Source organism: Pseudonaja textilis, chromosome 6 (genome assembly GCF_049901715.1).
Source record: "Pseudonaja textilis isolate UNSWEBS1 chromosome 6, rPseTex1.2, whole genome shotgun sequence".
NCBI lineage: Eukaryota > Metazoa > Chordata > Lepidosauria > Squamata > Elapidae > Pseudonaja > Pseudonaja textilis.
In genome coordinates, this window is record NC_141995.1 from 48,984,637 (window position 1) to 49,128,402 (window position 143,766).

The 143,766-nt window shown below is 43.0% G+C and overlaps 4 protein-coding genes across 35 annotated transcripts in view; 1 reads left to right on the plus strand and 3 right to left on the minus strand.

Moving 5' to 3' along the window:
- The first annotated feature begins 1,159 nt into the window (after positions 1-1,159).
- On the plus strand, positions 1,160-97,458 carry RBM47 (RNA binding motif protein 47). Of its 30 annotated transcripts, none has more exons than XR_015744185.1 (6): positions 4,451-4,606; positions 72,172-73,339; positions 78,981-79,051; positions 91,700-91,906; positions 96,023-96,225; positions 97,069-97,458. XR_015744185.1 is itself a non-coding variant. In XM_087936791.1 (6 exons), exons 3-6 carry the CDS (start codon positions 72,202-72,204, stop codon positions 97,315-97,317), a joined length of 1,797 nt encoding a protein of 598 aa, XP_087792917.1. In that variant the 5' UTR covers positions 4,460-4,606; positions 8,068-8,120; positions 72,172-72,201; the 3' UTR covers positions 97,318-97,458. The 30 variants fall into 30 exon arrangements, 24 of the variants coding, with proteins under 24 accessions (XP_026555602.1, XP_087792912.1, XP_026555597.1 ...); XR_015744189.1 differs by having other exon boundaries at positions 91,703-91,906; XM_087936791.1 differs by lacking the exon at positions 78,981-79,051 and adding an exon at positions 8,068-8,120 and having other exon boundaries at positions 4,460-4,606.
- A 19,618-nt stretch (positions 97,459-117,076) lies between these two features.
- CHRNA9 (cholinergic receptor nicotinic alpha 9 subunit) lies at positions 117,077-125,486 on the minus strand. Of its 2 annotated transcripts, none has more exons than XM_026699820.2 (5): positions 125,364-125,486; positions 123,400-123,545; positions 122,160-122,314; positions 118,966-119,498; positions 117,077-118,022 (listed from the first exon to the last, which is right to left on the minus strand). In XM_026699820.2, the coding sequence occupies exons 1-5, from the start codon at positions 125,416-125,418 to the stop codon at positions 117,463-117,465; spliced, it is 1,449 nt and encodes a 482-aa protein (XP_026555605.2). In that variant the 5' UTR covers positions 125,419-125,486; the 3' UTR covers positions 117,077-117,462. The 2 variants fall into 2 exon arrangements, with proteins under 2 accessions (XP_026555605.2, XP_087792687.1); XM_087936561.1 differs by lacking the exon at positions 117,077-118,022 and adding an exon at positions 118,430-118,531.
- Positions 125,487-129,178: 3,692 nt separating this feature from the next.
- On the minus strand, positions 129,179-131,269 carry LOC113435666 (uncharacterized). Its single transcript, XM_026699631.2, has one exon. It carries the CDS (start codon positions 130,943-130,945, stop codon positions 130,154-130,156), a length of 792 nt encoding a protein of 263 aa, XP_026555416.1. The 5' UTR covers positions 130,946-131,269; the 3' UTR covers positions 129,179-130,153.
- Positions 131,270-143,199: 11,930 nt separating this feature from the next.
- RHOH (ras homolog family member H) overlaps positions 143,200-143,766 on the minus strand; it is a 3,519-nt gene continuing 2,952 nt past the window's right edge. The window contains exons 2-3 of one of the 2 annotated variants that reach the window (XM_087936562.1): positions 143,700-143,766; positions 143,200-143,523 (exon numbers count right to left, since the gene is read on the minus strand). The exon at positions 143,700-143,766 is cut by the window's right edge and continues 608 nt beyond it. In XM_087936562.1, the coding sequence (XP_087792688.1) occupies positions 143,302-143,523; positions 143,700-143,766 (289 nt within the window). In that variant the 3' untranslated portion in view covers positions 143,200-143,301. The other variant, XM_087936563.1, reaches the window with a different exon arrangement.

Sequence of the window (143,766 nt, forward strand, 5' to 3'; positions counted from 1 at the left end):
TTCTTTTATTGGCCAAGTGTGATTGGACACTTAAGGAATTTCTCTTGGTGCAGATGCTCTCGGTGTACATAAAAGAAAAGATACATTCATCAAGCGTCAAGAATCATAAGGTACAACACTTAATAATAGTCATAGTATCTATATATAAAAGCAAAGTACCACTCACACATCATCACAAAATCTCCAGAACTGTAAAGCCTACAAAGTTGAAATTTGGCATGTATGTTCTTCTTGGCTTCCAGGTGCTCACTAAGAAAGAGTTTTTCAAAATGACCACCAGAGCATTTAGTATTTCCTATATTATTATTATTAACACGCTCTGATGCTAAGAAGTTCTACCTGAAAAGAAATCTCTTCCAAATCCAAAACACAAGCAGAGGAGAGGCGTTTCAGTTTTAGTTTCACAGCACCAAGCAGCTTTAGTACAGAACAATTGAGCTAAGCCACGCCCAGGCTACTTGCTGTCTCCTTCTTGCTCACACAGCAAATACTGCTTCAGTTTCCAAACAGCCCTCAACTCTCTCACACACTGATAGGACGCTAGCCAGATAAATACCAATGGATGCTGGTAAGCAGAGGCAGAATTTTCCCTCCTTATTTTCCTCCCCCAAAACTAAGCCCAATCACATAGTTTCATAGAGAAGCATGAGTATCGAGCTAGTATTTCATATTTTTGTGGTTGAGATCAGGTTGTCCTACAAACTACGAGAGAGAGAGAGAGAGAGAGAGAGAGTAGGAAACATGAACTGTAAGCTTTTCTGCACATCCTATTTTATGAACTTTCCAAATTTGAAAAGCAAAATTAATTGATCAGGTAGAGTCCATCAGTCAAAAGAAACATTGGGGTTAAAAATATGGATACATTATCACTCTATTCATCCACAAAGCTTGGAGTGCTCTTTACAAAATGCCAGATGCAATTGAAGCAAATCATTTAAATTTTGGTAAATCAAGCCAGCCATTCAAACACACACACACACACACACAAAACTGTCACATTTTTCCCCATTGCATAACAACACAAGCAGGACTCGCAACTTTCAAAACCAAAAACGAGAAAAATAAAAATAAATAAAAAAAAAACATTGGAAGCTGGAGGCTTCCTCTTTAAAGGTCTGTGGTATGTTTGAGTCACAAGGGCTGAAAAGCTTGGGTTGATCACATTAGTCTCAAAACAGGGGCTGGGTAGGTAACGCAGAATGGCTAAACTGAATGCAAGAGTTTTTCAGCTTGTTTTGGGTAGGGACTCTGCGTGGCGATGAGGTAGATTGAAAATAGCTTCTTCTTTTCTTTTCTTTTCTTTTCTTTTCTTCAATTTTATTTTATTTTTTTCAATTTTGCTTCCTTTTATTTTTGGTTCCAACCCCACCCCACCACCCCACCAAAGAAACCAGAAGTATGCCTGTGGGATGTGGAAAAAGGCTTTTTGTAAAACGATCATAGAAAGAAGTGAGGAATCAACTTTTCAGTCCAGACTGCACCTATTTTTCCTCCCAATCTGGAAGCCGTGCTACGATCTAGGTGAGTTCTTTTAGCCATCATTTCTCTTGGTGTTGTTTACAATGGTAGAAGTTGGAGATTGCCTGCTCCCTCTACCAAATGTAGGCTTGTGACTGGCTCATGAGTACTATTGGATTACCACTCGGTTGTTAATAAGTTTGGGATTGATTGCAGAGTTTTTTTGTTTTGTCTTTTTTAAAGATGGATTGCTTTGCAAAATTTAAACATGCACAAGGCTTTGGAAAGGAATTCAGAGAACTATAATCTGTTTGAAATTTGAATTCGTCGCTCTTGGGAAGAAGACGAGATTGTGTGTGGTTGAGTTGTCCAATTTTTTCCCCCCTCCACCGGTTCAGCTGTATTGTTTCTAACTTTTATCTTGAAAACTGCAGGCAGCCTTGATATCCCCCAGTTCTCCTTCTAGGGAACCTCCTTAAAAATAACTGTAGAAAGGTAGCTAAATGAGAGGCAAGGTCAGCCGCTTTCAGAATGTGTCTCTTTAATGCTGAATTTTATTGAAATTGCCCTACCCAGTCTGCCCTGAGTGCCCCATTTTGCATTGTTTTGGAATTAATTTCATTAAAAAAAAAAAAAAAATTCTGAGCATGCCCTGCCTGAAAACCTGCCAACGGAGAGTCATAAAGGCCAGAACAGCTAGTCTTCGACTTACAAAACAGTTCGTTTAGGGACCATTCGAAGCAGCGATGGGTGTTCAGCCGGTTCGGACCAGTTCTGGAGAACCAGTAGCGGAAATTTTGAGTACTTTGAAGAACCGGCAAATCCCTGCCTCTGACTGGCCCCGCCAACTCCATCTCTTCTCTGCCTCCGATTGAGTCCCAGCTGATTGACTGAGTCTCCTTTGGTTGCCCTGCACAGGAGAACAGAGCTGGAAAGCAGGTTAGTGGGGTGGGGAAGGAAGGGGGATTCTGCAGTATCCTTCCCCTGCCACGCCCACCATGCCATGCCCACCAAGCCATGCCACGCCCACAGAAGCAGCAGTAAAAAAAATTGAATCCCACCACTGCTTTGAAGGTACAACAGCACCAGAAAAAAAGTGACGTATGACCGTTTTCCACACTTACGACCAGGGCTGAGCTGCTGGGGGTTTACAGGGTTTCAGGAGAGCCCCTAAGCTAAGATTCTGTACAGTTTGGAGAACCCACCAAATCCCACTCCTGGCTGGCTCCGCCCACCCCACCCTGTCCCTCCCAGGAGTCCCCAGGATGCAGGTAAGTGCAGGATGTGCATGGCGGCTCAAGGAGGGTGAAAACGGGCCTCTTGGAAGTTCGGGACGGCCGGAAATAGGCCTGTTTCCAGCTTCCAGAGAGCTGTTTTCGCCCTCCCGGAGACTCGACAAAAGCCTCCGGAGTCCAGGGAGGGCAAAAACACCCCGCCCCCATGGTGCAGGAGGCTGAGTAGGCCACGCCCACCATGGCCACACCCGCCCAGCAACCAGGCAGAGAAGTCTTTGCTACCATTTTGGAAGCCCACCCCTGCTTACAATCGTGGCCACTGGCTGATATTGTGGTCGCGAAGTTAAGGATTAGCTGTCTTGGGGATTCATTTCATTCCTGAACCTTGAGTGCGCCCTGCCCCGGAAACCTGTCAAAGGAGAATCATAAATGCAAATAAGAGCCCTTTGCAGAGTAGAAATTAACACTTTGCACATGATGGATTTTTATGGCTAAGGGCAAATGTGGTAGAGAACTAGCCGAGATCAAGAATTAAGCTGGCGGCTGTTGATTTGTTGTGATCTTCTTGACAACAAAACGACAGCCCGGCTTATATTCCAAGACTTTTCAGAATTAAGCTAATCGTGGATTGTAATGAGAACAATCCACCCGTGCTGCTTTCCGCAGGGGTGGGAGCTTCATCCCTGGAGACTTTCCAGAAAAGACTGGACTGCCCTCGAGCAGAAATGGTGTAAGGCAGGGAAGGCGAACCTTTTTGTTATGGTGTGCCGAAAGTGCGTGCGTGCGCCAGCACCCACAATGCAGTGTGCTCCGCCCCCCGCGCATGCACACGCAACCCCTCCCCCCACGATCCCTTCACCTGCACTGTGCATGCATGCACCTCCCAGCTGATTTTCAGCCCATTTCAGGTCTTTTTCGGCCTCCCAGAGGCTCGAGGGAAGCCTCTGCAGCCTTTGGAGGCTAAAAAATGGGTCCGTTTTTTGGCCTCCAAAGGCTGCAGAGGCTTCCCTCGAGCCTCTGGGAGGGCGAAAAAGGCCTCCAATGGGCCTCAAACCAGCTGGGAGGCGCACGCATGCGCAGTGCAGGTAACTTTGGCTGGGGCTCGTGTGCCCGCACAAATGGCTCTGCGTGCCACCTGCAGCACGTGTACCATAGGTTTGTCACCACCAGTGTAGGGTCTCCTGCTTTGGGTGGGTGGGTGGGGGTTGGACTAGATGACCTGCAAGGTCCCTTCCGACTCCGTTATTTCGGTCCCACCCTTGGCTTTCTACAGTTTTTTATCTTCCTGCCCTGAAGCACCGAAGCAGATAAAAGTCAGCAAAGCAGTGGATTTTGGAACAAACAAATAACAAAATAAAAAGTCAGACCCAAATGGATATGAAATGGTGTAGGGTCTTCTGCTTGGGAGGGGTTGGACTAGATGACCTACAAGGTCCCTTCCAACTCTGTTAATCTAATCTATAAAGTGATATGTTGGTCTGGACAGGAGAGAATGAGAGGTGTGGAGCGGTGAGGCAGTTTCAGGGGGGTGGGAAGGGGGTTTCTAAAGTTTCTCCTCCTCTCTTCTCCAACTTCGTTTTTTTCTCCCCCTGCAGGAGAAAAAGGGGCCAAGGTGAGCGACCTTGCCGGGAGAACAAAAGGCTCCCGAGGGAGGGGAGGGGAAAGGGGGGTGGGTGGGAGGTTGAAATTTCAGCAGCTCAGATTTATGGGAGGGCCGTTGTGTGAAGTCAGTGCAAAAAATCTGGTTAGGTGAGTTTGAGAGCCCGGGAGTCAAACCTGGCTGGAGAAAGAGGGAGGAAGAGGAGGAGGAGGAAGAGAAGCGGTCCTTGCCCCCACCTCTGCCACCTTTTCTCCCTTTAGAGACCTCCTGCAAGCCGGCAGCGTTGCCTGTCGCTGTCCCGCTTTAAGCCCGGGTAAGAATTTTCTTTTTGGGCGGAGGGGGGACGGACGATGTAGGTCTCGGATCTTGGAAAAGGGAGAGTTGGGGTCCGGGCTGGCTCGCGCGTAATTGCGCTTTCTCCACTGCGCGGAAACTCCCAGGTGAGGTTGCCCTCGAGTGGCGCTGTGCGGAGGTGGCTCAGGGATCTTAACCCTTTCCCCTGGGCGTCCCTTTTCGGGGGGGTGTAGTGGGGGGCGGTGTCTTACCTTTGCTGCCTTCCTTCATTCCTGATTTCAAGACACCGCGGAGCAAGGTAAAACTTTTTGGAAAGTTGCGCTCTACGGAGTTTCTCCATCATCCAGGTCGGGGTGGTCGTTCCCAAAGTGCTTTCTTCTCTCTCTTCTCCCTCTTTCTCCTCTTCTTCCTCTTCTTCTTCTTCCCTTCTTCCTCTTCTTCTTCCCTTTCCTCTTCCTCTCCCCCTCCTCCTTCAGTCTAGGTTTGGCTTTTTGCCTATCCTATGGGATAGGCAAATCTGGATGTTTGATGGTGTTACAGATATTATTATTTTTATTCATTAAACATGAAATTCAGTCAATTCAACATTTAAAAATGTATCACAAATATCATTGACTGGCACTGATGGTTGATACGGGTTTTGCTGCTGGCATCCTAGGTATCAACCAAGATTATTATTGGTTAATCTTTAGTGAGATTCACAGCCTTTGGGTTTGCTCAAGTCCTAACCAAGGACCTAGGAACTGTTCAGGTAGGAACAGTTAGTGCCAAAGGATTTAAGATGTTCCAAGCAGGGTGTTTTTTAGTAGAATCAGGGTATTCAAGTCTGATAAATTCAGAATTTCCAAATAGCGAAGTAGCCCTTTAGGTTATTGCTCCAAGGGCTCCAATTACAATGGGGATCACACACAATTTCATTTTCCAAAGTCGCTCAACTTCAATATTTGTAAGTCCCGATACTTTGTGATTTTTTTTCTTGCTGTGCGTCTTCAATTCATGCATCACCAGGTATTGCAATGTCAGTGAACCAACCCTTTTTCTTCTCAACTATTGTTCTGTCAGGTGTGTTGTGGGCCAAGTGCCTGTTAGTCTGAATTCTGAAGTCCCACAAGATGATATTATTATTATTATTATTATTATTATTATTATTATTATTATTATTATTATTATTATTGATTTAATCTTCAATTCAATTCACAGTCTGGGACTATTATTGACCAGGGGACTTATTTTTCCTGCCAAACAGGAACAGAGAGTTAGTTGTTCCATCTTCTATATTTATTTATTTATTCCTCTGGAATGTGATTTGAATAGCTGTCCCCTTTTAAAGCAAAAAGAGAGAAAATTCATCTTTGGTTTCCCTATAAGATTCTTTGGGCAAGTTTGGATTGATTGGTTTATTTTTAGCAGGAAGCTTTCACCGGTTGATTTGTGCAGAGACCGTTTTTGAACCTGAAAGTGATTTGGGTTAGTCGCAACTTTGTATAAAATTGCTATTGCTATACTCCTAGGAGGAGGCAGTCTGATGCTTAATTATTTGGACAGGTTGCGAGTAGAAATGTGACTTCGTGCTCCTTTCCACTGGGATCCATCTTTCTCTTCTTGGCTAAACAATTTGCTTCTGTAATTTTCCACTTTAAAATGAAAATATTAATCCGAGAAGCTGAACAGAATTCTAAGAATTAATCCTCTCCCTTGGCTTATTGAGGGCATCCAGCTGATCTTAACTCTGAAAAGTTTTGAGCTTTGACGTTTCTTTCTGCAGTTTGCACCTGTGTCTTTCAAAACCAAGTGAGCATGTATGTTTGTTAGGAGGAGCCAAAAACATTGTCCTTCTCTTGCAAGGAAGATTTAACTTAATTTCTTTCCAGGGTAGTGTTCCTTAGCTCCGTGTTACCGGCTGCAGGTGTGTGTGTGTGAGAGAGAGAGAGATCACAAAGTTGTGTGTTCGTTTGGACATGAGCCGAAGTCTGGGGAAATCAACACAATGGATGCTTTGAAGGAGGAAATTAGAATAAGAGAAGAAATTGTCTGTTGGTTTTTTTTTTTTTTGTTTTTTTTTGTGGACTACGAGAGAGACAAAAACGTGTATTGGTTATAAGCCTAACACAAAAAAGGAAAAGTTCTGTTTTGTTTCCCTTCTGCACAAAGTACTGTGAGAAAAGTCTGTTTCTTTAAAGCTAATTAGCTTTAGACCATTTGAATATGTTTCTAATTTTATGGAAATCTCTTTAAACTCATGCTTCCTAACTTTAAGAGGGCACTGATTTTGTACCTGTCAACTAAGCAGAAATGGTTTCCTGAGTGGGGAAAAAATTAAAAAATGAAGCCAGGTGGTTGGATGGCGCTGTCCAAACTGCCTTACACAGGAGTAAATGCTGAAATTCAATCCTGGGGCAATGCTGATAGACACAGTTGGCAATTTCCCAAGTTGTAGCACTATATATATATATATATACAGGGTAATCCTTTTTGCATTTTGCACAGTCAGTAAATGAATTGGCATAAGTCGAGCACCAGCTGTACTTCTGACGTGGTTCTGGCTACACCTAGCCCTTGCCAAGGGGGGGCATTGGTCAAGACCTGATTAATATCTTTGCATAGATGGAATTTAAACAATGTTGGTGAGGCAATTCAACCCCGTTTGAATTGCAAAGGCAACAGACAAGCTTACAGAGTATACAGAAGTGGAAGGGACCGCGTAAGTCATCTAGTCCAACCCCCTGCCCAAGCAGGAGACCCCACACCATCTCTGACAGACAGTCTCTTCTGGAAATCTTCCAGGGATGAAGCTCCCACAACTTCCGAAGGCAACTTCTGTTCCATGCATTGATGGTTCTCACTGTCAGAAAGTTTCTTCTTATTTCCAGGTTGAATCTCTCCTTGATCAGTTTCCATCCATTGTTCCTTGTCTGGCCTTTGAGTGCTTTGGAAAATAGCTTGACACACACACACACACCCTCCTCTTTCTGGCAGCCCCTCAAATATTGGAAGACTGTTATCCTGCCTCCCCTGGTCCTTCTTTTCATAGGAAATACTAATGCTCCGATGGTCATTTTTAAAAATCTTTTCTTAGTGAGCACCTAGAAGCCAAGAGGAACATATGTACCAAATTTTAAGTTTGTGGACTTTACAGTTCTGGAGATTTTGTGATGATGCGTGAGGGGTATTTTGCTTTTATACAGATAGATTCTTATTCTTATAGTTCGGATCCCTAAGATCCTTGGTTCTTTGCAAATTTCTAAAATGAAATGCACAAGCCAAGCAAATAGTTGACAAGCAGCTTATCAGAATTCTTCTCATTCCCTCCACCCCCCCAGGATGGAATGGATGAACTATTAACCAGGGTTCCTAAATTATCCCAAGGTAAACTCGCCCCTGCTGTTCTCCTAATCCAGACATATGGATAGAGGAGATCACATTCTCTGCTGTTTTGCTTTTTTTAAGGCGGATCTTTATCTTTCACCCTTGTTTATGCAGGTAACATGTAAGAATTGGAACTGCATTGCTGGAGGCCGAAGACATTTTCCCAGGTTGGCCTAATCTGAGCTCACATCAGATGAGAACTATCTTGAATCTGTTCTTTTCCAGTTTTGCAAACTGCCTAGATCTTATTAATAGCATACTAAAGGTGACTTAAGAAAACCAGTTTGCTGTAAGAGGGAGGGAACTCAGTTCAGAAACAGGGAGGCTGAAAGTTTTACTTCTGCCTTAGGCACCCAGCCAGCTGGGTGACTTTGGGCCAGTCACTTTCTTTCAGCCCTAGGAAAGAGACAATGGCAAACCTTTTCTGAAAAACCTTGGCCAAGGGATTTGCGTGAGCTTTTTTCAAGAACTGAACACAATTGATAGGGGAAAGTGATTTAAGTTGTCAAACAGACCCCCTAGTTCTATATTGTACAGCTCCACCTCCTCCTCCTCTCGATTCTAGCACTGATGATGTTCCCTAGTTGGGTAATGGAAGTGTTATTAATTTTACAACTGCGGTGACTCACTTAACAAATGGAGCAGGAAAAGTCGTACAATGGGGCAAAACTCACTTAACAAATTTCTCACTTAGCAATATTTATATTATTGTTATTTATATATAGCGGTTTTCAAGATGGCTGCGCACATGGATGCTGCGGCTGGCCACTCAGTGTATGGTGTGTATGATTCTGTGTATGTTTTGGATCCTTTCCTTGATTAACTCCTGTGGGGCAAGGAGCATCTATAGTTGGCAAACCTTGTTACAAATTGGACTGAAATGTGAAAAGGTTATTATGGATGATTTTATACATTCTCATAATATACCGATAATTCTCAGTTATACCTGACCTGGGGTGCACACATTGCAGCCCTGGTCAAAAGGGCCCAGAAGAGATTATACTACCTGAGACTTCTCAGAAAACAACAACTGAATGAAAAATTGCTGGTGACCTTCTACCGCTACACCATAGGGAGCATTTTAACATACTACACCTCTGTATGGTTTTCCAATTGCATAGTGGAAGATAGGACAGCACTCCAGAGGGCGAACGTCATTGCCCAGAGGATCATGGGTTGCCCTCTCCCCTCTTTGGAAGAGCTTCATAGCTCCTGCTGCCTCAAGAAAGTTCAAAACATCCTTAAGGATCCATCTCATTGCCTTCTCTCAACAGTGGAAACAACATCAAATTCCATCAGAAGAAATGATTATTGAAAAGATCTCAAAATGTGCAGAAATGGATAAATTGACTTTGGCGCTAAAAAACAAAGACACTTCACTATACTACGATAGCTGGAATTGTTGGTATAATTGGATTGATCAAAGATAAATTATATATCATAAGGCATGAAGGAAAAGTATCAACCTATAATAACAAGGTAGCGATATAAGTTAAAAACAGGTGTGGTTATATGACACAAGTTAAGGTTATGAAAATGAAAGAAGATCTTGCAAACTGTTAAAATAAGAATACTTTTTACTTTGTAACCTCTTTCTTTCTTTTTTTCTTTCTTCCCCCTTTCTTTTTCTTTCTTTTCTCAAAATTCTTTCCCTCTCTTTCTCTCCTCTCTTCTTTCTTCTTTTTCTTTTGCTTATTTGTGTATGTATTGTGATTGGTTTTAATTGTAAAAATTAATAAACTATAAAAAAAGGATCCATCTCATCCTGGGCACCCCTTTTCTTGAACTATTACCATCTGGCAGATGGTACAGAATAATAAAAATAAGGACAACTAGGCTGTAAAACAGCTTTTATCCCAGGGTGGTAGCTCTTTTGAATTCTGCTGCATAGTGCAGTATAGGTGCAGTGTTGAGGGTTTTCGGTACAATGTGTGGAGGGTGAAGGATGTGTGTTTGTGTTTATTTTCATTGTCATGGTCATGATGTGCACTGAAGATGGTGTTTGATTTCATTTTATGAGGTGCAATAACAATAAAGTAAACTAATAATAACTAATGATATTTTGGGCTCCATTGCGATTGTAAGTTGAAGATTATCTGTATATCCACACCAGACCCCTCTTTGGAACTGAAAGGACCCTAACAATCTTGTTCATTTTTAAAATTATATATTTAAATATTTGTACCTGGTCCCCAAAATGATGCTGACTTTGGCTTAGTCAGATAGACCAATCTGACCAGCAGGGTTAACAAACCTTCTTGGGGTGTCTCTATAATAAACTGAAATCTAATTATCTGGTCCTAAGAAGACATTGCTTTCTAGAATTGTAAGGAGTCCAGAATTTGTCTGTCCTTTGATTTCTAGCCCCTGCAGAAATATTTTTTTGACTGATGGAGCAATTAATTCCAGAAAGGCTATTTGGAAATGCAACAATTTCTCAACTTCCCTCTGATAGTTAAGGTTAATCAATGCACTGTTTTAAAAATACAGAAGTTGTACTGTATATACCATTCGTACATAGGATTTCCTGCCTTCAAAAAGCTTAGCTGGTTTAAAATGAGTTTCATTCTTGGAGCTTTTGCAGATCCCAAACAATTTCTCCTAACTGGCTCTTACTATGTTAAGTTGGTGTTTCTCAAACTTAGCAACTTTAAAACCCGTGTGGACTTAAAACTCCCAGAATTCTGGGATGCTGGCTGGGGGAATTTTGGGAGTTGAAGTCCACAGGCCTTAAAGTTGCCAATTTTGACAAGCACGACACTGATTTAATATAAAACCTTTGATCTTTGCACTTGCTTGCAGAGCTACGATTCTAGGCAATCTATATATTCAAAACTGTAAAAGAAGAAAATAGGTTTTTTTTTTAATTGACTGTATTGTTTAATTGACTGTATAAATGGCTGGTAAGCACAGATTGTGGAATTAGCACACTGGGGAAGAAACTATAAGCATGGTTTGCAATTCCCAATGGCTGTGTTTACACATCACATCAAGGTCAAAACCAAACAGATGTGACAAGTGAGAGATGGATACAATTCAGGAAGTCTAGCTTGATTTGACATGGTGGCTCAGGGGCTAAGAGGCTGAGTTTGTCAATCAGAAAGGTCGGCAGTTCGGTGGTTTGAATCCCTAGCGCCGTGTCACGGAATGAGCTCCCATTCCTTGTCCCAGCTTCTGCCAACTTAGCAGTTCGAAAACATGTAAAAATGCAAGTAGAAAAATAGGGTAGGATACTTGGGTAGGAAGGGAACAGCGTTCCGTGCGCCTTTGGTGATTAGTCATGCCAGCCACATGACCACGGAGACATCTTTGGACAGCGCTGGCTCTTCGGCTTTGTAACAGAGATGAGCACCGCCCCTGAGAACCGGAAATGATTAGCATGTATGTGCAAGGGGAACCTTTAGCTTCAGCTTGATTTAGCTGATGACTTTGCAATGAGACTCCCCAGTAAAAACCAATTTTAAGATTGCAGCCATGAATAATAAGAAGAGGGGATTAAGAACTGAATTCAGAATAAATTGGGGAAATTTGGAAGAAAATAAATCAGCCTGGCTGAGAGGCCCCCCAAAATTCCACAGAACTGAAGTTGTTTTTAATTAACAATATAAAAGTACCATTGATTAACAAGATGATTAACCTCATGAAAAAGGCATGACAGTTGTGGCTTTTTCTTGGTCATTGTTGCTGGTTGGCATTTTGCAACCTCCAAATTTTTTTGCTTGCTTCATTCGTATTGTGACTTGGGATTTTGAGCACACACACACACAAAAAGCTTCATCATCCAATTGCATCTTGCAATTTGTTGTTATTTATCTTAGAATTGAACCTTAAATTCTAAGATAAGCTTAAATTCTAAGAAGCAAAATGATGGCAAACTTTTAACGGCTTTCCTGTTATGTAAACAAACAAAATCACAAAAGATGTTGGCATCTTAAAATGGATAACAAGGAAGTGTGGTTCCCTGGCACAGATAACTAGTGGAGTATTTTTTTTTTTTTTTTGTACAACAACACACAATTCCAGACTTCATTAAACCGGTAAGTCAAGCAGGGCTCTTTAAAATGGAGCCTGGTGTATGAATTGGATTCTGTGGTGTTTTTTTTAACAGATTAACAGATATTTTTTTAACAGATTAACAGATAATCAGAGTTGGAAGGGACCTTTAGGTCATCTAGTCCAACCCCTCCACCCACGCAGGAGACCCTACACCATTTCTGACAAATGGCAGTCCAATCTCTTCTTGAAAGTCTCAAGTGATGACGCTCGCACAACTTCCGAGTGAAACTTCTGTTCCATTGGTTGATGGTTTTCACTGTCAGAAAGTTTCTCCTTATTTCCAGACTGAATCACTCCTTGATCCATTTCCATCCATTATTCCTTGTCTTCAGGAGCTTTAGAATATAGCTTGACCCCCTCCTCCTCTCTGGGGTAGCCCTCGAATATTGGAGGGCTGTTCTCCTGTCTCCCCTGGTCCTTCTCTTCACTAGACTAGCCAGGCGCAGTTCCTGCAACCGTTCATTGCATGTTTCAGCCTCCAGTCCCCTAATCATCTTGGTTGCTCTTCTCTGCACTCTTTCTAGAGTCTCGACATCTTTTTTTATAGTACGGCGACCAAAACTGGATGCAGTACTCTAGGTGTGGTTCTACTAGGCTTTATAGAGTGGTATGAGTACCTCACTTGTTCTCGATTGTATCCCTCTGTTTAGGATTGCATTAGGTTTTTTTTTGGCTGTTGCTGGCTCCTATTTAGCTGATTGTCCACTAAGACTTCAAGTTCCCTTTTAATTTGTCTTTAAAAAAAATAATTGAAAACAAAAGTCCTGGCAAATGTGAACTTCCTTAATCTTACTCAGCCTCTGTTCTTTTCCAGGGTACACACAGTGGTGGGATTCAGCCAGTTTGCACCAATTTGGGAGAACCGGTTGCTAACTTTCTGAGAAGTTCAGTGAATTGATTGCTGGATGAAATCATTAGGGCAGAGAACTGGTTGTTAAATTATTTGAATCCCACCACTGGGTACATGCTGTATTTGGTCAATGTTGTGTCAACTCACAAAACATTCCTATGCCTGTTTTAGTAGTTGCCATTAAAATGGTGGGGGGGAGAAAATCTGGAAGAGCAGTGCCGCTGCTTGGAAGCGAAAGTACATTCCAACTCTTTATCTTTAAAAGATTGCAACGAAAATACCAGGGCTTTTGCTCACAAATATATTTAGTTGGAGAATGTGATTGATGACACCCAGCCTGTGAATGTGCTCAAGTGGAGAGTCTGGTTTATGAGACACCCAGGGAGGAGAGGGGAAACAGGGTCCTAGGTGACTGTAAATTATGTATGCCAGAGTTGGCTTCATACAGGGCAGTGCCAGTATGTCACCTTTAATAAATCCTCTGAAGTTTTTTTAAGTTTGGCTTGAAAAATCATGATTTAATTAAGGCGATTTCTGGAATCCTGACACGTGGTGTTGTTTTCATGTCTCCAAAAGCTTCTCGGCCTTCTCTTGAGGCGACAACTCTTGAGTTGGGTGGATTGCAGAAAAGCAAAGTGGAGTTCAACTTTAGGAGTAAATAGTCAGGAGGCCACCAGGAAGTTCTAGATCTGTAGGCTGGATCTGAAAGTTCAGTGTCATCCTAAGAGAGGCGGTTGAGCAACTATGCTGGTACTGAGCCATGAAAGTGTCGCCAGGAATTCAGGTTGATATGAAAGAGTTTCACTTCTGCCCTAGCATAGCCTTAGGATCTCTTGGTGGTCTCCCATCCAATTTAAAACAAAAAACAAAATTATTTGCTTTGCTTTTCTGCTGCCATTGTTGGGATTGTGTACATCCTAAGTATGGGTCAAATGTATTGCTAAATTGTGGATGAAAACTCCATCTTGGTTTGAATGAGTGTTTGGTTATAGACACATTGTTGTTGTTGTTAGTTGTGAAGTTGTGTCTGACCCATTGCAACCCCATGGACAACGTTCCTCCAGGCCTTCCTATCCTCCGCCATCTTCTGGAGTCCATTTAAGCTCACGCTGACTGCTTCAGGCACCTCAGTCTCTGCCGTCCCCTTCTTCTTTTGCCCTCCATCGTTCCCAGAATTCGACTCTTCTCCAGGGAGTCCTTCCTTCCTTCTCATGAGGTGGCCAAAGTCTTTGAGTTTCATCTTCAGGATCTGGCCTTCTCAAGAGCAGTCAGGGTTGATCTCCTCTAGGACTGACTGGTTGGATGGCCCTGCAGTCCAAGGGACTCGCAGGAATCTTCTTCAGCCCCAGAGTTCAAAGGCCTCCATTCTTTGGCGCTCAGCCTTCCTTATGGTCTAACTTTCCCAGCCATACATTGCAACTGGGGAAACCATAGCCTTGACTGTACTCACTTTTGTTGGCAGGAGGAGTTCTCTGCTTTTGAGTAGGCTGTCTAGATTTGCCATAGCTTTCCTCCCCAGGAGCAAGCATCCTTTGATTTCTTGGCTGCAGTCCCCATCTGCGGTGATCTTGGAGCTCAGGAAAATAAAATCTGTCACTCCCTCCATTTCTTCCCCATCTGTTTGCTGGGAATTGAGAGGGCCAGAGGCCATGATTTTAGTTTTCTTTTTTTTTCTTTTTTTAAATAATATTTTTATTGTTTTCTATTAATACGAACAATAATTACATTTTCGACAGTGTTTACATCGAAATACGTTATCTCATATTTCTATCAACTATTCTTACATATCTCCAATTATTATTATTATATATTATTATATATATATATATATATATATATATATATATATATATATATATTTGTTTTCTGAGGTTCTGTGGGTATTTGTATGTGGATCTTTGGTTGAACAACCAAAGATCATCGGTGATTATTATATACATATCTCTCATCAATAATTGTTAATACTTAACTTTATTCTACATATCTACATGTCTATGTATCACTATCTTGAATATTCTCCTATTTGATCATTCTGTTTCAATTTTTATCTCTATTTTGTAACCATTCGTACCATCTATGCCACACTGAGTAGTAATCGGATTCCTCTTTTTCCTTCATTTTAAGTGTGAGCATATCCATTTCTGCACGATCTGCAATTTTTTTGTAAAATTAATTCTTCTGTTGCGACTTTGGACTCTTTCCACATTTGCGCGTAAGCTATTGTGGCCACTGTAAGTATATGCAACATTATATATTGATCTTAGTTTTCTTAATGTTGAGTTTCAAGCCAACTTTTGTACTCTTCTCCTTCACCTGCATCAAGAGGCTCTTCAGTAAATAAGATAAGAATGGTAGATAAGGTGAGCATGAATTTGATTTAGGTCTGTAAAAAAGGATGTAACCTGGGACTAAGCCACTTTCCAAAAAGAAATTGTTTTGTGTTTTGGTTAGTTATGTTTGATTGAGAATTAATAAAACTTTGGAGGGAGAAACAATGAGAAATTTGGAAAAGATATGTACAAAGGATAATTTGGAATTATGTTGTATAAAAGAATGTCTTATTTGTTTTGTCAAAATCTACAAGTAGCCTTCAGAAAGGAGGTTTTGTGTTTCTATGTCTTATGTTTTGTTGGTCTCTTAAAAATTTTTTTGTGTGTTTATGCTTGATTGAGTTAATAAAACCTTGGAGGAATGTTAGAAGAGGATAATTGAGAATAAAAGATAGAAGAGAATAAAACAAGTCAGGGGAAAATATAAGCATAATGAATAAAAACATATAAAATAGATAAATATAGAAAAGAAATATAATTGAAGAAAAGTAAAGGGAGAAATAATGAGAAATTTGAAAGGATATGTATGTGTTTATAAGGAAATGTATCAAGTATAAAATAATGTTTATTTTCCCTGTTAAAATTTACAAATAACTTTCAGAAAAGAGGTTTTATGTTCTTATGTTTAATGTTTTGTTTGTCTTTAAAATCTAATAAAATTTGTTTTTTTTAAAAAAGAAGCTCTTCAGTTCCTCTTCACTTTCTGCCGTTAGAGTGGTATCCTCTGCATATCTGAGGTTGTTGATATTTCTCCTGGCAATCTTAATTCCAACTTGTGATTCATCTAGCTCCATCTTTTTAATGATGTGCTCTGCATATAAGGCAAGGCAACAGTATACAGCCTTGTCAAACTCCTTTGTTGTCTAAAACAAACCTGGGTGGCAGGTGATTTGATGCAATTTGGACTTGAGAGTCTACACTAAACGTTTCACGATTTGTTTCAGCCCATCTTTTGTGTATTGCTGGATTTTCCTCTATGCAAACCGTTGATCCATGAATCTTTCATTGGATGTAAAAAATGTAATCATTGCACTGCCAGTATGGAATCTGGTTAAATATTACCAGGATATAAGATTATGTCCTTTGTCCTTACATAATCGTGGTTTCTGCTGGGAATGGAGATGTATTTGCTGAGTAAACAGTACACAGAATAATTTAAAGCAGTGCTTTTCACCTTTAGCCAAGGTTAAAAGCTGGGGACTTCAATTCCCAGAATGCTAAAAGTATAGATGGCTGGGGAATTCTGGGAATTGAAATCTTTAAGTTGCCGTGGTTGAGGGACATTGGTACCATGCGCATAGAGTATGCATTTATTTATTCATTGTTTATGCCGACCCTCTCCCTTACACGATGACTCTGGGCAGTTATGAATCAATGCTATTTATTTCTTCAAAAAATGGTTGTTGTCATTCATGCAGAAAATAAATCCCAAAGCATTTTACAGCAGACACCCCAGTCCTATGCACATTTCTGAATGAAACTTGAATGGTAGAACGTTCTTTAAAAAGCAAGCATGGGGCGCGTTTCACAGCTGAGGGGAAAATAACCCCAAATGGCTTATTTCTTTTTTGTAATGCTGAAGTTTCTCACCATCTTTTGTGTTTCAGACTTTGGCAAAAGCAAATTCTCCGTGATTTCTTTTGTTACTCTCTTTGAGTAATTTTGTGCCTACAAGGAAAAAGGGGAGGAGGAGAGGGGGTGGAGGGGAGAGAGAGAGAGAGAGAAGAAAGAAAGAAAAAGAGAAAGAAGAAAGAAAGAAAGAAAGAAAGAAAGAAAGAAAGAAAGAAAGAAAGAAAGAAAGAAAGAAAGAAAGAAAGGGAGGGAGGGAGGAAAGAAAGAAGAAATAAGGAAGGAAGGAAGGAAGGAAGGAAGGAAGGAAGGAAGGAAGGAAGGAAGGAAGAAAGAAAGAAAGAAAGAAAGGAAAGGAAGGAAAGAAAGAAAGGGAGGGAGGAAAGAAAGAAGAAAAGGAAGGAGGGAAGGAAGGAAGGAGAAAGAAAGAAAGGAAAGGAAGGAAAGAAAGAAAGAAAGGGAGGAAAGAAAGAAGAAAAGGAAGGAGGGAAGGAGGGAAGGAAGGAAGGAGAAAGAAAGAAAGGAAAGGAAGGAAAGAAAGAAAGAAATAAGGAAGGAAGGAAGGAAGGAAAGAGAAAGAAAGGAAAGAGAAAGAAAGAAAGAAAGAAAGAAAGAAAGAAAGAAAGAAAGAAAGAAAGAAAGAAAGAAAGAAAGAAAGAAAGAGAAAATCTCCTTCTACACTTGTGGGTTTTTTTTTTCATTTTATGAATTACATCTACTTCGAACTAAGAGTCTCCTGCAGCAATCAAATGACTCTTTGTCCATTCCGAGCTGAAGGAGTTAAATAAAAAATTATTCTAATCTCTTTATCCTTGTCACACAGCTCTGTTATGCTGTAATACACCCAAGAATTTCTGAAGGCAAACACAAGGACAGGGAAATGCTTTCTCCTGGGTTTAAAAGGTGAAGAAATTTTTCACACACACACACACACACACACACACACACACACACACACACAGGCTTGTGCTAAAATATGGGGGCTATCTTGTTGTGTTTAAGCAGAAAAGGATGTTAGGTTATTGGAAACAGTGATTTGCCTATATGGAAACCAAAGCTTGACTTGATTTTCTTGTTGGAAACCAAAGTTTGCCATATAGGCAAACCTGCGTATACCTGTTTTGCATAAGGTCAAGAAGCCCACCTGCAAACAATATCCGGGTTTCTGAAGATTAAAAATGTGAGGTGCTCCTTTAAGAGAACTAGAACAGTTTCAAGGCTAGTAATCCTGAAAGAGAAAAGAACTTGTAGAAATAAATTAAATTTGTTCTTGTGCTGGTAACGAATGGATGGTGCTTGGGGACAATTCTTATGCCAGGTGTGTGCATAGCCAAAGTGACACATTGTGCAGAAATAATGCTCAAATGTAATATTTGCTGGACAGATTAAAAAGGCCATTTTTCTGGGCAACGTAATAGTAGTTGCAGGCACTGTGTAAAGAGAAAAAATGTAGATTATAACCCCAAAGGATATCGGTAGTCCTCATTTAGTGACTGCAACAGGTTCCCATGAAATGAACTTTCTGACTCCATTACTGTAAAGGACACAAATTGCTACCTCTGTTTCTGTTAAGTTATCTTATATAGTGTCCTGTGTTTAACCTGTTTTTCCCCCTGTTATTACTTAAATAAACTACAGTATCTCTTCCCTCCACATCCTAGCAGGTCCCCACAGAATGATAACTGGGAGTAACAAGCTCTGTGACCTTATTTAGTTGATTATAACCCTTCCTTTGACTGGCAGTGTCTGCCTGAAACTGACCAGACCTTAATCTGGTTTCATACCAAAGGCTTCTATTGTCCTAAATGGGGCTCCTTGGTCCTAAAGTTATTTTTTTTATATCATCTTCCTAATTGGGAAGAGCTAGTATCTGAGACAATTGAACGAAGATTATTTCATACATCGATGTGAGTACCTTAAAGGCCTTACAGGTAGTCCTTGACTTATGACCACAAAGGGGGCCCAACATTTCAGTCACTAAGCAAGATGTTTGTTGAGTGAATTTTGCTCCATTTTACAATCTTCCTTGCCACCGTTAAGTGAATCACCACCTAAATTAGTTTTTTAAAAAGGTTGCTATGTGAATCTGGTTTTCCCATTGAATTTGCTTGTCAGAAAAGACAATCCCCAGGACATTACAATGATCATAAGTGTGAGACAGTTCCCAAGGGTTCGAATGTTGATGGTCATAAGTGTGAAAAATGGTCATAATTCACTTTTTTCAGTACTTTTGTAATTTTAAAAGGTCACTAAATGAACTGTTATAGGACTCATATCTATCTATATCTATATCTATATATCTATATCTATATCTATATCCATATCCATATCTATATCTATTTATTTATTTTTTATTTTATTATTTTATTTATTTATTTGATTTGTCAATTGTTTACAAGATAATAAGTATAAGTGTATACATAGTTTTGAATACATGAAATGGGTACATATAAGTTTCACAGATTTTCACGAGTACAGGTATGCAGGTCTTGGCGTGTTCGGGTCTTTTCCCGTGTAAGATCTTACACGGGAAAAGACCCGAACACGCCAAGACCTGCATATATATCTCTATCTCTATCTCTATCTCTATCTCTATCTCTATCTCTATCTCTATCTCTATCTCTATCTCTATCTCTATCTCTATCTATCTATCTATCTATCTATCTATCTATTTTGCCTATCTATTTTGCCAGATTCCATACTGACAGTGTGATAATTATTATAATATACAGTACATATACATATACATATACATATACATATACATATACATATACATATACATATACATATACATATACATGGTATTCAGCATGTATGTATGTATGTATGTATGTGTTTTCTTAAGTTTTCGCAGGTACTTACATGTATGGTATTCAGCTTTGTTTGGGTATTTTCCCACGTCATTGTAGTTGTGCTTTTAAAGTTGGTATTCATCTGGCTAGCACCCTGTCAGTATGCGAGACAGTTGAGGGCTGTTTGGAAACTGAAACCATATTTGCTGTGTGAGCAAGAAGGAGACAGCAAGGAGCCTTAGCTCAACTGTTCTGTGCTAAAGCTGCTTGGTGCTAAGAAACTGAAACTGAAACTAAAACCGAAACTGCTCTCCTTAACAACAGTTCGCAAATTTCTTGCCTAGCAACATTAATTTGAGGCTCAACTGCAGTCGTAAGTCGAGGACTCCCTGTATACAAGCCAGTTCTATGTAAACAGAGAGCAAACCCTACTCCCTTCTTGCACTGATGATGTTACCTAGTTGGGTCGTGAAACATCTGCAAGAAAACCACCCAGCTCAGAGAGCACCAAGGACCCCACAGACTTTCTCCTTTCTCTCTGCAAACCACACTCCCTTCTAGTACTGATGATGTTACCTAGTTGGGTCGTGAAACATCTGTGAGAAAACCACCCAGCTCGGAGAGCACCAAGGACTCCATAGTCCTTCTCCTTCTCTCTGCAAACCACACGCCCTTCTCGTACTGATGATGTTACCTAGCTGGGTCATGAAACGTCTGCAAGAAAACCACCCAGCTCAGAGAGCACCAAGGATCCCCCTCAGACCTCAATTTGTGTGCTTTAAACTTCTGCACACATACACAGAGTCCTCTCCCCTATTTTGCATACATACGTACACAAAAGCCCATTGCCCATAGGTAAAATACGCAATGGACACCCCAGTTCCCCCTTTCCTCATAATATTCACTTTAGAGCTACTGTTTTAGTTACTTGGAGTCCTGGATCTTTCAGGGCATAGTAAGCGTGCATTGCAACATTCCTCTTCAGCTCTTCCTTGTTCGCTCTTAAGCTCGAAATATTTTACAGATCCATTTGATTTCAAAAGACGCTTGTGGGTTGCTGTTGTAAAACTGGAGATTTTTTTTTCAAGCAGTTATTCAGAGCATGGGTGGGGACAGGGCTAACCGAGAGAAGGAAGTGTCTCTAGATGCAATACAGAACTCTTAAATTCTGGCTCTGAATTGCCATATGGTTCCATTTCAGTTCGGGGGTTTATTTATTTTTATTTAGCTATTTAGAAAATGACTTGTTTGAGGTGTTGTTTTTTTTAAATGGTCGCTTGCCACTTGCAACGTTCCGGTGTCCAAGAAACCGAACCGGCTGTGTTCCTGAAGTGGGTAAGATAAGACAAGAAAAATCAACCTTTTGTAAGGTTGTGACCTGCTGTGGAACACCGTAGACTTTTGAACTGTAATTCTTGAATGCAGGGGTTTGCGGTGCGTGACAGGGGTGAGGCTGCTACCGGTTCACACCAGTTCAGGCGAACCGGGTGTTAATCTGACATCTGGTTTGCCGAACTGGTAGTTGCAATGACTGGCTGGCCCCACCCACTCCACCCCTCCTCTCCTGTGGAGGAGTCTCCACACAGCCTGTTTTGGATCCCAAGTAAGTCCACAGAGGATGATAGGGCCTCCTGGAGGCTCTGGAAGGCCAGAAACGAGAAAAAGCTCCGGAGCCTAGAAGGCTCTCGCCTGCCATGGTGCAGGAGGCTGACTAGTCAGAGGTCGCCAACCTTTCAGACCTCAGGGACCACCAAACTCATAATTTTAAATCCCGTGGATCACTAATATGAATTTTGACTGACAGTGGCTTGCTGACGTTGGTGGGGAAGTCGTTCCCCTATTCCAGAGCTGCGGGAGTCACAGGACTGGTCATCCCAGAGCAGCTGCTCTTCCACCCGGGTGCACCGACCTGCCATGGACCAGAGGAGCTGCTCCAGGATGACTAAAGGGCCAGTCCTGTAACTTCTGCAGCTCTGGAATAGGGGAACGACTTTCCCACCAACATCAGCAAGCCACTCCGGGGTGGATTTCCCTCCCTTGCCATTGGTCTTACCTTCCAGTTCTGGCTCGCCTGGCTCTACTCAAGGTAAGGTTTGCGCTCGGCCAAAGGGTGGGGGCCAGTGGGTGGGCGGGCCATGTGGGCGGTTCAGCCTTGTGTTCCCGTGTAGCCTGGATTAATTGCTTTGGGGGGACATTTCTCTGCAGACCACCAAAATTTTCTCGTGGACCATCAGTGGTCTGTGGCCCATGGGTTGACGACCACTGGACTAGGGACATACCCACCATGGCCATGCCCACCCAGCAACTGGGCAGAGAACTGGTTGCTAAATTTTTTGAGGCCCACCCCTCAATTTTACATGGAGAGCACACTTTTTACCAGCAACACCTCTGTTAAGTTTGGGAAAAGAGAGGCTGAACCAGAGCATGAGTGCAACAATACTTTATTATAACAATAAAGGGCTGACCGTGCTTGCCACGCCTGGAACTGGCTCGCAGCGATCAGCAACAGGTTGGACCCCGCAGCCTGCTTTTATAGCTGGCTGCTGGGGAGAACCAACCAATGGGTGAAGGGGAGAACGCCCCCGCAAAGTGAATGGACCTGAGTGAGAACTCCTAGAGTCCTCAGGACATAACACCCCTTCCCCCCAGATGCGAACACGCATAGTCTTTGAGGTAGGCAGGAGGTTTATGTTGGCGCCCGGAATGGCGCAGCTCTGGAACATTGACTGTCCGTTCAGAGTCTGTCTGGGAAGGCAGAGCCGGGTAAGTGTCACCAACGTGCCCCTCGGTTCGGGCAGGCCCGGGACTCGTAGGGTTGGTCACTGGGGACGTGCTCCCGTAGACTGGATCGGGCTGGTCCACCGTCTGGGCGCCGCTGTCCGTGTTCGGGCTATCTGGAATGACTGTTGGTGTGCACTGGTCGCCGGGAAGGATGTGGATGTGGGGTTGATGCTGAGACCTCCCGTCGCTTTGTGATTCTGGGCCCCTGCTAGTGTGGGTGCTGAGGCGCCTACGCAGCTGGTCCAGGTGCCTTCTCCAGACCCGGCCGTCCTCCAGTCTGACCCGATACGACCTTGGTCCGGTGATGGCCACGATCTCGCACGGTATCCACAGGGGGTCTCCCGCGAAGTTCCTCGCGAATACTGGCTCCTGTAAGATAAAATGTCTAACCCCCGATGTGGAAGCGAGGGGAGAGTCAGGGCAGTATTGTGGGTGAAGTCTGTCCAATACAGTCCTCAGACGCCTGCCCATCAGGAGCTCAGCTGGGGACTTGTTGGTGACTGAACATGGCGTTGAATGCTGGCTCATCAGGAAACGCGAGAGTTTGTGGTGCCAGTCATCCTTGTTGAACCTAGCCAGGGCTTCTTTAGTGGTCCTGACGGCCCTTTCAGCCAATCCGTTACTGGCAGGATGAAATGGGGCTGTGAAAATGTGGCGGATACCCAGGTTGGCAGCGAAACGGCTGAACTCGGTTGATGCGAACTGTGGGCCATTGTCGGAGACAATGGAGTCGGGTAGCCCGTGTGTAACAAACAGGCGTGTTAATACGTTGGTGATTGCTTGTGTGGTGGTCGTGGATAGCTGTGCAACGTCAATCCATTTAGAATAGGCGTCCACGACCACTAGGAACATCTTCCCATGCAAAGGGCCGGCCAGGTCGATGTGAATTCTGGACCACGGAGCGCTGGCGCTCTCCCATTTAGTAGGGGTGGCAATAGGAGGAGCAGGACGGGATTCCTGGCAAATGTTGCAGGAACTTACCCATCTGACAACGTCCTCGCCGAGGCCTGGCCACCATACGTAGCTGCGTGCTAATGCCTTCATTCTCACGATGCCAGGGTGTCCCTCGTGCAACGCCTCCAGGACTCGGGTGCGCAGTAAGGTCGGGATGACCACTCGAGTGCCCCACAGTAGACAGCCCTGCAAACTGGACAATTCCTGCATGCGGGTCTTGAAAGGTGAGAATTTGTTTTCAACATTGCCACCTGGCCACCCCCTCCTCACCCAGTCGAGCACCTGGGTGAGCGTTTTGTCTGCCTTGGTTTTAGCAGCAATGTCAAGGGCAGTGATGGGGAGGTCTAATTGGGTTACCTCGAAAATAGCGTGGACCGGAGCAGGGTCTTCAGCCGGAGCCGGCAAGGGACAGCGGCTGAGAACATCAGCGTGGGACAATGTTTTACCTGGCTGGTGTATGAGTCTGTAGGAGTAGGCTGCTAGGAAGAGGGTCCATCTCGTCATCCTAGGAGAAAGGACTTGAGGGGTCTGTTTGTCCCCAGCTAGTAGACCCAGGAGGGGCTTGTGGTCTGTGACCAGCTCGAAAAAATGGCCAAAGAGAAATTCGTGAAATTTTTTCACTGCTGCAACAGCCGCTAGAGCTTCCTTATCAATCTGGCTGTAATTGCGCTCTGTTGCAGAGAGCGTCCTGGAGAAAAAGGCAATGGGAGCCTCGGTGCCATTGGGAAGCCTGTGGCTTAATACTGCCCCAATTCCAAAAGGGGATGCGTCTGCTGCCAGCACTAAAGGAAGGTTGGGGTCGAATTGAATAAGTACCGCCTCTGACGTGAGTAGTGATTTCACGGCGTGAAAAGCATGGTCTTCTTTGTGCCCCCAGTGCCAAGGTGACTTTTTATCCAGTAACCTGTGTAGGGGTTCAGCTACTGATGCTTTATGGGGCAAGAAAGACGCGTAAAAGTTCAATAGCCCCAAGAAGGCCTGTAGTTCAGTTTTGGAGGTTGGAGTGGGTGCCTCGTGAATTGCCTTAACCTTGGACTCCAGGGGGTGAATGCCTGAGGCATCAATTTTATAACCCAGAAAGTCCACCTGTCTAGTGGCAATGGCGCATTTTTCTTTTTTTCAATTTGAGGCCAAGCTGTCTGAACCTCTCTAACACTGCTCGAACTCTCTGGAAGAGTTGGGGTCTGTCCCTGGCCGAGACTAAGATGTCGTCGAAGTAGGGTACTACACCAGGAGGCCCTGTAAAATCCGCTCCATGAGGGATTGAAAGATACCTGGGGCAACACTTACGCCAAATTGGAGACGCTTGCATCGGAAAGCACCCCTGTGAGTGACAATGGTCTGGAGTTCCGCTGTTTGGTTGTCAACAGGGAACTGTTGATACGCTTGAGACATGTCCAATTTGGCAAAAATGCTGCCAGGTTCAAAAGTGTGTAATAAATGCTGAATGACGGGCACTGGGTAAGCGCTAACTTGTAGAAACTTATTGATTGTGGTCTTGTAGTCCGAGCAAATTCTCAGGCTACCGTCTTTTTTGAGGGGTGTGACAATGGGCGTCTCCCATTTGGCGAAATCTGTTGGCTCAATGACCCCTTGTTTTAATAGTTTATCCAATTCAGCATCTAGTTTTGGCCGAATAGCGAATGGGACCCTACGCGGTTTTAGCCTGATTGGGACTGCCTGGGGGTCGACTGAGAACAATATTGGGGTACCGTTATAACACCCCAGCTCATCGCTGAATACATCTGAGTAATCAGCGAATAAGGAGTCAGTGTCTGAGGTTGAGACAGCATGGACTCCTGTTAGCCCTAGGCCGAGATGGGGAAACCAATCGAGCCCCAATAAGGTAGGGAGATTGTCGTTAACTACCACTAGAGGTAGGTGACCTTTAAAAGCTCTAAAATTGACAAGGAACTTGCCTCTGCCGATTACAGGAATGGTCTTCCCCTGGTAGTCCTTCAGGCTAAATTGGCACTTCTGGAGCCGGCTAGTGGACAGGCTGGGCTGGAGCCTCTTGAGGGTGTTCCACGAGATAATTGAGAGCGCTGACCCTGTGTCAACCTCCATGTGGCACGGTTTACCTTCTAAGGAAACGGAGAGAGAGATTTTACTGACAGTGTGGCAAGTGTGCTTGGCACGGTGGTGCGTGCGACAGTTCAATACTTGCCTCTGCGGCCCCGAGTGTGAGACGGGGGGGTGCCTTTGTGTTGAGCTTTGAGGGGCTTGGCAGACTCTCGCGATGTGCCCCCTTTTATGGCAGTTATTGCAGGTGGCTCCTTTAAACTTGCAGGTGGCCCTCAGATGAGATCCACCACAGGCTAGGCACAGGGTGATGTGCTTGGGTGGACCGATGTTTTCTTGTTTGGCTCCTACCTGCGGCCGTCTGTCGTTGGAGAGGCGGTGGATGTCGTTTTCATCACTCAGGGATTCCTCTGCTACCACCTCCTCGGAGTGGACTGGAATTGATGTCAGCTTGGCAGTCGGGCCATGGATTTCGGTGGCTGAGTGCGCTGCCAGTTCTGCTGCTAAGGCCTCCTCGACTGCTTGTGCGAGATTGAGGTCTTTTTCGCGAGGAGGCGCCTTTGAAGGTGTAGGTCCTTGACCCCGCAGACTAGTTGATCGAGGAGCATGTCCTCCAGGTAGGTTCCAAACCCACAATGCAATGCTGCTGTTCTGAGGGCGACCATGTACTGATTAATGGTTTCCTTCTCCGCTTGCTTCCTCATACGGAAGGTGAATCTCCTGGCAATCTGTGAGGGCCTGGGAGAATAGTGGTTAGTGAGGATTTCAAGTAGCTCTGACCAAGGAACGTTTTTCAACTCACGTGGAGCCACGAGGGCTGTGGCAGTATCGAAGACGATGGCTCCACAGTAGATCAGGAAATACGATTTTTTCCGATGCTCTCCAGCATCAGCCAGCCCAATTGCATCGATATAATGGGTAAAACGGTTCTTGTATGATTCCAACTTCTCCTCATCCGGTTTGAACGCTGGGAAGACTGGATTGGAATTCATGGTGCTGGGGCCGGTAGAACAACCTGTGGACAAAATCTCTCTGGGGCAGCAGAAAAATGTTCTAGTGCCTGTGGCAGGCAAGTGATTTCAGCTCTGGAGAGGCTTTTCGCAATCCTCTCTTTCTCTCTGGGTTAGCCACGTTTGGCCGTCAGCCGTTGGCGGCGTTTGAATTCGCGCCTGTGTGGGCGTCAGTGACTTGACTACAGCTCTGTGCTGTGCCTTTTAGGTTTGAAATTCAAATGACAGCCGTTTGAATTTCGCGCCTAAACAATGAGCGGCCGCGGCTCGCAGCGCTTCACTTTCCCTGTAGCTGGGCTAACAAGCGGCTACAGACGCTTCTAACTTTCGATCTGACCGCTCTCTCTGGCTGCGGATCAGTGTTCGCTTCTATTGCTTGCTGGCCGCTTTCTCCGTCAGCGGACCAGCGTTTGCTCTTTTTGTTTGCTCTTTTTGCTTGCTGACCGCTCTCTCTGGCTGCGGATCAGCGTTGCTCTTATCGCCGGCCGATCGCTCTCTCTGGCTGCGGATCGGCGGCTAGTGACTCAGCGGTTGCATGGTGCTTCTGGTAGCCATCCCACCTTCGTCGCCAGTGTTAAGTTTGGGAAAAGAGAGGCTGAACCAGAGCATGAGTGCAACAATACTTTATTATAACAATAAAGGGCTGACCGTGCTTGCCACGCCTGGAACTGGCTCGCAGCGATCAGCAACAGGTTGGACCCCACAGCCTGCTTTTATAGCTGGCTGCTGGGGAGAACCAACCAATGGGTGAAGGGGAGAACGCCCCCGCAAAGTGAATGGACCTGAGTGAGAACTCCTAGAGTCCTCAGGACATAACAACCTCCCTTAGTTCAATTCCAAGCTTGAGGTGTGCAGGGAAATCTTGTAGCGTTCTGAAGTTCTTGAGATGATGAACGCTACAAATTAACATTGTCAACAGCATATAAAGATTTTCACTATATAATGTATTATAGATTGCATTTAGCGCCAGCAAGATTGGCAAAAATGTACCCAAATACAAAATCAGAGTGCTGGAAATGCAAACGGAAATAGGGAACTTTTTTTTTTCCATATCTGGTGGCAATGCCCCCAAACCCAGAAAATATTGGATAAAAGTACCAAGATGGCTGCAGGAGATAATGGAACATGAAATAGAATTTAAACCTGAACTATTTCTACAGGGGATAATTAAAGGGAAATGTAGCAAACAAATCCAATACATTCATATTGCACATAATAACAGCAGCGAGGATAGTTTTTGCGCAGGTTGGAAACTAGAAAATACACACCGTCCGAAGAGGTATTAATACAAAAAATATTAGAATGTGCCGAGATGGACAAATTTACAATAGAACTAAAAGGCAAGGAGGATTCAGAATACTACACGGTTTGGGATAGATGGTATAAGGAGAGAGAACATAGGAGTAAGGATTAATGTATAGAAATAAATGTAAATATATGTAATATTGGTGACACAATACTGTTAACAATGTAAATAGAGAAGTGTAATTTTGAGAAAGAAAGAAAGAAAGAAAGAAAGAAAGAAAGAAAGAAAGAAAGAAAGAAAGAAAGAAAGAAAGAAAGAAAGAAAGAAAGAAAGCTGGTCTATCATCTTCTTAGGCTGACTCGGCAAATCCCAAGAATTTAGCTGTGTAGAACGTCTTGGTTGACATATAACCTGGTTGAAATGGCTGAAATGAAAGAGAAGCACTTTGATTCAAAAGGAAACTCAGGCCTGTGCTTATCATTTCCACATCTCTTTAAAAGAGGGGAAAGAAGAAAAAAAAACCCTTCTCTTAGAATTGATGACTAAGAATTCTCCATTGTCTCAGGCAATTATTTTGAGCAATGAGGAAATAGAGGAGGATTTGGCTTCTTCTTTTTCTTTCATTCTCTTTTATTTTATTTTTTATTTTTTGGTCTTGAGGCCTTTTTTATTCTCTGTAAAACAACCTCAAGGCAGATCTGGCCTGCTCTTGTTATAGGGAGGTGGGATGGAAAAAACTGGATTTTTTTTTTCCCTCTGAGCAAAACCAGAGTCAGGGAGTCCTAGCAAAAGACTTTTCGGAAGCAGAATGACCTTCTCACCTCCAGCTCTAGCTAATGTACGAATGATTGACGTCTATGGGAAGGTAATTCTGGGGCGAACCAGCATGGGAAGTTGGTTTTAGGCATCCAGTGCAGTGCCCTTCGGACAGGTTGGATGACATCTTCCATCCTCTCCAGGTCGCTTTTCTAGACAAGGCCAAGTTGAAGGAGCCTGCTAGAAAAACTGAGAGAGTGTGGGGAAATGTGGATTCTGCAAATACTCTGCAGGCTCTTGGCCAGAAGTCCTCTTGAAGGCTCTTGTGTAGCTGTTTGAGGACTTTCTGGGTCCACAAATCCAGAAGACACAGTCCTGGTGGGTGGGTGGGTCTTTGATGCATGGACGTGCATGTTGAGATGACCCAGGCTTGAAATTTTGGACCTGGACAACCTAGAATTACGCCGCCCACAGTCTGACCTACGCTTAGTACACAAAATTGTCTGCTACAACATCCTACCTGTCAACGACTACTTCAGCTTCAACCGCAGTAACAAACACAGGCAAACAATAGATACAAACTCAAGGTAAACCGCCCCAAACTTGATCGCAGAAAACACGACTTGAGCAACAGAGTGGTCAATGCCTGGAACTCACTCCGTGACTCTGTTGTCACATCCTCAAAACCCCCAAACTTTAACCTTAAACTGTCTACCGTGGCCCTCATCCCATTCCTCATTTTACGACCGCAATGGTGCCCAAAATTTCTGTCACCGAGCGGGATAGTTGTAATGTAAAATGGTCATTAAGTATATTGTAAGTCTATCTGTAATTTATAGAGATTTTTTGGTTGAAGTTAAATCTTGTCTCTTTAGGTATTAATGTTATGTTAGGCTGTTTCCAAGGCTTGGCATCTTACCTCCCTGAGAGGTAGAATTCATTCATATTTTGGAGAGGTTGTAAAAATTCCTCAAAGCATTGGTAACGAGGACCTGATCATGTATCTGGTTTTGATACGCTCCGCTAATATTGTCGGCTTAATTATTTATTTTATTTATTCATATCCTGCCTTTATTAGTTTAGTTTAGCTTACTTTATTGTCATTTCACATTGTACAATGAAATTAAATACCATCTTCAGTGTACTATACAGTAGAATTCAACAGAGTTACTGCCCTGGAAGCTGTTTTTCAGCCTATTTGTTCTTGTTTTTATATCCTGTACCGGCTGCCAGATGGTAATAGTTCAAAAAAGAAAAGAGGGTGTCCAGGTTGAGATGGATCTTTGAGAATGTTTTGAACTTTCTTAAGGCAGCAGGAGCTATGAAGCTCTTCCAAAGAGGGGAGAGGGCAGCCAATGATCCTCTGGGCAATGATATTAACCCTCTGGAGTGCTTTCCTGTCTGCCCCGGTGCAATCGGCAAACCAGACGCAGGTGCAGTAAGTTAAGATACTCTCTGTGGTGCAGCGGTAGAAGGTTACCAGCAGTTTTTCATTCAGTTGTTGATTCCTGAAAAGTCTCAAGTAGTATATAATCTCTGCTGGGCCCTTTTGACCAGGGCTGCAATGTGAGCACCCCAGGTCAGATCGTCTTTTAGGGTAACACCCAAAAACTTAAAACTGGCCACTTGCTCCACTCAGTCCCCATTGATAAGCAAGGGCCGGATGTCTGATCTGTTCCTTCTATAAGCTCCTTGGTCTTATTGGTGTTGAGGACCAAGTAATTGTCTCCACACCATGAAAGCAACCATTGGTCCACCTCATCTCAGTAGACAGATTCGTCCCCCCCGCCCCGGAGATGAGTCCCACCACTGTTGTATCATCTGCAAATTTAGCAATAGTATTACTAGCGTGAGTGGGAATGCAGTCATGCACATAAAGAGTGTAGAGTAAGGGACTCAACACGCAACCTTGTGGTGTACCAGTGTAAAAAATAAGGGCTGAAGAGGTATGATTATCTATTCTGACCCTCTGTGAGCGGCCAGACAGGAAATCCATAATCCAAAGGCAGATTGAATAAGAAAGACCAAGGTCCAGAAGTTTAGATACTCGTCTACGTGGAAAAATTGTGTTATTATTTTTCGGAGTGGTATGGTGGCCTAGAGGTGGAGCTCTCACCTCACAATCAGGAGGCTGTGAGTTCGATCCTAGGTAGAGACAGATATTTCTCTCTCAGGGCACAATGAGAATATATCGGCTGAACAAAACTCCGCATTGGCAACAGGAAAGGCATCCAGCCAGTAAATGCTCTGCTAGCTCCATTCAGTTGCTCAAACTCCACCCCACAAGGGATTATGGGGTCGTTAAAAGAGGATGATGATATCCCACCTTTATTATTTTTATAAACAACTTAAGGTGGCAAATATATCAAATATTATTTTCTCCTCCTGTTTCTGCATCAGAACGTCCCTGTGAGGTGGGTTGGGCTGAGAGACATGGTCTGGCTCAAAGTTACCCAGCTGGCCTTCATGCCTAAGGCAGGACTAGAACTCGCAGTCGCTTGGCCACTGGCCCAAAATCAGCCAGTTAAGGCGGAACCAGAATTCACTGTCTTCTGACAATTGGTTCAAGAGTCACCCAACTGGTTTTCATGCCTCAAAGGGGGTCCAGGTAAGATTTTCTGGTAGACTCCCATACAAATATTGATCAGGTCTGAGCCTACCCTACGTGCTGCCTAGGTCCAGATGACGTTCCCACAGATGCTGCCAGGCGATGAGATAAATCGTTTAAATGTGATTACAAAGCTGTTACGATTTAACTTTTTTTTTTCACTTAAACTTTTGCTCAAGAAATAGATTGTTTAACTTGGCACATTGAAGTCTTCATAGGAGTTTTTAATTGAGTGGCTTAATTTATTTCCAGGAAAAGAGGGGGTGGGGGTGGAGAGACACCTTTGCTAGGTGTTACTGAAATTAAAAAGTAGCAACTCTGTTTCTAGTTATAATTAGTTTCCTTAAATCAGAATAAAGAAGTGTGTGTGTTTAGATATAGAGATAGATAGATAGATAGATAGATAGATAGATAGATAGATAGAGAGAGACAGACAGAGAAACAGAGACAGAGAGACAGACAGACAGACAGACAGACAGAAAGAAAGACAGAAATGTAAAAAGAAACAAGGAACATTCTTTCACATGTGGTGGTCCTGCACTGAAGCCCAAAGATACTGGCATAGAATAAAAAAATGGTTAGGGGAAATAACGGCGGAGCAAATTGAATTAAAACCAGAATTCTTCCTATTGGGGATATTTAATAGATAAATTTCTAAAAATGTCAAATATATAATACTGCATATTCTCACTGCAGCCAGAATAACCTTTGCACAGTGTTGGAAACAAGCAGATATTCCAACAGAGGAAATGGTTATTCAGAAGATAACAGCCTGTGCAGAGATGGACAAGTTAACCTTAGCACTTAAGGAAAAAGAAACATCAGAATATTATAGAAGCTGGGAATGCTGGTATGACTGGATAGAACAAAAATAGAAAATATATTAGTAAATAACGTAAAATGTAAATCATAATTATATATTCGCAATAAGATGTATTTGTAAATATATCACCAATATTGATAACAAACAAGGAACCATAGACTGTTGATAGTAGAATTGTTAGTTTTCAATCATTTTCTTTTTTCCTATTTTTCTTCTTCTGTGTGTTGTGTATGTGTTTGTTTGATATTTTAGTTTTATAATCAATAAAGTTTGTTTTTTTAAAAAAATTAAAAAAAGAAAGATAGAAAAATAGACAGACAGATAGATAGAAAGATAGATACACATACACATACACAGGTATAGATAGATAGATGGATTGATAGACACAGATACAGATAGATAGATACACATAGATAGATAGATGATAGATAGATAGATAGATAGATAGATAGATAGATAGATAGATAGATAGATAGATAATAGACAGACAGCTAGAAATATAGACAGATACACATACACGTACAAAGATACAGATAGATAGATGATAAATGATAGATGATAGATATACAGATACACAGATAGAGATAGATAGATACAGAGAGAGGGGGAGAGAGAGAGAGAGGGAGAGAGATTTGTAAATATAGAAGTATAGAATCTTATTTGAAACTCCTAAGCCTGGTGAACCTACAAAATGAAACCAAAAATAAAATAAAATAATGGCAGGTCAGCTATCTTAAAATATTCATTTTAAAACCAAAAGAAAAACCTGTTGGACCTCCAGATTCCCCACGAGATTCCATCTCGTCCTACACCAAAGATGGTCAGGTCCCAAGCTGCTGAACTGGAACTGAAAGCAATAAAGGGGAACCCAGACTTCCCTGATCAGAGAGCCGATATTTTGTTTTTAGAGTCAAGGGGACGGGCCATTTGGAGATGCTTTGCCGAGTCTCTTTCTGCCTCTGTCTTCAGTGCTTGGCTGTGAGGGCCCCGTCCAAGGCCTTTGATGTGTTGGGCGTCTTCTCAGGAACGGGAGCAACCCATAATGTTCATGAATTTTGCTTGGCGTGGGGTTAATTCAGATGTTTTAGGTAAGGAAGATTTTGTTGTTGTTCTTTCTTCAGAAGTTTTGTTGTAGGAGATGGATTCTGGTTTTGGCAGCTGAGGAATTCTGGAGGCCTCCTATTAGGACATCATTCACAGTTTATCTATCTATTTATCTATCATCCATATCTACCTACCTATCATCTATCTCTCTATCTATCTATATCATATCTATCATCCATCTATCTATCTATCATCCATGTCTATCTATCTATCATCCGTCTATCTATCGTCCATCTATCTTTCATCCCTATCTAATCATCCCTATCATCCATATCTATCATCCACATCTGTCTATCTATCTAGTTATCAATTATCTATTTTTCTATCTATATTTCTATCATCATTCATATATGTGTGTTTGTGCGCACACACACATACACATGTATATGTGCTTGTGTGCGTCTGCCTGCCTGCCTGCCTATCATCCATATATTTACCTGTCATCTATATCTATCTTGCTGTCTGTCTGTATCTGTCAATCTATCTATCTGTCATATCATACCATATCATGTCCTATCATCTATCATCTATCGATCACTTTTTATCTATCTTTCTATCATCTAGCTATCTGTCTGTCTACCTACCATCTATCTCTCACCTTTGTTATTTTTGCAAATAACTCAAGGTGGCAAACATATCCAACATCCTTTCCTCCTTCCATTTTCCCCACAACAACTCCATGAGGTGGGTTGGGCTCAGAGAGAGGGATTAAGCCAAAATCACCCAACTGCCTTTTCATGCCTAACACGGGACTAGAACTCACTATCTTCTCGTGATTGACCCAAAGTCACCCAACCGGCTTTCATGGCTAACGCAGGACTAGAACTCATGACCTCCTGCTTTCGATCCCCGGACTTTAACCACCAGGCCCAATTGTCTTTCTTTGTTCTTTGGCAGCCTAGAGAAAAAAAAGCCACAGGCTTACCTTGGTTCAAATTACGCCAGCAAAATATTAATTATTCTGCTCAGTAAACAACTTCCTTCTCCATTTCCACTAGCCTCAAACGAACAATTATCTCGAATTATTATTGCTTTGCAGGGCACAATGTTTGGGAGGTTGTAAATCTATGAAACGTCCGGTGTGTGTCATTTTCTGCTCCAGTGACTTAAGAATACCTAATTAACTGGGATAATTCCACACATCCTCCTATTTGTTGTGATATATCCGAGAAGAAGATGATGAAGTTTAATTCTTAGCAGTCAGGTTGTCCCCTGTTTTTTTTTCTGGATTTATCCCATGGAAATGAACAGAAGCTCTTAATTCTCAAGAAAAATAAAACACGTTTATTTTTTGTATAAATATTTCACTTCTAAACTGAGATTGTTGATTGGGGTAGGAGCAACCTGGCTTTTTAAATAAGCCCATTTGCTCCAATGTCTGTTTTTTCCCCTCACCTTTCCCCAAATACCTACCTGGGTCGACTTACGGGTAGTCCTCAACTTACGATGGTTCATTTAGTGACTGTTCAAAGTTACAATGGCATCGGGGAAAAAGCGACTTATGACCATTTTTCACACTGATGAGACCATCCCCGTGGTCTGTACATTTATCTTTGGGTGTTTGACAATGGTGGCAAGAAAAGTGTGAAAATGGGGCAAAACTCCCTTAACCAAGTTCTCACTTAGCAACCTAAATTGTGGTTGTAAGTTGTTGGGTTTTTTTTATAAGTTTTTATATATATTTTTAACTTGAACGTATCCTCTTCCATTAATCAGTGTGTCATCTGGGTGCAAATGTTTGTTTGTTTATTTATTTATTTATTTATTTATTTATATTTTTGTCAAATGCTTACAATGTAATAGAAATAAGAGTAAACCTGAGTTTAAATACAAGAAATAGGAACTAATAATTGGGGATAATAGGACAGGGGCAGTAGGCACAATTGTGCACTTCTGCATGCCCCCTTACAGATCTCTTAGGAATGGGGTGAGGTCAACAGAGGTTAGTTTGAGGGTAAAAGAGTGGGGGTTTGAGCAGGTGACAACAGAATCAGGTAGTGTGTTCCAAGCGTTGACCATTCTGTTGCTGAAGTCGTACTTCCTGCAATCAAGTCTGGAGTGGTTTATATTAAGTTTATATCTGTTGTGCGATCTTGTGTTGTTGTGGTTAAAGCTGAAATATTCATTAACTGGTATGTTAATGAATGTCTCTGTATATATTACAATCCAAATTTACAATATTCATTACACTGATAATCATTCTCTAATCTTACAATATTAATAATCAATTAAAACTATTCATTTCTTCCTCTTAATATATCTTCTAATGAAAATATTGTCAGCACTCCAGAAAACCTCCATTCCAACAAATAACGCCGAGACAGGCATCTTCTCAAAAGTTCTTTTTTTATTGGATAGTAAATTGGCACAACTGGGGAATCCCGAATCTGAAAGTTCCAGGCTTCCTTGCAATAAGTGAGAAGTACAAATCCATCCCCTGCACCCATCATTGCATCACACGCCCCAATCCCCATCCGTCCCAAGTTAAGACTTCCTCTCACTTATGCACAAACTAACATGACCTTGAATTAGAAAAAGAATGTTATTAAGCCTAGCTACATACACTCCAAGCAATTCCTCCCTCCCATTTTCCCAGGCTCAAAATGCAGCAACATGGGAGCATTTGGTCTCAGTATGGCTTCCAAAGCTGACAGGCATCCCCCCTTGAAAAAAAATCATGTCCCAAAAAATACAATAAACAAAACACAACAAGGGGTTAACGCATTGCCCCCTTGACAAATATTATATTAGCCATGATAATCTTAACAATTATATATAGCAATTATATGGTTTACATCTCTGTCTTAACATATCTTCTTTATTTCACTCATCTCTATTTATTTCTCACTTCTGTTTTTATTCTCCAACCCTCCATGAAATAACTCCCATGTCACATAAGATTCAGTTGGTTCTTTCTCCTTTATAGCAAGCATTAATCTGTTACATTTCTGCACATTCTAATATTTTCCTCATCCCATTTCCACCTGTAGGAATCTTATCACTTTTCCAATTTTGTGCAAATACAATTCTAGCTGCAGTTAATACAGGTATAATTAAATATGCATTTCCTTTACTGTAGGTTTCAGGCAAGTTGTGGTTGTAAATTGAGGACCCACCTGTCTTACTATTAGAGCAAGTCACAGCGTGGTTACATTGCTTTCCAAAATACAACAGAAATGTTTGGCAAAGTTTGAACTTTCCAGAAAGTGGGGGTTGTCTGCTTTTCTCCACCGGCCTCAATCATTTAAAATATTTTACTTGCTCTTAGTATGACCCTACGTGGCATGATGGTGCAACACTAAAGCACCGGTAGAAACAGGTTTGGTGGCTTCTGGAGAGAGAGAGAGAGAGGTTATGAAACAGCTTTTCTGCAATTCCTGAGTTTCAGGGTATATAATTTTTCTACCTGCCCCTGGAGATGAAAATTCAGGCTCGATCAACAGAGCTCTTGAATGTCTAAATTAAAAACAGATCTTTCTTCTTCTGCAAGAGGTTGTGCAAACAATAGTTGCTTGAAGATCAAGTACAATTAACTAATGGAACCTTTGCCAATCTGGGTTCTCCAGATGTTTTGAGGGACAAATTCCCAGAAATTTGTCCGGCGTGGCCAAACCCTATATAGAATTAAAACCACAATGTCAACAGAGTGGAGGGCAAAAACAAAAAACAAAACCCACTTTTAGCGACCAAAGAAACTCAATGTTGGAGATGTTTTTCTGCTCGGGATTTTGGCTGACCCAAGTGGATCTGAGACCGGTCACTAAACATGGCATCTCTGGGGTTAAAATCAGGGAAGCCTCTATTATCTTTAGAAACAATCAGTAATAAAAGTAACAGCATGAAACAGAAGATGAAAGTGAGCTGGAGAACTCTGGGGTTTGACCAGCTTCAGCGGGGGTTAAAACCAACGGTGGTGGCCTCAGGGTAAAGGCAGAAAGTCCAAGAGATGGAGTTGACCTGACTTGACCTTAGCAGTATTTGCAGAGTTGTCAGTCGTGTTATTAGTTGAGGAACCATGTAATAGCAAGCAAAGATCTTCCTATCCAGAGGTCCTCACCAATTGAAGAATTGCAGTTGAAGGACCACTGCTATGAAGTCTACCTAGACTTCAAGGTGCAGAGGACCTCGCCAAGAGTTTGAAGAGATCCCATTGAAAGACCACTGTTATAAAGATTAGACTAGGAAGTGCAGAGGTCCTCACCATGGTTTGAAGAGATGCTGTTGAAGGACCACTGCTATGAAGTTGGACATAACTATTTTGGGGGACAGATCACTCTTTTCATATGGGGTCCGGAATTCCTGTCAGTGTGACTTTCTTTAGCATTTTTGTCAGTGATCAAAGAATAACGTGAGGTGTGAATTTTATCTTGCTATTTCACTGACCCATCTTTCTTACCTTCTCTTTAAGAACATATGAAATATTTGGGGCTAAATATTTCTTTTTTTAAAAGCTTGGCAATTTCATATGATTTGTCCAGACAAATCGTAGAAATACAGGAAGATTATTTTATTTATTAATCGAATTTATATGGATTCCTTTTTTTTTTTACAACAAGCGACTCTAGGCAGCATACCGGTCAATAGAACAATAACGATAAAATAACAATGACTTAAAACCATTATACATAATTATTTTTAAAGGACATTAAAAACTCTAAAGGCAGAACTAAGCAAGAAAAGAAAAGAACAGAGGGTTATTCATCATAACAGAACCACCTCGCTATATACTTATTAAATTTATAAAGCCACCCATCTCAGGGAAAATGGCTCTGGGAAGTGTAAAATGATACCATAAAACAATAAATATTAATTGTTACCTAAATAGGTTGCCTCTTATCAGGAATTTGAGGGTGTGGAGCAATATGTTCCTTCTGCAGTGTTTGCCAGTTTTATCAAGAAAGTCCAAGGACTGAATTTGGCACCTTCTGTCGATCAAGAAAATGTTATTTATTACCAATTAGGGTTCCATCGCTTCATTGCTCTCTGAACTTGGTAGTTTACATGCAGACGTTTCATTACCAAACTAGGTAACATCATCAATGTTAGAGGGGAGAAGGGTTGGCTCTCTATTGATATACCAGTGGCTTGCCCTATCAGTGTTTGGTGAGAATGGTGGTTAGGCTGTTGTTTACTTTTTAGGTTGTTTATCTGAATTGGTAGTTCCTTGACTGGGGAGTTGTTAACTTCGTGGTTGTTGGTTTGGTGTTCACCTCAATCTCTGCTTACCTGGTGGTTGATTGCTGATCAGGAGATATTGTGGTCTTCTGGCTTTTTGATTGGCTTATCAAGGAACCACCAAGAACACTCCGACTACACTGATAGGGCAAGTCACTAGTATATCAACAAAGAGCCAACCCTTTCCCCCTCTAACACTGAAGATGTTACCTAGTTTGGTAATGAAACATCTTTATGAAAACCACCAAGTTCAGAGAGCATCAAGGACCCCATGATCCTTTCCTCCTCCTCTTCCTCCTCCTCCTCCTCCTCCTCCCTCCCACAAACCCCACTCCCTTGTAGCACTGATGATATTGCCTAGTTGGGTAATGAAATGTCTGCAAGAAAACAACCAAGCTCAGAGAGCACCAAGGACCCCACAAGTCCTCCTCCTCCCTACAAACCACATCGGGTTTGTACTGTGGATTCCACAGTAATAATCTTTCTTCTCCTCCTCTTTCCCTTTCCTTCTCCTCTCTACAAACTCTATTCCCTCTATTCCCTTGTAGCACTGATGATGTTACCTAGCTGGGTCATGAAACGTCTTCAAGAAAACCCCCAAGTTAGCAAGCATCAGGGACCCCATAGTCGTCGTCCTCCTCCTCCTCCTCTTCCTCCTCCTCTCTGCAAACACCCCTCCCTTCTAGTACTGATGATGTTACCTAGTTGGGTCATGAAACATCTGCAAGGAAACCGCCAAGCTCAGAGAGCACCAAGGACTCCACAGTCCTCCTCCTCCCAAACCCCACTCCCTTGTAGTACTGATGATGTTGCCTAGTTGGGTAATGAAACATCTGAAAGAAAACAACCAAACTCAGCCACACTAAGGACCCCACAATATATCACTCGGCTCCTGGAATGAATGAATGAATGAATGAATGAATGAATGAATGAATGAATGAATCCATCAACAAAACAATTCTCATTTGGGTTGATCTTAAACCAGATTAGGACCGGGTTGGGACTGAATAGGGGACTAGCAGAAGCATCCAAAAGGTTTCTTTCCCTGGATTGAGAAATAAAAATAAAACTATCCCAGAAGAAGGCGCAACCATCACTTGGATGATGTTGCAAAGAATACCACGTGGACATCTTCACATGGTCGCTGGGGAGTCAGGTTCAGCTGGAAATAATCTCTACCATTTGAATGCCTTAGGATAGTTCACCCATTGAGTGATGTGGCTTTTCTAGAATATTTCTGGATTCTCTTCTGCTGTAAAAAAACCCGAATCTCCTTTGCACAGGAATATGTTCACTTTGCTGTAGGAGATGTCGGGGTGCAAACCAGGTTGCCCAAATTAGCCAAAGGAACACAGGTAGTCCTTGACTTATAGCAATTTGTTTAATGGTCATACAAGGGCACCGAAAAAAGTGACTTGTGACCATTTTTCACACTTACGACTAGGGGTGGACTTCAAATAACTTAACCGGTTCCCTGCCCGGTTGCTGGGTGGGCGTGGCCACACTGGGCATGGCCTAGTCAGCCTCCTGCACCACTCTGGGAGTGAAAACGGGCCACGGGGGGACATTTTCACCTTCCTTGCACTCTGGAATCTTTCTTCGAGCCTCCGGAAGGCCGTTTTCGCCCGTTTCTGGACTTCCACTTCCAGAAACTTTCAGAACTTCCAGGAGGCCTGTTTTTTTTGCCCTCTCCGAGCCTCCTCATGGGCCCTGCACTTACCTGCGATCCAAAAGGGGCCACGTGGGGACTCCTGGGAAGGGTGGGGTGGGGTGGGCAGGGCCAACCAGGGGTGGGATTTGCTGGTTTGCCGAACTGGAGATAAAATTAACAACCGGTTCGCTCGAACCGGTACGACCCAGTTGCAGTCCACCCCCTGCTTTCAACCGTTGTAGCATCTCCTTGATCAAGCGATCAAAATTCAGACGCTTGGCAACTGACTCATATTTGTGACAATTGTGGAGTCATGCAATCCCCTGTTGCGACAAGCAAAGTCCCATTGGGAAGCCAGATTCACTGAACCACAGGGGCAAAGAAAGGTCGTAAAAAGGAGAAAAATTCCCTGAACCGACGTCTCACTTAGCAACAGAAATGTTGGACTCAGGGTTGGTCAGTACATCGAGAATGCAGAATTACCCTGGGCTGAAAGTTTTCTCTGCAGAAAACTTTCAAGCAAAATTCCGCCTTTGGTTGGTATTTTTCAAAATGATTTTTTTTTAAAAATAAATGCAAATATTCCTTCAGAATTTGCATGGTTGCTGGTGCTGTTAGGACAGCCCCTGGGAGAGGACCGTTTGCAAGGACGGGAGGCGTGCGTGCTTAGATTTCCTGCCTTCCTCTTCATGTCCCTTCCCAGTTCTCATTTCTGTCTCTCTTTTCTCCCTCCCCTCCTGTAGTAGCACCAATATCTTGCTTGTAATATCCTGCTTCTGGAGTTTTTAACCTCCTCCCGGTTGCAACCTCTACTAGATCCCTCCGCCACCCAGTTCCTGCTCACAAGGAAGTGTTTGTGGATATGCAAAAATTTCCCGCTGCAGGGACATGTACACCCGTGAGCTTAGAGATTATCTTTTCACTGATGTCACCAGTACAATCAGTAGCAGGGAAGGGCCACTGTGCACTCCCCAACATACACACTCCTGGCTTGCAATGTCCTTTTTAAAAAAAAAAAAAAAACAGTTCCTGGTTTAAGGAGGCCTTGTTAGTTTCAAGTTCCTTAATGCTCCTTTCCTTTCTTCTCATTTCTAAATTAATCTGGGGGTTTTAAGCTGGCCTACTATGGCCTTTTGGGCACCTGCTAGCCCATAGGTTGCTGGATAAGTCAAACGGCAATTGCTCTGCTCACAGCTCTCATCCCTGTAGCAACCTTAGGGGATAGCAGGTGCCATATCTTGTTTCTTTCTACCCCTATCCTTGCTAAAAAGCCTAATGCAGTTCTAGGTTGTTTCATGATCATGTGAAGTGATTGTACCGCTTTATGCTGTACTGGTTAGGCCAGACTTGGAGCACTGCATCAAATTCTAGTTGCCATGAGGGCAATAGCAATAGCACTTAGACTTATATACCGCTTTGTACTGCTTTCCAGCTCTTTCTAAGCAGTTTACAGAGTCAGCCTCTTGCTCCCAACAATCTGGGTCCTCGGAAAGACGGAAGGCTGAGTCAACCTTGAGTCGGTGAGGATCGAACTGTTGGCAGTCAGCAGAATTAGCTTGCAATATTGCATTCTAGCCACTGCGCCACCACGGCTCACATAGCAATAGCATTCGCACTTAGACTTATATACCACTTCATAATCTTTACCCCCCATTCTAAGCGGTTTGCAGAGTCAGCCTCTTGCCCCCAACAATCTGGGCCTCGTTTGACCGATCTCAGAAGGACGGAAGGCTGAGTCAACCTTGAGTCGGCGAGGATCGAACTGTCGAACTGCCAGCAGCTGGCAGAAGTAGCCTGCAGTACTGCATTCACCGAGCCATCATGACACAGTGATGCAAAAAATAAAAATGTGGGGAACCCTGGAAAGGATGCAGAGGAGAGCAATGAAGATGATCAGGGGACTGGAGGATAAACCATGCATTGAACAGTTGCAGGAAATGGGCATATCTAGTCCAACGGAGAGAAGGACTACGGGTGACATGATAGCAGTCTTCCAGGACTTCAGGAGGGTTTGTGGACTGCGTCAAGGAGGACGTCTAAAACTCAACTCTTCAGTGGGTCAGAGGACTCTCCACCCTTGGCCTTCTTAATAATTACCTTTTGGCTATTTGTGTCTCTGTGATAATAGCTTTGGAATGCAGGGGGAGTCTTGTTTTGCTTGGGAATAGTTTTGTCGCTTAAATATGGCAACAATCTCACAAGGGAGGGAAGGAGCCTTGGAGAGCGTGAAGGAAGCTGGGCAGATGCTTGGAGTAAGCTCAAACCACATCCCCATCTTTGTGCATCAGACTACAACTTCCATCAGCTCCGGCAGTTATCCGTTGTGGCTCCCAGGAGGAGACTTAGAGGATGTCATCGTCTAAGTTGAGATGAACTGTAGATTAGCTAGAGTTTGTGAATTTCAACCGATATAGGCACAGGTTAACAGAGTTGGAAGGGACCTTGTAGCTCATCTAGTCTAACCCACCACCCAAGCAGACCCTACACCATTTTTGACAGATGGCAGCCCAGCCTCATCTTGAAAGCTTCTATGGATGAAGCTCGCAGAAGGCAACTTCCATTCGGTTGATTATTCTCACTGTCAGAAAGTTTCTCCTTATTTCCAGGTTGAATCTCTCCTTGTTCAGTTTCCATCCATTATTCCTTGTCTGGCCTTCGGGTGCCTCGGAAAATAGCTTGAACCCCGCTCCTCTTTTCTGTGGCAGCCCCTCAAATATTGGAAAGCTGCTATCCTGTCTCCCTTGGTCCTTCTCTTCACTAGACTAGCCAGGCCCAGTTCCTGCAACCCTTCTTCATAAGTTTTAGTCTCCAGTCCCTTCATCATCCTGGTTGCTCTTCTTTGCACTCTTCCTAGAGTCTCAACATCTTTTTTACAGTGTGGTGACCAAAACTGAATGCTGTACTCTAGATGTGGTCTTACTAAGGCTTTATAGAGTGGTGTTAGTACCTCCTTTGATCTTGATTGCATTCCTCTGTTAATGCAATTTAGGATTGCACTGGCTTTTTGGGCTTCCGCCATGTACTACTGGTTCATATTTAATAAAACGGCAATGGACGTGGCTGACAGATGAGAATTAGCTTGGTCTTCTTCATCTTTTTGATAAATTGTATTTCTGGATGCTTAATGTTAGTTAAGTTATAATATAATGCATCTGGGTATGTTCTTCTCCCCTTCTCTTGTTCCTCCCATACGTCTATTTCCCACTTCTGATTTCTCAGCTTTTGACTTGAGCTAGGATTATAGATATTTCTACTAAAGGATGCTTGCTCCTGGGGAGGAAAGCTATGGCAAATCTAGACAGCCTACTCAAAAGCAGAGAGGTCCTCCTGCCAACAAAAGTGAGTATAGTCAAGGCTATGGTTTTCCCAGTTGCAATGTATGGCTGGGAAAGTTGGACCATAAGGAAGGCTGAGCGCCAAAGAATGGAGGTTCTTTGAACTCATGTGCTAGAAGAGGAGACTCCTGCGAGTCCCTTGGACTGCAAGGCCATCCAACCGGTCAGTCCTAGAGGAGATCAACCCTGGCTGCTCTTTAGAAGGCCAGATCCTGAAGATGAAGCTCAAAGACTTTGGCCACCTCATGAGAAGGAAGGAAGGACTCCCTGGAGAAGAGCCGAATGCTGGGAAGAGGAAGAAGAAGGGGACGGCAGAGAAGGAGGAGGCTGGATGGAGTCACCGAAGCAGTCAGCGTGAGCTTAAATGGACTCCAGAAGATGGTAGAGGACTTGAAGGCCTGGAGGAACGTTGTCCATGGGGTTGCGATGGGCCGGACACAGCTTCACAACTAACAATAACAACTTTATCCATTGATGATGTTGGGATGTCTCCCTATGTGGAATGTAACCACTTCTGGATTTTGAAGGGGGGTCCCTTGTCAACTGAAACAAGGTCCAACTTGGTTAGAAAGACCTTCTCCCATAATCTGGTACCTTCCTGGTGGATTGGGCTGCCAATCTTAAAAGTCCTGGCTGGGGATTATGGGGGTTAAAACCCGACACCTTTGGCAGAGATCAGTATGGGGAAGGTTGATCTCTGGCCTGCCACGAGGACTTTGTCATTTCAGATCCTCACCGGTGTGGCGAGTTTCTGTTCTCTTTTGTGTAATTTTTAACCAGAATGGAATGCAGAAAGGCTGGTTCGAAGGTGGTAGAGTTTTAACTTGGGGTAGATGTGGAAAACTGGCAGTGAAGGAAGACAGACTGCCTTACGGGAAAACGTGTGTGTGTGTGTGTGTGTGTTTGTGTGTATGTGTGTACGTGTGTGTGCTCACACACACTTGGGAATTGTGTGTATCTTGTCAGTGAAAGTTTCGTGTTCCTGTTCCCATTCACCCTTTTTTTCCCCTCCAGCCTTCCAGCTTTCAGATTGTTTATTATAAATGGCTCCTGTTTTTTTTCTTCTTTTTTTAAATAACACTGATAAACTTTTCTAGATGTTTCGGACTGGCTGTAGATTTATTAGGAAACCTGCTTGTGCCCCGTTCTTTATTCATGGGGGTTTTCCCCCCTCCCCAGTCCAACATGCCTTGACTTCACAACCCATTTAACGACGAGAGAGAAGCGATCCCACTTGGTGTGCCCAAGAATTAGGTGGGAATCATTCTTGGCCATCCGTTTCCTACCTCCCCTCTTTACGGTTGCCTCGCCCTGCAGCCTTCGACTCAAAAGCCCTTGCTCTGTTTGGGTTACCTGCCCGCAAGGTTGCACTGCTTTTGTTGCCTTAGATCCTGTGTGCTCCTGTGTTTGCATGAAGGGTGGGACGAGAGGCTGGCGAGAGTCTTGTAAAAACATTTACAAAAGCCAGCCAGCCATAGATTTGAAGGGCATTCCACTGCCAAGCTGGCTGGGGGGAGGAGAAAGAGGCGAACATTACGTGAGCAGACGAAGGACAGCTACTTGGCAGGTACGCTGGTGATATTTTATTTTTTCTCCCCTTCTTTTTGAGATTCAGGGTCGGAGGGGTGTCGCTGGCCCGGCGGGGCTTGGGAATGAAAGCAATGCCCACCTCCCTTTCTGACAGATTTAGAGAAATCCACTGAGGGCGGACAGTTGTGATTTGTGATTTTTTGAAATAATATATCAATATATGTACCTTTTTTTTTTTTTTTAAAGGTAGCCAAAAGTTTAGGACTTGCAAAGGTGCGGGGTTTTGTAGCCCAAATGAAGTTTACAGCCGATTTCGAGTACCGGGGTTCTGCTAAATAATCTGGGGGTGCAAGTAGAAGGGTTCAAATCAGCAATTCCTGGGAACGTTTTAACGGAGTGGGGGGGTGGATTTCATCGAATCGAACCTCCGAACGATAGTAAGAAAACTTTGTCTTTCCTCCTTAGAGGGTTGAAGGAGGATGTTTTGCTCGTAATTGGAGACTGCATCGCATGCAGTAAGATATAGATTAGGTGAGATCCTATCACAGCCATTACACCTGACAAAGGCAGAAATCTGATGTGTAACTTGCCCACGCTGGTTCTGCTGCTGGTTTGTATTGCTGTTCTGCAAATGCACTAGTACTAATCAAGTTATTAGAGTTAATCAGGAGTTATTTTTCTATTCATGATTTTTCTTGTGGTTCTCTCTCTCTCTCTCTCTCCTCTCCTCCCTCTCTCCCTCCCTCCCGCCCTCCCTTTCTTTCTGGTACTGTAAATTATCATAACGCTTTGGGCAAAAGTTCAGAATTTCTATTGCCTGGGAAAAGAACCCGCAATTGTTTCATAACCACAATTGATATATTGAATATCACGCTGTTCTTTCTTTCTTTCTTTCTTTCTTTCTTTCTTTCTTTCTTTCTTTCTTTCTTTCTTTCTTTCTTTCTTTCTTTCTTCCTTCCTTCCTTCCTTCCTTCCTTCCTTCCTTCCTTCCTTCCTTCCTTCCTTCCTTCCTCTCTTTTTCTTTTCTTTTTTGCTATTTCAAATGGTCAGGTTCTTTAGAACTGGCAGCACCCAGACTGAAATAATACAAGTTTTTTTTTTTTTAAAAAAAAGATGTTACTCTTCAAGAATAGGATTGGCGTGTTTGAAGTGCCCTTTTAAGCAAACAAGGATCCAAAAATGGAAGCTTCACGTTGAAATCTTCAATTTCGACATGTCTATTTCCACCAGCTCCATTCCTGCCTGCTTTCCGAATTTCAGCAGGAAAGAAGGAGAGGAGCGTGCGAAAGGGTCATAGTTAATAACATTTTGACAAACCTTTCTTGGAAATGCATAACTGAAAACCACAATTATATGGTTTTTAAAAACTGGTAATCAGAAGAATTAAAGTGGGTTTAGGAGAGAAATCGCACAATGGAGTGTTAGTAGTGTTTTAAAAGGTAAAGTTTTGTTTGAGTTGACTTGACGAATGTGGATAAGTCTGTGCCGCTTGCTAGGCATCAAAATGGAAATTATTTAATGTTGCCTTTTCCTTTCCTCACAACCCCTGTCTCCCATCCAAGTACTAACCAAGTCTGACTCTGCTTAGCTTTTTGAAGTTCAGCCACAACTATCTATGTTCTATGTGAACCCACCCAGTAGTAAATAGGATTGTATCTAGCACAACGTATTTCCCAGTAAAGTGTTTAAGGTTGCAAACTTAAGTTTGTTATATTGTGTTACTTCTTTGGAAGGACGGGCTTGTTTTTTTTTTTTTTCTAGCCGAGTTTGTGGGCTTATGAGAGTTTGTTTTCTAACCTTTTTGAGTTTGTTGATTTGCTTGATCGGTCTGCTGAAAATTTCTTACGTTTCCTTCTAAAGATCAGCCTTCCTTGGCCCGAAAACTGGGTCGTTGTTTTGTTTTTTAAATCCCGTTATTACCATGGAAATGTAAAATAAAAATCCTACTTTTAGTTAGGACTTTGCAATTAAGGCAGCCCTCCGTAGAGTCCAATTTCTCGTTAAAATGCTGAAGGAGAATTTGGGTGCCTTTCGTTAACATTTTCCCTTCGACCTTGAAGGTCATTGAATGCTTTGAGACCGACAAAAAAACACATATTGAGTTTCTTCATTAGAGAGGCAGAATAAAATACCACTAGTCCTCTACTTACGATGGTTTGTTTAGTGAAGGTTCAAAGGTTAGAACTTATGACCATTTTTAACACTTACAACTGTTGTAACAACACCAGGGGGATTCGGACACTTGACAACAAATTCACGTTTATGACAGTTGCGGTGTCCCCTAGATCATAGAATAACAAGAGTTGGAAGGGACCTTGGAGGTCATCTAGTCCAACCCCCTGTTCAAGCAGGAGAGTCTATTCCAAATATTAGCCTCTACCTAGGATCGAACTCACAACCCTCCTGATTGTGAGGTGAGAGCTCTACTCTACCTCTAGGCAACCAGAGCCCTGGGTTCACGTCATCCCCTTTTGCAAGTCAAGGGTTCACTTAACAACCAACTTAACAACTGCAGCGATTCCCTTAACAACGGTGGCAAGAAAAGTCATAAAATGAGACAGAGTTCGCTTCAATGCCTCGCTTAGCAACAGAAATGTTGGGCTCGTCAGATGTGGCTCCATTCAAAATCCAAGAAAGAAAAACGTAGGCTCCATTTAAAATAGAGAAAAGGACTTTTACTGAATACACTCCCCGACAGTTCAAATTGGACACCCGATCTGAGGTGTGGATAATGTCATGTGGGTACATCTTCAGGTGGCATTTCACACACCTGGTATGCTAAGATGGTCAACTTTGGCCAAGGAAGGATAAGTGGCTGCATTTGCCCAGTAAGCAGGAAATCATCCCAACTTTTACAATTCACACAACTTCAACCTCCAGCACCCTTCCCCCCCCACCCCCCACGAAACCCAATTATTCCTCCCCCTCCCCATTTCTCTGGCATCTGGAAAGAGTCCAGTGGAAGAAGAAATCTTGGAGGCTGACAGGACTCGACTATGGTCGTAAGTCGAAAACGAACGTTCTGTTTTAGAGTTCAGATTTCTGCTCGTTAGCAAAACCGATGCACTTTCCTTTTCCATCTTAAGAGCTTTCTTTCTTTTTTTATGAAGGTGCTGGAATTTTAGTAGCTCCAAATCAGGTGTGCTTGACATGATCAAATGTCAAGATTAAAACAAAAAATGAAGGGAAAAGAAGAAGCTTAGCCATTTTGTTTTATTCTTTTACAGTGTTTAAACCAGTAATTGAAAAAATGGCGGAGCTCTCTATAGTAATTGGAGAACAGTTAAGCTCTGATTGCATTGTAACATAATCTTCGATTACGTTAGTCTTATTTTTAGAAAGATATCTTTGATATTAGCGTAACTCTTATCCTGCAGGAAGTTGTCCCATGACTAGTTGGCCATGGCAAGTTGGCTGTGAAAAGTTGGCTCTAGCAAGTTGGCCGTGACAAGTGGGCCATGATGAATTGGCCATGACAAGTTGGCCTTGGTGAGTTGATCATGATGGCCATGATATGTTGGCCTTGGTGAGTTGACCACGATGTGTTGGCCATGATAAGTTGGTCATGGTGAGTTGACCACGATGAGTTGGCCATGATAAGTTGGTCATGGTGAGTTGACCACGATGAATTGGCTAATGGAATAGGAAAATGGAGGATGTCCACAAGTGAAGGGAGAAATCTTGGCCCCTGTTCTGATGTTATGAGTGAAATGATGGTTACCCCATGCTGTTTGTCTAGGGCAGCCTTGTTTACTGATCAGTTACACCTGTGCAGGTATGCTAAAAACCTCCTGAAGCAACGTTTATTTGTAGAGAGCAACTGAAGTGAGGGTGTGATTGTTGTTGATTTTGTAGTGGAAACCAGCTTCCTTTGAGTGATTTAATGTATAAGTATGTTCACAAGCATGACAACGCTCACCCATGTGTTGGCTTACTCCTTCTAAGAGGAAGCTCTGGGTTTCCTCAATGGTACGACGTGTATTCCTAGGTCAAAGGAGGTGCTGTAAGAAAACGGTGGTGGAAAGCTTGAAGGTTGAAAAACTTGATGAGCACTTCAATTCTTGTCATCAAGACCTGAAGCTTAACTCCACTTAAGGCAACAACAGTCTGGAGTCACCTAATTACTCAATTAAATGAGGGTGTCATCCACCTATCTCCCCTGTTTATTTAAAGCCAGTGTGAACAATGGAGAACTACACTATCCCCCGCCCTGCCCCCGTGGCTGAAGACCATATTGATATACGACTGCAGTTGTTAAGCTGTTAACAGAAATTTCTGTTGCTAAGTGAACCATTTATTAAGTGAGGTTTGCCCCACTTTTCTTGCCACTGTTGTTAACTGAGTTGTTAAGTTGTTAAGGTCATAGCACGATTGTCTCCCTAGGCTCAAGGTTGACTCATCAGCTTTTCATCCTTCGAGGTCGGTAAAATGAGGACCCAGATTGTTGGGGGCGGGGCGGGGGGGGCAAGATGCAGCCTCTGTGAAGTTGGGGATACTGAAACTTTTTCAGAAGAAATTGGACAATTTGTCTAAAACGGGGTTTCCTGCCCTAGCAGGGAGTTAACAGAAAACAGGTAATCAGAGTCAGAAGGGACCTTGCAGGTCATCTAGTCCTACCCCCTGCCCAAGCAGGAGACCTTACCCCATTTCTGACAGATGGGAGTCCAATCTCTTCTTGAAAGTCTCAAGTGATGAAGCTCCCAGGACTTCCAAGGGCAACTTCTGTTCCATTGGTTGATTGTTCTCACTGTCAGAAAGTTTCTCCTTCTTTCCAGGTTAAATCTCTCCTTGTCCAGTTTCCATCCTTTATTCCTTGTCTGGCCTTCAGGTGCTTTAGAAAACAGCTTGAGCCCTTCCTCCCTGTGGCAGCCCCTCAAATATTGGAAGGCTGCTATCATGTCTCCCCTGGTCCTTCTCTTCACTAGACTAGCCAGGCCCAGTTCCTGTAACCATTCATTGTACGTTTTAGTCTCCAATCCCCTAATCTTCCTGGTTGCTCTTCTCTGTACTTTTTCTAGAGTCTCAACTTCTTTTTTATAGTGTGGTGACCAAAACTGGATGCAGGACTCTAGGTGTGGCCTTACTAAGGCTTTACAGAGTGGTATTAGTGCCTCCCTTGATCTTGATTGTATCCCTCTGTTGATGCAACTTAGGATTGCATTAGCTTTTTTGGCTGCTGCTGCACACGGCTGGCTCCTATTTATCTGGTTGTCCTCTAAGACTCCAAGATCCCTCTCATAGTTCCTGCTATTGAGCCTGGTTTCACCCAGTCTGTATGTGTACTTTTGATTTTTCTTGCCTAAGTGTAGGACTTTGTTTTTATCTACATTGATTTTCATTTTGTTAAATAGGACCCAGTGTTCTAGTCTGTTGGTCTTGTAGACTAGAAGAACTCCAAGTTTCCTTCCAACTTGGATATTCTGTTATTCAGATTCTGGTAGGCCAGTGGAGAAGAATGTGTGAACAGCAGTAAGGGCAAAGAGCATGAGAAATAATCACACACACACACACACACACACACACACACACACACACACACACGTATTGTTTGAACAAGCTGTAAAATATACCGACGTGCAATGAAGAAGAAACATAGTAGAGGAAAGTAGTAGTAGAGGAAAAAGAAGAACTTCTGTATGTAAAAGGACCTCACCAATACTACATTTTCTATCTCTTGTACAGAGAAGAGTGTTCCCTAACAAAAATAGGAGTAGCTGGCCTCTTATCACTTCCTTGTAAGTCATTCTTTACAGGAATAGTTTGGAGAAGTGAAAGGCGGCATTATTATGTTTCGTAAGTTATGAACCCTGTGCAGTTTAGAGCAATAGAAATTTTATGATTAACTGAAGACACCTTGAGTGGCTGGAGAATTCTGGGAGTGATTTAGGGGCAGGGTTGAATTATTGACATTGGACAATGTCTCCATTGGACATTGGGAGATAAATATTAGAGATAAATATTGGTTCAAGATCTGAGCACAGTACATACAACTTAGCAACAAAACCAGAAGTTGGAGGCAAGGATCTTGCCCAAACCCAGAACATTAATGTAAAGTACCATCAGATATCAAGTTCCAATCTACCCTGTTTCCCTGAAAATATGACCTACCCTGAAAGTAAGTCCTAGCTTGATTTTTACATGCATGCCCAATATAAGCCCTACTCCCCAAATAAGCCCTACTCCCAAAATAAGCCCTAAGATCCCACCCGCTCCAGAGTGGATGGGTAAAAATTAAAGTAGGGTGGGGAATGGGGGATGGGTGGAGCTGCCCTACTACTTACCTTTGGACAGGTGTAGCCAGGCCTCGCACACTCTGATACCTGTCTTGCCGGCCCAGTTCTTCTGCAGCCACCAAGTCTTTCCTGAAGGCCTCTGTAGCTGATAACAAACCTCAGGATCGATCCAGAGCTCTCTTATTGACTACAGAGGCCTTCAGGAAAGCCTTGCTGGCCACAGAAGAAGAAGTTCCTGAAGGCCTCTGACAGCAAAATGGATGCTGGGAGCGACACACGCAAGCGAGGTTATCAGTGGATGGCATCCCCCTCAAATAAGTCCTGGTTCCGTTTTTGGTGGCAAAATAATATAAGACAGGGTCTTATTTTCGGGGAACCACGGTAGTCTTGGGTGTTATATCCTCTGCTGCATTATTACCACTGCCAAGCAACAAAACCAATCAGGTTAATTTTCTTCCATTGAGTCCCAACCCATAATGTCCATAAGAGAGAATATTTTGTGGCCCTTACTTAGGTCGGTGACCCAATTAAGGTCAGACACTCTTCCCAATTTGGTAATTGTAGAATCAATGGGGTGAATCGCTTGGTAAATCGCTGGCACTGCGGGGTGACTTCACGGCCTTGAAGCTGATACTTTGAGTGGTCAGTCAGCGGTGTCTTGGCCCAGCTTTCAAAAGCAGCAATGCACCGTCTTGTTCGGCTCAAGTTATATTCAGATTGGCCCTGTGTGAGAATAAATCCAAGTAGCAAAAAAGGGTTGAGGCAGCCATGCCATGCCAAGTCATTCTTATTCTATTCCATTCTATGCCATGCCATTCTCTATTCTATTCTACGCTATGCCATGCCATGCCAATCTCTATTCTATTCTACGCTATGCCATGCCATGCCATTCTTATTCTATTCTATGCCATGCCATGCCATGCCATGCCATGCCATGCCAAGCCATTCTTATTCTATTCTATTCTATTCCTTATTCCCTTATTGTATTCTATGCTATGCTATGCCATTCTTATTCTATTGTATGCCATGCCAAGCCATTCTTATTCTATTCTATTCTATTCTATTCTATTCTATTCTATTCTATTCTATTCTATTCTATTCTATTCTATTCCTTATTCCCTTATTGTATTCTATGCTATGCTATGCCATTCTTATTCTATTGTATGCCATGCCAAGCCATTCTTATTCTATTCTATTCTATTCTATCCTATCCTATCCTATTCTATTCTGTTCTATGCCATGCCATTCTCTATTCTATGCTATGCCATGCAAATATCTATTCTATGCTGTGCCGTGCCATGCCATGCCAAGCCATTCTTATTCTATTCTATGCCATGCCATGCCAAGCCATTCCTATTCTATACCATGCCATGCAAATCTCTATTCTATGCTATGCCATGCCATGCCATTCTTATTCTATTCTATGCCATGCCATCCTGTTCTCTATTCTATGCTATGCTATGCCATGCCATGCCAAGCCATTCTCTATTTTATACTATGCCATGCCATGCCATGCCATTCTCTATTCTATGCTATCCTATGCTATGCCATGCCCTGCCAAGCCCTGCCAAGCCATTCTTATTCCATTCTATTCTGTTCTGTTCTGTTCTATTCTATTCTAAGCTCCATTCCATTTGCACCCTAGTTATGCAGAAGAAAAAAGGGAGGTGTTTTAGAGAAAAATTAGAGATGGCCTTTGACTTTTAGTGTTGTCATTGCCTTTGTTCCCTTTTGGATATAATTTTTCAGCTGTAACATAGAGGGTGGCCATGAGAAATGCCATTTTGGATAATGGTGGTTTTTAGCTAAGAGGCCATTTTGGCATTGAAACGGTGCATGCCGTAGGATGAGTTAGGATTAAGTACATGAAAAATGCCAAACCATTCTCTATTCTATGCCATGCCATGCCATGTCAAGCCATTCTTATTCTATTCCATTCTATGCTATGCCATGCCAAGCCACTTTATGAAATTGAAGAAAGAAATTGGAAGTCCTTTTTTTCTGACTAACAAATGTTGTGGAAAGGCATCTGGTGAAGGACTCCACATACAAGTACAAATCCTCAACACACGGCTAATTTTTTTAGTGACTGTTCAAAGTTACAACAGGCTCTGAAAAAGGGACTTATCCTAGATTCAAAGCTGTGGCGTCTGTCACCAAATCCAGTCACATCATGGCCACATTTTGGGCGCTCAGCATTGATGTTTGTTTGCAGCATCCTTCTGTCCTGGCAACATTTTATAGAGGCACAATTGAGAATGTTTTAACAAACTGCATCCCTGTTTGGTTTGGTGGCTACAGCATCTCGGATAGAAAGTCCATACAGAGAGTGGTGACAACAGTGGAGAAGATGATAGGATGATCGCTTCCGGTGATTGAGGATACTGCTTATAAGCACTATGTGCTATGAGCTCAAAGCATTGTTAGAGACCACACCCACCCACTTTACTGTCTTTTCCTGTTGCTCCCCTCTGGGAGGAGATCCCGAAGTATATCTAGCAGGACTACCAGATTCTGTAACAGCTTTGCAGCAGGGGTGGGCTGCTGCCGGTTCGGACTGGTTCTACAGAACCGGTACGAAGGATGATCATCTGGCCCCACCCACCCACCCCTGTCCTATCCTGTTTTACATTTCCTTCTTTTGCAGCTCAGCTGATTCACGCGGCAAAGTGGATTACTGTGGCTCAGCTGTTCTGCTTACCGGGGAAGGCTAGAAGGTGAGCTGTAATGGATGTTTATTGAATGCTGCGCACGCCAAGTGTGCGCTCACAGAACTGGTTGTTAAACTGGTTTCAGCTCCGGCCCTGTGGTTGAAAAGTCCCACTTCAGATTAGAAACCATCCTTGTTCTCAAAGTCTGTACAGCTTCTCAATCCTCCAGGTCATGATTGTCTCAAAGGTGTTTTTGTTTTCAGGAGGCCACTGGACTTTCTTGTTTTTTCCTTTGAAGGTGTTTCCCTTCTCATTCCAAGGAGCTTCTTCAGCTCTGACAGGATGGTGGGGAATGGAAGGATTTATATTCCTTGCAGACAGCTGGTCATTTGCTTCAAAGAAAAAAATAACCCAGAAAGTCCACTTGCCTCCAAGTGGCCTCGACGACGCTCTAAAACAAAGCTGGCTGAGGAATTCTGGGAGTTAAAGTCCACAAGTCTTAAAGTTGCCAAGGTTGGACACCCCTGCTCTAAAAGGATGCAAATGACCAGCTGTCTGCAAGGAATATAAATCCTTCCATTCCCCACCATCCGGTCAGAGCTGAAGAAACTTCTTGGAATGCAAAGCATCTTCAAAAGAAAAAACAAGAAAGTCCAGTTGCCTCCAAGTGGCCTCAACAACCCTCTAAAAGGATGCAAATAACTAGCTAACCCTAACCCCCTTGGAATGCTGTGGGAGTAGGAATGGATTTCCAGAGGGGGGAAAAATTGCAGACTACAGGAACCAGGAGCCCCACTCAGGTGACCCTGAGGACACAGACAAACCTCCAAGTGCCCTCAACGACTTGCTAAAAGGATGCAAATGACCAGCTGTCTGCAAGGAGGAACATAAATCCTTCCGTTCCCCACCATCCGGTCAGAGCTGAAGAAGCTTCTTGGAGGAGAAGAGAAACGTCTTCAAAAGAAAAAACAAGAAAGTCCAGTTGCCTCCTGAAAAAAACAAAAAAAAAGGCACCTTTGGGACATCCTTGTTCTTAGTGGCTGCCTACAAAATGCAAGTGGGAAGCTGTGCCTAAATTGGATTTTTTCTCCCCACCTGCCCTTTGAACTCCAGTGAGCCCTCAACAACCTCAAACTTGTTTTGAAGGTGACAAGCTTCACTGTTTTTGGAGGGGAGAGTTCAGAGCGAGTCAGGTGTTCATATCCAGGGGTTGTTTTATTTCAAATTGGTTGCTCTCTTGACTGACTGGCTAATGATTGTCGAAGAAGTGAATGATCAACCTTACAGAGAAGTTACTGCTTATCCAATTTAGGCCTCTGCTAGCGACTCTTTTCAAGGATTTGAATCTCAAACCATTGGGGACTATGACAGAATAACAGAGTTGGAAGGGACCTTGGAGGTCTTCTAGTCCAACCCCTTGCTCAAGCAGAAGACCCTACACCATTCCTGATAAATGGCTAGTTGCCTAACATCGTCCTTGCTAGAAGGGAGTGAGGTTTGGGCTCTACCATTGATGATTTTCACCTAGTTTGTTAAGGCAGTGTCCGCAAGAAAACCACCAAGCTCAGAGAGCACCAAGGGCCCCATAGTCTTCCTCCTCCTCCACAAATCTTATTTCCTTCTTGCACTGATGGTGTTACCTAGTTGGATCATGAAATGTCTGTAAGAAAATCACCAAGCTCTCAGAACACCAAAGACTCCAGTCTTCAAACAACCAAGCTCAGCTCCTTCCTCCTCCTCCTCCTCTTCCTCTTCCTCATCTTCTGCTCTTTCCCCTTCTTCTTCTTTCTCTCCTCCTCCTCCTCCTTCCTCCTCTTTTTTAAAACAGTTTATTTATATATTTTCTGTGACATACATGTGCTTTTGGGATAGCGTATAGCAGTGGTCCCCAACCTTTTTTGTGCCATGGCCCGGTACCGGCATCACAAAATGATCCGCGGACTGGTACTGGCATCAGTGCGCATGACCAAGGCAAGGCAAGGCAAGCCAAGCGACTGGCCAGCCGGCTGTCTCCCGCTTCTCCCTGCCACCGTCAACTCCTCCTTTGTACCTTTGTCGATGGGCTTCGCTTTGGGACGGCTTCGGGACGGTCGCTCGGCTCGCCTTGCCTTGGATGCTGAAAGAATCCTCGCACCTTAGTTTCGTTTGAAGCCCCCCCCCCTTCGATGAAACTAAGGCGCGAGGATTCCTTCAGGACCCAAACGCCGCTTTCCAACCAGAAAAGCTCACCCGGAAGCACTTTCTCATCAAACAAGATGGCGGCGCCCAGCAAACCGGCGGCCCGGTAGGAAATGTTCCACAGACCAGTACCGGTCTGCGGCCCGGTGGTTGGGGACCCCTGGCGTATAGTCTGGGTTAATTTGCTTACATAATAGTATATAATATAATAATATCTTAAACATAAGACATACATAATAGTATTTTTCCAATTTCTAATTTCTACTTCCATTGATAGAATAAGTCCTATGTTTGAAAATATTCTGTATCTTCTTTATCTTTTATCTTTAGCGTCAACCTATCCGTGCCTGCACAATCTAGGCAATTTTTAAAATTAATCTTCTTCTATGACTGGTTTCCAGTGTTGTTGCATATCAAACTCTCGCTGCCATCAAGACCTGTAATATTAAATATATATACCCTTTATCGTATTTTTCTGGTACTATGCTTAACAGAAATATTTCTGGCTTATAGTATACGTGGTGCTTTAACATTTTTTCTAACCTTGTATGTTCAAGACCGAGCTACAAATATTCTTTCCTATGGAGACCTCTGGCCAAATTTTATTCATTTTCTTGCTCAGGCCCCATTCCCCGTTTTATACTGTAAGATGTTGTTTGATCAAGGATGCTTGGAAGCTTGGAAACTGTGCGCACTTTTGGGGATTGACAATGTGGATGATCATAATTGAGCCAAAGAATAATGGAAGATGGGCTGGGCACATTTCACTTGGTATAATCAAAGGTTAAGGTTCCCCTCACATATCCATGCTAGTCATTTCCGGCTGTAGGGGGTGGTGTTCATCTCTCAAAGTTGAAGAGCCAGCGCTGTCCGAAGACATCTCCGTGGTCATATGGCCGGCATGACTAAATGCCGATAAGGCGCATAGAACACTGTTACCTTCCCACCCAAGTGGTCCCTCTTTTTCTACTGGCATTTTTTACATGCTTTCAAACCGCTAGGTTGGCAGAAGCTGGGACAAGGAACGGGAGCTCACTCCGTTACGTGGCGCTAGGGATTCAAACCACCGAACTGCCGACCTTTCTGATCGACAAGCTCGGCATCTGAGCCACTGAGCCACCGCATCCCCTTGGTACAATACGGAAGGCCAAAAATGGGAATACGAAAGAGAAATAGGAAATCTATCAAAGCTTGGAGCCTGGATATCAATCAATCAGAATAGAACTGGAAGGGACCTTGGAGGTCACCTAGTCCAACCCGATGCAATTTCAAACATACCATATGCTTGTGGAATGAGGTCCTTTACTTTCTGGCTGCATTCAACCTGAATTTCTTCACATCCCATAAGTGCATATTTGCAAATACAACATTACTTTTTTGTTGTTAGGTTAGTCGTGTTGAGTTGGCAGGTCTCCCAGACAAAAAGGGTGTGTGTGTGTAAGATTAGCCTTGGTTTGTTTGTGGATGACTATTTGTAAACTGTACAGGTGATGTGGAGGACTCTTTCAGATAATGTTTAGCCTGCAAAGAACTTCCATCCATTGACACACTGGAATATTGAAGTTTTAGTCTCCATTTGACTCAACATTCGACTTCCTAAGATGTCTGCTTTTATTCCTTCTTGCTCTATAAACATCAGAACGAGAAGCAATGGATGGAAACTTCTCAAGGACAGAGCCAACCTAGAACTGAGGAGATATTTCCTGACAGAGCAATGAATTCCATCAACGGTTTGACCGCTGGTATCTAAGACTCTCCGTTTAAACATTTTCCTCGCTTGGGAAGTTGTTGAGAGTCAAAACTGGATGGATTAAAGTACTTTATAAACAGAACTAACTCGATACCTGTGCTTCGCTATGGAACTATGATATGATCAGACTTAGTTTTGGGGGAGGAAAATAAGGGTGGGGAATTGTGCCTCTGCCTACCAGCATCCATCAGTATTCATCTGGCTAACATCCTGTCAGTGTGTGAGAGAGTTGAGGGCTGTATGGAAACTGAAACAATATTTGCTGTGTGAGCATGAAGGAGACAGCAGGGAGCCTGGGCGTGGCTTAGCTCAGCTGTTCTGTACTAAAGCTGCTCGGTGCTGTGAAACTAAAATTGAAACTCCTCTGCTTGTGTTTTGCACTTGGAACAGATTTCTTTTCAGCTGGGGAGTGGGAGTGGGAGTAGAACTTATTAGCATCAGAGCATGTTAATAATAATAATAATATAGGAAATACTAATCCTCTGATAGTCATTTTGAAAAGTCCTTTCTTAGTGAGCCCCTAGAAGCCAAGAGGAGCATACGTGCCAAATTTCAAGTTTGTAGGCTTTATGCTTCTGGAGATTTTGTGATGAGGCGTGAGTGGCATTTCGCTTTTATAGAGAGAGAAACAAGTTCAAAGGGACCTTTGAGGTCTTCTAGTCCAACTCTCTCAAGCAGGAAACTCTATACTCAGGGGTGGGATTCAAAATTTTTAACAACCGGTTCTGTAGGCATGGCTTAGGTGGTAGGCGTGGCTTGGTGGTCATGTGACTGGGTGGACATGGCTGGGTGTGGCCAACTCAATATCACTCACATCGAGGCACGCATCTCCTTGCCTGGCCTCTCATGACTGTGGGGATGCTACAACAGTCGTAAGTGTGAAAAATGGTCATAAGTCACTTTTTTGAGTGCCATTGTAACTTTGAATGGTCATTCCACACAAGCAAAGTACCAGCAAAGGAGGGAAAATAAACTCCAGAGAAGTTCCAGAGACAGGAAGTCTAGTCCTGCCAAGAATGTAATAAGGGTTAGCGGAGAGGCAGTTTCTGTAAGCAACTCCAGAATGTTTCCTTCCTGCCTTCCTGAGAGGATTAGGCCAGTAATTTCTTCTAACAACTGATTCTCCGAACTGCTTAGAATGTTAACAACCGGTTCTAGCAAATAGGTGTGAACTGGTAGAATCCCACCCTTGTCTATACTGTTCCAGACAAATGGCTGTCCAATCTCTTCTTAAAAGCCTCCAGTGATGGAACACCTACAACTTTTGGAGGCAAGTTGTCCCACTGATTAATTCTTCTTACTCTCAGGAAATTTCTCCCTAGAGGACTATAAGAATTCTCTAGTGAACATAGCAAAATATCCGTACTATAATCTATTAAGAGCGTCTTACCTAAACGCCATCACAATTTGAACAATCACACTGTCAATAACAACCTTTTATGTTGGGCATAGGGAAAGAACAAGACTCTGGCCCCAAAAAACACACCCCTGTGAAACAATTTTGTGAAGTTGGCTGACCCAGGAATTGTGCTGACCGCAACTGTTTTGAACCATGTTTCAAATCAGCTTTCTAAAGAATGAGTGATTGTGGTGAAACAAAGGCCAAAACTTCTTCCTGGCTAATTTTAAAATGGGAGGCCAAACGGCCACGCTACTGGGTTAGCCGTTTAAACCTTGTGTGTAGGAGGAGGAGGAGGAGGAGGAGAACGCAACTTTTGATAATTTCAGGACCGGCCTTTCCTCTACTCCCCCCTCCTCAGTTTCTTTCCACTTGCTGGCTCGAGTGTTTTTAGCTTGCTGAACTGACAGGTTTTAACACTGGTTAGTTAAAACGGAGTTTAATTGTGGTGTTTACTTGACGGAAACATTCTGCAGGCTGAGAAATTGCATATCACACAGGAACAACAAAAAAACCACCCTTGCTCTTTACTAAAATAGCAATACAAGCAGTCCTCGGCTTACCACGGTTCAGTTAGTGATGGTTCAAGGTGACAACGGCACTGAAAAAAGGGAATTATGACTGCTTTCCACACTTATGACCAGGGGTGAGATTCCAAAATCCCAACAATCGATTCTCTGCCCGGTTGCTGAGTAGGTGTGGCCATGGTGGGCGTGGCCTACTGGAACTTCCGGGGGGGGCGGTTTTTCACCTTTCCCAGAGTCTGGAGGCTTTCCTCAGGCCTCTGGGAGGGCGAAAGTGGCCTCCTCCTGGCTCCAGAGGCCCTCTAAAAGCTGGAAACCGGCCCGTATCCAGACTTTTGGAACTTTCAGGAGGCCGTTTTTCATCATTCCCAGAATCCGGAGGCTTCCCTCAGCCCTCCGGGAGGGCGAAAATGGCCTCCTCCTGGCTCCAGAGGCCCTCCAAAAGCTGGAAACCGGCCCGTATCCAGACTTTTGGAACTTTCAGGAGGCCATTTTTCATCTTTCCCAGAGACCAGAGGCTTCCCTCAGGCCTCTGGGAGGGTGAAAACAGCCTCCCCTGGGTTCTGGAGGCCCTTCAGAAGCCGGAAACATGCCCATTTCGGGACTTTTGGAACTTCCGGTTTGGCCATTTTTTGTTTTTCCCAGAGTGTGGAGGCTTCCCTCAGGACTCTGGGAGGGTGAAAATGCCCTCCCCTGGTTCTGGAGGCCCTCCGGAAGCTGGAAACAGGCCCCTTCCTGGACTTTCAGAACTTCTGGGAGGCCGTATTTCACCCTCCGAGAGCCTCCATGCAGATTCTGCACTTACTTGTATCCAAAATGGGCTGCATGGAGTCTCTTGGAAGGTAAGGGGTGGGCGGGCCAGGCAGTCAGTTCAACTACTGGTTTGGTGACCCAGATGTAAATTTAACATTCGGTTCACTCAAACCGGCTGAATCCCACCCCTGCTTATGACCGTTGCAGCAATGCCCATGGTTGCATGATCAAAATTCAGACACCTGGCAACCAATTCCTATTTATGATGGTTGCAGTATCCCCGGGGGTCACCTGGAGTCAGACAGGTTCACTTAACAACCAGGTTACTAACTTATCAACTGCAGGGATTCACTTAACGACTGTGCCAAGAACGGTTGTCAAATGGGACCCAAAAAAAAGCCACTTTACAAATATCTCGCTTAACAACAGAAATTTGGGGCTTGGTTGTGGTCATAAGTCAAGGACTTTCTCTCCATGAGGTATTCCTTGATTGCTGATGTTGTAAAAGAAGAACCATCACAATCCAGGATAAGTGGCAAAAAAAAAATTATTATTTTTTTTAAATCAAAAATTTAGCAGTGCCTTTTTCAATGACCTCACAGGTTGTCCTCAGCTTATGACCACAGTTCAACCCCAAATTCCTGTTGCTAACCAAGATGGTTGTTAAGTGAAGTTTACCCCATTGTACAACCTTTCTTGCCACCGACGTTAAGTGACTCACCGCAGTTGTTGAGTTAGTGACCCAGTTGTTAAGTAAATCACAAGATCACGTGACCCCCATCGTAAATGTGAGTCAGTTGCCAAGCGTCCGGATTCCAATCACATCATCCTGGGGAGGCTGCAATGGTCATCAGTGTGAAAAAATGGTCATAAGTCGCTTTTTTTCCCAATGCTGGTGTAACTTCAAAAGGTCACTAAACAAAACTGAGTGATTCAAACACTCTCTGTACTTTATTAAAAGTTTCTGATGAAGTGGATTGCAATTCCTGGGAACGGATGGTGGCTTGTCACAAAAATCTGTTGGTAGTGCTACATTCCTTCTGTTTCTTGCTGAGAGAAGCCGCTACTCCTGGGTTACTCCACCCACGGAGCATTGTAACCCTATGAAGTCTGGCTTGGTTTTTAGTTCCTGTTTTCTTTTCCCTTGGGATGAAATTCTGCTGGTCGAGCAGAACGATCTTGGCCAGCGCCCTAAAGTTGGCATAACAAATGATTTTTTTCTCCCAAACAAATCCCCCTGCCAAGCAAAATTCTCTCCTCCTCCTCCTCATCTTATCTGCTTTGAGTTTGCACAGCCGTTGCGCGAGAAAGCGTTGTTTGTATATGATTCACCCTTCTTCTTCTATTTTTTGTTTCCTTTTTTTCCTTTCCCCTTCCCCCTTTTACCAAATTGGATTTATCTTTTCTAATTCCTGGGTTGGGGAGAGGGCGGGGGGAGAGAAACATCAGAGCCCGCCTCTGGCCTTTTTAAACTTTAAGACATCGGCTGTTATAAAAACGGATTTATTACGGATGGATTTGCCAATTTACTTTTGCAAAGTGCTGCGATAAACTTTCTCGGAGGAGGTGGATGGGTGGGTGAGTAAGTGGGTTGAAGTTCCACCTCCTTTTTTGCACACCCTTAGCAATCTCCTGCCGTGGGATTTAAATCACCAAAGCTCATTGACCAATAAAGCGATATGCCTCCCTGTATAATAACGTTGCCCAGACCTTGTGACTAGAGGGTAGGTTGGAAAGGTTATTCTGGCAAAGGTAGAAGTAGAACTAACCTGTTGCAAGAACTGGCCAGGTGAGTGGAAAATTTCTTTGCAACGTAAGTGCCTGCTTCATATTACGTGAAAGCACTCAGGTTAAATGCATGGGTGCACCTTCTTCTTCCGGTCTGTTAAAATATGTTCCTCTTTGGGATTAGGGAGAAAGAGAGAAAAAGAAGAATTTGAGGATAGGGTGAAGGGGGAGGAATTACAAGCAGCTTTCAAAAATGCAATGGGAATGACATTTTTTCTTCCCCTCCGCAGACTTGACTTAAAGTCAAGTTGCCAATTCTTTGAAATCAGTGAGCAAAAATGGGACCAATTCGCCTTTTGTCGTTCTCTTTTATAGGGGAACTCTGTTCATCTTATGGAATGGTTTCTGTTTGTTTTTTTCAGGCCCATCTGATGGAGTTGGTCCTTTTTTGTGTAATTATATTTTTATTTTTGTAATAATTTTTTTATATACTTTTGTAATAATTATTTTATTTGTATATTTTTAAAATGTGGTTCCAGGTTTTTACACTTCGATACAAACATGACCTTAGTATACATTTATCTTTCACACTCAGTTCTATGTCATATCAGTACTTCTATTTTCCAATAAATTTTCTCCATTATTCTTATTTTAGTTACACTTATTGAATCCATTTTCAATTTATATCTTAAGTCAATGCCTTTTTCTTTAAATGTTCTCATATCTTATTCTATAGTGTAACCTTTTTCTTATTTTTTTTTAATTCTAGATACATTATTCCTTTATAGTTTAATCTGTCACATTTGCAATTTTTTCATATACTTTTATTTCATTGTTCAAGAGTTGGTCCTGAGGATTTTGAAACAAGAAAAGCATGATTACGTTTGGGCTTTTCGGGATGGATGGAGGAGAGTGGTTGGGTTGGTTAAAAAAATAAGATTGTGGGATTTTTCTTGCTGCACTGACTTGGTGCGCTGTGTGTTACTTTTAAAGGAACTTTCAAAGTTGCAAAAGGCACTTTCATAGTTGCAAATATATGTGTGTGTGTGTATGTGTGTGTGTATGTATGTATGTATATATATATGTGTGTGTATGTATATGTATATGTATATTTTTGTAGATTTTCATGCGTACAGGTATGTAGGTCTAGGTGTGTTCGGGTCTTTTCCCATGTAAGATTAAGACTATCTTGGCGACGTTTCAGCGAGGTCCCACTCACTATCTTCAGGCTGGTGCTTTCAGTTTCATGCCAGTGCAAGCAGATGTATATATCTATATCTATAAATTTTGAGTCGCTCTGGTGTTGATTTATTTAGGACCCACAGTTGGTTCAATTATTTTTTGTAAAGGTTTCGTTTTTAAAAACCTTCCGTATAGGAATAGAAAACAAAGCCCAGCAAAATTTTCAGTTCTTGCTGTGGGTGTATTATGGATTGTGGTTGCAAGTAAGGGAGCCCTTAGACTCCAAGCAGGAGGAGTTTCGGCTTGTTGTTTGAAATAGTCTTTGTACTGTTTCATATTTTAATAGATCATGACAGTTTTCAGAAAGATGATATGAAAAGTTGTGCTTTGAGTTCTACCGGCAAGGGAAAAAAGGGAACACAGGTTTCGGAAATAGTTTGACGTTTCATTAATACGCATGCTGTCCTTTTGAACAGGTTAACAACAGGTAGGCTACGATCTGCCTGGATATTTTCAGGAATGTTACCTTGCACTACAAAAACATTGATTTTTTTTCCCCCAGGGACTTAGATCTACCAGATCTATGCTTGATTTCATTGGTCGGGTCCAATCAAAGAGCAGATTTCAAAGTTGGCATTTCACTTCTCTCCATTCAGCAAATGGATGAAGCCTTAACTTTCTTTTTTTTAACGTCGTTTCCTTTTCACCCAAACCCAACTTTAAAATTAGAGGTGATTTATCTTATCTGTCAAACCTCATTAAATATATGTATATTCTTGAAAGGATCTTGTTCCTGGTTAAAAATTTTACCATATTTGAGGAAGGGAGGGAGAGAGAGAGAGAGAAAGGGGGAGAGAAGGAGAGGGAAGAAGAGAGGGAGGAAGAGAGGGGGAGGGGAGGGAGTAAGTGAGAGAGAGAGAGAGACAGAGGAGAGGAAGAGGGAGAGAGAGGGGAAAGGAGAGAGAGGGAAGAGAGACAGGGAGAGAGGGAGAAGGAGGTAGAGGGAGAGAGGGAGTGAGAGAGAGACAGAGGAGAATAAGAGGGAGAGAGGGAGAAGGAGGGGGAGAAAGGGAGAGGGGGGGAGAGAGAGGAAGAGGGAGAGAGGGAGTGAGAGAGAGAGAGACAGGAGAGGAAGAGGGAGAGAGGGAGGGGGAGAGGGGGAAAAGAGGGAGTGAGGGCGAAGGAGAGAGGGAGAGAGAGACAGGAGAGGAAGAGGGAGAGAGGGAGGGGGGAAGGAGAGGGGGAAGAGAGACAGGAAGAGAGGGATAAGGAGGGAGAGAGAGGGGGGAGAGAGGGGAAGGAAAAGAGGGGGGCAGAGAGGGAGCAAAGGAAAGGGACAGAGGAGACGAAGAGGGAGAGAGGGAGAGGGGGGAAAGAGAGGGAGCGAGGAGAGGGAGAGAGTGGGACAGAGGAGAGGAAGAGGGAGAGAGGGAAGGAGAGTGGGGAGCGAGAGAGATCCCAACACCTGACCAAAACTGAGCCCAAAAGTTCTGCTGCTAAGAGACACAGTTAAATGAATTTTGAATCCCTGCAGGTGTTCAATTGGGAACACGGTTGTTAAGTGAATCAGGCTTCCCCATTGACCTTGCCTGTCAGAAGGTCGCAAAAGGGGATCACTTGACCTCCTGGGATACTGGAACGTTCCTAAATAGGAACCAGAGGCCCAGCATCCAAAATTTCGATCGTGTGACCACGGAGATGCTTTGATGATCCTAAGTTTGAAAAAAAAAACGGTCCTAAGTCCCCCTTTTTCCCCCCAGTGTCATGACGTTGAACAGCCTCGGGGTGCTGTTGTTCTCCCTGTTGTTCATCTCAGGGGAAACTAATTTCCTGGGATGCTCGATTTCCCTCAGCGCCGCTAACACTTATTTTGCCATTTCAGCCAGAGGGTTCAAAGGTTTGTACACTCTTCGCCCTGCCAGAGATCAGGGAACTGGATGGCCACACTGCTCTTCCGCTCGGGTTTTGGCGAGGTGGGGTACAATTTTCACACGGCCGTAACTGTGGCGTTTGACTCCCGTCGTCCATCTATTTCCCCTCCCCCCACCCCTGCTACGCTGAGGCGATCTCAGGCACTTTGGAATTAATAAGTCAACGACACTTGACTTTCAACAGTGGTGGGATTTAATTTTTTTTTTAACTAACGGTTCTGTGGGCGTGGCTTGGTGGGCATGGCAGGGGAAGGATACTGCAAAATCCTCATTCCCTCCCCACCCCACTAACCTGCTTTCCAGCTCCGTTCTCCTGTGGAGGGCAACCAAAGAAGACCCAGCCGATCAGCTGGGACTCAATGGGTGGCAGAGAAGAGATGAGTTGGCAGGGCCAGTCAGAGGTGGGATATGCCGGTTCTCCGAACTACTCAAAATTTCTGCTACCGGTTCTCCAGAATTGGTCAGAACCGGCTGAATAACACCTCTGCCCCCACTTCTAGCACTGGTGATGCTACAGGCATGGCTTGGTGGGCATGGCAAGGGAAGGATACTGCAAAATCTCCATTCCCTCTCCACCCCACTAACCTGCTTTCCAGCTCTGTCCTCCTGTGCAGGGCAACCAAAGAAGACTCAGCCAATCAGCAGGGACTCGGGAGGCAGAGAATAGAAGGGGGCGAGGCCAGTCAGAGGTGGGATTTGCCGGTTCTCCAAACTGTTCAAAATTTCTGCTACCGGTTCTTTAGAACCGGTCCAAACCGGCTGAATACCACCTCTGATTTTCAAGCACATGGGGAATAAGAACCCGTGTGTGTGTGTGTGTGTGTGTGTGTGTGAGTGAGTGTAAGATGGGAGTGACTACATGCCCGTGAGCATGCAAGGCCGAGAGAAGGAAGTGGAACATAGGAAAATGCTGACATTTTAGGCCTTGCTGTTTTTCCTTTGCAGAAAAGCCTGTTTCTTTATCCGTGAGAAGTACTGATCGAGTTTCTATGGAGCTTCTCGGTCACCCAGCTCATGACTGTCCCAAAGGTGCTTTTGGCAAGAGACAAGTGGACCTTCTGGTTTATCTTTGAAGACCTTTCGCTTCTCATCCAAGAAGCTTCTTCAGCTCTGTGGAGTATAGCTAAATGTCTATGGAGCTTCTCAGTCATCCAGGCTGTCCCAAGTTGCTTTCTCAAAAGGCAACTGGACTTCCTTGCTATTCTTTGAAGGCTTCTCACCCAAGAAGCTTCTTCAGCTCTGTAGCAGTGGTGATATTCTACCGGTTCGGCCCAATTCTACCTAGCTGGTAGTAGTGGAGACCGAACCAGTTCTCTCCAACACTCGGCTGCTGGGCCCACCCACCCACCCGGGCTCACATACTGACCTTTATGTCCTTCTTTTGAAGCGCAGCTGCTTTGCGCGGCCCAGCACATTGCTGCGCGGCAGCCGCTGAAGCGACGGGAAGAGTGCAGGATTGCGGGAGGCAAGTCAGAAAGCCTCTGTGGCTGCACAAAGTGCACGTTTGGTGTGCGCGTGCAAAGTGCACCCACCAAGCCACATCCACCGAACCAGTGGTAAAAAAATTTGAAATGCGCCACTGCTGTGTAGCATGTACAGTAGCTAAATGTCTGTGGAGATTCTCGGTCATCCAGGTCATCGTTGTCCCAACGGTGCTTTTTTTTTTCAGGAGGCAAGTGGACTTTCTGTTTTTTCCTTGAAGATATTTCACTTCTGAAAAGCTGGAGAAGCTTCGTGGGTGAGAAGCGAAACGTCTTCAGGGAAAAACCAGAAACTCCAGTCGCCTCTTGAAAAATAAAAACACCTTTTCAGGAGTTCCAGTTTGGCTGTTTTTATTTATTTTTATTTATTTATTTTGTCAATTGCTTACAAGATAATAGGTATAAGTAAAAACATAGTTATGAATACATGGATACATATAAGAAAAATAAAAAATAAAAGAAACAATAGGATAGGGACGGTATGCACGTTGGTGCGCTTATGCACGCCCCCCTATAGACCTCTTAGGAAAGGGGTGAGATCAATAGTAGACAGTCTAAAGTTGAAGTTTTGGGGGTTTGGGGAAGAAACCACAGAGTCAGGTAGAGTATTCCAGACATTGACCACTCTGTTGCTGAAGTCGTATTTCCTTCAATCAAGTTTGGGGCAATTAACCTTGAGTTTGTATCTATTGTTTGCTCTTGTGTTGTTATGGTTGAAGCTGAAGTATTCATTGACAGGTAGGACATTGCAATATATGATTTTATATACTATACTTAGATCGGACCGAAGGCAGCATAGTTCTAGGTTTTCTAGGTCTAGAATTTCGAGTCTGGTGGCATAAGGTATTCTGCAATGGGTAGAGGAGTGGAGAACTCTTCTTGTGAAATATTTCTGGACTTTCTCAACTGAATTAATAATTTTGACCTTCCCCAAAGTCTGGAGGCTTCCCTTGGGCCTCTGGGAGGGCAAAAATGGCCTTCCCTGGGCTCCGAAAGCCAGAAACAGGCCCATTTTGGGACTTCCAGAACTTCTAGGTTCAGCCCATTTTTCACCCTCCCAGAGCCTCCATGCAGACCCTATACTTACCGGCATCCAAAATGGGCCACATGGAGACTCCTAAAAGAGGCAGGCAGGGCCAGCCAGTTGGTTCAACTACCGGTTCGCCGGACCGGATGTAAATTTAACATCCGGTTCACCTGAATTGGCTGAATCCCACCCCTGTTGCAGTTGATTCATTAGTAACCCGGTTGTTAAGTTGGAACTAGTTTTCCCTGTTGACTTTGCTTGTCAGAAGGAGATCATGTGACCCCTGGGATGTTGCAACTGTCATAAGTTTGAGGCAGTTGCCAACCATCTGAATTTTGATCACATAATCATGGGGATGCTGCAAAGGTTGTCACTGTGAAAAACGGTCATAAGTCAGTGCCGCTGGTGAGGATAATATGAGGCTCCAGCCAAGAACAGGGAATTGAGTGAGATGATGTTTGGTCCCGTTTTATGACTTTTGTCGCCACATCCATTAAACGAATCACTGCAGTTTGTATATTAGTCACCCGGTCGTTAAGTGAATCTGGCTTCTCCGTTGATTTTGCTCATCGGAAGGTGACAGAAAGGTGATTGCAGCATGACTCCAGGATGCTGGGACTGTCGTAAATGTAAATCGGTTGTCAAAGCATCCAAACGGAAATCACGTGGCCAAGGGGAACACTGCAATGGTCATAAGGGTGAAAAATTGTCACCAGTCACTTTTGTAACTTCAGAAACGGTCACTAAATGAACTGTTGTATGTCGGGGACCACCTATACAGGTTTCACTAAAGCTGAAATCCTAACCCTGTGATTATTTTTTTGTCTTCAGGGTTGGAAAACGTAGTGAAATCAGTTGCACAGATCCCAATTTAGGTCTTACATTTGGAATAAATAGGCAAAGATCGGTTAATCAAGGCATTTCACTACATGTATTGTATCTTTAAGGAGGCCTGTTACTTGTAACTCTTACACTGACTGGCAGTTAAAGTCAGGAGGCCTCTTGGTATCACATTTTGGGATTAGCAAATGCTATTATAATTCATAAGCTTCTGAGAATGGCCATTGACTGCATCTGATGCATAGAATGGAGAAACTGACATAAAATTGTGGGGTCCTTGGTGCTCTCTGAGCTGGGTGGTTTTCTTGCAGACGTTTCATGACCCAGCTAGGTAACATCCTCAGTACTAAAGGGAGTGTGGTTTGCAGAGAGAATAAAGACTATGGGGTGCTTGGTGCTCTCTGAACTGGGTGATTTTCTTGCCGATGTTTCATGACCCAGCTAGGAAACATCCTCAGTGCTAGAAGAGAGTGGGATTTGGAGGGAGGAGGAAGAGGAAGAAGACGATGACTGTGGGATCCTTAGTGCTTTCTGAACTTGGTTGTTTTCTTGCAGACATTTCATGACTTAATCAGGGAACATCATCAGTGCTAGAAGGAAGTGGTATTTGGAGGGAGGAGAAGAAGGGGGAAGGAGAGGAGAGGGGAGGAGGAGGAGGACTAGGAATATCTGTTTCCATCAAGGGTGGGCTCCTGCCGGTTCGGACTGGTTCTAGCAAACCAGTAGTTCCGACAATCATTTGGCCCTACCTCCCCATCCTATCCTGTCCTATATTTCCATGTTTTTCCAGCTCACCTGATTCATGTGGCGCAGTTGTTTGCTGTGCCTCAGCTGCTTTACTCACCGGCGGTGCTCTAGAACAGGGGTCCCCAACAACCGGGCCGTGGACCGGGACCGGTCCGTGGAACATTTCCTACCAGGCCGCCGGTTTGCTGGGTGCCGCCATCTTGTTTGACAAGAAAGTGCTTCCGGGTGAGCTTTTCCAGTTGGAAAGCGGCGTTTGGATCCTGAAGGAATCCTCGCGCCTTAGTTTCATCGAAGGGGGGGCGCTTCGAATGAAACTAAGGCGCGAGGATTCTTTCAGCACCCAAGGCAAGGCGAGCCGAGTGACCGTCCTGAAGCCGTCCCGAAGCGAAGCCCATCAACAAAGGTACAAAGGAGGAGTTGAAGGTGGCGGGGAGAAGCGGGAGACGGCTGGCTGGCCGGTTGCTCGGCTCACCTTGCCTTGTCATGCATGCTGATGCCAGTACCGCGCCGCGGATCATTTTGTGATGCCGGTACCGGGCCGTGGCACAAAAAAGGTTGGGGCCACTGCTCTAGAAGGTAAGCTTTAGAGGCTAAAATTGGTGGGTTTCAAATGCTGTGCGCACCCACAGAACCGGTTGTTAAACCGGTTCCATCCCATCCCTGCCTTTCCTCCTTCCAAGTGGGTAAAATGAGGACCCGGATGGTTGGGAGCAAGAGGCAGACTCTGTAAAAAAAAACCTCTTAGAGGGGGATGTAAAGCATTCTAAAGCGGTATATAAGTCTAAGTGCTATTGCTATCCTGAAGTAAACTTGCATAGCAGACTGTAGTACAGGAGTCTCCATCCCCCTCCCCACAGTCCGTGCACCAGCACTGGGCCGTGGCATGCTGCACAAAAAAGCAAAGCCCCATCCATGGGATGCAGGCAGCACACGAAACCACACCTTCTCCACTCTGCAGAAAAACCTCTCTCCACGGAACTGGTCCATGGTGCCCCAAAGCTTGAGGGCCACTGCTCTAGAACTTTTTGTGGCCATGGACCATGGCCACGGACCCCCAAGACTCAAGATTTAAATCATAACATTTCTTCAAGCCTTCGCGGAACCCCTGTGATAACATCGTGCCCCCGCCAAGAACTACAGATGGAGGACCACTGTTTTAGGATATCTTCTATTTTCCCCGTTTTGCAAAATTGTCTCAGAAGTTTGGGCTGGTTGTGGCGGCACCCACACTCCAGGTGGAAAAAATATCTGAGCTCATCATAGCTGAATATTTTGTCTGCCGCTTTCTGTTATTTGTGTTAAAAGATCTAATGCAAGGGTCTTCAAACTTGGCAAGTTTAAGACTCGTGGACTTCAGCTCCCAGAATTCCTGAGCTAACATGATTGGAGGAGGAATTCTGGGAGTTGAAGTCCATAAGTCTTAAAGCTGTCGAGTTTGAAGACCCCTGACCTAATGCTACTGTTCTACATTGTGGTTTGCTCTTATAGCAGAACAACCTGCTCCCTCAGCAACTGTTGTTTTCTATCCCAGTTATATTTTGACAGAGTAGAAACCTGCCAATCCTTGTAGTCTTGGCTGTCGTACTGGGTTTCCAAGAATTGGACAAAAGCATGGTTGAATTTTTTTAAAGTCAAAGTGGATTTTCGAATTTGCAAAATTATGTTACTAGCTGGATACCATGCTTTCGACAAAACTTTGTGATCAGGCTACGCAGAAGAAATTCAGTTCACAATCCATTGGCTCAGTGGTGGTCGGTGATTGAAACTCATAAGGGAATATTGCTCCCGCTGCCTTGAGTTTGGAAGCAGTTCCATAGGTGGAACGCATAAGACATTTTGGTGAGGTACAGATGTTTAGTACTATAAGGAGTCCCAGGTCGCTCCTGAGTGAGGGCATGGAACGTCTGACAGTTTGAACTGAGGTAACGGAATGTGAGGCAACTGGCAGTTGGAACTGAGTTCTTTTCAGGTGGGGAGGGGGGAGTAGAATTCCTTAGCATCAGAGCGTGTTAATTGTTGTATTAAGAAATGCTAATGCTCTGATGGTCATTTTGAAAAATCCTTTCTTAGCGAGCACCTAGAACCCAAGAGAAACATATGTGCCAAATTTCAAATTTGTAGGCTTTAAGGTTCTGAAGATTTAATGATGAGTGAGTGGTACTTGGCTTTTATATATATAGAGAGAGATTAAAATCAAATTCTTGAATGACTTGCTTCCAGAAATTGTGAGTGCTTCAATGCTGGAAGTTTTTAAGAAATGATCAGACAACAATTTTATCTGAAATGGTATAATTTCCCGCCTGAGCAGGGGGCTGGACTAGAAGACGTCCAAGGTTCTTTCTAACTCTGTTATTCTGTTAAATTTGCCCAGAGAATGTTATTTCAGAAGGTATTTCTATAGATAAATTCACCCATGGTGTGCTTAACAGGATTGACATATATTCAAACCGATTGTGGCTGTTCGACTGCTTTATCACAATATGGCTTTAGCGCGTTGCTAGTCGAAACATTATTTCTTGTTTAACATTGTTGGATTTTTCCAGGAATCGCAGACTGGATTGTCCAAAAAGTTCCAAATAGGAATGTGCAGTTCTGTCCAGGGGGACGGTTAGAGACAGTTCAAGGTCTAATTCCAAAGAACATTTAAGAGACTTACAAATGAAGAGTCTGAAGGGAGAAACCAAACTGATTTTCAGGATCCAATCTGGGTCAGTCACCAGGACCAGAGGTTCCGTCTTCTGAGCTTTTGGACTCATGTTGGAGCCCATCTTCAGGGAATTCCTCTCTAGCAGAGTGTGTGTCTTGGGCTATTCGATGGTACTGTGTTTTCCCGAAAATAAGACCCTGTCTTATAATTTTTTGCCACCAAAAAAGGCACCGGGTCTTATTTTCAGGGGACATCATCCACTGACTAACCTCATTTGCCCGTGTCACCCCCAGCCTCCTTTTTGCTGTCAGAGGCCTTCAAGAACTTCTTCTTCTGTGGCTGGCAAGGCTTTTCTGAAGGCCTCTGCAGCCCACCACTGAATTGGGGGCTCAATTGTGGTAATAAGTTGACCACTACCTGTATAGGAATCTTAAATTTGTTGCAGGTCAGTAATCATGAGGTGAGTCAGTGGATGGCATCCCCCAAATATAAGACCTATCGGTTCCTTAGTGGCATCTGATTGATGGCATTCCTTCTCTTTTCTTTCTTCAGGTATCTCCAGACTTTGATGATTAGGCCATAATGACAGCTGAAGATTCTACTGCAAGGATGAATAATGATTCCTCCAGCATGCAAACCAATAAAATCCCCGAAGGGCTCTCGGGCGCGCCAAACGAGGCCGCACTACTGCAGTTATTAGACCGCACTGGCTACACCATGATTCAGGAGAACGGGCAACGAAAGTATGGAGGTCCACCTCCTGGCTGGGAAGGCTTACACCCTCCTCGGGGCTGCGAGGTCTTTGTGGGCAAAATTCCTCGGGATGTCTATGAGGACGAGCTGGTCCCCGTGTTTGAGACCGCAGGACGGATCTATGAAATGCGGCTGATGATGGATTTTGATGGTAAGAACCGTGGCTATGCCTTTGTGATGTATACACAGAAATATGAAGCCAAGCGTGCAGTCAAAGAACTCAACAACTACGAGATCCGTCCAGGAAGACTGTTAGGAGTATGTTGCAGCGTGGACAATTGCCGGCTCTTCATCGGTGGGATCCCCAAGACAAAGAAGCGAGAGGAGATTTTGGAAGAGATCTCCAAGGTGACGGAAGGGGTGCTGGACGTCATCGTCTACGCCAGCGCGGCCGATAAGATGAAGAACCGCGGCTTTGCTTTTGTGGAGTATGAAAGCCACCGAGCGGCTGCCATGGCAAGAAGGAAGCTCATGCCTGGCCGAATCCAGCTGTGGGGGCACCAGATCGCCGTTGATTGGGCCGAGCCAGAGATCGACGTGGACGAAGATGTCATGGAGACGGTGAAAATCTTGTATGTGAGGAATTTGATGATTGAGACCACGGAGGAGACCATTAAGAAGGTCTTTGGCCAGTTTAATCCCGGCAGCATAGAACGGGTGAAGAAAATCCGAGATTACGCTTTCGTGCATTTTACCAGCCGGGAGGATGCGGTTCACGCCATGAATAACCTCAACGGCACCGAACTGGAAGGATCATGTCTGGAGGTCACGTTGGCCAAGCCAGTAGATAAAGAGCAATATACCAGATACCAAAAAGCTGCCAAAGGAGGAGCAGGAGCAGGAGCAACCGCAGCCGAAGTGACTCAACAACCTAACTATGTTTACTCTTGCGACCCGTACACTCTCGCCTATTACGGGTATCCGTACAATGGCCTGATTGGTCCAAATCGAGAGTACTTTGTGAAAGGTGAGTATATAAATTTTGGCACAGTTCAGGAGGGATTAGAGTTATCTTGTCGGAGGGGGTGTCGAAAGCTGAATAGAGTTGGGACTTTGAATAGGAAAGCTTGAATGGAAAGTTGAGGGGGGACTTTCTGGGGGGAAAATGGCATCCTACTCTAATTAGAATAGAATAGAACACGAGCTGGAAGGGGCCTTTGGAGGTCTTGTAGTCTAGCCCTCTGCTCAAGCAGGATACCCTATACCAGTGGTGGCTAACCTTTTTGGGTTCCTGTACCAAAAATTGTGCGCGCATGCCAGTACCCAGAAGGCAGTGCATGCTCAATTCCCCCGCCCCCTTACCTGCACTGCGCCTCCCAGCTGATTTTCAGCTGATTTGAAGTCTTTTTCGGCCTCCCAGGCTTGAGGAAAGCCTCTGCAGCCTGAAAAATAGGCCCGTTTCATCACTTCCGGTATTTCCAGAAATACAGGAAGTGATGAAACCGGCCTATTTTCCAGGCTGCAGAGGCTTTCCTCAAGCCTGGGAGGCCAAAAAAGGCCTCAAACCAGCCGAAAATCAGCTGGAAGGCGCACGCATGTGCAGTGAGGTAAGTTTGCCTGCAGCTCACGTGCAGGCACAAATGGCTCTACGTGTCACGTGTGGCATGCGTGCTATAGGTTCACCATAGTGGTGGGTTTCAAATTATTTTACTACTGGTTCTGTGGGCGTGGCTTGGTGGGCGTGGCAGGGGAAGGATACTGTAAAATCTCCAGACAGCGGTGGGATTTGCCGGTTCTCCGAGCTACTCAAAATTTCCGCTACCGGTTCTCCAGAACTGGTCAGAACCTGCTGAATACCCACCTCTGGTTCCACTGGTTAACTGTCCTCACTGTTAGAAAGTTTCTCCTTCATTCCAGGTTGTTTCTCTCCTTGATGAGTTTCCATCCATTGTTTCTTGTCCTGCCCTGTACAGACAAATTGTACGGACTAATTGTATATTAATTGTACACATAATTGTATCGACCCTAATCGTATAGAGATCCTAATTGTATAGATTCTTATTGTATAGAGATCCTAATGGTATAGGGTCTGCTGCTTGAGCACGGGGTTAGACTAGAAGACCTCGGTGGCCCCTTCCAGCTCTATTCTGATTGATATTGATTCGTACCCCTCTCTGTAGCCAAGGAACATACTTATTTGGAAGTGTCCATGAAGTCATCAAGCCTGGAGCTTGGCTAGAGGACATTTTTTGTCTTTTAGTCTGGCTGGGTGACAGCATCTTGCCAGGTTTCAGGATTAGCCCTTGGATGGGAGACCACAAGGAGATCCCAAGGCTATAAGCTAGACTGGGAGAAAAGAACCTGGAGGGATGGGTTATTAAAACACTCCTGTACTATTGCCAGGAAAATCCTGCGAATGTGTTCATGAAGCCACTGAGAGCTGAGGGGATTATTTTTATTGTATTTATTTTATGACCGAGGCCCGTGTTTCTTAAGTGGCTTCCCTCATTTTAATGCTTTCCAGATGTGTTGGGCATACAGTCCCTAGAATTCTTAAACCTCGCGGCCAAGAGTTTTGTCTCAGATCGGGGAAGGTTGATCTTTGACCTTGTTTAAGTTGTGTACAACATTTTTTTAAAAAGAAAAAAGAAATGGAAATGCTTTGTACTAAAATATTTCAACGTCTCAGCTCCAGCATAGTTCAGTTCTGACAGAAAAGCAAACACACAACATGAATGGCGGGTGGGGGGGAGAGGTTTTAATTGTCATCACCTCACATACTGAATTTGGAATTATAGACTTTCAACCATTCATTTCCTGACCGTTGGAGTTACAACCACACTGAAAAAAATTGACTTTTTCCTATGTTTCTGTTCTGACCCAAACCCTTTTCCAATAAAACAAACATGAACCAAAGAGAACAGAAACCTTTTAATGATTCTTACAAATCCCCGGTTAAAAGGCTGCTGCAAATTAATTAACTTTGATAAGCACAAGCCTCGCCAAAACTGTGCGAGGCTGCCAAGAATAAGATTACCTAGAGATATTTCACAACACAAGAGTCTTCAAAAACCAACTTAAGGTACTGCAATGTCCACGAGGCTCGAGTTTCAGAACGTCTTTGCTTCCTGCAAAGAACGTCCGATTCACAGCTGGCTTTTATCTTGCAGCCTTACTCCCGAGTCGCCCATGCTGCTGCAGCTGCTCTTTCCTCTGAGCAATCCTGCATGCACGCGCACTTGGCACAGGCTCCTCAGGAACCTCCTTATTGCTGCTGCCAGCCCCCACAATCTCTGAAGGCAGCAGTCCACTCCCTAATGGTCTTGGACCCACATCTGAGACCTCGCTCTCCTCAGCCGCCCACACCTGCTGCTGGCTAACGACAACACTTTCACATTTACGACCATTGCCCCATCCCTCTGGTCATGTCCGAATTCACAGATGCTTGGCCACTGATTTGTATTTATGTCGGTGGCGATGTACATACCATGTGATTCACTTTTGCAACTTTCTGACCAGCAAATCCACGGGGGAAAGCAGGTTTACTTAACAACCGTATGACCAATTTAACAACTACAGTGATTCGCTTAACAAACATGTCAAGAAAGGTCGTAAAATGAAGCAAAACTCACTCCACAATTGTCCTGTTTAGCAGCAGAGATTTGGGGCTTCATTGTAGTCGTAAGTTGAGGATTACCTGTATATTTTGATGGAGTTAAATGCTACATCACGGTAAGAAAGTTCTTTCTGGTTCTTGAAAGATTCCAGAGGTGATCCAGAGGCAGTCTTTGCATCAGATAAAAATAAATAAATTCAGGGATGGAAGGAATTTTCAAAAGTCTATTCACAGGCCCTTAGGAGCAAGAAAACTAGCATGGCTGCCCGGGGAATTCTGGGAAGTGGAAATCCACTGGTCTTAAAGTGGCCAAGGTTGGACATCCCGATGTACAGTATGGGGAACCTTGACTTATGACCACAATTGAGCCCAAAATTTCTGTTGCTAAGCGAGAAAGTGTTAAGTCTCTTGCCACAGATGGACACAGGCCCCTCCAGCAGTTGAATCAGAGGAGGAAAAGGAGGTGTGGGAGTCAGGTTCAGACTTAGGACAACCTGAGAGCTCTGAGGAGGAAGAGGGAATGGAGCTGACAGAGAGAGAGAGACAGAGGCGGAGCCTGAGCTGTCTGTCAGCCCTCAGGTGGAGAGTCAACAGCTGCCAGGTCTGGAGGTGGCGGAAGAGGAAGAGGAGGAACAGTTAGGTCCAGTGCCTGACACACGGATGCACAGAAGGCAGAGGAGAGGAGAGCAATGGAAATCTATGGGCCGGTCCTTGGGACGGAAGAGCTGCTGCTGCTAGCAAAGCCTCACCCTAGCTCTGGGGATAAAAGGCAGGGGGCGGAGATGAATAGATGTGGCAGAAGGTCGCAAAAGGGGATCACATGACCCTGGGACACTGCGGCCGTCGTAACTGTGAGTCAGTTGTCAAGCATCTGAATTTTGATCATGTGACCCTGGGGAAATGCTGCAACAGTTGTAAGTGTAAAAAAGGGTCATAAGTCACTTCTTTCGGGGGCCATTGGAACTTGGCACAGGCACTTAAGTGAACTGGTGTAAGTCAAGGACTACCTGTATTGCTGAAAAGCAAATGGGAACTCTTTCTGGATTTCTATTTTCCAGAAGTAGGCTTATATTTAATTCTACTATCTCTTAATGAAGTCCATTTTATAAGAGGTGACAATTTTGTTATCTCAAAAGATAGGAAAACATTTAACCAGTTGCCAGAATAGAATAGAATAGAATAGAATAGAATAGAATAGAATAGAATAGATTAGATTAGATTAGATTAGAATAGAACAGAACAGAACAGAACAGGAATAGAATAGAATATCAGAATATAGAATAGAATAAGAATAGAGTAGAATAAGAATAGAATAGAATATCAGAATATAGAATAGAATAGAATATCGGAATATATAATAGAATAATATCAGAATAAAGAATAGAATAGGATAGGATAGGATAGAATTAGGATAGGATAGGATAGGATAGGATAGGATAGGATAGAATTAGGATAGGTAGGATAGGATAGGGTAGGATAGGATAGGATAGGATAGGATAGGATAATAGAGTTGGAAGGGTACTTGGAGGTCTTCTAGTCCAACCCCCTGAAAAACAATCCGAATATCTTTAAGAAAAAAGGAGGAAATAATGACTAAGTGAAATGCAGCAGCGGAATATTAGAAATAACTCAGCTTAAATTTTAAAGAACAAATTTTACCTCAGCTGCAGTACGTTGATCATACTGTATTATTTAGTCTTTCCATTTCTTGATTAAAAAGTCAGTTCAGTGGCCATCAAGCAACCTTTGATATCTGCTCCAGGAAAATTAACAAATCTCTTTTTTTTTTCTTTTCCCTTTTTTGTGCAAACAATATCCAAAGTTCATAAACAGATTGACAATTTGAGGTCAATGATTTAACCACACATGAATATCTTTATGTCCCAACTGCCCTAGGACATGTCTCTTCCATTTGCTTTCATTCTATTGTACTTGAGCTGATATTTAAAAGTGCCATCAAGAAAAGCGGAGGAATACAAAAGGAACAATAAAGAAATAGAGATTTTAAACTTTGTACAAAATTGAAGAAGAAGAATTTGCAAGTCGCCTTTGAAATCACATATACAAATAGATGGATGATAGATAGATGATATATGACTTTGAAGAATTAAGATCCCACCCACTCCAGATTGGACGGGTAAAAATTAAGCTAGGTTGGGAATGGCGGTGGGTGGAGCTGCCCTACGACATGCGCAAGTGAGGTTAGTCCATGGATGACATCCGCCCCCAAAATAAGACCTGGTGCCTTTGTTGGTAGCAAAAAAATATATAAGACAGGGCCTTATTTTGGGGAAAACACGGTAGCATAGTTTCAAAGCAATTATGAAAAGAAGGTGAAAAACTCAACAGTTTGTCCAAATTTTTTTAAAAATAAATCAAAATTCAGAAAAATCTATCGAGGCTTATTTATAAATTATCATTCAAGTATGATTCATAAATTGAACGATGAAATGTTTGCAGAGCTTAAACAGACTCACTGATATGTAACCCTGGCAAGATAATTAATGGAATTTATCGCAAACATTACGCCCGGTAATGTTACAAGCGGTACAAGGTACTTTTGCATTGGAATATCTGTTTTTCAGAATAGATCATTCATGTTAAAATTGCTGGAAAGGATCAGGATGGGCCAGTTTTTTTCCCTCCCAAGTCTTGACAATATCATATAATGACTTATATTCAACATCAACCTTTCTTTCCTGCCAGCTTTTTCTGCTAAGTCTGATTAAGCTATAAAAGTATGTGGAGTATTATGGTAACAGCTGTCGGGATACTTATTTTTCCTACAAGAAATTACAAACAATAGGGTACTTATTTGAAAATTTTGGAGCCAATTTCTGACATTTTAAGGAGAAATTTTCAAAAGATTTTCTTCTTATTTTATTTTAAAAACAAATAAAAATCTTGCACCCTTTAAGAATGATCATCTCTCCGAGGATCAATTTTTGGGGAACATTAAGCCTGCATAAAAAAAACTGTATTGAAGCAAGGGGCTATAAATATGGACCCCCATATTTTAGTACACTATTCATAATTTAATAATCTCTTATAGACTGGACTTCTGTTTGTACCCACCCAAAGATAATTATGCGCGCCTTCAAGAGATCTGCTCATTCAGTAGAGGTAACCCAGCCATATCGTGATATGATCCAATCTGTAATCCGAGTTAAACTGACTTTATACCATAGTTCGGAGATTTGATACAGCTGGCCTACCTCAATCTTTGTGTGTTGCAAAATCCTAAATGAAATCGTCATTCTTCTATTTGACCAAATGAGTAGGTTATATGTGTCTTGCCCATTGATTGAATGTCTTATTGGAATCTTTTGAAAGAGAAAGTGGCTAAAATAGAACGATATTCATATTCCCCCTAATCAGAACAAGCTCAACCTTTTTCACCATGAGATATCTACCAGTGATATTTTTGCAAATCTGGTGAAATAAATACACTTCCGTAAATTCACAGGCGTTTCATCCGTTTGAACAGGGAGATTTGATCCTGTTAAAACTGCTTTTTCTCTTCCAATGAATTCCATGCAATCGTGTGTGCTTCTTAAATCATATTCAACTATTAGCTGGATGTTAAGAATAATGAGACAGTAGGGCATGACCAAATCATATGTCTTAGTGGTCCTTCAAATTTTACTGCATCTGCAGCATACAAAAGGTAGATGACCAACTTTTTAAAAAGATTGTGGTAAATTTCTTTTACGTTCCTGTGTTTGTCTTCTGGGGTGAAATATGATAAATGAGGCAGAGGGATTAATTAACATGTCTTATCTTTTGAGCTCAAATGTAAGTTTCCAGCATTTGGGATCATATCAGATTAAAATCTATTATCTGGAGTCGATCACAAGAGTGGTGTGGTGGCTAGAGGTGAAGCTCTCACCTCACAGTCAGGAGGCTGTGAGTCCAATCCTAGATAGAGGCAGGTATTTCTCACTCTGGGAACACTGAGAATATATCTGCCAAACAAAACTCCACATTAGCAATGGGAAGGGCATCCAGCCAGTAAACACTCTGCTAGCTCCATTCAGTTTCCCAGACTCCACCCTGCAAGAGATTATGGGGGTCATTAAAAGAGGATGATCAGGAATCAGGGGTGGGATTCTACCGGTTCAGACCGGTTCTATAGAACCGGTTGCTTTGATTCTGCGCAGTTTGGAGAACCGGCAAAACATGCCCCTGGCTGGCCCCGCCCAGTCAGTCCTTATCGTGCCTGTTCAACGTCACGTACAGGCTCGACATTGCCGACTGCGTTCTCCCTCACCCAGTCACTCCTTCAAGTATTTCTTTTTTCCCCCCTCCTGACGATCAGCTATTCCGATGGTCAGCTGTGCTGGGATCCCCCTTGTTGTCTTACTGCTTCGCCCAGGAGGCTTCCCTTCCCTGAGGCCCAGGAGGCAAAAAGGGGTGCAAAGAGTGGGGAAGCTGTGCCCCCCCTTCCATTTTTTGCTTTCCTGGGCTCCAGGGAAGCTTCCTGGGAGAAAAAATGCCCACCAGGAGGCTTCCCTGAGGCCCAAAAGGCCCCAAAATGGAGTGGGGGGGTTCGCGCCCCACCCAGGCTCCATTTTTGACTCCCTGGGCCCCAGGGAAGACTTCTGGGAGGAAAACCGCCCCCCCGGGAGGCTTCCCTGAAGCCCAGGAAGCCCCAAAATGGGGAGGTGCTGCAAAAAAGGAGGCCACACCCACCCAGTCACATGGCCATGCCCACCTGGCCACGCCCACTGAACTGGTTGTTAAAAAATTGGAATCCCACCCCTGTCTGGAATCGACAGCAAAATCCGGAGACTGCAGAAATGAACTTACATGCGCTAAGAATCCTTGTTTTGAACGTTCCTTCTACGGATGGGCCTCAACTTAGCGGATTTGCTTAGCGGACGTTCAAAGTGATAACGGCACCAAAGTACCCCCCATGGTCATGTGATCAAAATTCAGATGCTTGGCCACTGACTTGTATTTATGGCAGTTGCAGTGTCCTGGGGGTCTTGTGATGCCCTTTTGCAACCTTCCAATAAGCAAAAGAACCTGAGGAAGCCAGATTCACTCTACAACTCGGCTACTAACTTAACAACTGCAGGGATTCTCTTAACGATGTGGCAAGAAAGGTCATAAAATGGGGGCAAAGCTCACTTAACAGCTGTCTCGGTTAACAATGGAAATTTGGGGCTGAACTGTGGACGTAAATCGAGGATTAGCCATATTTTATTCTCTGACAATGATATGCATTTTGCTAATATTTTACGTAAGCAGTACGTGTTTTTATTTTTTCCTCTTGTGACTTCAATAAAAATCGCTCAGCCATTCCGGTTGATGTGTTTGAACAGTACAATGTCTACTTCGAAGGTTGGAGGAGTTGAGATATTATGATGATGATTTTTTAAAGCTACACCAGGTTTATTCAGCTGGGCCCAGAAATGAATATCTTCCCTTGGTTTCCGTGGGAGAATATGAGCTCATTGATCATGCTCGCTCTCCGTTCTTAATTATTTCATACAAATAGGCTAGATCAGAGGTAGCTAACCTCTTTCGGCTCCAATAATTGCATGCGTTCTCCCTTGTGCGTCCAGAAGGCAATGGTTGCTGGCCCCCTCGCATGCCCTCTTTGCGCATGCACATCTTTGCGCATGCATGTGCAATTCCACCCCTCATGCGTCACACATCTGTGCATGCATGTGCAATTTGCCCCTCTCACGCACGGATCTGTGCATGTGCACACATCTCCAGTGCACCCTCCCTCCACCCCCCTGCGCATGCACACCAGGTACCTGAAAATCAGCTGTCAGGCGGTGGCACACGCTTGGGCAGTTTGACTCTTCCGGGTGACCTCTCACCTGCCGGGGGAAATGGCTCTACGTGCCACTTCCTGCATGTATGGCATAGCTTCACCGGCACAGGTCTAGATAAAAGAAGTGGATTTACCTTGCATTTCCTTCTTGCAAGTTTTTAGATGACACGACATGCTTTTGTCAGTGGTGGGATTCAAAAAAATTTTTACTACTGGTTCTGTGGCGTAGCTGGGTCGGCGTGGCAGGGGAAGTTTATTGCAAAATCCCCATTCCCTCCCCACCCCACTAACCTGCTTTCCAGCTCCGTTCTCCTGTGCAGGGCAACCAAAGAAGACCCAGCCGTTCAGCTGGGACTCAATGGGAGGCAAAGAATAGATGGGTTTGGCGGGGCCAGTCAGAGGTGAGATTTGCCGCTTCTCCAAACGACTCCAAATTTCCGCTACTGGTTCTCCAGAACTGGTCAGAACCTGCTGAATCCCACCTCTGGTTTTGGTTTTGTTGTGTTACTGTTTTTACTGTAGCAAACTAACAGAGGTAGCTTTGTGTAGGTGGTCGCCTCAGAAGAGATGACAACGCTCTTAGAAATTTTGAACATAAACAGATTTCATAAATGAAATGTTTTGTGTGTAATCAAATAAGTGCCTCTCGTAATATTACCCTGATGGGTTGAAATAGGGCAGGGCCTTGTTTAGTGTTTTACTGTTATTATGGTAACAGGGGATTCAAGATGCAAATTGTCAAGATCCAATGTGGGATTTGGTACGAGTTGTCAGGCAGAACTGGTGGGGTTGGATGGACGCCTTACAGAAGAAAGGACAGGCATGCATTGTTCAAAAAAAAGAAGAAAACCCATCATTTCGTTAATCAGCTCAAAAATACTTGATTCAGTTAGAAGAGTCCATTCTGGGGAGAAGCAGCTTTGAACTGAATTCCTGGGGTGTTCTCTATTAATTAGGGGGACCTACAGGAAGAAGAAAAGGGTAGTCCAATAAGAGTGATTTTTACCTCCATCCATCCATCCAACCAACCATCCATGATGCTATTCCTTTTCATTATTAGAAGCATAGGGAAAGAGTAACTGAGATGGATCCATAAATGCTCTTTCATCCCAGCTTGGCCAATCATTTCTTATAGTGCTATTTATAAAGATAAGGAAAGATTAGATTATCCAATTAGGTAACTTCATCAGTTCTAGGGAGGGTTTGCTCTCCATTGATGGACAGTACCAGAAACTGTGAGCATCCTAGACCCGTGATGGCGAACCTATGGCACGCATGCCACAGGTGGCACGCAGAGCCATTTGTGTGGGCACACAAGCCCCAGCCAAACTTACCTGCACTGTGCATGCGTGCACCTTCCAACTGATTTTTGGAAGTGCTGAAACGGGCCCTTTTTTCAGCCTCCCAAGGCTGCAGAGGCTTTTTTCGAGCCTCCGGGAGGGCGAAAACGGCCTCCCCCGGGCCCCAGAAGCCCTCCGGAGGCTGAAAACAGGCACTGGCAGTATTTCCAGAGAGCCCGTTTTACGACCTCCCGAGGCTTCAGAGGCTTCCCTCGAGCCGCCGGGAGGGCAAAAATGGCCTCAAACGGGCCAAAAATCTATCTGGGAGGCGCACGCATGTGCAGTGCAGGTAAGAGGGCAGGGCAGGGGTGTTGCGTGTTCATGCACAGGGGTGCATTGCATTGTGGGTGCAGGCACCACAACAAAAAGCTTCGCCATCACTCTAGACCAATCTAAATGCCCTCCCCCCCCACAAAAAAAATGCTAGGAAATTCCTGAAAGCTTGGCATTCCAACAAATCAGTCGTCAATAGACAGCTAGAGATAACCCACACCATCCAAAAGAGACAAAAAACAAGTTAAGAAGGAAACAAAAAGAGCAGAATACACCTGCTCCAATAAGCAACACGCAGATAAGCAGGGTTTAATACCAGACAAACAATCCAGCAAGAAAGTAATGCCCTAATCAAGGAGAAAACCAATATTAGCACAGCAAACTACTGTAGATAAAGAGGGAGCAAATCCCACACTCACTAGCACTGGTGGTGTTACCTAGCTGGGTAACGAAACATCTGCAAGCAAACAAGCACACTCGAGAGCACCAAGAACTCCACTGTTTAAACAAGCGAACAAACAGATTAACAGAGTTGGAAGGGATCTTGTAGGTCATCTAGTCCAACCCCATCCAGTTCAACCCTAAACTTGATCTAAGATTGGTTGGGGATTCCTGTACGACCCATGCAGTCTGAATCTGGGCTCTTCCATTGCCAGGGCGAAGTTGTGTCATTATTGTGGCGTGGTGGCCACAAATTAAGCAATGCAAAAGAAGTGACACTGTGTCACTTGTGGCATGATACCATCCGACAGGCTAGTGTGTCATTTTGGAATTGTAAGAGGAACAGGCAAAACTTGAAAAGTTACATTTGTGTTTTGCGTTGGCAGAGTGAGAAGGCAGGCAAAAGAGGACTCATACGATGGTGTAGGCTTTTAACAGGGATGAGGTCGAAGTTGTTTGGATTTTTAATTTTTGAAGAATGCAGGGGAAGTCTGTGATTGCAACACAGCTGCCCAGGAATGCAGATCTATCTCTATCTCTATCTCTATCTAACTATATATATCTCTATCTCTATCTAACTATATCTATATCTATTTATCTCTATATCTATCACTATAATTTATATATGTTTTCTTAAGTTTCTGCGGGTATTTATATGTATGGTATTCAGTTTTGTTCAGGTATTTTCCCACGTCAATATGTGTGTGTGTGTGTGTGTGTGTGTGTGTGTGTGTGTGTGTGTAGGTCTAGGTCTGCTTGCACTGGCACGAAATCGAAAACACCACAACCGAAAGCACGAAACTGAGGATGGTGAGTGGGACCTCGCCGAAACATCATCAAGATACTCTTAATCTTACATGGGAAAAGACCCAAACACACCTAGACCTACATACCTGCACCCATGAGAATCTATGAAAATGTATGTATGTATGTATGTATGTATGTATGTATGGTATTCAGCTTTGTTCGGGTATTTTCCCATATCATTATAGTTGTGCTTTTAAAGTTGTAGAATGTTTCGGCAGAATCTCATCTGCCATCATCAGGCTTCTGTATTGTGTTCATCTGTGAGTCAGACTTTCACAGCCATTTCAGTTTTAAATTTGGGGCTAGCCTATGCTGTGCCAGAATGGTTTTTTCTTCATCTTGATTGGTTGGGAGTCTTGTTCTGTGTTTATTGGTCTTGGAGTTTGCTGTGTTCTGCTTGATTGGTGTTTCTAATATCTTGTCTGTTTTGTGGCTTTTTTTGTCTTGATTGGCTGGCAACATTGTGTTCCTGTATTGGAGGCTTTTAGTGCAGTTTGGCTCCGAGTAAATGGATGGCTATCATTTATTAGGAAGCTAGGTTTCATCTGGGTGCCTGGTTAGGGTGTGTTTGAGCTGGAGGCATCAGGGAAGATCTGTTTGTGCCCAAGTGTTTGCCTGGCTTGTGGTGTGTAGATTTTTTTGTTTGTGAGTGCAGGCTTCCAAATAATTGACAGTCTGGTGGAATCATCTCTTCTATTCATGCTTCCAGGACTTTTTTCAATCTCTATGGCTTCTCTCATAATTCTGTGGCTGGGGTTTTCTATAGTGGCTAGGGTTTTGGTGCCATTGAAGTTGATGCTATGACCTGTGGCTTTCATGTGTTGGACTAGTGAGGAAGTGTGTTCCAGCTTTTTAATGCATTTTTGTGTTCATCCAGGCGGGTACTTATTCTTCTATTGGTCTGTCCAATGTATGTGGCAGGGCATGATGCACAGGAGACAGCTCTTCCATAGGTCTGTTCATCTTTATGGAAGAGCTGTTCTGCCCTACAAAAGAGGTACTACAGACAAAATCAGCAAGCTACTACACAGGCATCACATCAAGACTGCCTTCAAAACAGACAGAAAAATAGCAGCCATCCTAAGAAACCCCAAAGATAAAATTGACCTGGAAAGCCAAGGCATATGTGAAGTCCCCTGTGCATCAAACCCCAGCCACAGAATTATGAGAGAAGCCATAGAGATTGAAAAAAGACCTGAAAGCATGAATAGAATAAATGATTCCAGATGCCCTAAGCTTTATGGTCTCCCCAAGATACACAAAGAAGGAACCCCACTTAGACCAATAGTCAGCTCCATAGTCTCACCTCTACAAAACCTAGCCAAATTTCTCGCCAAACAACTACAGTCCTATGCAGAATCCATCAACTCGCATGTAAGAAACTCATTCCAGTTCATCAAGATCATAAAGAAACAAAACTTACAACCCAGTGACCTACTAGTGAGCTTCAATGTCATATCCCTCTTCACCCAAGTGCCAATAAAAGAAGCCTTGACAGCCACCCAAAACAAATACAACCCCCCCAAGCACATCCTAGATCTGACCAACCACTGCCTATCCAATACATACTTTACCTACAATGGACAAAAATACAAACAAATAGAAGGAGCACCCATGGGATCACCCCTCTCACATGTCATCACAAACCTCTACATGGAACACTTTGAAACACAAGCTCTAGAAAAATATGATCACAAACCCAAACTCTGGCTCAGATACGTAGATGACACCTTCGTAATCTGGCCACACGGGAAAGAAAAACTGAACAACTTCCTCACACACCTCAACAGCCTACACCCCAAAATACTATTCACCATGGAAACAGAAGCTAACAATCAACTTCCCTTCCTAGATGTCTTAGTATACAAAAAAATCCAATAGCTCCCTAGGACACACCATCTACCAGAAGAAAACACATACAAACCGCTATCTATACGCACTCTCACACCATCACCCAGCACAGATCAATTCCGTAGCCGAGACACTCATCTCCAGAACAAAATGCTTAGCCGACGAACAACACCTAAAAACCGAACTACACACTCTCACTAACGTACTAACAGCCAATGGATTCCAAAGAAAGAAGATTACCCACCTAATCCAAAAAGAAACCCCAACCAAAATCCAAGACAGAGGACAAGAGAACGCCAAAGCCCTCCCCCCATATATAAAAGGCACTACAGACAAAATCAGCAAGATCCTCCCAAAACACAACATTAAGACAGCATTCTGCACAAACAGAAAAATATCCACCATCCTAAGAAACCCTAAAGACAAAATCGAGTTAGAAAACCGAGGAGTATATTAAATCCCTTGCACAGCCTGTCCCACCACATACATCGGACAAGCCAACAGAAGAATAAGTGCATGCATTGAAGAACACAAGAACTCAATCAAAAAAGAAGAACCAACCTCTTCCCTGGTCCAACACCTCAAAGCCACAGGACATGAGATTGACTTTAAAAATACCAGAACTATCGCCAAAACCAAACACTTCAACAACAGAATAATCAGAGAAGCCATAGAGATAGAAAAACGCCCACACAGCATGAATAAACGAGATGATACCTCCCGCCTACCAGCCATTTGGAAACCCGCCCTCATTAACAAATGAGTACATAACATGAAAAATGACACCAGACCCACACCCACGAGGGCCACACAAGATGCTATCACCACACTTCCACGTAGAAAGCAGACTCACACCCACACAGAAGATGAGACATGACCACGGACCAGAAGCCGTACCGCAGCTGCATCACTACCCGCTTCAAACCCCTCCGACCTATACATGAAGCGAATGGACGCCCACCATGAAGATGTGGCACGACCACGAATGCGAAGCCAAACAACAGGATCACAGCTCACCAGCTCAAATCCCCCAGCAACTAAGAATAACCTGAGCACAACCAAGCCCCCCACCTGAACAGAACAGCCAATCAGAACACAGCCAACCCCCCTACCAAGCAGAACACAGCCAAACCCCCTACCAATGAGAACACACCCCCACCCAATCAGAAAACAGCCAAGCCCCCACCGAATCAAGTCACATCCCCGCTAGCAGCTAAAAGGAAGAAGCAGCTGCAAGCTCACATTACTCCAAGAAGCACAAAGCCGAAGACACAAGCCTGAAGATGATGAATGAGACTTCATCGAAACATCGCCTAGATATATATATATACACACACACACACATACATACATACACACACACACATCTATCTAGTCTATCTATCTAATCTATCTATCTATATATCTACATGTAACTATCTATATCTATATCTAACCATATCTATATCTATCTATCTATCTCTTTTATCTATCTATCTCTTTTATCTATATATCTATCTATATCTATATATCTATCGATATTGATATCTCTATCTCTGGTTCTTCCTTGTTGCATGGCACTTTGGGTAAATGTGCATTTAGGAAAACACAAGATGACATTTAGAGAAAACGGAAGAAAAAGAAAGAAGAAGGGAAGGAAGGAGAAAAGAAAGCAGGCTGCTACCAATCTCCTGCCTGCAAATGTTTTTCCCTTTCCTGAGGTCAGAAATGGCATTGGGGGGGGGGAGGGGGCAGGAAGACAAAACAGGTTGTACACCTTTTTGATTGCAGCTGTTGCTAGGTGAGGACACACAAGCTGGACTTGCTGTCTCGTAGCAATAAAACTAGCTGAGCTGAGAAATGACGTACAAAATAGGATGTGAGTCCCAAATCCCTTTCAGGACTATGGGTGAAAAAGTTTGACGGCAACGGAGCAGAGATTCCCCTATTCCCTCACCTTTTATTCATAATATTAAGACGCACTCGTAATTTTGTTCAGGTTTTCTCTTGCTGAAAAGAGGGGGGAACACCTTAATTTTTGATTTATGAGTTTGAGAATCGGGAAGAGTAGAAAGTATAAAGGCAGCTAAGGTACAACATGTAAGAGAGAATAACATATAAATGTGACAATTCTAAACAAGATTGGAAATCATTTCTTTATATCTTTTTGTTTGTTTGTTTCTTTTTCTTCTTGGTCTCTCCCCCCCCCCCAATTATTTTCTGTTTGCTGATCCTTGTTTTTCACTCTGCTTTCAGTTTTCCTTCCACCTGAATTGTTCTTGCCCTGCAAAACACTAGTAAAAATTAAGAGAGAGAGAGAGACAGAGAGAGACAGACAGACACACAGAGAGAGAGAGAGAGAGAGAGACAGACAGACAGACAGACAGACAGAGAAAGAGAGACAGGAAAAGAAAGGGAGACAGAGACAGAGAGAGACAGAGGGGGACAGAGAGAGAGAGAGAGAGAGAGACAGACAGACAGACAGACAGAGAAAGAGAGACAGGAAAAGAAAGGGAGACAGAGACAGAGAGAGACAGAGGGGGACAGAGAGAGAGAGAGAGAGACAGACAGACAGACAGACAGAGAAAGAGAGACAGGAAAAGAAAGGGAGACAGAGACAGAGAGAGACAGAGGGGACAGAGAGAGAGAGAGAGAGACAGACAGACAGACAGACAGAGAAAGAGAGACAGGAAAAGAAAGGGAGACAGAGACAGAGAGAGACAGAGGGGGACAGAGAGAGAGAGAGAGAAAAGAGAGAAGAGAGAGTGACAGAGAGACAGAGAAGGACAAAGAGAGGCAGAGAGAGACAGAAAGAGAGACAGACAGAGAAAGAGAGAGAGAGAAAGAGAGACAGAGAGAGACAGAAAAAGAGGGACAGAGAGGGACAGAGAGACAGAGAAAGACAGAGAAAGAGAGAAAGAGAAAGAGACAGAGACAGAGACAGAGAGAGTGAGAACCTGTTTTCTGTCTGATAAGAGCAAAGAGAAAGCACCAAGTGTTATTTTTCCCCTCCTACGCCAATGACCTTACTAACATAATTTTTTTTTAATGATTGAGTTTTGCTGCTGTATGCAAATTGGATGTTTCAATATGTCTGCAAGCTTTTACGGAAGTCTAGCATTGTTTTTATTTCTGTATCTTAAAAAAAAAAAAAAACCCAACCTAGAAGGTAATGGAGGGACTAAGGAAAACCAGAACTAAGATTGAGGATCTCCAGCAGTAGAAGGTAAAATGGGCCTTAGGAGACCAGACCAGCTAGGGAACGATCAGATAAGAGACTTCCATAACCTGTAACTGGAGCAAGAAATGCAAAAGAGACCCCCGCTAGTTTCTCAGGAGGTAAAGGAGGGGGAGAGAATTATAAAGGCAGTCCTTGACTTATGACTGCAATGGAATCCAAAATTTCGGTTGTTCAGTAAGTTCCGTCCCATTTCATGACCTTTCTTGCCTCCGTTGTTAAGTGAATCACTGCAGCTGATAAGTTAGTAACCCAGTTGTTAAATGAATCTGGCTTCCCCATTGCTGGTCAGGGACAGGGCCACTGTCATACATGGGAACCGGTTGCCACGTGTCTCAATTTTGATGCCGTCATGAAGGCGCTACAGAGGTTATAAACTCTGAAGTCCCTTTCTTTCCGCGCCAATGCAACTTTGAACAGTCACTAAATGAACCATTGTAGGACGAGGACTTCCTGTACTTGCAGATTTGCAAGATGGAGGTTGCCTTCCGAGGAAGACGACAAAGGTGACCAAGATGGTCCATTCTACTTTCTCGTAAAAGCTGCGCTGATAATAATCTTGCAAATCTGAAAATACAATTCTCCCGCTGTCACCTTTGCAGCCTGAGTACTGAGGGGAGTGCTTTATGAGCCCTTTATGAGCTTCCGCAGTGAACTATGCCTTCTCTTATCTGGCTGTTTCTAGGCATTTCTTCTCTTGACTCTGTCTCTCAAGGCCTTTCCCACATCCCTTTATACGAGAGGATTCAAAGCACCTGCCTGTATAGATCAGACTTCTTTGGAAGTCTGTTCTCCCTTCCACTCCCAAGGTTGTCTTCCTTCTGAACTTTCTAGATCAGTGTTTCTAGATCTCAGCAACATTCGGGTGTGTGGACACCAACTCCCCAAACAACGTCTACCCCTCTTAAAGTTTGCCAAAGTTAGACCTCTGCCCTCCTGAACATCTCCCAGTCGAGAGATTTACTCTGCAAAATCAAGTTCTAGAGCGGGTGTCTTTAAACGGAGCAACTTGAAAACTTGACGAAGTCAACTCCCAGAATTCCCCAGCCAGCTACTCATGAGAATAAGAAGATAAGGCAGTAATGGTGAACCTTTTTGTTGTGGTGTGCTGAAAGCATACTGGCAACCAAAATTCAATGCGCCCCTCCCCCCCCTGCACATGCACATGCAACACACACCTTTCCGCTCCCTGACTTGCACCTCCCAGCTGATTTTCGGCCCGTTTGAGGCCGTTTTCGCCCTCCCGAAGGCTTGAAGAAAGCCTCTGCAGCCCCGGGAGGCTGAAAAACAGGCCTTCTGGAAATACCGGAAGTGTCCATTTTCAGTCTCCAGAGGGCCTCTGGAGCCCGGGGGAGGCCATTTTCACCATCCCAGAGGCTCAAGGGAAGCCTCTGCAGCCTCAGGAGGCCGAAAAACAGGCCCGTTTTGGCACTTCCAGTATTTTCCGAAGGCCCATTTTTCGGCCTCCCGAGGCTGCAGAGGTTTCCCTCAAGCCTCCTGGAGAACAAAAATAGCCTCAAATGGGCCAAAAATCAGCTGGGAAGTGTGTGCAGGGGCAGTGCAGGTACGTTTGGCTGAGGCTCGCATGCCCGTACAAATGGCTCTGTGTGCCGCCTGTGATAAGGAGATAAGGTTTTAAATTCCAGATCTATAAATAACACTATATCACAGGGAGTGCCCAGCCATGCTGGTTGAGGAGTTTGGGGAGTTGAAGTCCACAAGTCTTAAAGTTGCCAAGTTTGGAGAGCCCTGTTCTAGAACAAGGGAACTAGAAAATATTGCAACAAACCAAACCAAACCAAACCCAGTTAATAAATCCCATGAGGTTGTGGCTGAGTGTGACCCATGCTAAAAGCCAAATCTTTGCCATTCCTGGAGGTTGTGGTCCAGGTTAGGAATGTGGCAAACATGTTTTCTGAGCTTTGCAATGTCTTTTCTTTTTTTCCCTTTCTAGTCTTACATTTTAGTAGCCTCTGGGCGAAACGCGGTGGCTGGTTCTGAGTGTAACTTACCTGTTTGGCTTTTTTTTTTATGTTTTATTTTAAACTTACAAGCAGGCAACGTTAGAGGCAGAGGACGAGGGGCGGCAGGTAACCGAGCACCTGGCCCCAGAGGATCCTACCTGGGCGGTTACTCTGCAGGCCGCGGCATTTATAGCAGATACCACGAAGGGAAAGGAAAACAACAAGAAAAGGGCTACGAGATGGTGCCCAGTCTGGAATTGCCTGCAGTCAGCCCCATGGCAATCAAACCAGGAACAGGTCAGTAGACCGATAGCCTTTATTGTCACTTTTTACTCCTTGGCACACCGGCACACATTTAAAATGAAACTATGTGGCCCGCTCTCAAGAGCGTACACCCATGCATATAAATACACATATACATATACAGTACATACACATACACATACATATACACATACACACACACATATATACACATACGTATACATATCCATATATATATGTTAATCCAGTGATGGGATTCAAAACATTTTACTACCGGTTCTGTGGATGTGGCTTGGTGGGCGTGGCAGCAGAAGGATACTGCAAAATCCCCCTTCTCTCCCCACCTCACTAACCTGCTTTCCAGCTCCATTCTCCTGTGCAGGGCAACCAAAGAAGACCTAGCCAATCATCTGGGACTCAATGGGAGGCAGAGAATAGATGGGGTGGGGCCAGTCAGAGAGGGTATTGTCCGGTTCTCTGAACTACTCAAAGTTTCCACTACCAGTTCTCCAGAACTGGTCAGAACCAGAGTTAATTGCCGTCCATCTTGAACATGTATTGGAAAGAGGAAACTTGAGAGAGTTCAGAAGGTTGATGCTTTATGGAGCAAAACTGTGGCTGAATCTGGATGTTCTCTTTTGGATACCACTGACCTAGGCTTCCCAAAATCACGAAGCAGACTCCCCCTCCTGACAAGACCCCTTTTATTTAATTCCTCTCATTCACATCCATCAAAGTCACAGCAAACAGTCTCTCAAGAGATTTTACAACTGCAGACCTTTATCAGGCTTGGAGAGTTGCCAGGCACACGGTAGCAGAAAATGGTTGCTTCTGGCAGCTGTGTGCATGTGCACACTGGGAACAGGCTCCAGGTGTTCTTCTGCCTCACTGATATCCCACTCTGAAGGCAGCTGATAACTGTCGGACGGCCCTGGCCCCATCTCTGCTTCTGACATAGAGCCCTCGTCAGAGCCTTCCCAAAACTCCGGGACTGGCCCATGTTCCTCCCCAACATCTTCACTGTTCGAGTCTGCCGTCAGCTCCGCTGATTGCTGGCGAGCCACAACAACCACCTCCCAGGAGGTAACAAGGAAAACAGGTTGTGAAGGGGACATGCAGTGTCCCAGGCAATCCTGCTCAAGCATCGCTTATAATATGCCATGTCCTGGAGAGAAGGGGGTGAACTGCCAATAATCTTTTCTGGTGTCCTCACCACTCTCTGTACCTCCTTCCTGTCTGAAGCAGTGAGGCTCCCAAATCAGACTGTAGTGCAATATGACCGGATGCCCTCTATCGAAAGTGGTGAGGACAAGGGGAGGAAGATGTGCTTTTCTCGTGCGATGCAGAAAATGCGGGTGCTGATGTGGCCTCTTCACCAGTGTCTCACTGTTGAGCGACCAGGCCAGCCTACTCCTTAGCTGCACACCCAGAAACTCAATGCTGCTTGATGAAGTATGAAATATGATTATCAGGGTGAGAAGTGGTGAGAAAGGATTGAAAGAAGGTTGGGTTGAGGGCCCTCTTGTTGAGGTTGGAGTGATACATGCCCGTCAGGCAGGAACAACCAAACCCCACAGGCAGAGTTCAAGCTCAATACTTTATTATGTTCTGCCTATAATACAGGAATCTTCCCAGTCTGGGAATAATTAGATAAGATTCCAAGATCCAGGTCTATAAGGAATAATTTAATACAGGGATGCCCAACTACGCTGGCTGGGGAAGTCTGGAAGTTGAAGTCCTCAAGTCTTAAAGTTGCCAAGATTGGACGCCCATAGTTTAATATTTTTGAAGGTCCACCAAGTCTTCTTTCTGAAATCCATTTTGAGTAATTTCAAAAAAATTGGATAAGTCATCATGGCTTCCTGCAAATTTTCTAATTAGCTTTCTCCCCTCAAGTGCCAGATGTCTGTAATATTTTCTGTGCAATGGTAAATTTTGCTGAGGTCCTCTCCTCTTTCTTTCTGGCCAACTATGGAGAAGTGGAGAGATTCCCTTGTGGTTTGGACTCCAATATGCAGAAGCGAGGCCTAGGACTGCACAAGATCCATGAAAAAAGTTAAACATGCTATCGTGGCTGACATGATAGCAATTGCCCAATATTTGAGGGGCTGCCACAAAGAAGAGGGGATCCAAAGCGCCTGAGGGTAGGACAAGAACCCCTGCCCAAGCAGGAGACCCTACCCCATTTCTGACAGATGGGAGTCCAATCTCTTCTTGAAAGTCTCAAGTGATGACGCTCCCACAACTTCCGAAGGCAACTTCTGTTCCATGGGTTGATCGTTCTCACTGTCAGGAAGTTTCTCCTTATTTCCAGGTTAAATCTCTCCTTGTTCAGTTTCCCATCCATTATTCCTTGTCTGGACTTCAGCTGCCTTGGAAAATAGCAGAGAAATGTCACCCCCCCAAAGCACCCCCTAAAGCAATTAATCCAGGCTGTGCGGGAACACAAGGCTATGCCGCCCACATGGCCCGCGGGAACACAAAGCTTGCATCAATTGTATTGCGAACAACACGAGGTAGTGAGGGGAGGAAGGAAAGAGCGGGGGGGGGACTTGCCCCACTCACCCCATGCGCCTCTCCTGGCCGCTGGACTGCTTCTTTCTTCTTCTTCTTTTGGCTGCATGCAAGGAAAGCAGCAAAAGTCTTTCTTTCTCTCCCCCAAACTCCACCAGAAAAGAGTCTTTGGGACCTTGCAAGGCCTTCTGCTCCAAGAGGCTGCGCTGGCACGACAAGTCTTACAAAGACTAATTTCTGGCAGAGTTCGAGGGAGAGAAAGACTTCTGCGGGTGTCAGATGGAGCTCCATTCAAAATTCAAGAAAGAAATACTTAGACTCTTTAGATTAGAGAAAAGATATCTTTTACTGAAGTTGAAGTGGTAGCAACCGTAGAATTCTGAATCTGAGAAATTAGGCGCGCAGATCACATATACAAAGTGATGGAAATGTTCCCACCCCCAATGGTTCAGATGATTCTTCCAATTAAAACTTGTCAATATGATCGTGCGGACATCTTCAGGTGATGATGAGGCCTCTGTCCGTTGACCTTGGCATATTTTGATAAAAGTTTGCAGTTGCGCAGAGAAAAGAAAGCTAAGCGAGAAATAGAAAGCTAAGCAAGAATTTATACTCCTCCCCTCCTCATTTTACGCAACACTAGAATGTAACACCTCCAGCTCACTTCCTAGACTTTACCCCCTCCTCCCCCTGTTTCTTATGGCAGCTAAAAGATGCAAAGCAATAGTAGAAGATCTTGAAGGCTGACATGCAGCTTCTCCTGCTTTCCTTGCATGAAGCCAAAAGTCTCTCCCCCCCGAGAATGGAACTGGAGACAATATCCTGCAATCCCAAATAAAGAATGTTCGATCGGTAGGAAAACGGGGTGGGGAATGATTCCCGCATCGCATCAACTCCAAAAGGACATTGATCTGATCACTAACGCTTGGTGGCAGTGCAGAAGACCTTCCAAGCTACATTTCTGCTACAGATTAAAAGTTGTGGTGGCCCGCCAGCGGCCAGCAGAGCTGGTAGCAGACTCGGACAGTTAGGAGGTTGGGGAGGAACCATGGGCCAGTCCTGAAGTTTGGGGAAAGTTCTGACCAGGGCTTTGCATTGGAGGCAGAGATGGAGCCAGAGCCATCCAGCAGTTATCAGCTGCCTTCAGAGTCGGAGATCAGTGGGGAAGAAGAACAGCTGGAGCCTGTTCCCAGTGTGCGCATGCACAGAACTGCCAGGAGAAGGGAACAGTTAAGGAACCAGGGTTGACTCGGGAGTAAAGGCACAGGTGGGTGGTGAATGGCCCTTCCCAGAGGAAATAAAGAAAAGCAAAAGGGGAGTGGTGTTTGCAGGAGAAAGTTCAATTCATTAGGGTGATGATCTGTTCCTGACTTTTTGCTAAGTAATTGCTGCTACAGCATGGCCTTTGGAAGCTATCAGCCTGGCAACTCTCCAAGCCTAATAAAGGTCTGTAGTTGTGAAATCTCTTGAAAGACTGTTTGCCAGGACTTTGCTGGAGAGGAATTCCATTTAACCGAAATAAAAGAGGGTTTTATTGGGACGAGGAGTCGGCTTCGTGCTTTTGGGAAGCTTGGGTCAGAACAAAAGCTGAAAGGTTAACACCCAGCCTAACCTGACCTCTTTCATCTCTTGCAGTGGCAATTCCAACCATTGGAACCCAGTATTCCATGTTCCAAGCCACACCAGGCACCAAGGTGATCGACGATGGGAAGATCCATGCAGTAGAACATATCATCAGTCCTATCAGTGTCCAGCAGGATCCAGCAAGTGCCGCGGCTGCTGCCGCAGTGGCAGCAGGTGCAGTCATACCTGCAGTTTCCACCCCACCTCCTTTCCAGGTATGTTTTTTTTTTCCAAAAAGGTGTGGAAACACCAGCCCTTTCTAGTCCTGCAGGTAAGAGAACACTGGCTTGTATTAAGAGGAGGAGACCTCTTGGCTAGCAAATACAGGTAGTCCCCGACTTACGACCACAGTGGACCCCAATATTTATGTTGCTAAGTGAGAAAGTTTACCCCATACACGAGTTTTGCCCATTTTATGATTTTTTTCCTGTTCCCTTTGTTAAGTCAATTTCTGCAGTTGTTAAATTAGTCACACGGTTATGAAGGAGATCTGGCTTCCCCATTGGCTTGGCAGGTCAGAAGTTCATAAAAAGGGGACCACGTGGCCCAGGGACACTACAACTGTCGTGAATACGAACCCATTGCCAAACATCCAAATTTTGATCACGTGACCATGCGGATGCTGCAACGGTGTGAAAATCAGCCACGGGTCACTTTTTTCAGTGGCGTTGTAACTTTGGATGGTCACTAAAGGAATCATCGTAAGCCAAGGTCTACCTGTAGCGGGCACATATTTGAATCTAGAAACTACAATTGGCGCCTTCGCCCTTTTGTTATGGTTACCACCTTGGTTTTCTGACATCATCTTCTTTTAACAACATCCCTTGCCGAGTGGAGTCTGGGCAACTGAATGGAGCTAGCAGAGTGTTTACTGGCCGGATGCCCTTCCTGTTTCCAGAGGGGGAGTTTTGTTCAGCAGATATATTCTCATTGTGCCCAGAGAGAGAAATACCTGCCTCTACCTAAGATCGAACCTTGGCTTTCTGACATCCTTAGGGGAAATCTAGTTCCTTTTACAGATGGTGGCAGGATTAACTCTTGAACGCTCTCTCCCTCAGGGCCGTCCGATAACTCCCGTGTACGCCATGGCGCCTAGTATGCAGAGAATTCCAGCCACGGGAATCTACGGCGCAGGCTACGTTCCATTCGCGGCTCCTGCAGCTGCCACCACAATTGCCACACTACAGAAGAATGCAGCCGCCGCTGCCGCCGCCGCAGCTTATGGGGGATACGCTGGGTACATTCCCCAAGCATTTCCAGCTGCCGCCATTCAAATCCCCATCCACGATGTCTATCAAACCTACTGAGATTTGCTGGCCATTGGGGGTGGATGGGGGTAGATCGAAGGTGAAGGAACATTTTACTATTTATGAAGAAAAACAGAAAAACCTACTGTAGAATTCTATGCTTGGATGTCAGTAAACTGAGGATAAAATCCTGGAAGTGAAGTTTCTCAGCGAGACGGCATCGCGTTTGAAATCTTTTATACGGACGAAGTTTTTACTAACTTTGTAGGCCCTTTTTGTTTTTGTTTGCTTTTTTGTTTTTAAGAAAGAAAGAGAGAAAAAAAGTAATGCGAATCCCTACATTTCTAACATGGCTGGTTTTTTTTAAGGCTGTGCTTCCCTACAGGTTTATATTCCATTGTAGGAGTTTTTTTCCCCCCACTTTTTTAGCCGTTTTATTTTTGCTGCGTTTGTGCTATAATGAAGGTTATTTTTTAGTTAAGTTCTGCACTCCAGAATTGTGTATTTTGTAGGGCCTTGAATAATATATCAAGTAAATATTAAAAAATAGGTGGGGGGGGGGAGTTTCTAAAACAATATATTTTGAAGACTATATTTGATATTTAAACCTTAATGCAAAAGATTTTTTTTAAAAAGTTATATATATATATATATAGAGAGAGAGAGAGAGATAGATAGATAGATATACTTATAAAATGTTGTGTTTTATTTAAGAAGTGAAACTGGAAAGTGCAATTTGAAAATTATTTAGACCTCTGCATTATTGGCTGGCATTGATGAGATTTCTGGGTTAATCTAGAGGCATGATGGGGAACCTATGGCACGTGTGCCATAGGTGGCACGCAGAGCCATTTGTGCCTGCATGCGAGCTGCAGATAAACTTACCTCACTGCATATATGCATGCCTCACAGCTGATTTTCAACCAGTTTGAGGCCTTTTACGGCCTCCCAAACGTTTGTGGAAGGCTTCTGCGGGCTTCTGCAAGCTTTGCAGGACGAAAACTAGCCCCGTTGCATCACTTCCGGTATTTCTAGAAAAACAGGAAGTGACAAAATGGGGCTAGTTTTCAGCCTACAAAGCTTGTAGAAGCCTGCAGAAGCCTTCCTCAGGCCATTGGGAGGCCGAAAAAGGCCTCAAACTGGCTGAAAATCTGCTGTGAGGTGCAGTGCAGGTAAGGGGGCGGCGGGAGGTTGGGGGATTGTGTACGCATGCGTGGGGGATGTGGGGGGGCATGCATTGCCTTCTAGGTGCTGGCACACAAGAGCGAGCATGCAAGCGCACGCACAATTTTTGGCACAGGAGCCCAAAAAGGTTAGCCACCACTGATCTAGAGCCACAAGTGTCCTTGTAGAGACTTCCCATTAAATACCAGATCCTGTTAAAACGATACTTAAGGTTCAGGATAATTTTTATTTTGCATTCTCCAGAGAGTCATGTTCATTTTTTTTTTCCATTTTCACACTAAGTGCATAAGTCATTGGTGCCTTCGGAAAAAAAATATAATTTTTCTTTCATTTATTACAAAGGCTGATACTCCTAGGATGGGTGGGTGGAGGAAACAAAATCACAATATGTGAACTTTGAGAGAGCTTTGATTGTTGCAAGTCCTAGCTGCAGGTTTCATTTTTTTTTCCCCAGCCTGGTTACTTAACATTGGAAACAGTAGACATTTGGTCCTGTCCTATCCTGAAGCTCAGGGATTATTCAAGCATAGAATCACAGTTTATTTAGCCATTCCCTTTCATGAGGATCTTAGTTGAATAATAATTTTTTTAAAAAGTCTTGGAACTTTTTGTCCATGTGAAAACAGCACTTGTTTTATCCAAATTCTCTAGCATAGTCAACCTTTGCAATTTTAAGAGGGGTGGACTTCAACTCCCAGAATGCTCCAGCTAGCATTCTCTAGCATTGTGATGGTGAACCTATAACACGCATGCCACAAGTGGCACGCAAAGCCATTTGTACTGGCATGTGAGCTGCAGGCAAACTTACCTCACTGCGCATGCGTGCGCCTCACAGCTGATTTTGGGGGGGCGGTTGGTTTGAAGTCTTTTTCGGCCTCCCAGAGGCTTGGAAAAAGCCTCTGCAAGGCTTTTTCAGGACGAATTATAGACCCATTTCATCACTTCCTGTAATACCAGAAATGACAAAACGGGCCTATAATTCGGCCTGAAAAGCCTTGCAAAGGCTTTTTCCAAGCCTCTGGGAGGCCAAAAAAGGCCTCAAACCAACTGAAAAATCAGCTGTGAAGCACAGTGCAGGTAAGAGGGTGGCGGGGGGGAATTGTGTGCAAATGCGCAGGGGGTGTGAGGAGGTAGTGCGCACATTGCATTCTGGGTGCTGGCACGTGAGTGTATGCATGCAGGTGCGCACGCAATTTTTGGCACAGGAGCCCCAAAAGGTTATCCACCACTGCTCTAGTATTTCTGTTTCTTAAATTCCTTCCTTGCTTAAAAACTGATATAAAGAATGAAAAGGCTTCGAAAACCAGAATAGAATTGTCGGCTCCTAAATTTATATTCATCCGAAATCCGTATTTCCAGATCAAACAGACCTTAAAGAAATGCATCAACAGTAGCTTCTAAGCCAGTCCTCCCAAAGTGTTTTTTTTTTTTTTTCAAAAAGCAGCTGGACTTTCTTTGTTTTCCTTGAAGACATTTTGCTTCTCATCCAAGAAGCTTCCTCAGTTCAGAATTGAAGAAGCTTCTTGGATAAAAAGCCAACATCTTCAAGGAAAACAAAGAAAAAACACACCCTTGGAACAACCATGAGCTGGATGACTGACATTCTAAACCATAGTTTTGAGCAAGCTAGAGTCAGTTTTGGGGTCAGATAAAGTAACAATAGCTTGTTTAACCTGGTTTTGATTGATTCTGCTTCTACCCTTTTCCAAATATCCTGCAGCTGCAGAGGCCACATTTCACTAGGTATTTTGGGGTGTGTTCCGACCTAGGCTTCACAAAATCATGAAGCTGACTCCTCGTCCCAAATAAACCCCTTCTTATTAGGCTAATGTGAATTCCTATCATTCACATCCAGCAAACTCCCGGCAAACAGTCTTTCAAAGGTGAATTACAACCACAGACCTTTATCAGGCTGGGAGAGTTGCCAGGCTGATATCTTCCAAACGCTACGCTGTAGCAGCAATTTCTTGGCAAGGAGTCTCTGAGAGTCACGAACAAAACTTTACACTAATTAAACAAACTAATTCTCTCCTGCAAACATCACTTCCCTTTCGCTCTTTTATTCCCTATGGGATGTGCCATTCACCATCCACCTGTGCCTTTACTCCCGAGTCGACCCTTGTTCCTTAACTGTTCCCTTCTCCTGGCAGCTCTGCGCATGTGCACACTGGGAACAGGCTCCAGCTGTTCTTCTGCCCCACTGATCTCCAACTCAGAAGGCATCTAGGAAATGCCACTGATCTCTGCCTCCAACGCAGAGCCCTTGTCAGAGCCTTCTCCAGACTCCAGGACTAGCCCATGTTCCTCCCCAACCTCCTCACTGTCCGAATCTGCCACCAGCTTCACTGGCCGCTGGTAGGCCACAACAGGATGCCTGTGTGGTTTTCAGGGGCATGTGGGGATGGGTAAAAAAAAATCAAGATCAAGATGAGCCACGCTCTCATTTTTACACTACCTTGTAAAGTGGTTCAATCCCCATCATATCCCACAAAGCCTTCTTTTTGTAATGGGTGTGTGTGTGTGCGTGGTACAATCCTGTCCCAATGGTTGGGGAATTAAAAGGGCCATGGAAGGAGATTCAGCTGGACTTTCAGGAGAACTTTCTTCCTGAGAGAAGTGCGGCCCCCAAACCTTGTTGCAACAGAGAGGCTCGGCTTGAAAGCATGTGTGCAAATGCAGTTCATTGTGTGCCCAGCTATTTAAGTGGAATCTTCCAGAATCCCAACTCAGGCGCTGACTGTGGGTTTCAGGTAGCCCTTGAGTGACGACCATAATGGAGCCTGCCCATTATGTGATGGTCGTAAGGCGAATCAGTCACATGACCGACCTCCTTTCTCAACCTTTTTTGCACTGCTCTTAAGCAAACTCTGAAATTGGAACAGTTCGCCCTGGGCCATGTTTTGCCAAAAACTGGAAGCAAAAGCTGGTTTTTGTTTTTGTTTTTTGTGAGGGGAGACTGACATAGAACATTGTCACGTGACTGTGGGATACCACAAATGGCCATCAATGGATGGTCAAGTGACCTCTGGGGGCGTGGCCATTGAAACTTTGAATCTGGGTTGTAAATACCTGCCCTCCCCCCAGATAGGTTTACTAAGTGATCCATCATAAATCAAGGACTATTTGAAATACACAGTCAGCACCTGAGTTGGGAGAGCTGTGGTGGCGCAGTGGTTAGAGTGCAGTACTGCAGGCTACTTCTGCTGAATGCCGACTGCCAGTAGTTCGATTCTCACCAGGCTCAAGGTTGGCTCAGCCTTCCAACCTTCTGAGGTGGGTGAAATGAGGACCCAGATAGTTGGGGGGCAAGATGGCTGACTCTGTAAAAACCACTTAGAGACGGCTGTAAAGTATATAGGTCTAAATGCTACTGCTATTGCTACCTGAAATTCCTCTGGCGAAGTCGGGGTACGATTTGTGACTGCTATTTCAGTGAACAAATTCCTGGACCTTTAAGGCTAATCTTTCGCCAGTAGATCTTGAAAGGCTAACCCAGAATGTTAACCTTTTCCAGAAGTGTCTTCCCACAATTAATTTTTTTTAAAAAACAACCTTGCAAAATATATTATGAAAGTGACCAAGGGCTGTCATTCACTTTTTATATATATAGCCTTGAAAAAAATCTCCTGTGGTTGGAATGATAGCTCTACCTCAAAGACCTGATTTTTGTATTTCCCATAAGAGTTAATGTGCCTTAAGCTAGGATTGTAAATATCTCAGCTCAAAGATTTCACCTTTTCTGCATACCACAAGTGCCTACCTTCACACACACAACACCCCTTATGGAAGGCAAAGACAAAAAACGTGGTGACAGCTATAAAAACGCAGGTGGGCCCTGAATTAATTGAGGAATAGAGTTCTGCGAACCAGTGCCCAAACATATGGAAGACAAAGCTGTGAGCTCCAGTGTGTTTCCTGGTTTTATTTTTGATCTCAGCCTTGCAAAAAGAAAGGAGAGATGGGAGCAGTTTATTATTATTAATTTAAGTAACACCAAGGAAAGAAAGTGTGCCAATTATCCAAAATGCCCTTAAAACAACCCTCAAAACGGCACTTTTGCTGTGTTTTGTGTAGATATCCATCCTTCCTGCAAAAAAACCACTGGATCTCTCAGGCAAACAAGGGGCATGTTTTGTTTTGTTTTAAATGCACTTCCCCATAGGGACTTAGAACTGTGGCTGAGATGCCAGTGAAGAGACGGAGGGCGGGGTTGATCAAACATTGATTAACCCCAGTTTGAAACTGAACGTTACAACCACTTCTGTACCATTTCATTGACACACTACTGAGATAGGTTTATGACTTGAAATGTGAAGTTTTCTTTTTCTTAGGTTAAGAACAAATTATATATATATATATATATATATATATATATATATATATATATATATATATATATATATATATTCATCTCCTTATTTTCTAATGTGGAATTAAAGTTGGTAATATTACCATATTTCTATTCTTTTGTATGTGATGTTGTGCTTTCTTTTAAAAAATACTTTCTTAGGCTGTAGTAAATAAAAAACATTCCTTTAAAAAAGAGATCTTTGTCCTCTCTTCTAGATATTTTGCCACTGTTCAAATAAATTACAATGGTTTCAGGGGTTTGGCTCAAACTTCAGGCCAGAGAGAGAGGTTGAATTGAATTGAATTCTTTATTGTCATTGTACGTATATACACAGTATACATACAACGAAATTCACATAGCACCCAGAGACCAGACTCAACATGCACACATACATGACAATCCCCAAACACTGCCCCAACCACCAAAATTCCCCACCACCTATAAAAACACAGTCATCCACACAACAGACCAAGTAATACTGTCCAACAGCTCACTGGTGGTGGTCTTTAAGTTCGGGCATGTATTTATTTATTTGCTTTTCATGCAACCTTTATAATGTTCATAAGTAACTCAAGGTGGCAAACATAGATAGTACTCTATTTTCCCTCTATTTTCCCCTACAACAATAACCCTGTCGGGTGGATGGGACTGAGAGAGTGTGGTTGGCTCAGAGTCACCCAGCTGGCTTTCATCCTATAGCAGAACTAGAACTCATTGTCTCCTGGTGATTAGCCCAAAGTCACCCAGTCGGCTTTCATGCCTGAGGTGGGACTAGAACTCACTGTCTCTTGGTGATTGGCCCAAAGTCACCCAGCTGACTTTCATCCTACAGCAGAACTAGAACTCACCATCTCGTGGTGATTGGCCCAACATCACCCAGTTGGCTTTCATGCCTGAGGCGGGACTAGAACTCACCATCTCCTGGTGATTGGCCCGAAGTCACCCAGTCCTGTGATTGTATTTCTATTTTTTGAGGGAAAGTATAAGTCCTGTGGGACAAAACCAGATTTAGAATTGAACAAATCCTGGTTTATGCTTTGTACATGACACATGAATGTGAGACTGTTAGCATATTTACTCTACGGTTAAAAGACCAATGGAAGCCATAGCCTGGGACATTTAAAATGTTCTTCAGTGGGGTCCTAAACTTATAGTTCTTGGTCTGTTTTGAGCCTGCAGCTCTTTCCTTTTACAAGCTGAGGTTGCAAAAATGAATCTTATTTCCAAAGAAGCTTATTTCACTGGAATCAGATTACTTTTTTTTTTCTTTCTTAAATTCACCTCCCAAGCAAAGCAAACTTCCTTGTTCCTCAGCCATGTCCTTGCAGCTAAGTACACAATGCCCAGTGAATAAGGAAATTTACAGGGTTTGGCATTAGGTCCATCTTAAACTAGTTTTTCAACATTTTGCAATAAGGGCTGGTCATGTGATAAGCAAGAAAGGAAGGTTTAACAATCACCCTTTGCCAGCAAGGAAGGTGTGTTTAAGAAAATCGTTGGGGCTTTTCTTTTCTTTTCTTTTTTTAAAGCTACAAATATGGTAGACTGATTATAAAAGCAGAGCGTTATTCCACCGGAGATGGCTTTGGGCAGGCAGGGTGTCAAAAAAGGGAAGATGGAGTCTGCAGGATGAAAGGTTCACACCTTGTTATGTACATCACTGATTTCAAGAAAAGAGCAACCCCGGGGAGTAGAATTTCAGACAAATAGAACTGGAAACCAAAATGATGGTTGCTGGAATTGGGCGTGTCTAGTTTAATGATCTTAAGGGACTCCGGTGGCTCAGCGGCTAAGACACAGAGCTTGTCAATCAGAAAGGTCGGCGGTTTGTGGGTTTGAATCCCTAGCGCTGTGTAACGGAGTGAGCTCCCGTGACTCGACTTCTGCCAACCTAGCAATTCAAAAGCCCGTTAAAAAAAATGCAAGTAGGAAAATAGGGACCCCTTTGGTAGGAAGGTGACAGCGTTCCATGTGCCTTTGAAGCGTTTAGTCATGCTGGCCACATAACCACGGAGACGTCTTCGGACAGCGCTGGCTCTTCGGCTTTGTAATGGAGATGAGCACCGCCCTCTAGAGCCAGAAACAACTAGCACATGTGTGCAAGGGGAACCTTTACCTTTAGTTTAATGAAAAGAAGGACCCGGGGGGCGGGGGCATGATTAAGACATGTTTAAGATTTGTGGACTTGAACTCCCAGAATTCCTCCTCCAATCACATTAACTCAGGAATTCTGGGAGTTGAAGTCCACAAGTCTTAAAATTGCCAAGCTTGAAGACCCTTGCTCTAGTCTATTCTAACTCAGGTCTATGGAAATCGGCAAGGAGAAGGTTCAGAGCTCTAAAAATGACTCCAAAATGACCCATCTTACCAGGAAAAAGCAGAAATAAGATTGGCTTATATGAAGGCACGAAGGCTACAGAATCAAAATAAGGAAGTGGTGGTTTGTTCAACTTTTTTCCTTTTCTCAAAGCAATGGAAAATATTGGTCTCCATCTGGGGACAACTGGGATGGGTGTGGCGAAATTTGCAAAGCAATGAACTATGGAAATGTGTCTTCTCTTGGGTTGCTGAATAGCAGAGTTGGAAGGGACCTTAAAGGTCTTCTAGTCCAACCCTCTGGTCAAGCAGGAGACCCTATCCCATTTCACCCAAATGGTTGTCCAATCCCTTCTTTAAAACTTCCAATGTTGGAGCATACACAACTTCTGGAGGCAAGTTATTCCACTGGTTAATTGTTCTAACGGTCAGGAAATTCCTCCTTAGTTCTAAGTTGCTTCTCTCCTTGGTGAGTTCCCATCCGTTGCTTCTTGTCCTGCCTTCAGGGGCTTTGGAGAATAGCTTGACTCCCTCTTCTTTGGGGCACTCCCACAGAACCAGTAATAAAACATTTCAAATCCCACCACTGGTTAAATGCAATGTTTATTAATTCAGGAAAGAAGATACGTTTTGTGGAATAGCTGAAAAGCATCTCCTTCCTTTAACAATGGAGCCTTCCTAGGTGGGAAAAAGAAATCTTCCAAAGAAATCCTCGGAAAACACTTGTGAATTATTTCAAGATAAGCTTGGAAAATATTGTTTAGGAAACTATAAAGAAATGTCTTCAATGATATATGATATATATATTCTCTCTCTCTCTCTCTCTCTCTCTCTCTCTCTCTCTCTCTCTCTCTGTGTGTGTGTGTGTGTGTGTGTGTGCATAGTCTCACCCATGGCGAAAGTTTTCTTTTTACTGCCAATTTGTCAGGCCCATCTCTTCAAATCTATAGCTATTTCTAGTAACAATATATTTAAATTCACTTCAGGCATCTCAGATATAGCAATCTCACTGCAGATAAATTATCGCCTCTGGACCTAATTGAAATATCATGCTGGAATGGAGAGCTGGTTGTGACAATGTAAAAATAAAACTTTAGCTGAGCTAAAGTTTGACGGCTATCTTTTGGGTAAGGTCTTTTACATAAGATTGGCTTCACGAAAGCTTAAGATGAAAAGAGGAATATATATCAGGAGGATGAGATTTGTGTAATTTAACAATGGGGTGTATTGTTGGTCTCGGTTTCTGGGCAGGAGGAGGTTTGTACACAGTGTAGTTTTCTCGATAACACGAGAACATCCCACTCAGCGAAATGTTTGGGAATTGCCAGAAGAGCAATGCAATGACCATAAAATGTTTTGGTAAGAAGTTTGATGATGCAGAATGGGCACAGCCAACTGACTAGAATACACCCTTGTGTATGAAAGGAATTAGCAACAGAATTTATTTTTATGTTTGTGGAGTAGTGGCGAGCAGCGGGCTGTTTAGAACACTGATTCGGAGCGTAGAGTACTGAGTTAAACTCTGATGTTTTTGGTTTGTATGTATGTAGACCACAACCCAATCAAGGGACAACCAAGCCCACTGCCTTCGACAGGGCAAGCTGCTAGTATATAAAATGAGAGTAAAACCCCCTCTGCCTACTAGCACTGATGATGAAACCTACGGGGGTTATGAAATGTCTGCAAGGAAACAACCAAGCTCAGAGAGCATCAAAGGATCCCACATTTTTTCCTTCTACTCTTCCTTTTCTTCCTCCTCCTCCTCCTCCTCCTCTCTTAACTCCACAACCCCACTCCCTCCTAGCACTGATGATATTATCTAGTTTGGCAATCAAATATCTGCAATGAAACCATCAAGCTCAGAGAGCACCAAGAACCCATACAAATTCCTTACTGTAACAACAATAATCATATTGTTACCTTAAATTGCTACACATGATAGATCTTATCATTATAATCATCCCCTTCTTAATTCCTTCTCCTCTATGTTCTTATATTTGGTTTCTAACTTCCATTTTTATTTTCCAACCAGAGGTGGTATTCAGCCAGTTCTGACTAGTTCTGGAGAACTGGTAGCGGAAATTTTGAGTAGTTGGGAGAACTGGCAAATCCCACCTCTGACTGGCCCCGCCCCCATCTATTCTCTGCCTCCCAAGTCCCAGCTGATCGGCTGGGTCTTCTTTTGTTGCCCTGCACAGGAGAGCGGAGCTGGAAAGCAGGTTCTGGGGTGAGGAGGGAATGGGGATTTTACAGTATCCTTCCCCTGCTACGCCCACCAAGCCACGCCACGCCCACCAAGCCACTCCCACAGAACTGGTAGTAAAAACTTTTGAATCCCACCATTGCTTCCAACCATTGATAAAATAATTCCCATATCATATAATATTCAGTTTGTTCTTTTTCTTTGACTGCCAGTGTTCATCTGTTCGTTTCTGCACATCCTAATATTTTCCTAATCGCATCCTCTTCTACTGGAATCTTTTCACTTTTCCAGTTTTGAGCAAATACTATTCTAACTGCAGTTAAAACATGAATGTTTAAAATATCACTTTCAGGTATCATCCCCAACAAAAATGTTTCAGGTCAGAAATATTTCAAGCCTCAGCTCTTGGGATGCTACTTTTTCAGGGGGGGTTGTCCCCAAAGCAGCTGACCTGGTCAGAGAGCATTTTAAACAACCGAGTACAAATTACACAACTACTATTGGAGTAGGGATGAACTTTGTTGTTGGATTTTCCCCTTTTCCGGAAGAAAGAAGCTGATTGATGACATCGTTTAAGACTGTTTGTTCAGGAAGTGAGAAGAAAAGAGAGAAAGAGAGAGAGAGAAAATGAGAGAGAGAGAGAGAGAGAGAAAGAGAGAGAGAGAGAGAGAGAGAGAGAGGGAGAGAGAGAGATGTGGATATCCGGAAGCCCATAAGTATTGGATCAAAATATGGAGTTGGATACAAGAAATAGTGAAAGAAATAGTGAAATAGTGAAAGAAATAGTGAAATTCTAATAAAAAGATTAAATAAATCCTACTACATATATTGACAGCAGTGAGGATCGCCTTTGTGCAATGTTGGAAACAAAATAATATGCCGTTGGAGGAATTAGTAATTCAAAAAATCTTAGATTGTGCTGAAATGGATAAACTTACATTAAAACTAAAGGATAAAGTAGAGTCAGAGTATTACGAAGTTTGGGACGGTTGGTACAAATAGTTGAACAATAGAAAGAAGAATAGAGATAAGAAAATCATAGGCAAAGGGATATGAATGTATATAAATGTGTGTGTGTGTGTGTGTGAGAGAGAGAGATTAGTATATGAAATAATGATGTCATTGTAAATGTTAAGATTAAGATTTGTAAAATGTGAAAAAGAATAATAAAAAAAACAATAAAAAAGACTGTCCAGGAAGTGAGAAGAAAAAAGAGGGAGGGAGACAGAGAGAGAGAGAGAGAGAGAGAACATTGAACAATGGTTTCTCTGGACTTAAGCAGCTTCTTTGGAATTGAAAGTTGACATAGTGCAACAATGCGAGATGTGATTCTTCTCTGACTGTGTTCAGGGGAAGGACAAGATGAACAAAAAGAGGGCGAAGATGTCCTGATGTTGGGGTGTGTGTGTGAGAGAGAGACAAGGTCTTCAAAAGGAGCAGAATGGAGATCGGATGCCTTCCCTGAGGCCTGGTGGCATGCCAGGTGCCGAAGGTTGATGACAAGGCAGAACTTTAACCAAGGAAACCAGAATAAGTTACCTTGAGGAGGACAAAGTCTAAAGGCTCATCAGCTTGCTTACTGGAGGATTTTTAACATCTGAGGGTGTAACTCAAGATAAAGACAGAGAGAAAAAGCCAAGGGGGAGGGGGTAGAGTAGTTATTTAAATGGTCAACTTGTGTTCCAAAGCTGTGCTGAGAGATTTAGATTAGCTAGGAAGCAGGAAATGGTTGGATTTCTTGCTTTCTAGCTAGTCTTTAGATCTTCGACTCTGCTTTTAAGCACAGCCGAACCTCCCTTAATTCTTCAGTGCAGACTCAAGACAAGCAAATTTGAGAGACTGAGTTAGCTGATGGCAGATAGATAGATCACTGAATGATTCTGTGAGCAACTCAATCTGCCTGCCTGCTTTGCCTGATTTGGGGTAAAAGTTGCTCTTTTTTTAAATAAAAAATTCAATATTTACATACATGATGCGTTGTGAGTTAATTTTGTGACTTTGCTTGCAAGCAAATTTTATGTGACAGACTGAGCTAGCCGATGGCAGATAGATAGATCTCTGAATAAATCTGTGATTCTGTGAGCAACTCAATCTGCCTGCCTGCTTTGTCTGATTTTGGGTAAAAGTTGCTCTTTTTTATAAAAAAATTCAATATTTATATAAATATTTATAATATTTACATACAAGCCAAGCCCAGCCAGTCACATAACCACCAAGCCACACCCACAAATTAGACCATGCCCACAGAACCGGCTAGTGGTCCCTGGGATTTAAAATTATGAGTCCAAAAGGTTGGCGACCCCTGGACTAGAAGACCTCCATATGGCCCCTTCCAGCTTTATTCTGATTGATTGGTTGATTGATTGATCGATTGAAATAAGAGGGAAGGTTTAAGATGAACACACAACTGGTGTGGTGGCCTCGAAGTGAAGTTCTCACAATCAGGAGACTGTGAGTTCCATCCTAGGTAGAGGCAGATATTTCTCTTTCTGTGCACAATGAGAATACATCTGTTGCGAACTCTGCACTGGTGACAGGAAAGGCATCCAGCCAGTAAACATTCCATTCAGTTGCCCAGACTCCGATTTAAGGGATTACGGGGTCATTAAATGACAAAAAAAAATTTTTTTTAAGACCAACACATATAACAGGGGCTACAAGCTTTGACCTATCCTGTTCACTGAAGTCAAAGTATGGTTGACCCTGGTCGCCTTCAGAAAAAAACAAGAATGGGGGCTAACCTTGTGTTCTTAAAGAACTTTAGCATAAATGTTAAGTGGAAGTCTCCAGATTCAGTGCTCCTTCATAAACAGCCACTACAAGACTTCCGGTTTGTCGGCTTCGGTGACAGCAGGGATTCGCTTTTCTCTGCGATCCCTGCTGTGCTAGCCGCCTTGGTACCTCCGATCCTGACGGATTTGGAGGCTAAGGCTGCCCTGTTGGGGCAGCTGAAGAAAGGGGGGATCCGGACAGGGGTTGAGGGGTATCGCAAACCGCCTCCCCAGCCGGCAATAACCCCCTTCTCTCAAGACAGTGGAGCGGCGGTCTTTATGGCCGCCATAAAGAAGCCGGCAACTGGATAAAGAATGTGCAGGAGGAAGAAGAAGGAGTTTTAAAACGAAAGTTTTTTCTTGGTCGAACTGGGACCTTAAGGACATATTTAACACCTGGGAAAGTATTGGCTTTTTCTGGACGCTACAATGTTCCCGATTGATGTTTTCAGCGGTGAAGAAAAGTAATGAAAAGGGAAGTTACTCTCCTCCCTTATGGAATTAACAAATGGACAAGGAAACCAGCCTTTTAATAGAAGGTAAAACCTAAACTCCTTTGTTATAAGTGGGAAGGAGAGGCTTGGAAAAAAAATTTTTACTCTAAGACTTTGCTGGAGGAGATGTCTTGAAGATAAAGAGAATAGAAATTAATTCTAAAAAAGATTTAAAGCACAGACTGGACGTTTTTCTTTCCCTAATTTGACTTCACCCCTAGAAGAGAAATTGTAAAAGAAGAAGTTTGTACTCTGCCTGGACTGTTTGATGATTGCGGGATTTGGGGACTTTTGGGAACTGTTTTAAGTTTGGAAATAACTGATTGGCTTAATAATAAGAAGAGGATACAGAAAAAGAAGAAGAAACAGTTCAAAATGGCTCTATCTCTTGATGAACTTAAAAACAATATTTAAAAATAAGGAAAGAAGGCAAAGATGTTATGGGAGAAACCCTTTGTTTCCTAGATATGGCGCTTGTCATGTGTCAGCAAATTAAACAACAGCTGGAAGAAGCCGAGGAAGAAGAAGCCATTTTTAAGGAACTAAATGGTGTGACTAAGAAAGAAAGGAGAAAGAGAGGAGCGAAAAGGAAGGACTTAAGAAATAAAAAAATATTTATGAAAGAGAAAAAGAAGATGCAAAAACAACAGAATGCTAGAAAGCAAAAGGAAAGAGGAATGCAACAGAAAGGGAAACCAAGAAGGCAGAGGTTTGGAGAGGAGGGGGTAAAAAGTTTAGGCGGGCTAAGAAGGAAAGGGAAAAGGGGGGAAAAAGTTACAAAGGTATAAAACAAGATGGAGAAAAGAAATTTTTTTTAGGGATAATGGGTAATGTATGGGTTTGTTTTTTTTAAAAAAAAGGGATTCTGCAAAGTACACATGAGTATTGTAATAGTGGTATTTGTATTATAAGTAGATAATCAGAACTTTTTAAGATCTAATAAAAGACTAAAATATTAAGGTATAACTTTAAAATGTTTAATAATGAATGATATTAAGTTTTAATAAAATACTAAAGGGAATGTTTAAAATATTAGTTTAAATATAGAGTTTAATGGATTAATGTGTTGACTGTTATGGATTTATTATTGTAGTATTGGTTTCTGAAATAGTAAAATGTACTAAGCAGAATCTGATTGGGATTTAGGTGTTATTTTAAATTTTAATTTAGGGGAATGATAGAAAGGCATCATACTCTGATTAGTGATTCCAGGGGAAACTATTCTTTTTTATATTGGAAATGAGACAGATGTAAATGGAGAAATGGACAAAAGATATAAAAATATTTTTCTTTAAAGCAAGATTAAATATATAAAACAGAATTAAGATGAGGCAAAAGTGGAGAGGAGTTATATAATAGATATAGAATGGTAAACAAGATAGGTAATGGTATATAAGAAAAGCATGAATTCAATTGAAGTCCATACAAAAAGAGGTAATCTGGGGCCAAGTTACTTTCTAAAAGAAAGTTTTATGTTTTTATGTTTATGTCTTATGTGTGTGTGTTTAATTAAGAATTAAATAATAAAATCTCGGAGGAAGACTAGATGAGAATAATTATAAACAAGCCAGAGGAAAATATAAATGTGATGATTGAATAGCAGATAAATTAGAAAGGAAATATGATTGAATAATGATTAGAGAGAAACAATGTGGAATTTGGTAAAGGGAATTTACGTGTTTATATGGAAATGGGATAAATTATAAGTATGTGATATAAAGCAATGTGTTACCTGCCTTGTAAAGATTTACAATGGAAAGAGGTTTTATGTTTTTAATGTTTAATGATGTTTTGTTTTGTTTGTTTGTTTGTAAAATCAATAAAATTTGTTTAAAAAAAAAACAGCCACTACAAGAAGAAAATCAGAGTAGCTTTGTTGGTCCAGAACAAAGGTGGACAGTCACAGAACCCAAAACAGGATAACGGTTTTATTAAAAGACACACAACCACACCGTCCCCAGTCACCCCCCCCCAAAAAAAGAGCACATGCTTTTAAGAAGACAGGTAAAAGAGAAGTAAAGGGAAAAGCATCGTAAAGGTTTTAAATTAGGCTTCCAAAATGAGCCAGCTGAAGGGAATGAGGTCCTCCAAGCCAAAAGGACCTATAGTGCCATCTCCTGCCATTGTGAAGGTTGGCATTTTGTTAGAATGATTCTGGAGGATGGCTGATGTTTGGTAAACTTTGACACCTAGTGTTTCTCAACCTTGACAACTTGAAGATGTATGGACTGTAACTCCCAGAATTCCTCAGCCAGAATTAATAGATTAGAATTAGAATTAGAAGTAATAATAGAATAGAATAGAAAATATGGAATGGAATGGAATGGAATGGAATAGAATAGAATAAAATGGACAATATGAAATGGAACGGAACAGAACAGAACAGAACAGAACAGAACAGAACAGAACAGAACAGAATAGAATAGAATAGAATAGAATAGAATAGAATAGAAAATATGGAATGAAATGGAATGGAATGGAATGGAATGGAATGGAATAGAATGGACAAAATGAAATGGAACGGAACAGAACAGAACAGAACAGAACAGAACAGAATAGAATGGACAATATGAAATGGAACGGAACAGAACAGAACAGAACAGAACAGAACAGAACAGAACAGAATAGAATAGAATAGAATAGAATAGAATAGAATAGAATAGAAAATATGGAATGGAATGGAATGGAACAGAATAGAATAGAATGGACAATATGAAATGGAACAGAACAGAACAGAACAGAACAGAATAGAATAGAATAGAATAGAATAGAATAGAAAATATGGAATGGAATGGAATGGAATGGAATGGAATGGAATAGAATAGAATAGAATAGAATAGAATAGAATAGAATAGAATAGAAAATAGATTCATTTAACAAACCATGCACTAACTTAACAACGGCTGCGATTCCCTTAATATGCCCTTTGAGCATGTGACCAGGCACCAAGATCTTGATATTTTTTTCCAGCATTTCCCAGACACCAGCGGACCGTCCACCCCAACTTCTTTTGTGCATTAAAGCCATCCAGAAGAAATCTAGAATAAAAACCTTATCCCCTTTTTGTGTTCAGTGAGGAGAGAGTTGTTGAAAAGGTCTCAGATCCTCTACGTATTTCTAATGATGCCTTTTTATTTCATTTTGTAGCTCCAGGCTGGGTATTAACATATCTGGCAGCCTGGCTTTATTTTCACAGAATTGTCAACATCACCAACCATAAAAGCCTGAATCTATAACAACTTGGCTCTTTGAAGAGCAACTTTTTAAATGTATGACATTGAATTGCTTATCAAAGTAAACTCCTCGCTCCGTTCCCGCGGTGATGCGTACCGATGGCTTCCTTTCTTTTAAGTGAATAACTTATCTACCAATATTCACTTAACAACTGCAGTGATTCCCTTAACAACAAGAAAGGTCGTAAAATGTGGCAAAACTCACTTGGCAACTGTGTGACTTAGCAACACAAGAAAGATAACTTTAAGAAAGTTATAAACGGATAAGGGGATCATCGGAATTTGGAAAATGTGTACTTTTGATCCAGGATTTGGAAAAAAAATAAGCATATTAATTAAATAACATACCACGGGAAACAACTGGGGGAATAAACCTTATATCCATACTTTATTAGGAACTGAAATTCTTTGAATGTTGAGAATGAACACTAGAGGGGACTAAAGGACTACTAGACAGAATAAAAAACATATTGTAAGTGAATCTTTAAACTAAGGTTTTAAAATGGTCAACTATGGTACAGATTTTGAGCTACTTTTGAGAAGCAACCTGGAATGAAGGAGAAACTTCCTAAGAGTGAGGACAATATTTCAGTGGATTGTCTTCAGAAGTTATGGGTTTGAAAAATGGGCACCAAGAATAGAATAGAATTCTTAATTGGCCAAGTGTGATTGGACACACAAGGAATTTGTCTTGGTGCAAATGCTCTCAGTGTACATAAAAAGAAAAGATACATTCGTCAAGAGTCAAGAATCATAAGGTACAACACTCAATAATAGTCATAGGGTACAATAAGAATAGAAGGGAAGGGAAGGGAAGGGAATTCTTTATTGGCCAAGTGTGATTGGACACACAAGGAATTTGTCTTGGTGCAAATGCTATCAGTGTACATAAAAGAAAAGATACATTTGTCAAGAGTCAAGGATCATCAGGTACAACACTTAATAATAATAGTCATAGGGTACAATAAGCAATCAAATCATACTAGGAAACAGTCAATATATCACATGGCCCAATCGCCATCCATCCCAAATTGAGACATCCCTTCAACCACTCCTCCACCAGGTGCAGGGATGACATGACCTTGACTTTAAAGAAGAATGCTATTATGTCTAACCATGTGCCTCCATGAAATTCCCCACTCCCAACTTCCCAAGCTTAAGAATGTAGCAGCATGGAAACTTCTGGTGCCTAATATGACTTCCAAAGCTGACACTACCTGTAGTTTTTTGACGTCGGGCTCCAGGTAAAAGAAATATAATTTCTCTCCCCCCACCCCCCGCCATTTTGGAGTTGCAATCTTGATGCCCCAGATTCTGCTTAAGTGCTATATAGAAATAGATGGGATCGGTTTGTCCCCACCTGACTTGAAGGATGGGATCTCGTACATATGATCCTGTGCGACATGGGCGATATTTCTGCTTTTTTTCTTTCTTCCTTCCAGCCCTATTCGCTGCAATGTTTGTGATTTGATTGATGTGGCTGCACGTGCCTGTGAAACCGATGAGTTTGCCCTCCGCCTGACCCTTTGCTGGATGTTCTTGTCCCTTTAGTTGTATCCTTTGTGGCTTCTATTATGTATGAGCGCCCTGGTTCACTTGCGTCTTGGATTCTTCCACACAAAGGACCTGCCATTAAAATTCTAGGGGTGGTTTGTAGATTGTTTACATCCATATTTCTCAATCGCAGCAGCTTTAAGCTGGGTGGGCCCAAAGGTGTTTTTTCAAGAGGCAACTGGACTTGCTTGGGTTTTTTCCTTTTCTTTAAAAAGAAAAGGGTTGTTTCACATCTGTTTCTTGGGAGACTCATCCCCAACAGCCTGTCTTCAAAGGGGAAGGGACACAGGGCAGAGCAAAGCATCCTGCAGAAAACACAGCTCCACAACACAATCCTTTCATCAGCTGGTCATTTGCATTGTTTTCAGAGTCGTTGAGGCCACTTGGAGGTTTATCTATGTCCTCAGGGTCAACTGAGTAGTGCAAATGGGCATGAAGCCTTCTTCCAGCAGTTGCAAGAAGGCTCCACACCTATTTGCACTACTCAGGTGACCCTGAGGACAAAGATAAACTCCCAAGTGGCCTTAATGACTCTAAAAAGAATGCAAATGACCGGCTGTCTGCAAGGAGTATGAATCCTTCCCTTCCCCACCATCCAGTCAGAGCTGAAGAAGTTTCTTGGATGAGAAGCAAAATGTCTTCAAGGAGAAACAAGGAAATCCAGTTGCCTCCTGAAAAAAGCACCTTTGGGACCCAGACAAACCTCCAAGTGGCCTCAACTACTCTATAAAAGGATGCAAATGACCAGCCGTCTGCAAGAGTATAAATCTTTCCCTTCCCCACTATCCAGTTGGAGCCGAAGAAGCTTCTTGGATGAGAAGCAAAATGTCTTCAAGGAAAAACAAGAAAGTCCAGTTGCCTCCTGAAAAAAACACCACTGGGAGTCTCACAGTTATTGTTTCTGAGACAGGCTTTGCGTAATTTGTACTTGTGCCTTTAGATTTTCCTGCGTAGGTGTAAAACCTTGCTTTTCTCCACAAATTTCATTTTGTTGGATAGGGAGCTGGAAAACAGGTTAGTGGGGTGGGGAGGGAATGGAGATTTTGCAGTATCCTTCCCCTGCCATACCCACCAAGCCACGCCACACTGACCAAGCCACACCCACGGAACCAGTAGTACACAAATTTGAACCCTACCACTGAGGTGTGCCAACTTGAATGTTGAGAACGATTGCTCTGAACACAGTTGCTTGAACTTATTTCCACATTTCGTGCATCAGGTTCCAGACTCAAATCCCAAATATGCAGGTTCTACCCACTAAAGGGGCAGAGTCAACAGCTAGACAAAGTAGCAGGATAGTTGTTTCATAATTATGCTAAAGAACATCAACTATAGGCAGTCCACCACTTCTGACCACAAAACTGAGCTCGAAATTGATGTGAGAAATTCATTCAGTGAGTTTCGCCCCGTTTTAAGACTTTTTTTGCCGCATTTGTTAACCGAGTCTCTGCCGATCTTAAATTAGGAACACGGTTGTTAAGTGAATCTGGTTTCCCCATTAATTTTCCTTGTCAGAAAGGGAATCACATGACTCCGGAATGCAGCAACCATCATAAATGTGAATCCGTGGCCATGTATCCCGATGTAAATCACGTGACCACAGGGATGCTGTCATGGCCGTCAGTGTGCAAAATGGTCATAAATAAGTGTTGTAAGTCAAGGACTACCTGTAATCAAAATTATTAAAATGAACCATTTTAGCAATTCAAATTAGTTAATTCAAATTATTATTAAAAAATAAATAAAAACCGTGATCTCCAGAAACATGTATCAGAATTGCAGCCCTGTTGTTTTCTTTCTCTTTCATTTCTCTCTCTTTCTTTCTCTTTCTTTCCCTCTTTCTATCTCTTTCTTTCTCTCTTTCTTTCTTCCACTTTATTTCTTTCTCTCTCTTTCTTTTTCTTTTTCTTTCTTTCTCTTTCTCTTTTTTCTTTCTTTCCCTCTTTCTTTCTTTCTGTCTTTCTTTCTTTCTCTCTCTTTCTTCCTCTCTCTCTCTCTCTCTCTCTTTTTTCTTTCTTTCTTCTTTCTCTCTTTCTTTCTTTCTCTTTCTTTCTTTCTTTCTTTCTCTCTTTCTTTCTTTCTCTCTCTTTCTTTCTCCTTAGAAAGCTTTCCCAATAACCAAAACGCTCATGAAGAAGACCATAATGAAAAAGATCCACATGAAAAAACGGTCCATCACTTTTGCGACTTTTTTCCATTCGATGCCTTTGGCGTGGTTGGCTTTGTGGCGCCTCACGCAATCGGCAATATATTCAATATTCTGGATTAATGCTCGGTAACAAGAGCAGCAGCTCACCGGGTCCCGTATCCCGAGCCCGTTCGCCTCATTCTCTTCATCCATCGGCTTCCTCTGGGAGTCCCTGTCCATGCTGTCCCCCTTAGGAAGGGTCTTCTTCCTTTCTTCATACCCACCATGCTCTGTTGGACTTGGGTGGGCTGGTGGTGACTCTGAGTCCTGCTCTTTCGCACACTGCAAGCTGGTACAATTTTCACCCACGTCATACACAAAGAAGATCTTAGACATGTAGTCCAGGATGATCACCCTTGCCCACTGCGGAACGGGCTTGGCTCCGGAGCCACAGTAATGAATATTCATTATAATGATAGTCAGCGCCGTCGATGCAGTAATCATTGTCATCGTCACGATGTAATATTTCCCTGAGATGCAAAAAATCAGAGCCACAAAGAAAGAACAAATGAAATACAAATAGTTTCCCTGGGATGCAAAAAATCAGAGCCACAAAGAAAGAACAAATGAAATACAAATAGTTGTCCACAGAGGACCACAATCAAGCGCAAAATTTCTGTCGCTACGTGAGATATTCGTAAAGTGGGTTTTGCCCCCGTGTTCCGACTCTTCTCACCGCTTTGTTAAGTGAATCGCTGCCATTGTTCCATGAGTAAACATGGTTAAGTGAATCGGGTTTCCCCGTTGAGTCTGCTTGCTTGTGAGAAAGTCGCAAAAGGGGATCACTGACCCCTCCCCAGGGACACTGCAAACGTCATACATGTGAGTCAAGAGTCCAGCATCCAAATGTAAATCATGTGACTGTACGGATGGTCATCTGTGTGAAAAATGGCCATAAGTCATCAGCTGCCTTTGGACTCGGACAGCAATGAGGTGGGGGAACTTCTGGAACCGGTAACCAGCCTGCGCATGTGCAGAGCTGCCAAAAGGAAGGAACAATTAAGGACTCAGGGTCGACATAGGAGAGTAAGGCCACAGGTGGACGATGAATGGCCCCTGCCTTAAGGATTAAAAAAGGAGCAAAAGGGGAGGGGGTTTATCAGGAAACAATTCATTCATTCATTCGTTTCAGCCTGTGTAACCTAAAGACTCTGTGCCCAGCCCTTCCCTGTCAGCACTGTGTGTGGAAATATTTACTGGGCAGCTTTCCAAGATAGATAAGGTTTGAGCTAATAATTATACCCTTGAAAGACTGTTTGCCAGGCCGTTGGCTGAATGTGAATGCAATAAATTCACATTCATTTAATAAAAGAGGTTTTGTCAGGACCCAGAGTTTCCTTAGTGCTTTTTGGGAAAGCCTAGGACAGAACAATTTATCTCCTGGAAGTTATATAGATAGATGCAAATACCTACCTATCAAGGGCACGTTGTCAGAAGGCGGCATGCTTTCGGCAACCATGAGCTGAAAGACAGTTAGAGAAAGCAGCACTGTAACTCCGAGAGATACTTTTTCTCCAGAGTCTGCAGGAAGGTAGAATCCCAGTGGAGCCAGGAACGATATCAGGAGACAAGGAAGGAGCAGGTTAAAGATATAGAAAGAAGACTTCCTTTTCAAGATGAGAGTGAAGGTAACATCCGGGTAAGGCTCGGAACAACAACCATAAGTAATCACGTTCTTAACAGCTGGCATGCCATGGATTTCCCACTCCACATCTTCTATGAGGTCCGAGAGGTCACCAGAGTCTAACGTGCTGAAGATGTCCACTTGGTTCCCATTGTAGGTCCAAGAACCGAAAGTCAGATTGCACTGTTGGCTATCGAAAGGGAAGTAGGATACGTCCACCACGCAAGAGCTTTTCGTGATGGCTGGTGCATCCCAAGTGATCTTCCCATCGTACCTCAAGACGATATTGGTGTTTACCGGTTCCGAAAAATCATCATCGGCCCTAAAAAACAAAACAAAAAAACAGATCATCAGAAAAACAGTTGCTGGGTGGGTGTGGCCATGGTGGGCATGGCCCTCTGGAACTTCCGGTAGGGTCATTTTTTGCCTTCCCCAGGGTCTGGAGGCTTCCCTCGAGTCTCTGAGAGGACGAAAACGGTCTCACCCAGGGTCTGAAGGCCCACTGGAAGCCGGAAACAGGCCCGTTTCTGGACTTCTGGTACTTCCAGGAGGGCTGTTTTTCACCTTCCTCAGAGTTCGGAGGCTTCCCTTGGGCCGCTTCCCTTCCCTCAGGCCCACTTCTGGACTTCTGGAAGGCCTGTTTTTGCCTTCTCAGAGCCTTTGCATGGACCCTGCTCTTACCTGCGTCCAAAATGGGCCACATGGAGACTCCGTGAGGGGCCCGCCGGTCGATTCAACTCCCAATTCAGTGAACCAGATGTAACATCCGGTTCGCTCAAACCGATCTGAACCGGCTGAATCCCACCCCTGAGAAGAACACACCACAATGCTCCCGGTGTCATGAGGTGTGGAATTATCTTGGCTATGAGAGTTTCCTCCTCAAGGAGTTTAGGACAACTCGCCGCAAGACTATTCAACGTTGCATTAATCATTTCATTCAGTTACTTGTGTTATTGGGGACCACGTTTTTGTTCGAAATTATTGTAACTCGTGTATTTCTGGATTGACTTTCTTTCATTTTTATTGGCCACTGTTCCACTGAGAGTAATTTAAATTTTGTATTTGTTGAATTATCCTGCACTGAGTTGGCTGCAGTGAGTTGGCTGCAGTGACTTTGTCCCATCCGTCCTTGGCTTGGTTTGCTCTCTTATGTAATGCAGAGTTTTATTGTGTGTCTTGGGGAATTGTGGGACATATAAAGACGTTCTTGCTTCCCTGCCTATCATCCTCTCTATAGTCCTGCTTCAAACACATGAGCTGGATGCTAACCCTGTGTTTTCCGGCTCAGATTTTGCTTGGGCCTTCAACATTTCAGCTCTATAGCAATAACACTTAGACTTATATACCACTTCATAGTGCTTTACACCTCTCTCTAAGTGGTTTTACAGTCAGCCTATTTCTCCCAACAATGCGGGTCCTCATTTTACCTATCTCAAAAGGATGGAAGGCTGAGTCAACCTTGAGCCGGTCAGGATCGAAATGCTGGAGCAAGCAGTGAGCTAGCCTGCATTACTGTATACTAACCACTGCACCACCACAGCTTTTAAAGATAGCAATAGCATTTAGACTTATATACCACTTCACGCAGTGCTTTATAGACCTCTCTAGATGGCTTACAGAGTCAGTCTCTTGCCCCCAACAATCTGGGTCCTCATTTTGCCGACTTTGGAAGGACAGAAGGCTGAGTCAACCTTGAGCCAGCCAGAATCGAACAGCTGGCAGTGGTCAGAGTTAGCTTGCGATACTGCCTTCTAACCATTGCACCATCACAGCTCTTGGTGGTAGTTATAGTTGATTATACTATCATAACCAGGAAAAAACTTGAAAGCAGGAAAGACACAAGCAACTGCTGGCCCAAAAGGAAAAAAAATCAGAAACCAGAAAGCAATGCAGAGTTGTTTTTAGCTGAGCTTAGTTAACAGTAGTTAGTTAACAGTGGTTTCCTCCAGAAGAGCAGATACCAAGCCTTGTAATCAGGGATGGGCTTCGAACTATTTAGCAAGGGGCTCTTTGCCCTAATGACTGGCTGGCTGGGCGTGGCTGGGCGGTCATGTGACTGGATGAGTGTGGTGACCTCGACATCACTTCTTTTCCCTATTTACCTAAAAAAAAGATACCAAAAACTTGTCTGTTATTTCATGCATTTAATACTTAAATAAAAGACTGGGTGAAGCCAGGCTTAATAGCAGTGACAGTGAGAGGGATCTTGGCATCTTAGTGGAGTTTCTGGTGAGTTACGTGATTCTTATTATTTGGGAATTAATCTCCTCAGAGGCTAGTGGCTAATGTTATCTGATTTTCTCAATGGCTCTCCCTCGCAAGCGCTGAATAGATCGTTTATCTAGGTTGCAACACTTCGACGAGGTGTGAAATGCTCTTGGCTGAATGCCCAGAAGTTCAATTAAGCCTATTAAGAGCTTTCCCTTGCTCCTTGTCTTTCTGAGGTTATTGGGGGTTCTCCAAGCCCTGCAGAGTCTTAGCTAGGGACTCTCCTGAGACCCTGTGAGCCCCCAGCAGCCCACTCCCTGATTGTAATTATAATCCCCTGGTAGAATTGCAAGAAGAACCGAATCATTACTAGAGATTAAATAAGTTGGACAAAAACGATATCTCTTTAGTCCATAGTTCTGATTGTTCAAGGTCCAGAGATACTTATTCTGTATCTCATGAGGCTCTACATAGTAACTCTGCACTTCGTTTAAACAGAATCCCAAAGGTGCTTCTTTTTTTCAAGAGGCAACTGGACTTTCTGGTTTTTCTTTGAAGATATTTCAGAGAAGCTCCATCGGCTCTGGTTAGTTGGTTCTGTTTAAATATCTCCAGCTCTGGAGAGCTGAAGAAGCTTCTTGGATGAGAAGTGAAACATCTTCAATAGAGTCCTTGGGGGTTAGGCTTTTAAAAGATAACTCTCACCAGATGCGGGGAATGGCTAGTTTCATTTCTGCAAAGCACTGAGCAGAGCAAATATTCCAGACAGACTTACTTGTTGTAGAGTACAATGTCTGGTCTCCATACCAGGTTGCTAGGGATCCGGATGGAATCTAACCCATCGTATCTGTCTTTGTCCCACTTCAGATAGGCATCGTACCACGTCTGGCGAATCCAGAGGTAGACTGTCAAAATTTGGTTTCTTTCGTCCTAGTGTAAGATAATTGTAACCTTTACTGGGGAACATTGGAAGGCGTTTAACTGACCTGCCACAACTTAAACCTCTAAAAAAAACAACTGAATGAAAAACTGCTGCACCATAGAGAGTATCTTAACTTACTGCACCTCTGTATGGTTTGCCAATTGCACAGTGGCAGATAGGACAGCACTTCAGAGGATTAACATCATTGCCCAGAGCAGTGGTCACCAACCAGTAGGCCAGGGACCACCGGTGGTCCATGAGAAAATTTTAGTGGTCCACACAGAAATGTCACCCCCAAAGCACCTCTCAAAGCAATTAATCAATTAATTGTGCGGGAACACAAGGCTGCACCGCCCACATGGCCCTCAGGAACACAAGGCTTGCAGGGGGCTGGACTAGAAGACCTCCAACATCCCTTCCAACTCTGTTATTCTATATATCAACTCTCTGCCGTGCCCCTGGTGGAGACTAACTCTGAGGGAGAGGAGGAACAGCTGACAGGGAGTGGAAGGGTGGCTCCGGGGGTTGTGGAGGAGGCTGGGGAAGGGCAGAGGCCAGCTGAGCATTCAGAGGAGGACCCAGGCCCATCCCCTCTCCAACCTAGGGCACACAGGGAGGAGAGGATAAGGGAGAGACGTGGTCTACTCGGGAGGAGAGAGCCTTGATCCTCCTCATGGGCTGCAGCTGGGACAACTGCATAAGAGTTTGGACCTGCATACTGGCGAACACTGGAAACAAAGCATGTAAATATCTCTAGTTTATAGTTCCTCTTTGAGTTTGACATCCTTCCCAGTGTGTGTTATCTGTCGACCTTCTCCAGCCCTTATGTTGCCTGGTTTGTGTGGCTTTTTTTCCTTCTTCGTGTAACTGTTTGTGTGGGACTGTTTTTGTCTTCTGTCAGATATTTGGAGCTTGGAAGCAAAGTGAAGGAATAAAAGGGGCTTCACCAGGTTTCTGTGACTGTGTTTGTTTTGTATCCCACGCTGGGTCATCACATTGTCCACAACTTCTTAAATTCCAACCAACCCAACGAGATTTGAACTGGAGAGCTCAACGTTGATTATTCTTCTGCCTACATGCTTTCGATGCTTACCATATCTTTAATTTGGGAAAGTGTGATCTGAAGGGTAACATTCAGCACCATATCTGTGTCTTCAACAGGCCGGAGAGCATTGGAGTAGTCGTCAAACAGCTCATTAAACAGCATCTGGGCATATTTTCCTTGCGCTGCACCAGTGCCTGGATGGGAAACCAAATTGAAATGGTTCAAAACAGTCGCTTGAAAAAAGACATGTGGAAACTGTTGTTGTGTTCCACTGGTGGTCCACGAGAAAATTTTGGTGGTCTGCAGAGAAATATCACCCCGCAAAGCACTCCCCCCAAAGCAATTAATCCAGGCTGTGCAGGAACACAAGGCTGCGCCTCCCGCAAGGCCTGCAGAAACACAAGGCTTGCATCGCTTGCATTGCAAACAACACCAGGTAGTGAGAGGAGGGGGGAAAGGGGCTGAGGGAGGGGGAACTTGCCCCACCAGCCCCATGCACCTGGCCTGGCCACTGGGTTGCTTTTTTCCATGTTCTGACCCAAACCTTATTCCAATGAAACAAACACCAGACGGAGGTAACAGCAAAACCTTTTAATGATTCTTTACAAATTCCGTTCCTTTCTGGTTAAAAAGCTGTTTCAAACTAATTGTCTCTGATAAGAACAAGCCTTGCCAAGGTTGTGCAAGGCTTCCAAGAACACTAGATAAAGTTGCCGGGAAATATTTCAAACACAAAGACTCTCCAAGCACAAACTAAGAGAGTCCAAACGTCCACAAGGCTTGAGTCCCAAAACTTCTTTGCTTCCTGCAAAGAACTCCAGTTTCTCAGCTGGCTTTTATCCCTTATGGGAGGGGCCATCACCTTGCAGCCTTACTACCGAGTTGCCCATGCTGCTGCAGCTGCTCTTTCCTTTGAGCAGCCCTGTGCTCACGCACACTGGACACAGGCTCCTCAGGGACCTTTTCATCACTGCTGCCAGCCTCCACAATCTCCAAAGGCAGCACTCCACTCCCTGATGGTCCTGGCCCTATCCCTGCATCACACGCAGGCCCCTCATCTGAGTCCTCACTCTTCAAGACCTCAGCTGCCCGCACCTGTTGCCGCTGAACCACAACATTCTGCTTCCCTCTTCTTGCATGCAAGGAAAGCAGCAAAAGCCTTTCTTTGTCACTCCCAAACTCTACCAGAAATGAGTCTTTGGGATTCTGCAAGGCTTCCTGCTCCAAGAGGCTGCACCGGCAAAGACTCATTTCTGGTGGAGTTTGGGGGAGAGAAAGAAAGACTTCTGCTGCTTCTGCTGCTTTCCTTGCATGACGCCAAAAGTCTCTCTCTCTCTCTCTCTCTGCCCCTGAGAATGGAGCTGGAGATGGTATCCTGCGATTCCAAATAAAGAATGATCGATTGGTAGGAAAACGGGGTGGGGAATTTTCCTGCAGACTTTTTGGGGGGATTTTCCCAGGGTCTCTGCAGAAAAAGCAGAAGCAGGGAATCGACTGGCAACAAGATGGAATGATTCAGACTTACGACCATGCTTGCGGCATCCCCACAGTCACATGATCAAAATTCAGACGCTTGGCAATTGGCTCGCACTTATGCATCCCACGGGAATTACGTGATCCCTTTTTGTGACCTTCTGACAAGGAAAGTCAATGGGAGAAGCCAGACTTGCTTAACAACCGGGTTACCAATTGAACAACTGTGCCAATTCACTTTAATGACCGTGTCCATAAAATGGAGCAAATTGAACTTAATAACTGCACTGATTCACTCACCAGCAAGAAAGGTGGTGAAGTGCAGCCAAACTCACTTAACAAATGTTTCACTTAGCAACATATATGGTTGAACTCCATTTGGGTCATAACTCAAGGACTACCTGTACAAAAACCATTGGTTCCTTCTAGAAATTATGATTCCCCCCGATCTACGAAGGAAATTATAGCACTGCAGGGGAAGCAATTGGACACTATTTTTTCTCCCCGTCGTTCAACCAGCTGCCAAGTTTCCTACTTACCTTGAAGCATTCCGGCTGTGAAAACCACGAGAGAGTAAATGCTAATAATCCTCATTGCGCAGATGGACAAATTACAGTGCTTTGCCAATGAGAAGATCCACCATTCCACTTTGCAAACCTGTCACAGGTGACAGCAGGAACCTGTTTCCCAGGTTGTAGCCAGTTTGGTTGGTCTTCCGTGAGATCCCTTTTGTTTTTTTCGGTCTTGTGATCTTGCTCCCTCATGCCAGGTAACATGTGCCAGCAGGTAACTTGAGAATTAGCTACCAAGGAACAAAGCGAAGGGTATCGGGAGGAAACCAGCGGATGATACGGAGTTCAAGCTTAGCGCTCACGTTTCTCTGGTTCATAGAATTACATACGCGCTCTCACCTGTGGAAGACATACACAAAATTGCTACTCAAGTCATTCCACCTCCTTCTGACTTATTACTGGTTGACCTTCAACTGTGAATGTGCTTGCCTAGACTTTAGAATAGAATGGAGTAGAGCAGTATGAAGTAGAGTAGACCAGAGCAGAGCAGAGCAGAGCAGAACAGAACCATGATGGCGAACCTATGGCATGCATGCCACAGGTGGCATGCAAAGCCATTGGAGCCAGCACGCAAGCGGCAGGCAAACTTACCTCACTGCACATGTGCGCGCCTCACAGCTGATTTTCGGTCAGTTTGAGGCCGTTTTCGGCCTCCTAAAGGCTTGAAGAAGGCTTCTGTAGGCTTTGCAGGCCGAAAACTAGCCTTGTTTCGTCACTTCCAGTATTTTCAGAAAAACAGGAAGTGATGAAATGGAGCTAGATTTTGGCCTACAAAGCTTGTAGAAGCCTGCAGAAGCCTTCCTCAAGCCTTTGGGAGGCCGAGAAAGGCCTGAAACTGGTCGAAAATCAGCTGTGAGGTGCAGTGCAGGTAAGGGGCGATGGGGTGGGTGGGTGGGATTGTGCGCGCATATGTAGGGGCTGTGGGGGGTCCATTGCCTTCTGGGTGCTGGCAATCAAGAGCAAGCATGCAAGCACACACACAATTTTTCATATAGGAGGCAAAAAAGTTAGCCACCACTGGAATAGAAAAATGATAATATAAGAGAAAATAATAGAAGAGAAGAATAGCATAGCATAGCATAGAAAATAGAATAGGGAAGAGAAGAATATAATAGAAAAGGATATGATAGGGAAGATTAGATTAGATTAGATTAGATTAGATTAGATTAGATTAGATTAGATTAGATTAGATTAGATTAGAATAGAATAGAATGGACAATATGGAACAGAACAGAATAGAATAGAATAGAATAGAATAGAATAGAATAGAATAGAATAGAATAGAATAGAATAGAATAGAATTCTTTATTGGCCAAGTGTGATTGGACACACAAGGAATTTGTCTTGGTGCAAATGCTCTTGGTGTACATAAAAAGGAAAAAGATACATTCATCAAGAATCATAAGGTACAACAATAATAGCTATAGGGTACAATAAGCAATCGAATCATACTAGGAGACAGTCAATAAAAATTGTAAGGATACAAGCGACAAAGTTACAGTCATTCAGTCACAAGTGGGAGGGGAGGGGTGATAAAGAGTGATGAGAAGATTAATAGTAATAGTAGTGCAGACTTTGTAAATAGTTGGACAGTGTTGAGGAAATTATTTGTTTAGCAGTGATGGCTTGCAGGAAAAAGCTGTCCTTGTGTCTAGTTGTTCTGAGTGTGTAGTGTGTAGCGCGTTTTGAGGGAAGGAGTTGAAACAGTTTATGTCCGGGATATGAGAGGTCTGTAGAATCAAAAAGAGGGCTGTGAAAATACAGTATTTACAGCCCTCTTTTTGACTCATGCAGGATACAGGTCCTACATTGAAGGCGGGTTTGTAGCCATTTTTTTGTGTGTGCAGTCCTAATTACCCTCTGAATTACCCTCTGTCTGTCTTGTTGGGTTGCAAAACCAAACCACAGTTATAGAGATGCAGATGACAGACTCCATCATTCCTCTGTAGAACCGGATCAGCAGCTCCTTTTGGGCAGTTTGAGCTTCCTGAGTTGACACAGACTTTGTTCAATTTATAGTAGAGTTTGTTGTGGGGTCCTTAGCGCCCTCTAAGCTTGGTGGCTTCCTTGCAGATATTTCGTTACTCAATTACATAACATCATCGGTGCTACCTAGCTCATACCTACTGGTACCTACATCTAGCGCTGATGATGTTCTCTAGCTGGGTTGTGAAATGTTTGTAAAAAAACAACCAAGCTCAGAGAGCACCAAGGACCCCATAACTTTTTTCTTCCTCCACTCTGTAGTGTCTCTGTAAAGAGGTCTGTAGGGGGCCCACGTCATAGTAGCTGTGTTTTTAAAGTTGTAGCAACGTTTCAGCAGAATCTCAACTGCCATCATCAGGCCTATACAGAAGCCTGATGATGGCAGATGAGATTCTGCTGAAACATCGCTACAACTTTAAAAGCACAGCTACTATGACGTGGGAAAATACCCGAGCAAAGCTGAATGCCATACATGTAAGTACCCGCGAAAACTTAACTTATATATATATATATATATATATATATATATACATACACACACACACACATATATATGTATGTATATGTATATATATATATATATCTTATATATATATATATATATCCATGTATTCATAACTATGTTTTTACTTATACCTATTATCTTGTAAGCAATTGAGAAATAAAAATAAATAAAACCCTGTCCTCTTCTAGTACTGAGGTTATTTCCTACTTGGGCCATAAAATGTCTGCAAGAAAATTAATCTCTCCCGTGGTATAGCTAGCAAAGTGAGGAGAGCAAGTAAGAGAGTAATAAGCAAGTAGCCTGGGTTTGCATCCCAGAAGAGTATGGCTAGCTCACGTAAATACTTGTAGATACTGTCGCTCGATGTAGATTTATAGATTTTTGTTGTTGGTAAATAAAAATTGAACACAAAAATAGTTTGTTGCAAAAGCGACTGCCTGCGAGGGCTCCTGGATTGGAGCTGAAAGGCGTAAGTGGAAGCAGCATGCTCCGTCCCATATTTGGGGAGGTATTAGGTCTCACTAGAAAAAAAAAAACACGCCTGCAAGAAAACCATCAAGCTCAGAGAACCAAGGATCCCCAGTTCAACTCTGAGCTACAAATATTCCTATTTGGGTTGACGCAACATGGTAAATCTGACACTCTTCACACAGGCTGGGTTCCCACCAAAAAAATATGAAATACTAGCTTGATACCCATGCTTTGCTGTGAAACTATGTGGTCGGGTTAATTTTTTGGGGAGGAAAATAAGGGGGGGCGGGAAATTCTGCCTCTGCCTACCAGCATCCACCAGTATTCATCTGGCTAGCATCCTGTCAGTGTGAGTTGAGGACTGTTTGGAAACTGAAACTGTATTTTCTGTGCAAGCAAGGAGACAGCAAGGAGCCTGGGCATGGCTTAGCTCAACTATTCTGTACTAAAGCTGCGTGGTGCTCTGAAACTGCTCTCCTCTGCTTGTGTTTTGCATTTGGAAGAGATTTCTTTTTTTCAGGTGGGGAGGGGGAGTAGAACTCCTTAGCATCAGAGCATGTTAATAATAATTATATACAAAATACTAATGCTCTTATGGTCATTTGGAAAAATCCTTTCTTAGTGAACCCCTAGAAGCCAAGAGGAACATACGTGTCAAATTTCAAGTTTGCAGGCTTTATGGTTCTGGAGATTTTGTAATGATGCACAAGTGGTATTTTGTGTATATATATTTCATAAAGTCCAACTGCCTCTTGAAAAAGCATTGTTTGTGACAACCACCAGCAGGGTGACTGAGAATCTCCATAAATCTTAGTAGATGCAAAACTGAATGTATGTGAAGGAATGTAAAGTTTTCCTGTGCTATCTGTGCCCGTCTTCCATTTGAGTTTCAAGGCCTGGAGAAAATGAACCACAGAAAACCCAACCCAAAAGGAGATGAAAAGTTAAGTTTATACTTTGAGCAATAGCTGAGATAGTGACAAGAGGTTAAAAAGTTTTAAGAAAATAAAAGTCTCTTGATACCACTGAAGTTTTATAGACTTTATTCAACATTACAAAATCCATTTGTAGCACAGAAGAAAATAGTTCATTTATTCATTAACATTAAAATGCAGATTCTGCAGGAATATTCTAAATACATTTGGGTTGTTTCTATAGGTAATACATCCTATAAAATACAAGAGTTAGCCCTTTCCCTTCTCAAGTTAAGGAACCCAAAAGACTTCATCCTTTCTGCTGAGAGAAATACAGTAGTGTTTGCTTGAGCAAATACAGTAGTGTTTGTTTGAGGAGTATTTAAAAAAATACTGCACCTGAGCCTCACCCCCACAGCTAGTCTTCGTGGTTATAATATGGCTTTTCCTTAGGAATTTTTTAAAAAAGTTATGCAACAGTCACAGCAAAGGAGTGAATATTCAGCACATCATCCAAAATTTCACACCCAAAGCTAGACTCTGTTGCAGGGGTATTCAAACTTGGCAAGTTTTAAGACTTGTGGAACTTCCAACTCCCAGAATTCCTCCTCTAGTCATGTTACCTCAGGAATTCTGAGAGTTGGAAGTCCACAAGTCTTAAAACTTACCAAGCTTGAAGACCTTTGCTCTATTGTTTCAATATGAAATAGACAAAAAGTTACGACTGTTGTACAAAAACAGTCTCCCTACAGAAAACAGTCTTATGAAAGTTTGATTCCAAAATACCAGTCCCACGCCCTGGGAATGTTGCAATTATTAATAAAATTAAGCACAGTCCATAGTTAAGGCTGACTTGCATCAATGTAATTTTTGGCTTTTTTTTAAGGTTGGCTGTTAACTCCTGGTCTTCCAGGAAGTGGTCGACATGGCCACCTGGCTAACTGAAGAATGACCCTCTCTGGGAAATTACAGCTGACTGCATTTGTGAGCGAGCCCAGCCAAAAAGAGCGAATGCGATAACGTTCCGTGGGGAGGTTAAGTCGCCTCAGAGCTCCATGAAACACATCCAAGAATCGCCGCTTGCACAGTAGGCGCCAGTTGCCATACAAGAAGAGAGGCCCTTCCCCACGAGGCCTCACTGCCAAGTAATTCTTGAGCGCCAGAACAGGGCAAAGCCATGGTTGCTCAGAGGGTCTCAACCAGTAGGTGAAGCGGCCGGAACCCATCTCGGCAGCCGTTATATGGAGGCCCACACAGTCTTCCCCCAGTTCAATGTCATCCAGGCAAAGAAGTTCCGGGTGGAAAGTGGTGCAGTCCTTGGCCACAATCTCTTTAGGGCGAAGCGCAGCATGGAAAGACAACAGAAACACCGCCCGAAACATAAGGCATTCATACATGTCGTCGCAGACGCTCTCGAGAGCTCCCAGCACCGATTCCAGGGTCTCTACATTCAGCGGGATCGGGGGTTCTTGCTGCCACTTCATGCAGATGATCATGTGGGAAGTGAACAGGTCCTGAAGCGGATCCTGGAAATTGAAAGTGTGGGATATGTAGGAAAGGCCAGAGAGGTAGGTCAGGATTCTGGGGGCAGAGACACCTTCCGAATCCAGAGAGAGGAGGAAGCCTCGGATCTGGTGTCCTGGGATGGGCCAAACCAAGGGGAACCTGACCATCGCGCGATAGGCGATGAACAGCAGCAAGCCACCATAGTATATTTTCCAAATCCTGGGGTGCCCTGATCGCTCAAGGATCCGCAGAGCCTGGATAGACCACCGGCCTACAGGACGGGGTGAAAAGCTGCCAGGGGCTTGGCCTCCAGTAGCCCCTTCCCCTGGAAAGCAGAAAAAATAAAAAATAAACCATCAGCAACTATTCACAAATAGCAACATTATTTTAAAACATCTAGAACTAATGTCTCCAAACTTGGCCAGTTTAAAGACTTGTAGACTTCAAACTCCCAGAATTCCTGAGCTAACATGACTGGAGGAGAAATTCTGGGAGTTTGAAGTCTACAAGTCTTTAAACTGGCCAAGTTTGGAGACCCCTGGTCTAGAAACAAGGGATGTTGCAATATTGGCTCTACCAAGCTAGTGCACAAACACTTGGCAACTTTAAGGCTTGTGGACTTCAACTCCCAGCTGGCTGTGGAATTATGGGAGTTGAAGTCGGAGACCTCCCTGCTTTATATGGGGTTTTTAAATGGGAGCAAGGCCTGAAATAGATAACAGTCCCTTTTACTGTCAGAAAGCTTTGGCAGCCATTTTCCCCAATCTCCCCTTACTTATTGCTAACCTAGGAAGAAACTTTTGTCTAAATAAAGCAGGGGTCTTCAAACTTGGAGGCTTTAAGACTTGTGGAACAACTCCCAGAATTCCTGAGCTAAGATGACTGGAGGAGGAATTCTGGGAGTTGAAGTCCACAAGTCTTAAAGTCACCAAGTTTGGAGACCTCTGCTGCAGCACCTAGGATTTTCTGCCTAAGACAAGGGTCTTCAAACTTGGGCCAGTTTAAGACTTCAACTCCCAGAATTCCTGAGCTAACATGACCGGAGTAGGAATTCTGGGAGTTGAAGTCCACAAGTCTTAAAGCTGCCAAGTTTGAAGACCTTTGTCTTAGGCTGAAAATCTTAGGTACTATATGAGTTACACCTCCCCAAAAGGGACTTTTCACACCGAAAGGGCGAACGATTTCCTGGGTTGGGAGCCGAAAAAGGGGACAAAGAAAAACGAAAACAAGCATAAAGTGCATTCTTTAAGAAACGCGCGTCCCCTAGGTCAATAAGGACCAGGCAAACCGGTAGAGGATCGATCGGAAAATAAATTAAAAGAGCTTCTGGCTTTAGTCCCAAGCCCCTATCTTCACACCCCCACCAGATCACAAACAGGACAAAGATCTCCTGCCTTCCCTGCGAAAGCACAGGCAGCTGAAAGAGCACGCGTACTTTCCTCCAGACCTCGGCGCGCAAGCGCAGAAGAAGAAAAAAAAAAGGCAAAAACCGCTTGGCGCATGCGCCTGGGAACCAAAAATTCAGTGAACTAGTTCCCCCTCAGCACGCATGCACCTAATTTTTAAAAAACCGAGGGAAAACGGTCCGTTTCCTTCGGCACGTGCCGCTTTCTGCGCATGCCCAAAGGGAAGTGAACCCTTTTTTCTTTTTTTTTCGCGGCTTACCGTCTTCCTCGTGAGGTAAATCCGAAGCCGCCCCGAAGCCGCTTTCCGACATCTCGGCGACGGAAACATCGGCTCGGTGAGGCGGCGAGTCGACGGAAGAAGCTTCGTCCGCCGATCCGGGAGGAGCGGAGAGCGCTTCCCTCAGGAATTCGAAGGCCGGCTCCCCGGCGAGGAGCAGCAGCATTTCCCAGAAGCAGCAATCGATATCTTCGGGCCTGGAAACGAAAGGGCTGAGGCGGCTCATTTTCAAACCGGGCGACTCCAGACCTAACCAGCAATCTCTCTTCTGACTAGGGCCGAGTGCGGCCTTTTTATAGGCAAGAGGGGAAGTGGGCTCTCCTGGAAGCCAATGAGCGGCCGGGCCTATCCTTTGCTCGTTCTGATTGGCTCTTTTAAATTGCAAGACCGCGTGCTTTGGGTGAACGTGAGGTTGGCTTAGAAGCGCGAAATTCAAAATAGTTCAAGGCTAATTTGAGCCTTTTTTAGATAAGAGGCTGACTAACTACAGTAATTAAAGTTTAGGAATGTTGCTGATACGAAGCTGGAAACAACGGTTGAAAGAAGCTGGGCCTGGCAGAGTAGCATTGGGAAACTCTTGTCTATAAAGGCACAAGAGTCCCACCCCACTAAATGGTTAAAAACAAGCAAATGTTATTTAAAACCTTTAAAAAAAAACCTCAGCAAGGGCCTGTATGGGGAAAAAATGGAGCCCAAGTTAATTTGGTGAGGCCTGTAAAGGTATTTCCTCCTTCCAAATTTTGCTTCTGTGAGAAATTGGGGGATTCATTTTGCAGTTCATTCTTCAGAGCTTGAAGAAGCTTCTTGGATGAGAAGCGAAATGTGTGCAAAGAAAAACCAGAAAGTCCAGTTGCCTCTTGAAAAAACAAAGCACCTTTGGGATGAACTGGACCGATGTTTAATTATATTATCTGGAATGGGGGGGGCTTCATTTCATACGGAGATTCTCAATCATCCAGGCCATGGTTGATTCCCCTCCCCCCAAAAGGCAACTGGATTTTAATGAACTCAAAATCCAGTTGGAAAAAGCATTTAGTCTTCAATATTAGCTTTTTAGCATGACAGTCTAGGCCTCTTTTCTAACTTCAAGAAAATATTTTTAAAAATTCTGAGCTCAGGCCATTTGTTTTTAGTATGTGAACTGATACTGAACAATAGAGAGTGTATTCTGGAAGTCCTTGAATACACGTGCAAGTGTTAAGAAAGATACAAAAGAAAAATTATACATTGGCAAGTTTTAAGAAGGATGCAAAAGAAAAAAAAATAACACTTGCAACTTTTATGATACAAACCCATCTGGGGAAGAGTAATGTAACCCATAATTTGCCACTTGTGGTATGCTAACTTTAATCAGTATTTTCTGTTTTTTAATTGTATGTGTAATCCATGATTTCTGTTTGATTATTGCTTTCTGATATATCACATATACTGAATGTATCATTGGTTTCCCTTCCCTCCCCTTTTAATAAACACTGTTTGAAGCATTTTTTAAATTGGAAATTAAGAAACAATTATGTAGTTTAATCCTATATAAGTACATTTGAAAACAGTGACACATACATTTAATGGAATTTGTTCCTACCCAATAATCTTTGGGACATTAATTTTACAGTCAAGTGATAAATCTGATCCAAAGGGGATATTTACTTAACCACATTTACACAGGCTTGTGCACTAACCTAAATGTGCTAGGCTAAACGACGTACAACTTGCCTTGTGTAACCAGAACAATCTAGAACTGAACACACTCAAAACTGTAGAAATGATGATAGACTTTGGAAGAAACCCTCCCATACTACCACCTTTTACAATACTAGACAACACAGTATCAACAGTAGAAATCTTCAAATTTCTAGGTTCTGTCACATGACCTAAAATGAACACCTAACATCAAAAGCATTATCAAAACAGCACAACAAAGAATGTTCTTTCTGCGCCAACTCAGGAAGCTCAAACTGCCCAAGGAGCTGCTGATCCAGTTCTACAGAGGAATCACTGAGTCTATCATCTGCACTTCTATAACTGTCTGGTTTGGTTGTGCAACCCAACAGGACAGACACAGACTCCAGAGAGTAATTAGGACTGCAGAAAATAGTAATTGCTACCAACCTGCCTTCAACTGAGGACCTGTATACTGCACGAGTCAAAAAGAGGGCTGCGAAAATATCTACAGACCCCTCGCATCCCAGACATAAACTGTTTCAACTCCTTTCCTCAAAACAACACTATAGAGCATTGCGCACCAGAACAACTAGACACAAGAACATTTTTTTCCTGAATACCATCCCTCTGCTAAACAAGTAATTCCCTCAACACTGTCCAACTATTTACTAAGTCTGCACTACTATTACTATTAATCTTCTCATCACTCCTTAGCACCTATCCTCTCCCACTTGTGACTCTATGACTCTAACCTTGTTGCTTGTATCCTTACAATTTATATTGACTGTTTCCTAGTATGATTTGATTGCTTATTGTACCCTATGACTATTATTAAGTGTTGTACCTGATGATTCTTGATGAATGTATCTTTTATTTGCACTGAGAACATTTGCACCAAGACAAATTCCTTGTGTGGCCAATCACACTTGGCCAATAATGAATTCTATTCTATTCTATTCTATTTGCAGAAAATTGCTTTTTGAGGTAAAGAAACGAAATAAATAAAAAAAGCCACTTTCCTGAAAATTAAGACTACACACACTTTCAGGATTTAGTGGCACAATAACTTCTGAGTAAACATGAGTAGCAATTGGCTTCCTATAAAATATGAAACTGCCTGTTTTCCTCTAGAAAGCACTGTCTTCCCCCTGCTTTTCCTGAGCATGCATTTATTTTGATTTGGAAAAATTTCTTGAAATAAATTGCCTGGTTCAATTAAATTTAAAATATATTGATAGGAAGAAAAGCGTTTGGTTTCTCTTCAACACAGTTTGAGTGAACTACTTTTTTCTTTTCTTTGGAGGGGCAGGTGTTTCCGGTATAAAACGAAAAACATCTTTGTGGTTACCCGGTTTCCTTTAGTGTGTGTGCCATCACGTTCCCCAACCAGCTTCTTTTGGGCTAGATTGCAGCACCATGTTTCATTAAACATTTACCTATTTTTTAAAAAATCCCACTCCTATTTTAAAAAATACAATATCTATAATACAGTTTCTAATTTGATGGGTCTGTTAAATGTTTCTGAAAACTTTTGACAACATCCTGTTGGACTTCATCAAGTCCAAATACTTCCAGAATGTGTCTGTTTTATTTCTACCTGCTGAACTTTACATTATTTGTCTTTTAACATGTTTATTGTAAAATAAAACCGCTCATGTTTTCTTTACAAAAAAATAATATATTGGCAAAAAGGTATATTTTACATCCATAGTTTAACACTATCAGCCTGGCTATTATTAAAGAGGGGGACACTTATTTGCAATTTGACTAGAGAACTAAGATGTACAGGTAATCCTTGACTTACAACAGTTCATTTAGTGACCATCCAAAGTTACAGCCATTTCGCTAACTTAACTGCAGTGTTTCCCTTAGCATGAAAGGTCCTACAATGGGGCAAAATTCACTTAACAATTGTTTTGCTTAGCAACAGAAATTTTGGACTCAATTCTGGTCATAAGTTGAGGGCTACCTGTATTTAGATTTACCTATGATGCCTGAAAGTGCAAGCGTTTATGTCCAAAATGGGCAAGATAACTTTTGTATATTGAGTTAATTCAAAAATAATAGTATTCTTAGCTCATGAAAAGAAAGATCAGTCAAACATCAAACTTCATGTACTTAATAATGTTAATAATAAAATCCATCCTGGTTATAGGAAAAAATAACGAAGTCTCATAAAGTGAATACTTAACCTATCCAAAGAGAAAATGTTTTGGATTCTAAAACAAAATGTAAATATCTCAGTTTGATCATCTAAAATAATAAAATAGGAAAACAGTACCAGATCTATAGAAATATCACAGAATTAAATTCAAGTTTCCATATTTTTTGGAACTCTTCAGTCTAATTATTAAATGAAAGAAGAATGTAAACCTAATATGAAAGCCTAAAATTTTAAGATAATCAGAAAGATGTAATTTTAACATTAATCTCTGGGAGCATAAGATGAAATTGAGCAGGAAACTTTTGACTAAGCCATGTGATAGTCTTTAATTAGTAAGAGAATTAAGAAAATAACGTTTGGGCCAAACAGACTTAGATTAACTTCTGCTAATTACTAAACTGTTAAGATTGCCATTAAGAACTTTGCCTGTTAATTTATCCTTATACAATAGAAAAAGTTCAATTTTACATAAATGGAAATTCTGTTTACTGTACACGTTAATAAAATGCTCACAAGCCCATTCTTTCCTCAGTTCTGGAGGCATAATGTAGCTACATTTCCTTCATTTTTGTGGTCCGTTTTATAAAAATAATGTGTATTTGCTTGGGGGTGATTGAGGGAGGGCATGGCACAGGCAGAAGTGAAGAATTACCCTCTGTTGTTTGCATTTTTTAAAAAGGGTCATGGTGTTAATTCCATTGATGAGATTAGACTGATTTCTGTTGATAAGATTGCCTTTTAACAGTGCAACTGACTAGGTTTAAAGGTATGTGATTACAAACATCAGTCGTTCTAAATTAGCATTGAATTGCTAAATTAGCATTAGGAAAGACCTCCTCACCAAACTGTTAAGTGTTCTCATTTCTTAAATGTGTTTTATCTGCAAGTTGTTTCAGGATTCATGTTATTGTGCATTCAGGATCTTTGGTGATTTTTTGTTAAATACACATGAGCATAAGTATAAAACACAGTGGAACCTACGTCTAAACGTGTGGGATTTTGCTGTAGGTAGATGATGGTAAACCAGTTATGCATTTTTCTTCATATAATGTTAGTGAGTAAACTTAAAACATACTTAATACTAACAGAAACAAAACAGCCAAAAGATTACTATAGCTTACTTTTGTGTTTGTTATTTCTAGTGTAGAAAATCTATTAGCTGTGCCATTGACTGGATGTTTTTGTATTTTGTATTTTTTAAAAATTAACTTTTCAAGTGATAAATCATTTAAATTCTTTGAAGTAAGATGTAGTTTAAAATTACTTCCTAATATTCCTGCAGAAGCCTTCATGTTGGATTATAATAAAAATAAAATCAACCTGAACAGAATATTTTTGTCTCTTGTTATTAACTGAGGCTCAAGAAAGATTCACCTTTAAAAAATTAAGATTAATTACATCACATTCCTCTGTAGAAATTTGTAAAACCAAACCTAATAAAACCTTGTTTTATGAACCAAGCAAATGCTTATTCGTTGTGGAATGGAATTATTCAAAACTTAAAAGCAAATCATACCTTAAGCCTTCTAAACTTTTTTTGTTCAAAGCATTATCTGAAGTGGATTGGAAAATGAATAGAAAATAATTTCTGTTACTTTTGAAATTTGAAATAGGATTATTGTTTAATTATAAAATCAAATTTGTCTGCTTTGGTGCCTACTGTCTTATGTAGCATCATTTATATAAATCGGGAGATAAATGTTCCTGAAGCACCTTGCTGCTGTTAGATTTTTAATTTTTATTTATTTTTATTTTTCCCTTTGAATTAATATTGGGTCCTGACAATTGCATGGACAAGTCCCCAAAGTGGTTTTTTGTGTGTGCAAGATTTCACCAGAGTTGAATGACTGGCCTAAGGACACCCAGCTAGTGTTGAGCCTAAGACAGAACCAGGACATCTCCCAGTTTCTAGCCTGATGCCTTAACCACTGTGACAAGCCCACCACCGTTGTTGAAGGCTATCCTGTTCTTTTACAGCATTATTGGAAGAAAATGTTTTGAACATTCAGGCTGCCTCTCTTTTCTTTTAGCAATTTCAACAGAAAACAGTTCAGCTTGCTTTTTGCACAGGATATGTTTGTGGATGACCATCATATTTCCCCTTAGTTTTGTCTGCAAGATAAACATCCCTACTTTTAACTGTTACCCCTATGGCTTGCTTTATAAATTCCTTATCATTCTGGCTTCTCCATTCTCTTAGAAGGGGTAGCCCAGGACAGTACTTGATATTACCTCCATGGGTTAACCAGTGCCGAGTATAATGAAACTGGACATCAGGCTTTCTTTTCATATTGTTCATCCTTGTTTGGGTGGTGATCTACTCTCATTCTTTCCCGGGTATTTCTTTATACACACTTGAATTACTGTTTTGAATGGATTTCAACAGATACACTGTCTTGATTTTACATGGAAGTATGGAGAAGAAAAGGATTGACTCAGGAAACAAATCTAACCTTATTAACTGTGTTCGATCTAAGTATAGTACATAAAACCATATGTTGCAATGTCCTACCTTTCAATGAATACTTCAGCTTCAACCACAACAATACAAGAGCACAAAATAGATACAAACTCAAGGTAAACTGCACCAAACTTGCAGGAAATATGACTTCAGCAACAGAGTGGTCAATGTCTGGAATACTCTACCTGACTCTCTGGTTTCTTCCCCAAACCCCAAAAACTTTAACCTTAGACTGTCTACTATTGACCTCACCCCTTTCCTAAGAGGTCTGTAGGGGGCCTGCATAATTGTTTCTTTTTTTTCTTATTTGTATTCATTTCATGTATTCATAACCATGTTTATACTTATACCTGTTATCTAATAATCACTCGACAAAATAAAATAAATAAATGAATAGTTCTGTTTCTTTTTCTCCTGTGCATTCCTTAAAGTTTCCTCTCCTACAAAAAGGTAAAGTTCTGTTTGGAGCAAATTAAATTCCGAGTGCACATCTATGACACTAGACTATGACAGTTTTCCTTTATGTATCTTATGTCAGTGCTCTCTGAGTTTGGTTGCTTTCTTGTTGGCATTTTATTATCCAAACTAGATAACACCATCAGTGCTAGTGAGGAGTGGGGCTTGCTCTCCATTTTCCCCCTAGTGGCTTGCCCTGTCAGTGTGGGTGGGGGTGGTCTAGGAAATTCTTTCGCTAGGCTTTTTATTGCTTGTTTGCCAGTTCCTTGATGTTCCCTGATGTTAATCTTTGAGTTAATCTATGCTCAGATGGGTCTTGATTGCTGATGGAGAAGTGTTTTGATCTTTTTATTCCCTTTTTGGCTTACTAGCATTGACTCCAAAAGGTGTTTTTCCAAACAGCAATTAGGCTGTCTGGTGTTTTTTTTTCCTTTGAAAATGTTTTGCTTCTCACCCAAGGAGCTTCTTCAGTGCTCACTGAGTGGTGGGGAATATGATAATATATGTAGTTGATGTAATGAAATGTCTGCAAGAAAACAACCAAGCACAAAGAACATCAGGGACATCTCCTTTCAACCCTGAGCTATAAATATTCTCCTTTATTGTACAGCATGGTTTGATTTTCTTATAAAGGCAGTGAATAGTTACCAGCACATGAAATCTCTTCCCATTTGCAAATCTGATTAAGAATGGGCAATGTTGCAACTCCAGATAGTGTAAGTCTGATGTTTCTACCATTTTTTTCTGCTAGTTGTGATTGCTAAGAGCAGAACACCCATACAATAGGCAGCTGTGTTCACTCTTAATTATCTTAAACCTTGTTTTATTTCACCTTACTGTAGCAAAGAAACAGTAGTTGACTAGATGCATATTACACATTAGAGCAATGCTTTGGATTCAGGCAGGAAAATTTCCTCTGAATGTGCTGAATGCCCTTATAGTAGCTGTGTTTTCTTGGGATGACATAATTAGTGTGCCTGTGTGCATTCTGATACACCTTTTCTCCTTTTGTATTCCTAGCGCTGCACACCCTTAATATTCATACTGCCAAAACTAAATAAATGATATTTTAACTTTGGGTACTGTCCTAGATACTTCACCAATATATTCCAGTAAAAAGTGAAGACTGGAATAATGTGGAGATACAGGGTAGCCCACTTACTTTCTTAGAGACTGGCCTGGTACTTTTGATACTTGCTGTTCAATGAGTCAGGAGCCTTCTGGGCTCATTTTCTTGTGTTTTTATTTTTGCTTCCTTGCCTATATTGCCAGAAATTGGCTCTGAAAATGCATTCCAACCTGCCAATAAGTAATTGACAGCTGTTAGGTTTTGAAACATAAAAACACAGGACATGGTTATTTACTTCACGGACTCGTTTTTTTTATTTAAAAATGCATTCCGGCCATGTTCCTTTCTCCTTCCTTACAGCTTTGATTGCAGTCATGAGCATGTAAGAATATAGCTTTCTATGTCCTAAAATAACTCGTATAGATTTCTGCAGACAGGTGGCTCTTTCCCCTGCCTTTGTTACAATCCTTAAAGAATCCTTTCTTAACAGATGAAACTAGATGTTGCACATATCTTTTTACTACAAGAAGTTAACTAGTTTTATCAAATCTGTAGTTTAGGAACATATGTGTGTTAAAACAGAGAATAGACTACTTTAGTGTTTCTTTAGAACTGATCAGTAGGTGGCGGGGGGAAGACTGTCCAACCCGCCTACTGTTTGACCAATTAAAATGCATATGCTATTTTAGATGGTTTAAACTTCTACTTTTTGTAGGAAATGACATAGGTTTTTGTTAGCATCTACCTCAAAGGTTCCTAATTTAAGCACAGCCTTGACAGAACATTTTAAAGTGGGAAGTAGTTTCCATTCAGCCTACCCAACCCCTGTCCCTTGAGAATGACAGCTAATTAACGAGCTCTTAAAAATTAAAAACAGATCCGCTTGTCAAGGTAATTGCCAGTAGTTGAAGTGAAACCACAAAAAACAGAGTTCAAAATAAATTTTTGAAATAGTTCTCAGGGACTTAGAACTCAAATAGTTTCCTGCTTTCTACCCTTGTCACGCACAGTGCTAATTCAGATAAGTAAAAAAAAATTATCCAAGGTCAGAGAGGCTGTATGATCACAGAATAGTTCAGAGGATACTAAGGGTTTAAAAGACAAAAAGATCCCTCCTTATGCCTTGTAGAATAGTTTGCAAACATTTCCTTTCATGATAAGAATGTACCTCATGTTCCTTGAGGTCCTCTTACCAAATTATCAAAGTGTGATAGTCCTCTGCTTTTGAATAAGAAACCCAGAGGACCCACATCATATTTGGCACTCTCTGAGCTTGGTTGTTTACTTGGAGATGTTTCATTATCAAATAGAAGAGAATATTGGTAGCTCAGAGTTGAACCTAGTTGGGACATGAACTGTCTGCAAGAAAACCACCAAACTCAGAGAGCCCCAAGGACACCACCACCCCCAGCTTTTATTGTGAAGTGGTAAATATGCTTAACTTCCCTCATTATATCCCATCTTTCACCAAGAAGCAGAGCTTTGCACAGCAATTCAGTACAGGATAATTGTTAATTCTGACAGAAGATACAACTTCACAGCTGATGTTACCTGAACGGCTTTGGAAATTCTCCCAAAGGTGCTTTTTTTTTTTAAAGGGGCAACTGGACTTTCTTGCCTTTCTTTGAAGAAAAGAAAAGCATCCAAGAAGTTTCTTCAGCTCTGACTGGATGGTGGGGAATGGAAGGATTTAGAATCCTTGGAAGGAATATAGGAGAACAAATCCATCAGTACAAGAATGAGAAGTCCATCTGTTTTTTAAAAAAAAATAAAGGCCACATTTTGGACAGAAAGGACTGCAGGTTTGAATAAAGGGTCCAAGAGGCCAACTATGTCAAAACTGAACAGTCCTTTTTCAACAGAGGGGGAGGGGTATCATCTATCCCCAGTCTACAACACAGTCCTTTCAGCAATTCCAAGGGGGCTTCCATGCCCATTTGCAGCACTCAGGTAACCTTGAGGACACAGATAAGCCTCCAGGTGATCTTAACGATTGTAAATGAATGCAAATTTCCAGCTGCCTGCAGGGAATATAAGTATTTCCATTCCTTGCCATCCAGTCTGAGTGGAAGAAGCTTCTTGAATGAGAAGTGAAACATCTTCAAAGAAAAACCAGAAAGTCCAGTTGCCTCTCGAAAAAGCACCTTTGGGGAGATGATGTTACTTGGTTTGGCAAAGAAACCTCTCTAAGAAAACCACCAAGCTCAGAGAGCATCAAGGATCTCTCATTATTAATTCTGTTGACTTGTGATTAAAAAATGGGAGTAACAGTCTGTGGATCTCTATCCACATCCTACTAGGAAAACCAGAGCTATTCAGAATCTCTGTCTTAACCCAGAGGATATAACACATGCGGGTAATCCTTGACATGCAACAGTTCATTTAGTGACCCTTCAAAGTTTCAATGACACTGGAAAAAGTGACTTATGGCCATTTTTCTCAGCATCCCCATGGTCACATGATCAAAATTCAGATGCTTGGCAAATGGTTGTGGTGTCCTGAGGCCATGTGACCCCTTTTGGGGGAACTTCTGACAAGCAATGGGGAAGCCAGGTTCACTTAACCATGTGACTAACTTAACAAATGTAATGATCCACTTAACAACTGTGGCAAGAAAGGTCATAAAATGGGATGAAAACAAATGTTTCACTTAGCAACCTAAATATTGGGCTCAATTGCGGTCATAACACGACGACTAGCTGTGTCTTATTGTCACACTGACAGATTTTCTTGAAAGTACAATGATCAGGACAATATCTCATTCTGGAAGAATGCTATAAATTAACTAAGTTAAAATTAACCGGTAGGATCTCTCTTTTTTTCCCCCACCAGGAAATCTGATCTCTTGACATACAAAGGTGGAAAAGATTCATATCAGTAACAGAATATTCAAAATTGTTAATAGACAAAAAACCTCTACAATATATTAGAGGAAAGGACATTTAATTGACTTTCATTTATTTCACATATTCCAGACTTGTTCAGCTCCCAAGCTTCGATTAAGTCTACTATATAAATTATCCATCCATTATCTCAGGCGTAGAAAGCAACCCCTTTTATGAATCCAACAGAACTTGTAGTAGTAAACAAAGAAACGAGGCTCTGGCTTGCTACGCATGCTCTCCAAATGTCTGCCGCTGGAAATCCCATCGCAGCCGCGGGAAATCCCGTCGCAGCCACCGGAAATCCCGTCGCAGCCTTGCTTCCCTTCGCTTTGAAAGTTCCAGATGCCGATCTTGAACAGCCTATCCTAATGCCAACAGAAGGAGAGGCTCGCATTTTACTCCGCTACGACACCATTTGGTGAGGCGAAGGCAGAAAACAACGCCGGTTTCAAAAAACTTTGCATTCATTCACTGAAAAAAAGTTCCTTCTTGAGCGTTTTTTGGCTTGGTTCACTGCTGTCCGGACGGCACATTCGAATACCTTTTGAACTCCCCGATTGGCCAGGGAGGAGCACTCCACGTAACCCTTCGCCCGGATGTCCTTCGCC

Excerpts from the sequence above, each read along its gene's own strand:
- CHRNA9 (XM_026699820.2), bottom strand. The coding sequence starts at position 125,418 with ATGAGGATTATTAGCATTTACTCTCTCGTGGTTTTCACAGCCGGAATG. Across the intron at positions 123,546-125,363 it reads CACAGCCGGAATGCTTCAAG|GCACTGGTGCAGCGCAAGGA; the intron begins GTAAGTAGGAAA and ends TTTCCCATCCAG. Across the intron at positions 118,023-118,965 it reads TGACAACGTGCCCTTGATAG|GGAAATATTACATCGTGACG; the intron begins GTAGGTATTTGC and ends TTTGCATCTCAG.
- LOC113435666 (XM_026699631.2), bottom strand. The coding sequence starts at position 130,945 with ATGGTCAGGTTCCCCTTGGTTTGGCCCATCCCAGGACACCAGATCCGA.
- RBM47 (XM_087936786.1), top strand. The coding sequence starts at position 72,202 with ATGACAGCTGAAGATTCTACTGCAAGGATGAATAATGATTCCTCCAGC. Across the intron at positions 73,340-91,678 it reads TCGAGAGTACTTTGTGAAAG|GTTTTATTTTAAACTTACAA; the intron begins GTGAGTATATAA and ends TTTTTTTTTTAT. Across the intron at positions 91,907-96,022 it reads GGCAATCAAACCAGGAACAG|TGGCAATTCCAACCATTGGA; the intron begins GTCAGTAGACCG and ends CATCTCTTGCAG.